The following is a 135,597-nucleotide window of genomic DNA, read 5'->3' as shown; positions in this document are numbered from 1 at the left end:
ACAGACAGAATCAAATATCAGGTAGAGTAGCAAAATCCAGACAATGTTGAGCAATAGTTTTCAATTTAATTACATATGTTAAAAGGAAATAGATGGAGGTGGGGGGAGGCTAAAGCACAGAGAGCTTTCACAAAAAGTTATTTCTCAGGTTAGCATGGATAAGAATAAAGTTGTTAGTAAGCAAAAATATGTTAGCCCAGCAGCTAGATTTATTAATGCAATATATAGTGCCTGGATTCTGATTGATGGGAAACACATGTCAACACTCCCCAATTGAAGGTTCAAAATCACATTTCCAGCATGCGTCTGTGCTCATGGATTTCTACCTTTTTGTGCAACAAAATTAAAAACATGATCATATAGTAGTTACATAGGCAATGCAAAACCCACAGAGCACCTGCTTCAACAAGACAAAAGGCAAGTGTATGGTATACCTTCCTGCACACAGCTACTGCCTTACGCCCAAATCCAGGAAGAAAAAAGGAATGGGCATAACAAGAAAACCCATTACAACAATGACCTTCAAATACAAGCCATATGTATGAACACTACATTATTCAGCAAGATCCTCATATTCATAGAGACATAAACCAGATTATACTCCTACACACCACATAAATGCGAAAATAACAATGGCATGTTTTGGTCACAATTTCTATAATGGTCATGCAGTATTCAAAAAAATGTGTGGTGTATAGAGATTAACATGAGCATCATTATTCCAAATTATCCACAAGTATCGGGGAAGTTATCAGTGGGTGGTAAGTGTGAAGTCAAGTCACCTTGTACTCAGGATAATCCCTCTTGCGAAGAAGTTCCATCCCAAAAGCCTTCAAGTTAAAGAAACACAATGTTAAAGGCTAAATGAAGCTTGCATCTATAAAAGCCTAACCAGGATCAGATATTATTAAGTTTAATAAAGAAACATCTCACCTTCTTATAAAAATTAATAGCACGGTCAAGATCGCCTACACGAAGCATCACTTGACATAAGGGCTCAGGTGAAAGCCCTCTCTCCAAAAGCTCAAACGTATAGCCATCAGGATCCTCAACAGAAGCAATTATTGTACTGCCACTTTTAGCAGGGCCAGGTTCCCTTGTAACTTTCCCTCCCTTTGCCTTTATCAGTTCCACTGATTTGCTGACCTACATAAAATCGTATAACCTATGTAAGTCCAAAAATTTTGGCATATAAAACATTATGGGTAAGACATAAAAATGTTAGAGATAATAATGCTCCGAAATTGCTGAAGAGGATGGATGTTATAGAAAGACAAAAAACTACATCTATATTAAGAAATAGCAACTTACATCTTCAACATCAATACCAAAATGGCCAAAACCAGTCCCAATGTTGTACTTGTCTACTCCATAATCTATAAGAAAAATACGATAGAATTTCACAATCATACGAAAGCAACTGAACGGTATTAAAAAAGAATACTTGTACTAAACAACAAAATACGCTTGAAATCATCCAGAGTTACATACACAAAAATGACTTACTGTATGTAAGTTCAACAACAAAATTGGAATCTTCTGGCCCATATCCGAGAAAAGCATTTGAATATTGCTCCTCTGGTATGTCACGCCTTCTCAACAGCTTCATCCCCAAACATTCGGTATAGAATCTGCACCTCAAAAGGAATAATCAGCTATCTATATATGATGAACAATGCATTGTTGAAGCAGTATGCCTGTTACTAAATAGACACGTACTTTATAGTCTTGTCCAAGTCCCCAACACGATAGACAACATGAAGCATTCTTCGTTTGTCATTTTTTACCCACTCCAAAGCATTTTCCTTGGTGATAGCGGTGCCTGCTTGTGCCAAATTTGCAACTGGGGCAGCCTCTAGTGTGTTTCTCTCTCCTCTTAGCAACTCAGATGCTTTTGCACCTAATAGTTGTGACTGAGGTAGAGCTAGAGAACCACCCCGAATCCACAAGCGCAAGGCATATTAAATCCAATTGATGGGTTCTTTTTGATCAAAAATTAAATTAACTAAACTGAGTGCCTACAAATGTTTGCTAAAGTTCTTCATATGATTAGAAAGTAACCAACAATAAGGAAAATTGATTAATTTTTGTAAGGTGAACCTCATATAGTTATTTATGATGACTTATGTAAAGGTCATTCTTTTATGTATAGCAATTTAATTTCAGGTCATCTATCAAAACTAAAGCCTCCATATAATTTGAATTTTTCATAATTTCTCTATTTACAAAAGCAAAACTGCAAACTTTCAGCCAGAGATAACCAAATTCCCATTGCATTACTAGAAAAATAGAAGCAAAAGAAAACAACCAAATTTTAACTCTTATATATCGTACACTATTCAACCCAAACTTAGCATAATGCATATACATTGCACATTCGAGTATAAACTAAAACAACCCAAAAAATCAGTAACTCAAAATAAGAAGAAAATGAAACATGGGTTTTTCAAGTTTTGGGTTTCCAACGGAAACAAAGTGCGAAACAATGATGATAAGGGAGGAATTACCAAAGCCGAGGTGAAAGAGAGCGAGCCTTCGAGATGTACAATATGAAGCAGCAGAATTTCTCACATCACAAAACCTCAAGGAGGACGGTGGTGGAGCAAGAGAAGGTCTTAAGAGATTCAGGGTAGCCGATGAAGATGACATTTTGGCTATCTTTTCTAGTTTCTACCAGTCTCTGCAACTGCAACGTGTGTCTCTCTGTGTTTCGCTCATTCTTAGCTCTTGCTCTCTCTGTTGTTATCTGCATGTTGATATATGCGTGCGCGGGAAAATGGGCCTCGCATGTAGCATTTGGGCTTCTCATGACCAATTCTTTTCACAGGCCTGTCTCGTCGTATAGCTTGAATGAATTTGGGTGGACAGAGGTTTATGGCGCAAGCTTCTATTGTCCTATCACATCTTTCATTTCATAACGACGGGTATACATCCTAATTGTTAAATTATTGTATTACCTCGATCAACCAACTGATGTACCTCGAATGTACAAAAATTTATCTAGCACTTTTACATATGTAACTCTTGGGGAGTTGCGAGTGGCTAATTATTTTCTGATATATTCTTATGACAATTCTGATCTTTTAGACTATAGGGCTTTAAGAGATTTGTGGTCACTCACTGTTGGATGTAAATTCAACGGTTCACTCACTCTTGAACTCCTTTTTAAAAACTTTTTTGAATCATTGAATTTACATCCAACGATGGGTGACCACAAATCTCTTGAACTCCTGTGGTCCAAAAGATCGAAACTGATTCTGATGAATAAATAAAAATTATTTTCTGATATACATCGTCATGCGCGTTTGATGTAGGAAAATTTGTGAAATAAATTAGGCATAATCAATCACAAATAAAAGTCATGAGTTTTGCCTATTGGGTTACTTTGTGAAATATTTATTCTTACTGACCCACATTCAAAGTCATTATTATACAACATTAATTCCGAGTTTTGGGGTTAATTAAGAATTATGCAATAAACAACATGATCATCGTATGAAGATATATCTTTGACTTTCAACCTCCCATATGCAGGACTGTTAGTTAGTGATCCATCAATCTCATCGAAAAAGAAAATTCAATAAAAAGTTTTTGCAGCCTAATCCTCAGTTGTCGAACCAAATTTATGGTTCTAAATAAAGATTAAAAAGTCAATATAGATTGGTTTTGGTAGGCAATCCAATTTGTCAACCTAATTTGGACGTATACATGGCATGGGGTACATGGTTTCCCACGGTACCTGGATAGGTATGATATTCGTCATGTTCTTGTTTGATCCATTTTATGTATAAACATTGAGAGGTAGGCAGATGATGGGCATGGCATCGATGAACCCTAATAATTCTTTACATTATTAGGCATGGTGGCCCCTTTTAATTTTGCCATAACTATGTGCTCACTGCACGATTATTGCAAAAGTCACACATCGTATATATGGTACGTGCACTTTAAAGAGTTAGGTTGGCAAATGCTTGACATGTTCTCAAAAACCTCAAAACTATAGAATTTATACCCAAAAAGAAACTCTTAAAAAAAATAAATAAATAAGTTATTACGGTTGAGAGTGCTGTAAATTTCACGTTATGAAATTGAAGTCTCGCTTAACAGTTTAAATGATTTTAAACTCTTCTATTTATCGTCAGCTGATTTTAAATTAGATGCTCACAGTAATCGCCTTATTCTTGTGTGTAATTATGAATTTACATCTCCATTATAAAAAAAAGATTAAAAGCGGAGAGGAAGCAAGCAAGCAAGCACGTAGTGGATGTCAATAATTGGTGGAGGAGAAGAGTGGATTCACGATGAACTAAGAGACAAAATGTTGAGTTCCGTTTTAGTATTCAGATTTTGATACCATGAAGAAGACTTTTATTTTGGCATTCAGATTTGTACATGGAGAGCCAGCTAAGTCATCATCTTCATCACAACCCAACAAAACGAAGCATGCTTTATCTAAAAATATTGGATTTTCATATAATAAAATCCTCCTTCTTACTTTCGATCAATAATTGAATTTTTTACTATTTAAATGTCTATTTGATATAAAAATATATTAAAGAAAACAAAAACAAAGACAAAGGAATTGCGTATGGACACAAAAGTCGTACACTCAGAGAACAACATTCATTAGAATATGACAATTATTCTTTATGAATCAATCAATCGCATGCTGAGCTTTTGTGATGATATGAGATATAATGCTCTCTTTTATATGATAATTTATATATAAGTTTCGTGTTTCATATATTTTCGAATTTACGAATTTTAAGTTGTTAGAAAATAAACCGACAATGTATTAGTATTAGTAGTTAGTAACATACATTATTTTATACCTTTCGTTTTATGTATTACCTTAAAAAAATTTGATTTTGTTTGACAGTTTCCTCTACGACTTCATGCCGAACATCAAATCCTGATCATGGACAACGTCTAAAGCACCCAACTATTATATATATTGTCATGTTGCTCAGTTAATGCCTGCCCAATTCAAATCCACCATGGCACACAGTCATACATTGACAGATGATAATGGCAAAACAGCAAATACACCCCAAGTCAAGGGGTTTAGCTGCGAAAGGATATCACAATATCATTGCTTATAAATACCAAACGTTGTCATTGTGCTGTAGAAACTGCAAAGTGCAGAGACCCTCAACCTCAAGGCAAGACTTAGACCACTCGATCATAGGAAACTAGGACAAAATGGCGAAAATAGCCTTGGGAACCACCAGTGAGGCTGCCCTGCCAGAATTATGGAGAGCCCTCGTGGTTGAATTCATCACCACCTTCCTCTTTGTCTTTGCTGGTGTTGGATCAGCCATGGCTACTGGTAATTCATAATTTTATTTATTTATTTTCTTTCATTAGATTGTCATTAATTTATCTGTCGTTTATATATAATTGGGAGTCCCATTTGTGTATATACGGTAACTTTAACGTACGGTGTTGCGTTTGGTTGGTAGATAAGCTAGAAGCAGATGCACTAGTCGCGTTGTTTGCCACAGCTGTGACACATGCACTAGTTGTGGCCGTCATGATATCCGCCGGCCACATTTCCGGCGGTCACCTTAACCCGGCTGTCACCCTCGGCCTCCTCGTTGGCGGTCACATTACCGTCTTCCGATCCCTACTCTATTGGATCGATCAATTGTTAGCAGCCGCCGCAGCTTGTTACCTGCTAGAATATCTTACTGGTGGATTGGTAAGTCACAAATTATTAACGTGACATTATTTTTCGGAATATCATTTATTTATTTATAAGGTCATGTTATTTGTCGCATAATTTAATTGTTACTGTTTTGGCAGACTACACCAATTCATTCGCTTGCAAGTGGGGTGGGATACTTACAAGGTGTGATATGGGAGATTATCCTCACATTCTCCTTGCTCTTCACAGTCTATGCTACAATTGTGGACCCCAAGAAAGGAGCTCTTAACGGTTTGGGCCCCACACTCACTGGGTTTGTAGTGGGAGCCAACATCCTAGCCGGTGGGGCCTTCTCAGGGGCTTCAATGAACCCAGCAAGGTCCTTTGGTCCGGCTTTGGTGAGCTGGAACTGGACTGACCACTGGGTTTACTGGGTTGGGCCCCTCATTGGTGGTGGGCTTGCTGGGTGCATCTATGAAAACTTCTTCATTTTCAGACCAACAACTCATCTCCCCATTCCCACTGAGGAAGAGGCTTTTTGATTCTTGTGGTGTCAGATTAAATTCTACTTTGGCGAAATTCTAATTCTGGGATATATATATATATATATATATATATTTTTTTTTTAAATAATAAAAAATGAGGATTCGAATATAAGACTTTTGTGCAGGAGTAACTGCTTGAAATTAGCATTTGCAGCTTTGTTTGTTATGCTATTTACTGTATATTGGTCCTACAAAATATAACAAAATCCAGAATCCAATACATAGGATATTGACATTTTCATAGTTAACTTCAAGGAAAGAAAAAGGTTGTGGCTACAAAAATTAAATAAGCTCTCAGGGAGAAATTATTATTTTCATGATACATCTGCTAGAGAAAATTTTACCTTTGAAGCAGCTTCCTCTCAACCCATGAAGGAGACAACACAGGGCTAGTCTCATAATCCCTAACCTTAGTCCTGGAAAAACTCCTCTTCATATAACTGAACCCCATCTTCTCTTCTGGTGACACCTTGACCTTCCAAACTTTAAAACTCTGGTCCAAACTTGCACTATAAACCAGAAACCCCTTCACAACTTTGTCCATCTCCAAACAAGCAGCCAAACACCTCACAGGCCCTCTGTGCCCATTCAGCACAGCCAAACACTCATGGAAACAGCTCCCTTCCTCTCTTCTCCAAACCCTAATGGTTGTATCCTCTGACCCACTAAATATCAACGTCTCCACAGCCACTAGGCAGAGCACTGCAAAATTGTGACCCTGTAAAAACCCACCATGGTTAAATCTGAAGGTTATTTTCTCCTTCTCCCAGAAATTAATTGTTCCATCTGAAGAACCAGAGTAAAGGAAACAATTGGAGTTGAATGATGAAGTGCTTAGGGCCAATGCATATATAGGGTAGTTTTGGAAATTCAGAGTCATGACGAGAGTGTGAGAGTTTTCACTAAATACCCTTCTCCAAATCTTCACTGACCCATCTGAGGAGCAAGTGAAAACACAGCCATCATCTTGCTTCACCAAAATTGCATTGACATTGTGTTCATGTGCCACAAATGAATCCACACAGTTTTTGGTTAAGACCCTCCAGGCTTTGACTGTTTTGTCATATGAGCCACTGTATAGCAGGCCTTCTGCATGATAATATGCCAAGCAGGAAACACATTCTTTGTGTTTTTGGGTGTTGGTTTTCAAAAACAAAGAAAACGAGCTCTTTTTGGGGATGGAGGAGACCTTTTTGGACCTGAAATTGTCTGGGACTTTGAAGTTCCATATTCTGATTTTGTGATCCTTGTGTGTGGTGAAAAGAAAGTCACCATAAGCCAAAGTGCTTCTTACTTCACCTGAAGTGGCCTTGATGCAACCGTATTCTATGTAGTCCGGCTGCCTCCATACGCGAATTCGGGTGCTCTTGGAGCCGGTGAAGACTAGCCCTTGCTGCCTTGAAATGGCAATGGAGTAGATGATGCCTTCGCGGCGATGCAGCGAGGCAATGCAGTGGTAAAGAAGCGAAGGGGATGGGGTTTGGAGAGGGGAGAGGGTCCATGGGGACTCTGGGCTTGGGGGTGGCAATGGCATTGTGGTGTGGGGGCTGGAAAGCATTGAAGGGCTGCTGCTATCTTCTTGGTCACAGATGATAGCTTCTTCTTGTTGATCAATATTGTTACTTCCCTCCATTGCATTATCTCTCTCTACATAAATGAAGCTAACGAGGGATTTCTTGGGATATTTCAAGTCCAATTCCATGGCTTGAAGGTGTTTAGAAGGAGGTTGTGGGGCTAGCTAGAGATATATAAAGATCAGAAGGGTGATATATGTATTTATGAAGAACATCTTGAAGTAGCTTGGATACATAAATTTCCTATACATATAGCATGCTATCAATTCAATATGTTAGGTAGGTTCCATACTTTGGAAGTTTTTTCAGGCCTTTCCTCTTCCAACCCCTCCTTCCTTAGCCAATGAACATTAATTTGGGTTAGAAGACTTGAGACACAAATACATAGAGCACCCATATCAACCCATCAAAGTTGCTGGTTCGTTTTGATATATTAATCTCCATACATATAATTTGGTGTAGGGGGGATTATATTGCAGCAATAAACGGATGGAGACATTAACTTAGAGGATGAGGGGGTAGAGTTGTGATTAATGTGGTGTATTTAATCTCCATCCACAAGTAATAAATCCCCAAACATTGCCATAGAGAAAAAGCTAGCTTGTCAATCAAATACAGCAATGGTATATAGGAAGACAATTAATCTTTTCATTTTATTTTTTATTTATAATATTTTTGTTAATACGATACAAAGCAGCTTAACTTGGATCAATGTCACGTCTAGAGTAAAATCTCGAATCCGGTGTGTGACAATCAAACAGTCCAGGCTAGTCTAATTTCCAGCTTAAATTGCACAGATGGGAAATCTGGGAAGACAAGCAGCATATGTAATGCATAATGCTAAGATTGACAAGGCATTGACACAAAAGTTGCATGAAAACCATATGGCACCCGCTGTGGCAATGTGAGTTTCGCAATCGGTTCACTTTCAAATTTCTTTGCGTCAATTACATGAACCTGGCAGCGAGATATATAATTAAAGTGATTATAATCCGATCAGCAAGACTAAATATAATTCATAATAATATATCAATTGAACATAAAATTAATGTTCCTTTTTTGTTGATCCAATAAATTTTAGAACTGCTTCTAAAACTGACTATAAAAACAATTTCTGAATAAGGTGCTTCTTTAAGAATCACTTATAAGTTCTTTTTTAAGAAGTATATATTTTTTAAAAATTATTTATTTATTTATTCATTATAAAAATGTTGACGTGCTTTTAGAAAAAGTGCTTATGAGCATAACTAGTGCTTCTTACAAAAGCAGTCCAAAACTTATATATCATCGCAACTCACTTGGGTGACATCAGTTTCTTCATTGTGGACAAAAGTGACAATCCAACCATCATCTTCCTCCATGCCTTTCCCTCCATGCCTAGCCACAAAAACGCTTCCACTGCAAAAGTTTTTCTCCTCAAACTTATGGTATTCAACTTTTATCAAATCCTCACACTTTCCCTCCTGCTAGTAGCACACACATAAACATGAAACCCAAAAATTTAGTACTTGGTTTTATTTTATTTTATTTTTGCATTTTATGGTGATTAAATTTATTGGTTTTATGTAAAATTAATATTAATCCTTACCACAAATGACGTAGAATTCGATTCCTCCAAATATAATTTGGCTAGAGATCCATATTTTCCCATGCCTAGGACAAACAAAATCTCAAATAATTCAACAAAATAATTCCTAACATAGCACATTATTTTAATTGAGATGAATTTAGTCAAAGTTTCTTTTTTTTTTTTTTTCTTTACCAGTGTCAGAGCTTGCCATAGAATCAATGACCTGTGTATAGCCATACTTGTGTTTCAAACCAGTTACTTGTTCATTGATGAAAGGAAAATCCATGGAGAAATCAGTTCCGGTTAAATTTCTCTCCTCCACATTTCCAGAGACCATGTTCAATCTCCATTCATATAAACGAGAAAACAAATATCCGGTCTCTGCAGAATGATCATCTGCAAAGTTGAACCCTTTTGAGAACCACTCATATTTGTTAAGTACACCATCAGGACCTGGCAAGAAGGATGTGAGAGCCCTGCATCCCCTCACTACAACCTGTTCTCGTTTGTCACATATTAATTATGATTTTAATAAAAGATTATTAGAAAGAAAAACATATTATTAATAATAATTAATCTATCATCAAATGAAATCACAAATATTATTATTTACCTCATTAGCCTCCTCAAAGCAATTGAGAATGTGAAATGTGCAATTGGTTTGTACCTCAAACCACTTGACTGACTCTGCATCACCATAACGTGGCATCACTCCAATCCTTGCATACTCTTCCTTTTCATACTTCAATAATCTATATATTGTACATATACATGAGAATTAATTCATAAGTAATCCATATATATGGATTAGCTGATGCTCAATCCAAACCCACATAGCTAAGATTAAGAAATTAAAAATCAAATTAACATAATAAGTTTGCAAATAATCAACGGATTTTTTTATAGGAGACTTGTAATTCAAGTGGTTAATAGCAGTTATGAGTTTGGGACTATTTGTATTCTATGCACTTACGGGCCACCCATGGTAACTCTCTTTACATCAACCGTGAGGGGATGATCAATGATTACATTGTACCTGAAGCCAGTAAAACACCAAAAGAGAAGGTTAATTCTGATTAATTACTACAAAATCTCTGGATCAAGTAATATTTATTTTTATTGTTTATACTTCTGTGTGACTCCTATATCATGGCTAAGCGTACTTCTTTTGAACTCGAGATCAACCTTATGCAGTAATTTTCCATCAGCTGAGGTAATTATTTGCAATAACATAAGGGAAGTTTAATTAACATATAGCCCAACAAAAATAATAAATAAATGGACAAATATAATAAGCAGTTGTTAATCAAATCAATTAGAGGGTTCGTACCAGAGATAACACCCAAAACATAGTAAGGTTTCTTTGCATCTACCCCCATTATGACTAGCTTTCCGGAGTTTGGAGCTTTCTGCACAATTATAAGCACAACCAACCAAGGTTGTATCTCATTTATTGACTATCTTATTGGTCAACTTTCTAATATAAAGGTGAGTCTCACATGTATATGTGCACATGCGGGTCCTATTTTCGCGGACCTCATTTCTATTAGAGAAGTGATCAATAAGTTTAAATCTGTAAATTTGTAAGTAAATGTGGTCCGAATAGTAAAAATATTCAAAAGAAAAAAAAAAAAAAACCTTTGGATGGCTGGTGAAAGGTCGATTCCAAGCTCCATTGACATTCCAATCACAAATAGTTTCTAATGTCAATGGAGCTTGGAATGTCAATGGAGCCTTCCTGAATGCTCAAAAACATTGGTGTTGCTCAAGTGTTTATTGATTGTGCCAAACCGCAACTGCAAGAATATAAATGAAACAAATTAACTAATTATGGATATATATGATAATCAATTAAAGTAAAGCTAGTTCTTATATAAGTTAACCATAGATCATGATATATATATATATATATATGACTAGCTAGCTACCCCATTTAGAATATATGCTGCTACAACTGCTGCTGCATCTCCTTCTAGGGCTGGTAAGAAACATGGCTTATTATGCTTCTGTTTCTCTAGCTTAAATGTTTCAGTCTCAACATATCTGTTGTTGTAGGAGATAATCCAACTTCCATCATGATCTTTTTTGAAGTAGAGTGCATGAAGCATGCCTTCTCCCTCTACCCAAGTGTGCTGTGTTTGTCTGAAAATCGACACTGCTGATTTTAAACCTCCGAATAAAGGATTTATGCCTGGATTAGAATTATAAATTACTCATTAGAAAGCAATTAAACGAGCTAAAATCAGTTAATATATATAATATTACATATGTAACATAGAACAATGAGAGGTCGATCGCATACCATTTCTTATGAAAACACCTTCAGCAAAATCAGCGGGAATTTCTCCTTCGGTCCAGGTAACCTCAACATGGTCTCCAATCTCTTCCACTGGTGCAAAGTTTTTCTGTAACCACGTGCACATGATAAAGCTTAATTATATATATTCTTGTACAAACTGCGAATATAAGCCATCAATTAGGCTAGTTGTTACTTAAACACACACACGGATAACATGGGGACTTGAAACGAGGACCACTGGGAGCACACAAATGACATGGGCCAATCCAACTGACATCTCATTAGTAAGATCCCATTATAGTTAAGGAATTAAGATCATACTCTTTATAAGATCCTATTGGTAAAATGATTATTTAAATTAGCAAGGCTGCAAGAGCAAGCAAAAAATTTATGGTTTAATATATAGTAGTACATTATTGTTGGAGTACCACAGATACAACCTGAGATGGGAGTAACGGTTGATCTACAAACTGGAAAATAGAGTCCACAAGTGCATCTAACATCTTCCCAGAAGTGTTTTTCATGGTTTTAGAAACATCGACCTTCCTTGGAAGCAATTGCTGCAACTCTTTGAATAGAGGCTACAGTGATCCACGCATGTGTAAATCAATGTTCAAACCAAATAAAGCAATATATTGTGGAAATGAAATTCAAAATAATCATATATATATATGTACGTACCTTAACAGACGAGGAAAGTGAGGTTTTGAGGTGATTTAAGCCGTGGAAGATGAAAGGGTTTTGGAAAGACCCGTGCACTTGTAAATTAGCATAAGAAGAGAATGCCATTTTTTTTTTCTCTTTGCTATGATCTCGTAATGCAGAACCTGAGGCCATATAAATAAACAGGCAAGTGCATGTGATAGCTAAAGGGGCTCTTTCCTGCTAAGCAGTTTTTTTCCGTCACATGAAATACAATCGAAATAACTCATTAAAAGTATTAAAAATATATATAAATATGTGTCAAACTATAATTTGTCTAAACGGAAGAATCACTCTCACTTTTACAAAGAAAAACTTCGGCATTTTCCTTCAATAATATGTACGACGTATGATCGATGACATCACAGTCTTCAAACATTTGAGATTATTTTAAGTCCAATTGCCCGAGGCCTGAGGAGTGAGGACATAAACCAAGCCAACTCCTAAGAAGGGCATCAAACAGTTGCAATATTCCTTGCATAATTTGATTGGATGGAATGGCACCTCCCTCACAAAAGTTTAAAAAAATAATAAGAAAACCTCCCGCAGAAAAAATTAAAATTAATGCCACATGCATGTATATATATATATCCAGACAAAGGTATCAAATCATGTTTCCTAGGAATCTTATGTGGGATAAGGTATACAAGTCCAAATGGGTTTTGTCTTCTAATTGCATAAGACTACGCCTCTGACGAATATGAATGGATTCCATGACTGAGACCATAGTTTTTTTTTTTTTAGCTACAAATCTCTTGCGACTGAAATTGTCAGATTTTTTTTTTTCAAATGAACCCACATGCGTACATATATATATATATTTTGAGGTTTCAAGTCTTATCGAGAAAAGGGTATCAAAACAAGTTGGTACGGGTCAATTTAGAATACAAAAAGTTTTTTCATTTTCGTCTGTATGTGGGGTGGGTTTGGAGATGATTTACAATAATACGAGAGACATTAACCCTATCACATTGAGTGTCACCTTTTGAAGTGGATGCTATTTCTATTAGTGGACTCTATTTTTATCTTGAAAAAACACATGCTAGATGCTTCTCCAAAAAGTATTTTTATATGACTTATAAGTACTTTTAGATTATTTTACCAAACGCAGTCAAAAGCGTTTTTAATTGTCAAAAAGCACTTTTATGCTTTTATCCAAAATCAATCCCAAACAAGTTCGTAGTATAATAATATGATTTGTTAAAAAAAAAAATATATATATATATATATATATATAGGAGAGTACGTAATTGTGATAATTTTTTGTGTATTCTTCTTTTTGTAGGAGGCACATATATATAGTACATCATGCCTTGGAGTCCAAGTAACCTTAAAAGCCAAGTAAGACAATTACTTCTAATTCTATTTACACTAGGAAATCAGAAATAAAAATGAAAAATGATTACAACCAAACAATACGGGGAAACGTGAACTCACACCAACATGATTTCTCTAGCTTTACTTTTTATATTTTTTCATACATATAAATGCTAAGATTGACTAGGCATTGATACAAACGTTCCATGAAAACCATATGGCACGCGCTGTGGCAATGTGAGTTTAGCAATCGCATCACTTCCAAACCTACTTGCATCAATAACATGAACCTGGCAGCAAGAAAGTAATGAAAATGTTTATAATTAATTAAGGTGAGCAATACAAAATTAATGCTTTTTTTTTCTTTCTTTTTTATTCAATCCGATAAATTCTGGAGAGAATGGCATCAGAACTCACTTGGGTCACATCAGTTTCTTCATTGTGGACAAGAGTGACAATCCAACCATCATCTTCCTCCATGCCTTTGCCTCCATGCCTAGCCACAAAAACGCTTCCATTACAGAAGTTGTTCTCCTCAAACTTGTGATATTCAACCTTTATCAACTCCTCACACTTTCCCTCCTGATAATATTATCAATTCACACATAATATAAATATGCAACACCAAAAAGCTAGGGCCTTTCAACCAAAAAAGAAAAGGAAAAGATACAACTGTTGGGTTGGTTTTCACCAAGAAAAACTTCAAGAAGGAACAAAGATTGAACGAAACATGAACTCATTACCGCAGATGTCGTAGCATACGATTCCTCCAAATATAATTTGGCTAGAGATCCAAATTTTCCCATGCCTAATACAAAGAAGATATCAAGTAATGTCGACAATAGGGTACACTATCAGAATCAAAGTTTAAATTTTCTTTACCACATGTAGAGCTTGCCATGGAGTCGACTACTTGGGTGTAGCCATACTTGTGTTTTAAACCAGTTACTTGGTCATTGATGAAAGGGAATTCCATGGAAAATTCAGTTCCAGTTAAATTTTTCTCCTCAACTTCCCCAGATACCATGTTCAGTCTCCATTCATATACACGAGAAAAGAAATATCCAGGCTCTGCAAAAATATCATCAGCAGAAGAGACGTCTTTGGTATGGTGTGCAAAATTGAACCCCTCGGAGAACCACTCGAATTTGTTGTTGAAACCAACGTCATCATCAGGACCTGGTATGAGGGATGTGAGAGCTCTACATCCCCTCACCACAACCTGTTCTCGTTTGTCATCAGACATTAAATATAAGGATTAATTAGAATAACAATATTAATTAGTAATTATAATTGAATTAAAGGTTGATCTGATGATGCTTAATTATTACCTCATCGCCCTCCTCAAAGCAATTGAGAATGTGGAATGTGCAACTGGTTTGTACCTCAAACCATTTGACAGACTCTGCATCACCATAACGGGGCATCACTCCGATCCTCGCAAACCCTTCCTTTTCATACTTCATTAATCTAGCCACACATGTACCAACAGCATTAGCTTAAGAGCTATAGCTACTTGCCAACAATTAATAAGATCAATTGTTAAAGAACTACGTATATAAGGGATTTATAGCTCAAATAATTAAGATTTAAAAGAGCATTTGCTCATGCCCTCGAATTCTTGCGTATAATATATACTTACTGGCCACCCATGGCGAGTCTTTGTATATCCACTGTAAGGGGGTGATCAATGATTACATTGTACCTGATGCCACCAAAACATCCCCATTAAAGAAATGATTACATTGTAGATAAGAATTACCCATTTATATACTTACTTCTGTGTGACTCCTATATCATGGCTGAGGACACTTCTTTTGAATTTGAGATCAGCCTTGTGCAGTTTTTTTCCATCAGCTGAAATAATTATTATTATTATCATGATGTTGATAAAATTCTCCAGCATAAATAACACAATCTAGTTATTTTAAATCGAACCGAGTACCAGAGATAACCCCCAGAACATAGTAAGGTTTTTTAGCATCCGTCCCCATTATGACTAGCTCTCCGGAACTTGGAGCTTTCTGCAAAATATCCAAAAGCATGACAAAACCAAAATCTATAATTATTCGAGGCAGAATATTATATAAGAAAAAATAGGATAAATTAAATAAATACCAACAGAAATTAAAAGGTTTTAGAAAAAACCTTTGGGTGGCCAGTGAAAGGTCGATCCCAAGCACCATTGACATCCCAATCAGAAAGAGTCTCTAAAGTTGAGATGTCCACCTCTTGAGGCAAGTAATTCTCTGTAACAGAGTAGACCCTCCCTGAATGCTCAAAAACATTGGTGTTGCTAAAGTATTTATTCACTGCGCCAAATCTCAGCTGCCACATCATACAAGAAACAAAATTATATATATAATTGTTTTATAATCTAATTTATGAGAAGGGGGATTCAAAATTGAGTGCAAGGGCGGGCTCACTGTCCTGGCCAACTTGGCGTAACCCACAACTGCTGATATAATTAAACCATCGCTAGTGCTTTCTTGCCAATCGTCCAGATTCACAATACAACATAGAAGTATGGCAAGAGGTACACTTTCCTTTAAACCGTGTTATGGCGAAAATAAATAATTATAATAGATATATATGAGTTTCCACAAACTTAAAAATTGATAAGACTAGTACCCCATTTAGAAGAAGTGCCGCTAAAACTGCTGAAGCATCTCCCTGTAGGACTGGTAAGAAACATGGTTTGTTATGTATGTGTTTCTCTAGCTTAAATGTTTCAGTCTCAACGTATCTGTTCTTGTAGGAGATAATCCACCTTCCATTTTGGTCTTTCTTAAAGTATACTGCATGAAGCATTCCTTCTCCGTCTACCCAACTGTGGTGTGATTGTCCAAAAATGGAAACTGCTGATTTCAGACCTCCAAATAATGGATTGTTACCTGCAAGATTATTATTGAAAATAAAAGCCATTATTAACTAAGCCAAACTTAATTAATGTTGATCTTACCTAAAAATAAATACTGGGATGTGTTCCCCACTCTGCATCCGGGTTCGAATCTCCCTCCCCATAATTAGAATAGAATATCGCTTCTATCAAAAAATATATATAATAACAAATTAATAATATTGGGACTAGGAAGTCACACATATTATATACCGTTTCTTATGTAAACACCCTCGGCAAAATCAGGGGGGATTTCTCCTTCAGTGCAGTTGATCTCAACAAGGCTGCCAATCTCTTCAACTGGAGCAAAGTTTTTCTGTAAGCACAAGATGTAATTAAGCTTATACATATATAACAAAAGATTTTAACTAGAACAAATTAAAGTATGCATATCTGGTGGTAGAGCTAAGTTTGAGTAAGACATTGCTGAACTGGAAAGTACCTGGGAAGGGAGCAATGGTTGATCCACAAATTTGAACATGGAGTTGACAAGTGCATCTAAGATTTTCCCAGAAGTGTTTTTCATGGTTTCAGAGACATTATTCACCTTCTTGATTGGAAGTTGCTGCAATTCTTTGAATAGAGGCTATCATCAAAACATGTCAAATCAAGTTCAGAAAAGGTTACAAGTAGGCAACTAATGACAAACAAATCATATATGTATATATATGCTTTGTCTGAAACAAAAATGGATGAATGAAATACCTTAGCAGCTGATGAAAGTGAGGTTTTCAGGTGATTAAAACTCTCAGAGATGAAATGGGTCTGAAAAGATCCATTTATTTGTAAAGCACAAGAGGGGACTGCCATTAATTGTTGCATCTTGCATCAAACGCGCTAACCCTTCATTTGTGTGTATATATATTGGCTCAAGGTTAAACAATCCATTGTGGGGCCTTGTGCTAACCATTTCAAAAGAGGACACTTGCCGACAACGAGTGCATTGGATACACAAATTGAATATTTGAGTAGGCATCATTATGTTTTGGCTTTCTCGATGGACTCATTTTGTGTTGCACAACTACCTTGTAAGAGCAGTTCCAGCGGAGAAGCTAGGGGGTGGGCTGGGGGCGTTTTGAGCCTAAATTACTTTTCCAGCAGCAAAGGTTTGCCCGGACAGGAGGTGGGGGCCACGAGCCTGGACTAGCCCGAGGGGGAGTTCAGCCCGAACGCGAGCTCGAGTTTTGGGCTGATGTCATCGCTGATGCCAGGTTGGCATCAGCCCACTCATTTGAAATTTTTTTTTTTCTGTGTTTGGGCTCTCCGATCTGATTTTTTCCTTCAATCCAATGGCAGCCAATTTTTTTTGCAATAAAATACTGAAAAAAATTCTGAATTTTTTTAAAAAATACCCAAAAATTAATGAATTTTTTTCTATAAATACCAGCCAACTTTTTTTGAAATTTATCTGAAATTTGAAAACTGAAAATTTTATCTGATTATGAGATACTAGCCCCTTGGCACATGTGTGAGCATGTGCAAATTGATTTTTTATTATTTATTTATTTATTTATAATTTTATTTTTAGAATTAAGAAAAGATAACATGAGTAGTTATGTTCCATAAAAGTAGGACCTATCATCTGATTTTATTTTTATTTTTAATTTTTTAATATAAAAAATGTGAATTTACCGTATTATCCTCATTTAATTAATAATTTCAATTCTTAATGTTTGAATTAACCAATGGCATTTTTTGGTATTTTGAATGTTTCACCATTCTCTGCTTTTTGCTTTATATATATAGATAGATGAATAATATTGACATGTAGGAACCCGAAAATCTTATCCGAAAATATTATTCAAATTAATGATTGAGGTAAAAAAATTTGTGAACAAAACAAAAAAATGAATAGTAATTACCCTTTGTCATGGCAACGGGTGGAAACAGAAATGGCTTTTTACAAGGGCAACCACTATTCACGTGAATATTCCCCCCCAAATGGCAAAGGGCAAATGGGTGGAGTTGCTCTAATAGAGACAGAGAGTTGTCTCTCTTTGTTTTTCTTTGAGTGTGTGAGCTTTGGGTTTTCTTTAGTGATAGACACTTGTATGCTCTATTTAATTATAGTGAATTATTCCGTTGTCTTTAAACTAGACCTAGACTTATAAGACCAAATTAATATACATCTTGGTGTTTTTGTTGGCTGTTATTTGTTCCTTTTATCGATGTCTGTTGTCATTTGTTTTCATTCACAGTGTTGCAAATATTGATTGAGCTTCCGCACAACATAACATGGTTAAATTTGTAGTATGTTAATAATGCTTGTCTTGAAACAAAAGATGAATTTAAGACAGACAACTTTCAGCTGTGGATGCTTTAGGTTTTGTGAGATTATCATAAGGGCAATTTGACGACCGATGCAAAAGGACATAGACCAACTTGACAGCCTACGAAAAGGTATCAAAATAAGTTGGTAGGCGTCAGTTTATGATACAAAATGTCTTTCCATTTTCGTCTGTATTTGGTTTGGGAATCTTTCACATGAAGAATAGTACGAGAGAGAGACACCAAATATTATTCAAGTTTTTGTAATCAACTACCCACTAATAATAAATAAATAATGTTTGAAGTGAGACCCAAATATAAAGAACTGATAGATTGGAATATTTATAATTCAATCTATATTGGATAAGGTGCAAATTTATTAAATTTATTAGTTTCGAACCTACACGAACACCTTTAATTTAGAATACTAATGCTAACATTTTAAGCCACGAATGGACAAAAGGCTTATGCAAAAACTTGTTTGTGTTAAATGGTTCAAAAAAGAGTTCAAGAGAAGTTGGAGGAGGAGTAATTAGCTGGGAATTAAGCATAAAAAATATATATAATTAAAAAGAAAAACTCTGATAGGAACCACTGGAAATTAATTAACTAACCTGAGATGGAAGCAACGGTTGGTCCACAAACATTATACAGGAATCATATGTGGATCATGACATGGAGATTTCTTAATTTATCTCTTGGATCTTAATGCTTGTCTTCAAACATAAGATCCATAGCTACCCTTTCATTTAGGAGACAGTGTTAAGGAAGTCATGCACACGTGTACACCACATATGCATGCGTTTAAAGGTTATATTGTCTGTATATACGTGGGCTGGGATGATTGATTGGGTTTAATTTGGCTTCTAATTGGATGACCTACCTGTAATGAACATTTTGCTTTGTTTCTTTCGAAAAAGAAAAGGAAAAAAAAGTTTAAAGAGAAGGATTTGAGACGCAAACCCCCACGTAGGAGTCCAATTGCTTCATGTATTAGCCCCAATTTCTTATACATTCTTTTTCGCTCATTAGATTACACGCTATTTTCCAACATTTTTAACCACGAAATTAACCGCAGCTAAAATGCTGAGTGTCAAAATTTAATCATGATGATTAATTAGGCATATTATTGTTATGACATTGGCAAGAAAGCTTCATGAAATCCGTATGGAACTCTGAATGGCAATGTGATTTTAGCAACAGGCTAATCAGAAAACTTCTTAGTATCGATCACGTAAACCTGCAAAAAAAGGATCGATGGACTTATTAATATTATAAACGTGCATCAATCTAAAGAACAAATTAATTAACATCTCAAACTAAGACTTGTAATATTATTATATAAATGGATCGACTAAATTACTTGAGATATGTTGGTATCTTCATTGTGAACAAAAGTGATGGCCCATCCATCATCTTCTTCAAGGCCTCCTTGTTTAGCGACAAAAGCAGCTCCACTGCAGAAGCTCTTCTCCTCGAACATGCGGGTTTCCACCTCAAATTGGCTTTCATTTCTCTAGTAATTCATGCAAGGAAAAAAAATATATGTATACATAAAAATGCAGAAGAAAAATGATAAACAAAAAATGTTGATGGCCTATTTATTTACCAAAGAAACATCAGCTGGCTCTTCAAAATGTAGCCTGGCTAGACCACCATATTTGAGCATGCCTGACATGCATATAGCCATAGATCATAACAATTAATGGTATGATATAAGAGTAATTAGTGAGTAATTCTATTCTTTTTTTGGGAAAGATTATCGATAATTACCCAAGGTAGAGCTTGCAATTGAGTCAACTACTTGGGAGTAGCCATATCTATTTTTAACACCGGCAAAAGCTCCATTGATCATGGGAAAATCCATGGAAAACTCTTTTCCAGTGAGATATCTCTCCATGACTTTTCCAGTGTTCATGTTTAATCTCCATTCATAAGCATGAGAAAATAATTTTCCATCCTCTGCTGAAATATCATCATTGTTTTCTTTACTTGGATCTGCAGGCTTAAATCTTCTTGGCAACCACCCAAATTGATTCAAACTCATGTCAGGTCCTGGTATAACTGAGTCAAGAGCTTTGCAACCCCACACTACAACCTGCTCATCCCACGAACAAAAATCAAATTCCATATATTGATTGATTCCACCAAGAAGATAGTAAAATTGTAAATAAAATTACCATTTTGTTAAGTTACCTCATCACCATCTTCAAAACTATTGATGATGTGAAATGTGCAATTGGGTTCAACTTTAAACCAGTGGATTGAACTTGCATCACCGAAGCGAGGCATTACACCAATTCTTGCATATCCTTCCTGATTGTACTTTACTAATCTGCAGATCAGCATCACCACATCAAGCACAAATACATGTGTGTGTGTGTGTGTGTGTGTATATATTTTTATGGGAATGATTAGCAGGATGTGTGGAATTAAGAAGGGTTAATCACTTACGGGCCTCCATTGACAAGTCTGTTTATGTCTAAAGTTAGAGGAAAATCCATGATCACATTGTAGCTGCAAAACAAGAATACATCCTCATATTAACTTGCTTGCTATTTGAGCCTTGATTTTTAGTTGACAAAATCTGACTACTAGCCTTACCTTTGTGTAACCCCTAGTTCATGGCAAAGGCTGCACCTATCGAGATTGAGGTCCACTTTATGAATTAATTCCTTTCCATCAGCTGAGAAAGGGAAAAACATGTGATGCATCAGAAGGCCAGGATGTCTTCTTTGTTATATCACAGCTGAAATCTCATACCAAATGCTGCATATGGTGTTCTTAAAATATGAATAATACCAGAAACTACTCCTATCTCTATGAAAGGTTTAACTGCGTCGATTCCCAGTATGACCAGCTCCCATGTGCCTGGAGCTCTCTGAACCAGTAAAAAGAAAATAAGTAGTAATTAAGTGTGAGACAGAACTGAGATTAGTGTATAAATTAAAGTACAAGGGGCTAATTAATCATACCTTTGGATGGCTGGTAAAAGGTCGGTTCCAAGCTCCAGAGACATCCCAATTTCCTAAAGTTTCTAATGTGATGATGTCAATCTCTTGAGGTATGTGGTTTTCTGCAATGGAGTAGAACTTCCCCGAATGCTCAAAAACATTGGTGTTACTCAAGTACTTGTTCACTTTGCCAAACCTCAGCTAGGAGAAGCATCATAAATTGATAAGACCAAAATGAGCTACTGGTTTTGATATTCAACAAAAATAAACATATAATATATATGCTTACCAAATTGAGGAGATAAGCAGATAAAATAGCCGGCGAATCACCTCCTATAGCTGGGAGAAAAGATGGCTTGTTTCTCTGTTTTTCTAGCTTGAAAGTTTCAGTTTCGACGTGTCTGTTGTTGTACCTGACAGTCCAGCTTCCGTCACTGACGTCCTTACTAAAATATAAAGCATGAAGCATGCCTTCTCCTTCTATCCATATGTGGCTTGACCTTCCAAAGATGGATTTAGTAGATTTCAGTCCTCCAAATAGAGGGTTTGGTCCTGCATAATTAATTGCAGTAACATGAACGTGGTGCAAATTAGTAACACTTTCTTATCAACTGCATGCTCTTTCCAAAGTTTTGGACCATTTCTTGCACAAAAAGATAACATCATCCACACACAAAAATAGGAACAATTGGGGTCACCGACTTGTTAAGCTACCAAGTTGTTTTTTAGTGGTGGAGTGGATTTAGCAGATAAGATTCCTGTCTGCTTTCATCAATCATATTGTTTAACTAGTAGGGTTCCCCTCTTTTGGCAAAAATACAACTCTGACCGCCTTGTGGATTCATATTCATAATTGCTCAAATGATTATAAGTCCAAATAAAAAACAATATTTAAAATAAATAAAAACCCATATGAGAAGTTTGACAACTGGTTGGATTATTTAGGATAAGAATTTTCTCTGCCAAGCAAGCTTTCTCTGTATTAAATTATTAATTTCTGATTGGCAAGCTCATGGATCTTGAGTCTTGAAAATTTGAAGCTGATGAGGATATGATACACGATACACAAGTCTTAAAATGTAAGCAAGCGTCAAATATTAAGTTGACGGCAGAATAACAAACATAGTAAATGTTCGATATATTTGTCCAGGCGAACGAGTTTCTTGTGTTAATTTTCTTCAAGAAGAGGAACATAGAATGATTTGGATATATCTGTTGTCTGATTATGATCTTACAATAAAATATTGCATGGATCTGAAAGCCTTAACTAATAATATATGAGAGCTAAAATTAATTTGTGTTAAGTACTGACCATTTCTTATGTAGACACCCTCTGGAAAATCATCTGGGATTTTCCCTCTGATGCTGCTGGTGATAACAACTTCTCCTCCCAACTCGTCTACCGGGCCAAAGTTGCTCTGCAATGAAAAACACATAGCTACAGATGATTTGTAATAGGTGGGAGGGTGGTGGTGCCTGAAAGTAGGCTTACCTGAGATGGAAGCAGGGATTGATCGACGAATTCAAACATCGAATCGACCAAGAAGTCCAACACTTTTGAAGAAGTGTTCTTGAAAGTTTTGGAGACATCTATCTGCATGGGAAGTACTTGTTCCACTTTTCTCATCAACAATGGCTGCAGTTGTAATTAACAAGCACATTGATCAAGTCATGTATAAGATGCATTTGAATGATTTCAAGTACTAAAGCTACTCACCATGAAAGCTGAGGAGGAGAGGGTGGTCTTGACTTCTTCTGAAGAGCAAAGCACTTCAGTTGAATTGACATACATGAAGATGCCATATATATCTATCTATCTCTCTCTCTCTCTCTCTCTCTCTCTCTCTCTCTCTCTCTCTCTCTCTCTCTCTCTCTCTCTCTCTCTCTCTCTCTCTCTCTGTGCGTCCTGTATCTCTCAGAACCAAGGCTCACAAAACTATATATAAATATACCACAAAGTGTCTTCAGTTTGGTCTCAATAGCATACACATACAATACAACCACCTTTAGTTTGGCCTCAAGACAAATGCTAGAAGCTCAAAATGATTTTACTAAACCCAACCACCTCACCTCCCCTAGCCAAAATAAAATTTGAGATAAATATTTCAACCAAAATTATTTAAAAAAACTGTTTCCACAAGCAATTTGTGTGAGTTCTGTCTGAAAGATATGGCACTTATATTCAGACAATTTTGTCAACGAATATAAATAATACAACTTGTGACATAATACAACTTGCATCCATTATTTTACAACTGGAAGGTGTTAGAACCTAAGGGCTTAGCAGAAGCTACAAAACAACACCACCAGTCTTAATCAACAGCACACCAATCTTAATCAGCTTCCACGCATAATATTGTAAGGATTATTGGAGATTAAGCTCTATGTTAGCATTATATTAAGTAAAATATGTGAAAAGATGAAGATCCGATTGATGTCAAAGGCATATTTCCTTGTCAAATGCTTCTGGATTAGTGGTTGAAAAGCTTGGAATATGCTGTACAAATAAAGCACATTTGGTGGGTTCATTTCAATCTCAGACAAAATTATCCAGGAGTGGCAAACAAAGCCATGTAAATGCCGTACAAACTTACTTATCCAGCGGCCTTTTGTTCTGCTTTACTGCTTTTCACAAAGTAAGTCCCGCTGTATGAGCTCTGTTTAACTTACTTATCCAGCGGCCTTTTGCTCTGCTTAACTTACTTATCCAGCGGCCCTTTGTTCAGAGTCAATTTTGTATAATCTTAACTCAAAAACTAACGAGAACAAAAGGGGGGATATAATTTACCAATAATCGGGACTGCATTGAAAATTACTGTATTACATTGTCTGGAGGTTCTTCTAATACAATTGTAGGATATTATAACCGAAAATCTTGTCAACCAGGCTATTAAATTTAGTGGGGTTTTCATTTTATAAGATATTACAAGAAGTCTTCCATATAGGGTTTCCATGATCATCACGTACAGCTCTCAAATCTAGCCATAGAGACTGGTTACTGTCAGTAACATGTGAAATCACCCGGCTTTAGACGAATCGATTGGAAGCTGTGGTTGCAAGCTCTTCCTGAGAAAAGCAGACATCTTTGCAGTGGCAGCACGCCCTCGTTCTAAACAGTGAAGATAGTCGTCCACTAGAGTAATACAGACAAGACCCAAATTAGATCAAGTATCAGAACTGTCACAAACAAACCTATTGCATAAGGTCTCTCCAAAACAAACATTTACATGGTCGCAGATTGTATAGCCTAAATGCCCAATATGCCTCCAACGGATCAAACTAGGAAAAGTCCAATATCAACGAATAGAAAAGGATAAATGAAGAGTGGGGAATACCTGACATTGCACCCTGGGTAACAGAGGTGATGATCCCATGCTCCACGGGTTCACCTCCAACCTGTAATTGTTCTTCTGGAAGGATTGAAAGAACTGAGTTTGGAAAGACCAAATATGCAAACGCTTTCATTTTCTGTCATTACAAATTCAAACATCTTAAGGATGGAGATTTATGAATTGTCAAATGATGCAACTCGGTCTTGGCTTTCTTTTTTATTATAATTGAACTGCAATTAGATGTTTGTCAGAGTAAAATAAATTATAAGAAACAAAGTAAAACCTGCTCTTCCAGCTTGCTAGGGTCCAATACGACGTATCCACTCTCTGCGAGGCAACAACAAATGGCAACTGCAAACACCAGCATAATAAAGTCGACTCTCATTCATCAAATGAAGAAAATAAGACTAAAACATAGGTCGCATTTACCAGCAAGATGCTTTAGAGGAATCCCGGCATCAACAAGGGCAGCACATGCGGCATTTATGGCACATGGCAGAAGCTATAGAAGTAGTTGTCAAGGCACTTCTACATATATCAAAATGTATTTTATTTTTTTTATATGTGCCAAAATCGAGCAAAATCTTTATATTCTCAAGGTGATAATTCACCACAGAAAGAATACTGATTGCGTGTGCAGTAAGGAACTTTACTTAACAAATATGCCATGTGAATCTAAAGGAAATTAATGTAATCCATGGGGCATGTGAAAAACCCTTATGCCAGAGGAATTGAGAATCCTGAGCTTTGAAATAAAACACTAGCCCAGTTTTGTCAGAAGCTGTCTTAATGTCATCTATATAGGATCACCAACAGACAAGTTTTTTTTTTTGGGTGAACAAACAAAGACAATCAAAGAATAAACTTGCAATACGGAAGTTCAATGAATGTCAGAACAGAGCTTCAATAAACCTATTAAAACAGCTAAAATTCCAATGTGTAAAATGCATAACCTTGAAGGATACAGCACCATCATCATTGACAACCTGCAGCAGAAACATAAGGTTCTTTAGGTAAGGATGATTACTTGGCCAAAGTTGTAAGCTAGTTTATTTATTTATAAAGGAAGGAAACTGAAGAAAGCATTTGGCGACTTAGTTACCAAGTATATAAAAAAGTAAATTTACATGCATTAAGATATACAAGACATGGGAGCTTATATTACTAGATGGACAAAACTTTAAACAAAATCAGCATTTAGAAAACGGATTCAACACAAATTATACTGATCCTACCTACCAGGTAACATACATTCAATTACCTAATTTCCATCCTTCATCACTTTCCAAATCATAGTGCGTAATATTCATGAAATTTTACCTACCTATGTAGCAAAGGCATTTCCATGCACAGGCTCAAAAAGCCAAAATAAAGTTAACACTTCTTGGCAACTTTGACCTACCTATATAACATATTCACAATTTACTTATCACCGTTAGCCCTCAAAAACTCATAAACTTCAAAAACGAACATATCCTTAAAGTGATCCTATGCTACATAAGGCATCAAGGCTACATGTAATGCATTACAGTCATTTTAAGCGGCCTACACAATGTCTAAACTGAGACATAAAGTTTTTCAAATAAGTAAAACCACCTCACCTGAATAATAACTGAGGTTGTGGTATTTGGATTGAGAGTCAGTATGCAGATGCTTTGCAATGTCCTCTTTAGTATCATCTCATATTCCCTTTCCAGTTTTCCTATATCAAGCAGACATCTGTTTAAATTTAGACGGAACTAGCAGAATTCGTGTCACTCTACAAACTGAGTATACAGTCTCTGAACCATATGGCTTCAAAGAATCCGCTTAGCTTTTGTTCATAGAATTGACATAAAACATTGAGAGAGCGAGAGAGGAAGAAGCAAGCATAAATATATTTGCAAAAACCCACCACTCTGGCCTGTTTTTGGCTTCCAAATAATCTCAATGCAAGCTTTTTCAGGGTTTTCATTCTTCTTTGTTCCTGCTTTAGGTCCATAAACCGCAACAAGAACTTTGGTATCTCCTATAAAAAGGAACAAAACAAACCTAAGCATAAATAAATATATATATATATATATAACAAATACCCACATGAGAAAATGTGATTAGTTAAAGCAAAATGAAAATGAAAACAGAGGTATAGCAGTTACAAATACAGAAGTGCGGTGTCAATATAATCCAAAAGAACACCAACCCACTGAAGAAGACAAACTAAAATACAGAGCACAATGCCCAGAGTGATACAAGGGGTAATGAAGTAGAAACCTTGACACCAGCTGGCGGAGCCATGAGCACGGTTGAGGACGTTGCGAGAACAAGCCAATGGCCTCAACTGGTTCGGTGTACGACCATCGAGTCTATCTATCTCCATTGTCTTCCACTGTTAAAATCACAAAGTTGATTCTTTCGATAGACGAAACAGATCCAAAACTGTTAGCTATGTGAAAAATTGTAGCCGAAGAAGAAGAAGGGGAAGGGCAAAAACTGGACTTTTCGGTTAATTTGGGTTTTGGGGTTAGGGTTTTTATTTTATTTTTTTTGGGGTTCAATTTTGGGGTTAGGGTTTTAGGTGAGGTTTTACTTATTTTCTTTTTAAATATTTTTAACTTGCTCCGCTATATAATATTTTTTCCTCTTACTCGGAGAAGAAAAATAATTGTTGAATAGAATATCGTTACTTGTTAAAATGCATCATTGGGCTTTCCACAAATAGGAATTTTATCTCAGTTAAAATACTTTATTTAAACTTAAATATGAGAAAGAATTACTTTTCTCTTTTATGATATTTTCAGCTATGAATATAAAGCGGTAGTCTGAATTATAAAGGGAGTTTCTCATACACACACAACCAACATGATATGAAATTTTGGACTAAGACTGTTGGTATGCAATTGACGATTTTTTTCATTGGGCTTTTTAGCTTTGGGCTGGATTTATATATTTTTTTTTTTTTGACATTAGGCCCTTTAGCATCCAAAAAACCAAAAAGTTGAAATCCTTCTTATGCAATTTATTATTTCTTCTATACTTAAGCATAAAGGAAGGAATTTGCTTCACTTTTTCTATGAACAATCTAATTGAATTATTTGTCCCCAAAATATATATTGAATTAAACATTTTTTTGGGTCAACTCTATTGAATTAAACTATTTCTAATTAAAAGTGGACCTGAAACGCTCCAGTTGCATGGATGATGACATGCGTACGTTACACGTGGCATGACAAGGCCGTAACATGTGAAGGTCTCTGTAAACCCTGCGGTGATGGCATCAAGAATCACATGCCCCAAATGAAGGAAAAGGAAGTGATTAATGGCCCGGAAAGGACAAAGGAGATAATCAAATGCTCAATCAAAGGCCCACGGCACACTGGTCCCACCGCATTATTTGGGAATCCAAATTACATAAGAAAATAATAAAAGAATCTTTTGGGTCTACCCCCATTTATGGAGCGTGTAACTCACTTTCTTTTTAGAGTTCTAAACTCACCCTTTCTTAAATCACATATGAATCCATGTTCACTATGAATATATAAGGAAACTATTTAATATTTTTAATTATAATAATTTTCAATTGGCAACGAGAAAAATTCTTAGATTTTGTTGTCTTTGTGCCCATTTAAGCTTTGAATCTATAATATTTGAGTTTTCAATTCGTAATGGTGAGTACATGTAGCTATTGAATTTTCATACGTGGGGCAAATTCGTTCTGATACTATAAAGGAAGTTGATGTTCCACCTCAAAACAAATTAGCAATGGAGGAGTAGCCCAACTTCTTATAAACTCTTGAAAGATTTTCTAACTTTTCAATGTGGGATATTTTTACCTTTACATTCTCTTTTATATATTAAAAGAGATTTTAAATTCAAAACTTCATTTTTCATTAATAAAAAATATATATAAATTAAGAAACAATTATGTTTTTTCAGCCAACTAAGCACATGTATAAAAATGATGTGGGCTTGCACTTACATATGCATCCTTATCCTATAGTATTATTCTCCCAACCTCAAGAATCTCTTCCTTTTCTCTTTTTCATAAAGAAAATTAAAGAGTCTATATTTTTTTTTGGTTGCCCTTATACAACATGCATACTCACATATCTTTCCAGAAATCAAAATCAAAGATGAGATGCAAGTAGTCAAATATTTTTCTTGATTTTTTTAAATCATTCTAGGTTTTCATTTAATTCATTGAAGCTTTTATTAAAAGACATAAAGAGGTGCATCTTTGTAACATTCCACATCGATCAACGAAGAGGGGGTGATGTACCTTATATGTACATGCCCGCTTCCATCTAGCACGAGGCTTTTTGGGAGCTCACTAACTTCAGAGTTTTAGGAACTCCGAAGTTAAGCGAGTTTGGGCTAGAGCAATCCCAAGATGGGTGACCCACTAGGAAGTTGCTCGTGAATTTCTAGAAACAAAACCGTGAGGGCAGAGAGAGGGGCCCAAAGTGGACAATATCGTGCTACGGCGGATCCAATCCCGGGATGTGACAATCTTGGCTTATTAAATTAAACATATCTAATCTTATGGTTTTATTTATATTTATTTTCTTCCAATAACTCCATTCAGCTGTTTGCTTGCCTTGTCTTTATTCCAATATCTGCTTGCAACATTCAAAAGTGGAAGAAAATTGCATGTTTTGTAATTGTACTTAATGGAAATTAGTTTTTTTTTTCTTTTCAATCTTCTTGGAAATTAGTTAAATATTAAATTACTAATTAGCCCTGGACTACAATTATTAACAAATAAAAAATTTAATTAGTTTAAGCTTTTAGTTGCTTTCACTCATCTACTAGATTTTAATATTGAATTTAAAATCAAAAATAAGTAAATTAAAACAGTTAATGAAGATTTTATTTTATTTTAGCCATAAAATTATGCAAAGCTCAAAGGGTCAAGTTTTTATTTTTTATTTGTCTGAAAAACAAAGGGTCAAGCTTTACCTACTGGGAAAACGCAAGGAACCAATCGATCAGACAAAAGTCGACACCAACTGCTAAAAACTCGCGTGGACTAAACTATTCTCTCATTTTATGTTAGTGTGTGATTGGACCAAAACCCATTTTTCAGACAAGGATTAGAGTTGGCAAATTTGTGAAGACAAGTCATGAAGCTTCCCACGTCTCCTCGGTGAGGCCATACGGCGGAAGACCGTAGAAGCTCTGCACCGTTTCTCTCATACCAAGGTACTTTTCCTTAAACCCAACAAGGTACTCTGTTTCCTTTTCCTGGCCTTGAAGAGAAAATAACTGTTTGCTTGCTGAGAAAGTGTTGGGGAATGAAAGTAAAAATGAACAAGCTTTGGATTCTAGTGTTAGAACCGAGACTTTCAAACCAAACCCAGTTTGTAGAATTCAGGATAAATTTGGAATCTTTCTTCCTTTTTTCTTCTCATTTCCTCTCTCTCTCTCTCTCTCTCTCTCTCTCTCTCTCTCTCTCTCTCTCTCTCTCTGCTGTGTATTCTAATTATGAAGCTGTTTTGTTTTATAATGTTGAAGATTTGGTTCTTGAATCTTTTCCTGTTTTACTATTTATTAATGGGATTGTTTCTGCATGCTAAGATATTTGATTGAAAGTGAACCTTTTTAACTTGGTAGTATAAGAATTCTTTGTTCTTTTCTTAGTGGGAAGCTGGAAATGTTAGCTGTCTGCAATAGATATTTATTTTCTTGAATTTAATTTAATTCACTTGGAAATTAAGAAATGCAGGGGATTGTTGTTTGACAGTTGATAAGCAGGTTAAAGCCAATTTATTTCAACAGCTTTCACAGCTGTTAATTATGTACATTGGTGTAATTGTTCAACAATTAGTTGCATGTATTTGTTCTTAATGACTCTCTCTCCTCAATTATAAACTTGTGTGGTTGTGGAAAATGTGCAGGGTGGATTATGGTTATTGAAAATTGGCCAACAATCCCTAGAGTAGTTTATCAAAATGGGTCAGGATCTCTTATCTATATGTCAAGCAGAAACCAGGAGATTGCTGTGGATTGCGGGAATGCTGTTTGCTGTGATCTTAGTTGTCCGGCATCTTGAACTTCCATATGGTAATCTTTTATCATCTATACTATCTTCTACAAAGGTTCCTTTAGTGGGGAAAAGTGGCTTCCAAGCTGGATATTCACCATCTAATTCTGAGATTGTCGGTAACTTGTCGCTTTCTAATGATTTGAACAACACTGGTACATATGCAATTCATGAGAAAGCTAGCAATACTAGGAGCTCTGATTCTGTATTAGAAGGACATGAAGGCTCAAACAGAGCTTTAGAAATCAATGAAGATGAAGACGATGGTAAGGATGCGTCATCTGGAAATTTGGTAAAGCAAAATAGAACTATCATTGTGGAAAATATAAAACCCTTGGAGACTAATTTTGCTCAAGAGGGGGGTAGAGAACCTGAAGTGAGCTCTGTTGAAAAGAAAAATACTACAGATAATACTTATTTAGAAGGCAGGATTGGGAATGAAAATAATACTGTAGATGTTGTAAATTCTACTGCTGGTTTACCAGTCAGTTCACCTGCACCCCCAATGATGAATTCGTCACCGAGCACAGCTCCAGCAATTTTTGAAACAAACGTTGGAGCTCCCATTAAATCTGTTGACTCAAATGTGACTTCAGTGGAGAAAGATCGAACAACCCCTTCTGAGAAAACTGAAAATTCTGAGCAATTGCATAGTGACCTCAACCAAACAGAACATAATTCTTCAATGACCAGAGTCCCTGAAGTGAAAATAGAGCCAGAGGTTCCAATCTTGGATGTATATTCAATATCTGATATGAACAATCTTTTGCTCCAGAGTCGTGCCTCATACAATTCAATGGTATGTTTGAAGTTTAGATTCATGTTATTTTGAATGTGATTAAGTTCTTTAAATCTTCAACTCCTTATTCTTATTTTTTACCTTTTTTTTTTTGTGTGTGTGGGTAGTTAGCACAATGGTCTTCACCTGCTGACCAAGAGCTGCAATATGTAGCATCGCAGATTGAAAATGCACCCATAATCAAGAGTGATCCAACTCTTTATGCTCTACTTTATCGGAATCTATCCGTGTTTAAAAGGTAAGTCAATGAAATCCTTATATGTTTGAACTTCTTATAGTACAGTCGTTTTCTGAAAGTTATTGTGAACAAGACACTGTCTAATGATCTTACTGAAAAACATACGAAGGATATTTGAGCTGGTAAGTCTATGGATAGGATTAAATGACAACGTTGGACAGTTGGAGTATACATTATCTTGCAATGTTGGTTATTTCTTTCTCATTTAAAAATCATCCTATTTGTTTCAAAGAATTTCATAAGCTGCAAGTTGTAACTACACAATCAATTACTACTGCTGAAGTGAAACTATCATCTAATTTCCAGGAGCTATGAATTAATGGAGGACACTCTTAAAGTATACGTTTACAGGGAAGGAGAAAGACCTATATTGCACTCGCCATTTCTCAAAGGGATATATGCTTCTGAGGGATGGTTCATGAAGCAGCTGGAAGCTGATAAGAAATTTGTTACTAAAAACCCTCAGAAAGCCCACCTGTATTACTTACCCTTTAGTTCTCGAACATTAGAGGAAAGATTATATGTGCCCAATTCACACAGTCATAAGAATCTTATACAGTATTTGAAGGACTACGTCGACATGATTGCAGTGAAACATCCTTTCTGGAATAGAACTGGAGGAGCAGATCATTTTCTTGTTGCTTGCCATGATTGGGTAAGCTTTTCATACTCCCTATCTAGTTTGGTTGACCAGTTACTTGTAGGAATTCAAATTCTAATGAAGTACAAATTAGTTTCGATTTGTTTTACATATCATTTGAAATCACTTGGTTTGGTTCATCATAGAATCTGAAATGATGACTATACATGTTGCCTTGAGATGTTTATTTCCATTTGTTTGCTTTCTTTTTAACTGCCAATTATTGTTATATTATTTCTCCCTTTGGTTGATGACCAGTGACTTTGTTCTAGAGGATGGATGACATTCAAATCTACACGTCATTTGGACTAAGATTTTGTTAATACTTTTCTAATAAAAATCTACTTCCTCAGGCCCCATCTGAAACAAAGAAATATATGGCTACGTGCATTAGGGCCCTCTGCAATTCTGATATCAAAGAAGGTTTTGTATTTGGCAAGGATGTGTCTCTTCCTGAAACATACATCAAGAATGATAAGAATCCTCTCAGAGATCTTGGAGGCAATCGTCCTTCCAAGAGATCAATACTTGCCTTCTTTGCTGGGAGCATGCATGGTTATCTTCGGCCAATTTTGTTGCAGCATTGGGAAGATAAAGATCCTGACATGAAGATCTTCGGCAAGTTGCCAAAAGTGAAGGGCAACAAGAACTATGTTCGTTATATGCAAAGCAGCAAGTACTGCATTTGCGCAAAAGGTTACGAAGTGAACAGTCCGCGAGTCGTGGAGGCCATTTTCTATGAGTGTGTTCCGGTGATCATATCAGACAATTTTGTGCCTCCATTTTTTGAAGTTCTGAATTGGGAGTCCTTTGCTGTTTTTGTGTTGGAGAAAGATATTCCGAACTTGAAGAATATACTGCTTTCAATCCCAAAGAAGAAATATCTACAGATGCAAATGAGGGTGAAAAAGGTGCAAAAGCATTTTCTGTGGCATGCCAAGCCTGAGAAGTATGATATTTTTCATATGATTCTCCACTCTATTTGGTACAATAGACTCCATCAATTAAAACCCATTTGACATAGAAATATCTAGTCTTGTAAATTGTATTTTTTTGTTTTTTGTTTTTAATTTATTTAATTTATTTTTATGTTGGAATAAAAGAACCCTGTTGGGAGAAAATGAAATAAATAAATAAAATTAAATGAAGTAGCAGGTCGCATTTGAAATTTCAGAAAATTTTGTTTCATGAATTGTTGAGAAATTCTCTTGTATATATAAATGCAGAAAGTATATGTAGGTCATGTCACTGACTTAAATTTCTTGCTTTCCTGCTTTTTCTAAATTGTTGAAAAAGACTTTTGCTTATATATAAAAAAGGGCAGTGAATTTTTTTTTTCCTATTTCAAATCATTACAAAGTTTTATTGTATCACCATTATATTTAAGCAATTTATTTAGTGGAATTAATTGGAATCTCATTAAAATTGATTTATTTGGACAAACCTAAATCAACCGTTAAAGTTACAGAGTATTAATTAAATCCTAGCTATTGTTCCAACATGTGGCCCGACCATCGTTAACGTTAAAGTCAGTGAAAGACTGAACCTCTGATAGTCAAGGTTAAAAATAACAAAAAAGAAAACCCCCCATGCTAAGAGCCTCCAGCTTTCTATCACAACCGTCCGATCATGAGAATCTTCACTCAATCTACACCGAGATTAATCCGACGTCTACAGAGAATAGTTTACGATAAAGACGTCCACACCTTATCCTTGGTTGTCTGCGTTATAACATCTGACATGACCACTTTACCCTTCGACCGCCTCCATGCTCTGAACTTTCCCTCTCCAATTCGTATAAGGGTAGAACAGTCGTTTCCAATAAGTTTGGTAATGAATTCAGCACGCAAAAAAAAACTAAAATAAAATAAAAACAAAAGAGGACAGGAGCTGTTCTTCATCTGTTAGAAAAACCTTAAAAGCAGTTAAACAACACATTAACCTGCAAATCTATATATCCAAATATCCAATCTTCTTTTTTTGTGATTTTAATCTTTTTCTTTATTTTTGTCTGTCTTTCAATAAATTAGTCTTTGGAATTTTGCAAAGTTTATAAATTTTCGAGAGGAACAGAGGGTGAGCTGATTGATGAATTTTCAATGAGAGGAGGAGTAGGTGGTAACAAAAGGAAGATAAAAGCTTTATCCGATCAATAGCAGATAGAAAATAGGAAAGAGATTAATTGCACAGATTGGTAATATCTATGGCCAGTGCGGTGAAGGTCAAGAGCGGCAACCTAGATGGCTCTTCAAAGGGAAAGATTGGCTATTCTGTTACTAAGAAGAAGATTGAGAGCTCATCAAGCAAGCAGGTAGCTGATGTAAAGCAGAAATCTGTGCAAACTGTTACAAAAACTGAGGTACCCATCTCAAAGTTGATTGCTTTTTCTGAATTCTGTTTTGCATGGTCTTGATTTTTTGACCTTAAAGTTGTGTGCTTTTGATTGTTTTTCCAATTGGGTCAATTGGGTTTTTGGTGTTCTGAATTGGTTGAGCTGTTTCCAATAGATTAGGTGATATTGGGTTTGGGGTTTTTTTGGAGAAGTTTCTATGATATGTGGTGAATTTTTATTTGGTTTTTATTGATTAATTTGGTTAATTGACAATGGCATAGTTGATTGTGGTGCCACCTATGTGTCTCTGGTGGATTCTAGTTCTGGGTTTCAGACTTAATTGTGTTAATTTCATGTTGGATATGGTGAATTCAGTAATATTTGCTCAAATGTGAAGGTAAAACCAAAGCCAACTTCAGTATCAACAAAAAGTACCACAAAGACAACTACCACAAAGACCACTACCACAACAAAGGTGAAAGAGAAGAAAGTATATACTTTGGCAGGCCAGAAATTTGATCCTCCTGAAGAGGTTCTTCCCATGACTATTTTTATGTTTGGTTAAGAGAGAATGCCTATAGTTATAAGCTTCCACTCATCCTTGTGTTTTTTCTGTTTCCTATCTCCAGAGAGAACCTCTGAGGATCTTCTACGAGTCGTTGTCCAAACAGATACCAACAAGTGAAATGGCAGAATTCTGGTAACTTTTCTTTCTGTTCAAAAAGCCTTTCACCTTCTATTTGAACGTATGGAGTATATATAAGATGCTTAAATTAGTTATCACTGCTAGGTTAATATTCTTGGAAGTAAACTGCTTATCAGGCTGGCCCCTTCCATCAGAAGTTCATAGCAGTGAAAGAATGATGTAGGATATAGTTGATTTGATAGGCCAAAGGCAGATTTAGGGGGAAAAGAAATAAAACAATAGATAGACATAGGTCTGGATTCACTCCAGGGGCTTCGCATCCAACTTGGATTCACACCAAGGCTTGACTTCACACCAAAATTCCCATCGCATGAAAACATACCAAAAATTTTCATTCATCAACTAACTCTCCATTGAATTACAAGAGGAGTGTAAAGACATTAACCTAATACTTGACATGGGTATGGAAGATGAATCTTCTACGCCAATCACCGGTAGTGTTAGGCTCAGCCAATGTACATCTCACCACTGTCATCCTTGGCTGAACAACCTCACTAGATTCACCCTCAACATCCTCATTGCTATTTGGAATTTCAAGCTCACCTTGACCACCAGGTTCTTCTTTAGCACGGGCTGCAAGCGGATTTTGAGATGTTTCCTTTGAGATGTTTCCTTTGTGGTCCTCATGTATCATACTGTGCTTCTTTTCCTGTAGCATCTTATAGATCCACCATTAGAACCGGTTTTGTTTGCTCAACAACATTGGTTAACTTCAAATAATGCTCCAATTCTTGTACCACCTGATAAGCTCTCTCTAAAGAATTTGCATCGCGAGGAATCAACTCTTTTTGAAGCTCTGGACAAAGGCCTGTCCTAACACAGGAAAGGGTCACCAGTCAATTTACATTACATTGCAAATATGAATTCTTCAATTTAGCAATGTATTCAGTGACTAGCATGCTTTCTTGACGAAGAGCTTGCCATTTATCAAATAGGCGCTGCTGATAGGGCAAGAATACATATTTCTCCCTCGGTATTTCTTTCATCTCAGCCCAAAGGACAATTGGTTCTCCACCTGTTCTCTCAACTTGTATTTCAATTTTGGTCCATAACAATTTAGCTTGGCCTACCAATTTCATCTTGGCAAATCAGACTTTACGACTGTCAGACATCTCATACCATTCAAAATAAATGTTCCATGTCAAATAATCAATCAAGGAATACCTTAGGATTTATCTCACCATCAATAATATGAGCATCAGCCTTTATCGACCTCTTCACCTTTTAGTCAGGATCTTGCGCATGGCCACACTAAAAAATCTGTCTTTCTCTGTTTCTATCATTTTTCCTATCATGATTCCTCTCCCTTCCATCCACACTTTCTTCTGCTTCTGTTTCAGCCAAATGACATTCAGCAGCTGCGAACTGTTCTTCAAATCTGGTCTCAAGTTGAGACACTTTCTTCTACCCCACTCTTCTTTTGTTTGATGATGAGTCTTTGACCAGCTGTATTTGGTTGAATCCACAACTGAAGCGCTCAAAGCTAACCTGAACAATTTTTATTTTTTTTCAACACTTGACTCTGACGGATTATGCTTGACACTTAAATGAATGGATATTAGGCTGACAACCGTGGCCATTCGAATTAGATTCTAGAAGCACTATGATTTACTTAATGTATTCTTACATGTTATGTTATAACCTTTATCTGAGTGTAGTGAAAGGCAGTGTAACCTGAGTACATGGTTGTCAATTGTCTAGATGTCAGTAAAACAGCATGACTAATTTTGAATCACCTATATGGAATATTTAGATATTTGCACAATGTTGTGTATATGTGTATCACAGTTCTGATGAAAATATGGACCCAATTTTTTTTGGGCGCAAGGAATCCTTGTTGGAAATACAATATCCATTGCCTATACAATACTTCCAAGATTGCAGAAGTGGCTTTTCATTGATCCCTTGTTGCAGCAGTAAGCTCAGTCGTTAATGAACTTCTTATTTTCACTAACACGGTAGCACCCCACACAAATATGAAAACTAATCGACCATCTTATAAGAACTTAGCAACTATTCTTGGGTTCTTTTCTTTTAAGGGGAAAAACAGCATACTCTTGTTGATATGCAATAGCTATGATGTGGGTTAGTATGTGATTGATGTGCTTTGCCATCATTGATGTATTTGCAAATATGAGTTGAAAGGGGAAAGCAGATATCTTTTGTTTTATAAAGGAAAGATCCAATAAAGGACGTCGATGCTCTGATTTTGGTTTTGGATATGCTACGAGCTTTGTTTTTCTGTGAATTGAACTTTCCTCTAAAAGTTGGATATGCACTATTCATTTTTCTTTAAAATTGAGCAATGATGAGTAATTAGAAACGAACAACATAATTCATTTGCAGGATGATGGAGCATGGCCTATTGTCCCCTGAAAGATCCAGAAAGGCATTCGAGAAGAAGCAGAGAAAGCAAAAGCAACTCCGGTTAGGAACTCCTATTAAGTCTACAAAACCACCAAGTAAACCTGAGTCTACAAAACCACCAAGTAAACCTGAGTCTACAAAACCACCTAGTAAACCTGAGAGCTCACAGAGGCAACAACAGCAGGCATCTAAGAATGGTGATGTAAAAGGCAAGAAGAGAGTTATCAAGGAGAGCGACGACGATGATGACTTCATTTTAAGTCCCAAGAGAAGGAGAGCGTAAGCGAAAAATTAAAGAATCCCTCATCCTCTGCAGCAGTGTACTTTTAGAAATTGCTTAATTTAGATTTCTTTATTTTCAACTGAAAGAAGCCGGGAGCTGTAAGACATCACAAAAGGTGAGAGAGAAAGACATTCTTTATATTGTCTAACTTGTAGAAACAGTAAGCAAAGACTTTCAATTTACTACTGTTTTCATTTGTTCGACTTAGTGGTTTTCAGTACGTCATTTGTGCTACATGAATTCTGAGGAGCCGAAAAATAATGTTATTGTTAAGCTCTTCTTGTGCTATTTATCCCATTCTATTTTACAGGATGGAATTTCATCGAATTAGATTCACAAAAACCGTTAACTAGCTTTTTCATACGAAGTAAAGCATTTAGGTTTCTGATTTTTATCCCTTTCTGTTTTGGTAGTTTGATTATTTGTTTATGTATAACCAGATTGGCAATCTTTTCACTCTGATATATATGAAGTCATTCATTGTTTCTGTTCCATGTCTCCAACAGTGCTAGCTCCCCTTGTTCATAAACCTATCTATGATGTATTGCAAGTTTGCAACTCAAACTCAGTTCACAGGGTGAAGATTATAAGTCAAAACCAGAGCGGCAAGGCAATGTATTTATTTTTCTCAAAGGAGAAAGAAGCTACCATCAAATATGTGGTTCTAAAACCAATGCAATTTTCGCAAATCTATGCAGAGGGTAAGTTGCAAATCACATACATAATTAATGTCTGAGTAAAGGTTGAAGAGGTTTGGTTTCTAAAACCAGTGCCTCAACCAACTGAGATGGCATTACTAAAACTTGAGAGGTCTGAAACGCATGTGTTATCTGTCATATGTTATGGTGTTCATGGCATGGGAAGGGTCACCCATCAGCTCTGCATGCGTTTAAATTCAGACACATCCATTGGTAGAGTGGCATATGTGTTCAGAGCAAAGCGATAAAATCTTCTATATTACGGAGATAACACTGTTTTACTATTCCAACCAATCAATCAAGTGTGATAACTTTTCCACTTCAACAGCATTTTTGGACTATTTTGTAGCAAAGACAGAGCATGAGCTTCTAAATATGAGCACCACCAGTGGCTGCAGCATGGTCATACTCATACATTGCATTTGCCACAGACAGACTATGTACACATGAATGGAACATGAAAGCAGCGTATATTCTTTTCTGTGTCAATAATAAATATGATCAACAAATAAATCTGTATATTTAGATCATCAGGGGCCCCACATCCTATGTTGTAGATTAATATGTTTACATTCATGAGCATGCTTCACATGAACTGCATGTGAATGGAACATGACAATAGCATATCAATTTGGTGCAGAGATACATAACAAAAACATAAAATAAAACCAAATTATATATCCTATCCTCCATGAAAATTAAAGCCATGTGAATGTAGCAGACCACCCCCCTCTCCCTCTCCAGTCCCATCCCATATCCACATTTAAATCCAACAGAAAATACAGGCCAGTGGAGTTGAGTTGGACAAAACAGATATAAAGTTGCAACCACTAAGGTTTTTTTTTTCCCCCCCTCTTCTCTTTGAATAAATTCTGAGCTAAAGTTGTGTTTCACAGTTTCACCAACAAAAGAATTAAAAGACGCATTCATTACTAACCTGCATATGTAGAAACTGGTCAATTCTAGCCAAGGTACATTGAGTCCTTGAGAGCACCTGACAGATGTAATCTAAGTAAAACATTAAGTTTGATTTGATTTGATTTACAGGGTTTTTATTATTTGTGTCTGAAATCTGAATCCGTTATTCTTTGATCATCATCACCAAGTCGGCTGTGGACTTTGCTGAGATTCTAATTAAAATACCCACAAACAAGTCGGCTGTGGACTGGAGGGGTTTTATAAAATGTACTTTACTTTAAGTACGGTACAACTTCACAGCAGGCAAGCCAGAAATGAGAACCTAGCTTAATGACAGGCATGCCGTGAGTGTGTTTTGATCGTTGATGTGTGTGGATTTCACAATGAAACTCACACGAATTAACGGTGCTAAGTCACACACACGTAACAAAATCATAACGATTAACATAAGTGAAATTAAAGATTATGGGAGAAAGCGACCACAATGTGACAGCCACCATCCAATTAAACATCTATAACTACTTTGTGAGGAAAGCGCATTAGTAGAGTCTATATACCACTAAGCCATCACTTTTCAAATGCGCATACACGCAAAAGCCTAGTTTCCCAAATGCCATGCCTAATGCTATATAATATGCTAAATTTGGAAACAAATCAAAATCTTTGCTTCTACAACTGTAAATCAAAACCCTATAATAATAATAATAAAAACTGTAAACCCACACGAAAGCTGATTTGATTAATCAATTGCTAATTAAATCACCATCCTCAATTAAAAGCTAAGGTCCGTTTGATAATCATTTCAATTTTAGTTTTTAGTTTTTATTTTTCATTTTTCATTTTTTGTGCTAGAGCATAGAGGAAAAAAAGGGAGAATGGAAGTGAGAATGAGAGTGAAGATGGGATTGAGAGGGAATATGAGAGGGAAGGAAGGGAGGAAGGAGGAACAAAAGTGAAAACTAAAACTAAAAACTATTGGAAATTGTTTTCACTTTTATTACTCATTCCTCCATACTCCCCTAAATGATTATCAAACAGGCCCTATATTTTTTAGAAAAAATAACAATGATGTACCGTAAGTACCATATTTACTTTGTTTGGCAATTGCTTATATTGTCATAATGCAAAATTTTGGATTCAACATGTACAAATATATATATGATCAATTAAGAATTCATAATCACAACCTTGTCAGACATCGTGACAACATAATATTTTCTGTTACATTTAATGTATCAGAATGTTCTTTTATCAATGTTGAGCGCTTAAGAGGAACTTGTGATCGCTCGTTCCTCGTTTGTTCCAATCTTAATAAAAAGTTTCGAATCCGATTATACACTACATATGATATTCCATTCCGGCCCTCACTAATTTGGAAAAAGTCATCAACAGACTTATCTTGTTCGGGTTTTCAATCTAAAACCATGAATCAGATGAATTCGTGTACTTTAATATGAAAGTGGTATAGGATGAAGGTTGTTAAATGTTACATCTCATTCTATCTCAATCAAGAACACATCAATCTATGTACACGCTTGAAGCTCAAAATCACAACCTCATTGGTGGATTAATTGTTGTATTTAAAATTTCTCATTGTTTAGATAAATGAATGGTATTGAGCTTGTTTGTTAGCTATGAAAAAAAGGTAGATGCCAGCTTGGACTTGTGCCGGTGGATTGAGGTAAAAATTAAAATGGTTGTACGTGGAGGAGGAGTAGTAGTACCAATTGTACACTATGATGAGGTGGCGATTGATTGATCCAACGGGGTTTGGCTGGTTTTTGGGAAGAAAAAAATATATACCGGACAACAACAAAGTAGGGCATGCAACTCCTCTTTCTAACCGTTGGATCTGATGGATTCACCTTCCTCCTTAGGGTATAGAACAATAACTACCGTTGGATGTTATGGTCACCTAGGTCATGTGTCGTGTCGTGGCATTACGGCCACATGAACAATGCTTCAAACAAAAATCAAATTTGCGTGGCTGTGGATTTAATTTTGTACTTGATGTGGAACCATATACAAGATATGAAAACTCTAAGGACAGAGACTCTGAGATAATCCACGATGGGTCCAGGTTTATGCGAATTCAACAGCTCACTTAGGGAGGTACATTTCTAACTTCTTATAAAAGTACAAGTACCCTATGGGAATAATGAAGATTATATATCTAGGAGAATATCGATCGATTCATGATGGTGTATGCCAGTTTTGATTAAAAGAAGTAATACAATTAAGATAATAGAATGATAGATGAAGATTGAACTTTTGATGATTAATGTGGATATAGAATTATTGATAGAGAGAGTAACGTAAATCTTCATATAACGAAAATGAGAGGAATGGTAGGTACTTTCTTATGTGTATATTTTTCTTTATCTTTTCCTAACGTGTAACTGATTTGATAATCGAAACTGTCTACCTTTTAGATCACTTTCTAAAGACCAATCAAACCGGAAATTATTTAATTATATAATTGTGATAATGTTTTGGTTAAATTACTAAACGATTTCCCAGGAGAAAGAGAGCTAACATACTCTTATGAAGTAATTTGCAGCATTCTATGGAACCTAAAGGTAGGGGCCCTTTTATTTAATTTGACATAGAATTGTCATGGTGGGGTAAAGTCCATTTAATTGGATATCAAAGGCACAATGTAACCGTGGACCAACCACAATAGGAACCGTGGATGGGCCGAAGATCGATCATATATAATGGTTGGGACCCATCATGAGGTGTGGCTCTAAATATTAGTTTGGTGTTTCAATGCAACATTGCAACCACCACCTGATCATATATGAATTTTTCGGAAAAAATATCATATATGAATTTGGAGAATCACTCATCCACACTCCATTTTCAATTTGGACCCCTAGAATTAAGCATGTTTATTAACTTCTCGCAATGGGTATTGAAATGATTACGATTTTTGACTTCTTTTGTATCACTGATGCATTAGTATCGGAATTATCTTGACTCCTGATTTTCCCTGCAGTTACTAATACATGACGAATTAAATTGGGATTTTATCTGTACCATCATATCTCACTTCACTATGCTCTCACCACTCGGTACAATTGTGATTTTTGTCTTGTACTGCTGATATTTGTATTTATCTTACAATATGATGTAAGATATGACAATTATTTTAGTTGCATGCAGCACTGAGCACGGTCATGGCGCTATACACTCATTGATTGCCACCACTCACAGAACCTCTTAATCATGGCACACGTACTAAATGAAAACCACCCCATTATCATCTTCTTTTGTTTCTCCCTGTTTCTTTTCCCCCTTCTGCTTAGCTGATAGAAAATCTTCCTGCCCACCAAGCAGAAGCAAACTCGCAAAGAAAAGAGACAAGCTTCATACACATGTACCTTGTTTCACATACTGTATTACAAGATTGTTAGCTGAAGTCAATGGTTTTTCATGAATTTTGTCAAAAACAAAAACGCTCGGTTCAGATTACCCACCAAAGTAAAAGCAGACTCCCAAAGAAAGGACAAGCTTCATAAACATGCACCTTGTTTCATATCTTATATTACAAGATTGTTAGTTTAAGTAACTACTTTTTCATGAACTTTGTCAAAAACAAATACGCGCGGTTCAGATTAATAATTTGGCGACATAACATATCAAATTATCATATATGTAACAAGAAAGTGTAATTCGAGACTTCGATAAAGGGGTCGACAGGAGAGGCAAGGAGATAAGGGATAAATGAACAGTGAAACATGGGTGAAAAACAGGTAAAAATCAGAGTCTTAGACTACGAAAATAAATGGCTTGCGTGGTGCTCCTATAGAAAGGGACCCCATTGTACCATAGCCTCTAGCAGCGTGGCCATTTCGCTTATGTCCCTGGCCCTCCCCTTCTCTCTCTCTCTCTTACTCTCACTCTCTATAAGTGTTGTATGACTCATTGGGAAATGAATGTAGCAAAAAGATAGACTAACGAAGTAAATTTAAGCTATCTCTCCATACCTTTGCATGCTCCCACTTCCTTTCTTCTGCTAAGCCAAAGCTCCTCATCCTTCCACTACACAAAACCAACTATTTCCTTCACTCAGACATTTTCACAAACACTTGCAAAACACTACTAAAAATGAGCAGCGATCAAACCCAAGGTTCAGAGACTGAGAGCAGCTCCAATTCCTTCACCTCCACAACACCACCTTCCTCGCCTTCCTCACTCCAAAACCCACTCTCAGCAAATCTCCAAAAACCCAACTCCCCAATCCATCAAGAAATCGAATTGCCCGGCAAGAAAAACACCAAACGGGGCAGAGACTCCAGCAAGCACCCGGTTTATCGGGGGGTCCGAATGAGAAATTGGGGCAAATGGGTATCCGAAATCCGCGAGCCCCGGAAAAAATCGCGCATTTGGCTGGGCACCTTCCCGACGCCGGAAATGGCAGCCCGAGCCCACGACGTGGCCGCGTTGAGCATCAAAGGCAACTCAGCGATTCTCAACTTCCCTGAACTCTCCGACTCGCTGCCTCGCCCGGTTTCACTCGCTCCCCGCGACGTCCAAGCCGCGGCCTCCAAAGCCGCGCAAATGCACCAATTCGACGCCAACCCATCAATGTCGTGTTCCATGCTGTCCTCGTCCTCGTCTTCTTCGCTGTCGTCGCTCGTCTCTGCCATAGACAACCTGTCGACCGAGTCGGAGGAGCTGAGCGAGATCGTTGAGTTGCCGAGTCTGGGTTACGAGTCGACCGAGTTGAGAAGCGAGTTCGTGTTTGTAGACTCGGAGGACCAATGGGTTTACCCCCCTCCATGGCTGCAGCGCTTGGGGGATTGCGGCGGCGGGTATGTTTGCGATGAGTTGGGGACGCCGAGTTCAAGTGGGTTTGAGGGTTGGGAATATAATTAGCAATTTGTTTGCTAATTAGCTGTTAATTAAGAGTTTGTGTAAATGTTTTTTTTTTTTTTTTTTTTTTGGGTCAAGGAGTTTGTGTAAATGTAAGTGTGAGCTTTCTCTTAATTTGCTGGGTTTTTTTTTTTTTTTTTTTTTCTTTTTTGGCTTTCAGTTTTTGGCTCTTTTGGCTTTTTTCTTTGAAGGGCTTAAACTCTGATGATCTGCCTCTGTTTTTCACTCTGTTTTATTTTTTCCTTTTTTCTGTGTAAGTGTACAGTTGGAGTAATGCCTAGGAATAAAATATATTTGCCTCTGGTTGGTAACTTTTGGTGCAAATATAATAAAGCCTCTGTCTTTCTTCTTTTTCTTCTCTCTTCTCTTCTCTGCCTATCTTTTCCCATTTCAACATCTAAAATTCTTGTCCTAATTGGAAATTCCATTTGTGTTTCTGGCCATAAACAGTGAAGTATTACCAGCTCACTTCCATTGCATTCTGTCATGTTGTCGGGAATTCATTAAAAATGAGCAGCAAAATGCAAGAAGCAGTCCAAAAGAGGAAGAAAGAAAAGAGGGTCCTCCTCCATTTGTCCATCCAAAACCAGATGAAATAATGCAACAATAAGAACAACAACAGTGACACAACACAAGAGAAAAAGGAAAAGTCCTTTCCAAAAAAGTAGAGAGTTGAAGTTCTTCTTCGTAAGGGTTGGGTTGAGTTGAGTTATGATGAAGAAATGTTGATGGTATGATTTTTGGCAGATGCTAGATAGTGAAGCATGATGAGCTGTGAATGGGACAATGACAGGGACAACTTTAATTTTAACCCTGAAAGATGCAACAGCAACTAGGTCTGATATGAGCTAGTTTTTGCTCCCTTCCTCCTTTTAAACTTAAGCTCAGTCAGTCAGTTGATTTTTGGCTTCTGCTCTGTTTTTGGGTGGGAAAAAGACAGGCTCGCTCCTCTTTTGCTCTGTTTTGCTCTGTTTTGCTCTGTTTTGCTCCGTTTTGGGTGGAGATGAGACAAATAAGAGAACCATGCATCTTTCTTTCAGAACCTGACCCTCAAGTGTTCAAACCAAAAAAAATCTCACTACCTCTCTATTTTAATTTCAATCTCCAAATAATTATTCTTTTGAAAGCTACGTTCTCAACTATTTACACCCAAAAATAACCAGAAGGCAGATATTTTGCACAACGCATTTTGTATAAGATTGCATGGTTGGATGGCATTATTATCTCCTCTGTTTTTAAAGTGCATGCTTTCAAGTTTCAGCCAGTTTTTGGCCCCCACCCCCTTTTGAAATTGGTTTTCATGGTTGTGGTATGGGCGGACAAATAACATAGGTAACCATTGCCATAGGACTCTCCATGCCAAAGAGAAGGTAAAGGAGAAAGGAGCACAATGTTAGTGGCTAAAAAGGTAATTTTCAATTATTGCAGACATTGACCACTTTCAATTTGCTTCTTTTAGACCAAAGTTTTGGTGCTCCAATCTCATGCACTGCAGGGCCTGTTTCAAAAATAGTAGAGCACTTTGTGCTAATCATTCCTCTAATTAATTAATGACATAAAGCACTCCAAGTTTTTTAAAGTAAAACATGACGGACAACAGAGTCTACCCCAATAGAAAGAGACACTAACTTACAGATTATTGATTTCAGGTTCGAACTCTCGTAACACTTTAATAGTGTGTGTATGAAACTCTCCTCTCTTTTTAGTTTAGATTATCTTTTATATTAAAAAAAGTAAAACGTTACAATAATGTTGTAATAAAAAAATAATAATGTTGGATCTTCAACATACATCACAGCATCACAACCGCAGGTCAAGTTGGGGTAGGATAATCTAGACTCTCTAATAGTTGAGGAATAAAAACACCAAAAAATTAATTATATATACATTCATATATAGGTTAGGCCAAAGGCCAATGGCATGTGGGAATTGTAATACATACCTAACAAAATTAATTATTTGAAGATTGTATTAATTTCTATCTGTGAATGATTACTTCATCATGCTTTGCCTATTTCAGAATCCTAATCCAAGATATAAAGCTGTCTATATAAAATCAGGCAGTGCTCAGATTGGGATAGAAATCTAATTAAATAATTAAATAATGTATAATCAGAATTATGTAAAAGTATTATAGTGACGTTATAACCGCTAATCTGGTTTATTTCTCTTGTTAGCTTGTGATCGTGTCTGCAATAATCTGCATGGCCAAGAAGCTTTTCGAGCACCACATAATAATTATCTCAAGTCAAGTCAGCTAAGTTAATGATAGTTTATGCATAAATTTGGGATATTTTTTGCTAACCAGTCCAAAACCTTCTTAATTATAAAAGGAAAAGAGGGTTTTATAGTTTTTTTATTTTTTTATTTTTATTTTATGTGGTGTCGATAGACGGTTTGAAACTCAAATTTGGTATTTGATAGCTTGGCAATTTCAGAGACAAACCCTATAACCTAAAACAAATCTCTGGATATATAGAATATTATTAGAGACCTATCAGAAGCACACAGACACTAACATGCATATTATGGTGGTGAGTGGATTATATATATTCTTTTTAGGCTTACTTTTGGGAAATGCCCTTATGCTTTGCAATTTGTCTCAATTCGCCTTGAATTGTTACCCTCATTCCGTTAATTTAATCAGAAAAATTGTTACCTTGCTAATGTGTCATGAATATTTTGGTAATTTAACTATTGAAATTATTTAAAATATTTAAAAATTATATTAACTAATAAAATTAAAAATCTACATTGTCAGGTATCTGCACCGTGTGTATCCCCATCAGTATTCAAGTCCCACTGCCACCAGTCCTTATTAGTGCACAATCTGTAATTTTCTATATAAATCTATATTGGTAGAAGCTGGTAGTTGAGTGCTACGTGTAAGTCATTTCGGCTCGAGATTATGGGTATGGTGTGCCTTGGCGTTGGTGGTGAGAGTAGCCAATCTCTCCCTAAACTTTATAATTTTAAATTTTTTTTATTAAAAAAAAAACCTACATTATTAAGAAACCTACATTAGAAGCTGCTAAAATATGAGAATATTATAAAATATTATTGGTGGGAATTTTCTAGCTACTAAAAACCTACATTATTAAGAAAATTAAAAACCTAGCTGCTAAAATATGAGAATATGAGAAAATATGGTTTGTGGAAATTTTCTATGTATTCTCCTCTTTGTAAGAGGCCATATTTATAGTACAATAAAACCTAGTAGGTCAAGGAAAATAGTAACTCCCAATTCTATTTACATCAAGAAATCAAGAATAAAAGTAAATCAATTACATTTAATATAGAAAATCGCGCCAATACTAGCTCCCAACTCCAGCAGACACCTCCCCCTCTTCATTCCTGTGTCCAAACGAGGGTAACCCAAAAAAAAACTCAGCAGCCCCACCCAAGACAAAGAGATACCATGAAGTTGCCTTCCACCCACTTTTACTCTCTTTTAGCTTTATTCTTCTTCTTCCTCTGCTCCAATGTCTCATCCTCATTTCATCGTCTCCAGCGTCCTGCCCTAACTGGGTCGATACTCAAAAAACCCTTGAAATTCATTGGATCTTGAAGTTTCAAAACAACTACAAAATCATGTCAAGGATCGAGGAGTACAGAGAATCGGTGAAGTCCAAGGAGGCGAGAAACGGCGCAGTTCGAAGGAGAGACGAGTTGCGCATCCAGACGGGAATGAGCTTCTCCGAGGAATGGGTGGGAAGGTCGTCGCTGAGGTTAGGGAGTGGCTGTTGAGTTTTTTCTTGTACCTTGATTTGACATAGGAATTGAAATGGGGAGGGTGCATGCTAGGGATTGGGAGGGTTTGCTAGGTTTTTAATTTTTTAACAAAGTTATTATATTTTTTTATATAATATTTAAACATTTTTAATAATTTTATAATTTTTAATAGTTAAATTACCATAACACCCATGTCACGTCAACAACTCAGTAATTTTTTAAAAATTAAATTCACGAAATGGGGTAACATGTCTCGCGAAACAAAAGTTAAAAGGGAACATGTGGTCATTTTAAAATTAAGAAGGCGAGCTGAGACAAATTGCAAAACGCAGGAGCATTTCAAAAAAAAAAACTTGACAATGAATCTTTACAACCATGTGGTATTGTATTAGCCTTTGAAAATGAGCATAGTGTGAAGAGTTGTCTCCTCAAGGGCACTGTTGAAGTCATTGCCCATCCTAATAATTCAAAACTCAAAAAAGTCTCTTAGACATGAGACTCTTATGCATGGATGGATGTGGCACATTTTATGACAAATGTTTACAATCAATAGGGATTTTAAAAAGCTGATAGATGAGTTGAACTTGGTGCTGCTGCTATATCATTATTGTGTTAGAAATATATCCATTTCAATAATATATTGATTTCGGATTAGATATAGCCTTTCCATGCTATTTCCTAGTATGTAGCAAATACAAGTTTTGTACACATTATATTTCTCAATTATACACACTTGTAGACAACCCAGCATTTCCAAGAGTTTTTCTTCATTCCGACTGAGACAAAGACAACCCATATACATATAGAGAGAGAGAGAGAGAGAGAGAGAGAGAGAGAGAGAAAGAATCTTGTCTGATTTTGCATGTAAAATAGATCCAACAAACGGTACTCTCACTAGGACCCCTCAAAACACCCATATCAAACACCAGGATCTTAAATTTGAAGCCAAAAGTTCCCATCTTTCTTTGTTGGACGCGTTTTGTACACCTGTATTTATAATATCTATTTGTACGAAAAATAAATCTCCATGACCCCATTTCCTAGCTATTAGCCTTTTCACAAATTTGGTGCCATTTCGAAGCCAAGCTGCCTAGTGAAGACCCACCAATGCTCTCGTACTCTCTCTGCTACACATTTTTTGTTGCCATCTTACACTTGATTTTCTCTATCTGTCTTTCTTCCTTTTATTTTGATATAGAAAAGTGGTAGGTCTTGTTTTTGCTTTAATTTGACGTGAGTACACAAACCACACACTCGGTTGTCATATTAATTGGTGCATATGCCCTTCGAACTCGAAAGCCAACAACCCCACAACAAAAATTTTTTGGATATTTTTTGTTAATCATCTTCTAATATAATTGATGGTTTCCTACTTTCCTTACTTGCCTTTAAGTGTAAGGTAGGAGACCCGAGGGTTTTTTAAGGAGTCTTTTTTCTTTTTGGTTGAAACTTTGTCAATCTTATTAGAAGATCATAATTTTTAAAATTATATTGGCCGTAGGGAAAAGCTGTTTTTTAATTTTAAGAAGTCAAACTTTGCTCTTTTAAGTCTATATTTGACAGCCAGGAAAATGACTACAAATGCATGATTGTTAGTGTACATTGTCAAACAAAGTAGGGTAAATATTCATATATGCTCAGATACGCTCATATTATTATTCTTCTCTAATATGGAGGTATTTATACGAGTACAAAGATGTGTTAACCCTAAATAAAATAGGAAATATATCTAAATTACAATAGGAAGAAAATCTCTATTACAATAGGACTAAATAATAATTGGTAAGTAACCAAAATTCTAATAAAATAAGGAACCAAAATCCTAACTGAGTAAATACTCGCCAACACTCCCCCTCAAGTTGGCCAAAGATATTTTGCACGCCCAACTTAACAAGCGAGTCACAGAACACCATACTTGAAAAGCACCAATTGTAGATAAGGTCTTTTCGTCAACCACGAGTGAAACAAGTGACAAACTAAAGCAAAGTTCGCAGCGAAAACACAAGAGCAAACCATAAAAAAAAAATAGGGCACATAGCAGAACACAGAAACCCTGTGAGCACGGCAATAGGTAAGGCAGAACACAGAAACCCTGTGAGCACGGCAGTGGATAAAGCAGAACACAAAAACCCTGTGAGCACGGCAATAGGTAAGGCAGAACACAGAAACCATGTGAGCACGGCAGTAGGTAAGGTAGAACACAGAAACCCTGTGAGCACGACAGTAGATTAGGCAGAACACAGAAACCGAAATCCTGTGAGCACGGCAGTAGATAAGGCAGAAAATAAAGGCAAAGGGCAAGGCCACAGCAACAACAACGACAATGACCACATCAATGGAAAATGAAGCAAGCAAAGGCAACATCAACGATGGCAACATCGACCACAACAGAAACACACCAGCAAATGCATGAGCAATAATATTGGCACCATAACAGGCAAGAGCAACAAGGCAGAGACATCACAGGCATCATCAACAGTAATCAACACTGTCCCCAACAAGAGTCATAATAGGTAGGAGTAATAACACTGTCCCTAGCAAGAGACCCAACATGTATGAGCAACGGTACTGGCACCAGCAAATGACGTAGTAGTCAGCCACAATAACAATGACAAATACTTCCATTGTCGCAGAGACAACTTCTCTTCACTCCCCCTCTCCCCCTAAAGAGAAGGGGTCGATAGAGCCATATGATCAGTGGTACTTGAGAAACAAGCACAGACAATCAGCCATGATAGATAGGTAAGTGAATTGTAATGGAATAGATAAGCAGCAGTGTCACTCCCCCTCAAAACCGACGATGTATGAGAGTCGAGATTTGGAGAAAATAACACCCAAATAAACATAGAGACAAAGGCCAGCTAGGAGAAGGCTCGGCGAGCTGTGACGAGGCTTGCGGAGGTTTGAGATTGCTCGGTGAGCAGTGACGAGGCTCACGAAGGAAAGAGATCATGCCATCAATGGCCAAGGGGCGTGTTGCCCATATGGTATACATTTAAAAGAGAGGCTCGCCGGTGAGCGCAAGAGACTGAAACTAACATGGGCTCAATCTGATTTTAACAGAAAGCAAGCTCATAGAGAGATGAAAAGTAAGAGAAAAAAGGCAGCAGCGGGCATATGTAGAGAAAAAGAAAGGTAATGACTCAACATAAACAAGGCAAGGACAGAGATAAGGGTAAATTGCAGAAAGGTGCGATTATGGCTAAGGCAGAAGAAATATATGTTGATTATTAAGGAAAGGAGAAACGGGGATTTACAGCAAGGTGAAGACCCATGATGGGTTAGGAATGAGGAAAGCCAACGACGCTCAATTTGTCAGAGGATATCACAGGTTAGCAACCTGGCTTTGATACCATGTCAAATAAAGTATGGTAAATATTTAGATATGCTCAGATACGCTCATATTATTATTCTTCTCCAATATGGAGGTATTTATACAAGTACAATGATGTGTTAACCCTAAATAAAATAGAAAATATATCTAAATTACAATAGGAAGTAAATCTTTATTACAATAGGACTAAATAATAATTTGTAAGTAACCAAAATTCTAATAAAATAAGGAACCAAAATCGTAAGTAAGTAAATACTCGCCAACATATATGTCATGCACATTTGTTTTCTCATTGACATCAGATATATTATAATCCAACTCTTCACTTCACTTAATGATAAGCCATCATTCTTTTACCATTCGCAACTTGGACAAATTCAAGAACTTCCTATACATGCAGTGGTCCATCACTTCCCCTATCTTTTGGCAGAAAAAACCACCAAGTCTTGGACTTCTTGTATCTCTCTTTTAAGTTCTAACATAATGGATTGCTTAATGAATGTAACCAATATTGATTTTGGGAAACATTAACTTAGCCTTGATATTATTCCTTAGCCAAAAATATTGTATCCATCTATTAACAAGATCTAGTTCAATAGAAAATGACCTTGACTTGCATACCAATGATCTTATTATGTGTGAACCCCCATGATATCTGGGTGGTATGTGTATGTGTGTGTGAACTCCATTCCCTTGTATTTTATACTATCGCTTGTATTTAAATATATATGTATATTAATTTGATAAAAAGTAAGACTAAGTTTTTACTATTGCGTGGTGATTTTATTTTACTTTTTGCTAAACAATAGAAATATCATTGATAAAAGTCAAAAGACTCAATTAAAATAGTTACACATGCAACCAATACTCATACCCAAATAAAGACTCAATATAAATTTCAATAAAATACAAAAGATAATCACGATTACGATTCAACCCCTATCAATAAGATACAAATCTTACTGACTTTAATCTTTTTATAAACATTGCTCCACATTAGATCATTTGGGTTTTTGTTTTTCCTTTTGAAGCCGAATGTCTCCTCTGCCTCCTCCCTGATAGGAGACAATGGCGTTCAACACGTGGAATTTATTGGATAATCTCTCATCCTCCATTAGATTACGTGTGAAATGGACAAAATAGACTGATCCCAATTAAGTAAAAATTGATCACTCATGATGGCTAAAACACGAAAGTCAAATCTGGATCCCAAAGAAAAAGTCAAATATTTAGTGTAATTATTCTCTCCGACAAGTATCTTATGGAAGAGGTTACATCATCACCAAACAGTGGGGCTAGCTTTGATTGTCCACTAAACAACCACTTAATATCCTCTTAAATATCTCTCCATGCTCATTCGAGCAACTTCGTCTCCTATCTTATGCTTTATAACAATTTTGATAAACAAGCACTTTTCTTTATTTTTATCGATAATCCGAAGTGAAAAAGTGATTAAAGATCACTAAAAATCTTGAGTGATAATAATTGATCATACAAAATCTTTCCATGCTTTTCTTGATCAATCAAACGCATCCCGTTAATTTGATAATTGTTATATATATATATTTTCCTATTTGTCTTACCAGACTGTTTGACAATTCGTTTATTTGTTATTTTGATTCTTATTTAAATGTGTAGTTTTTATTTTTAGTTTTGACCACTAATGTAGTTTTTATCATCGTCAGCCTTATGGCCGTCCTAGTACTGTCCCCTTTTGGACGTCCTCTCCAATTTTGTCATTTTACCATTTTACTATTTTACTATTTTACTATTTCTGTAATCCAATTAAACAAGACTTTATGTAAAGGCGGGCACTTACCAAAAACGAACGTCACCCTCTCTCTCTCTCTCTCTCTCTCTCTCTCTCTCTCTCTCTCTCTCTCTCTCATATTTTTCTATGAATAAATGAACCTGTCTTCTTGTTTAAACCAAATTTATGGACATTCAGAATTCTATTTTAATTGGATACTATTTCACCTTCTTTGGATAAAGTCTTTTCCTTATACCAAAATAAATAAAATAAACTCTACTCTAGTGTCCATTGACTTTTATTTATTTATTTATTTTATCAAACGATAAAAATAACATTAATAAAAATCGAAAGACTCGATTACAATAGCCACAAAGAAACCAAATTTGAATTTGTTTTCGTGACTCTTTTTAAATTTTATTTTCCTTTTCGATCCATTCCTTTTGGCTGCTATCTATATTTGGTATAGGCCGGTTACATATTGCAATATACATTAACACAATAATAGAAAATTACAATCACGCATGACTTAATTTGCCGACGTGTGCTATTATATCCTTCAGTGGGTTTTGGTTCCTTTTATAATGCAATCTTTCAATTGGGTTCTTTTCAATTTGATATTTAAAAAGCCTGTATCTTCTCCTACCACACTATTAATATATATATATATATATGTGTGTCTATAAGTCGTAATCGCATCACTATCTTTAATAAAGACTACTAATAAAATACTCAAAATTCTTATCTCAAACCATATGTTGTACATACACATTTTTTATTATATAAAAATAGAATATTTATAAATATTTTACAATGAGACAAAACATCATTATAATAAGGCTAATCACAACTAGATATCGAACTCATCATAAAAATATATATTGTCATTATCATTCATATATGTAAAACTTGATACCTCTTTTAACTAAATGACACTAAACTAAAGACTATTGGTGATAATATTGTACATACACCGTTACTTTCTTTAGTTCGGGGGGGGGGGGGGGGGGAGAAAAAACACGAATATCATTCCATTTGTCGTTTTTTCTTTCAGGTGTCCAATCTACACCACTTTTCCTATTACCAAAATCCCAACGTCATTAGCCATTAGCAAGGCTAATCTCTTGGTCGAAAATGGATGGATTTTGACACCTGTAAGATTAGAACAAACAAAATGAGAAAGACAAAAAGAAAATTATTGTGATCTTGAGAACATCTACGTGATTATCTATTGTATCCTATTAACAAGGTAGTCAATTAGAAGAGATTCTTTAATAAGTGTTTTATGTTAAGACTTTGTTACGTATACTTGTAATCTTAGTCATTGTTACATATACTTGTAATCTTAGTTATTGGAATATAGCATTCATTAAATGTGTTGGTAATTTCTTAGATATCATTCAACGACAGAAATTAAAAATATATAATCAATCCTTAACTTAAATACCATTGAAGAATGTCCCGTCAACTAAGTATGGAGGCAAGTTTCCCTTAATTTGATTGGCCTTCCCATTTTATTATTTATTTATATTTAAAATGTACATAATGAAAAGAGGGACCTCCTCTGTATTATTTTCTGTGCACAAGGCTCATCGTGATTGTGAAAATGGTGATTGGTGGCTGGAGAAATTAATCTAGCAACTAGGCATTAAGATTGGAGTATACCTGTTACAAAAAATCATAATTAGGTGGAGGTAAAAGTCCTAAGTATATTAGTGCACAGGTCAGTGTCTAGCAAGGGAACAAATGATTTGATTAGGAAATTAAACAACATCATTGTCTGCTTTAATCTCGACCACCAATTTCCTAAAGTAGAAAGTAGAATATCCTTCTATTGGAGTTTTAGGAGAAGATTTAGAGTTAAAGATGCTCAACTAGTTGATTTGAATATCTTGTTTTTTCCATATATATCTTTAGGACGTGTTACTCTTTGGGGCCAGAGCCGTGACTTATATATACAACCTTATCTCTCATATTCGTTAGCATATCTTGTTTTCTAATGTGAGTCATCATATCTTGATCTTGATGGGTGCACCTAAATCCCTCAAATTTCTAATTAATCATAAAATCATAATTAATTTTCCCACCCAAATTAAAGTGCTATTGTTTCTCATCACTTAAGTTATATTTGGTGACTAACACTACTAAAATATCTGATTTTGAACACAATTGATATTTGTGCTCTAATTGATGGCCAAGAAGCTTTAAAAAGTGACTCTTTGGACTCGTCTCATAGCCATCTATCTCTATAACATCTCGCAATTCTTGCTCCTTCCTGTGCTTCTTTTCATTCTTGATAGCACAGGAAAGAGACCATTCTTGGTCTTTGGCCTTCCTTTGTCCTCTTTCGATAATACCATAGATGCTATTGGTCCCGATCTTTGATTCAATCTAGGAATGGTTGTTAGTCGGTTTCCTCTATAGGAGTTTCTAGTGTTCATAGGGCACGATTTTACTTTTTGGTGTCTTAAACTCAATACTTTTGGGCACGTATATGACATATATCTGACAACAACGATTGCTGCTTTTGATTTGACTTTTGTATATACACATAGTTGCGGAGGGAGCTAAGGCCTAGGGGGGGCATGTGCCCCCTCTCAAATTTTAGTTTAGGCTATTGTGTTATTAATATAATCATACTTTTCTAACCAAATTGTGAAGTGCCAATGAATTTCTTTCTTTGTATTTTTCTAATTTTCCTTTTCTCACTATCATTGCTATCCTTTCACATCTCTTATTGTCGTACTTCGATTTGTAGTGATAAATTACCGTTCAAATTTTCTTAGTGTGTATTTTTAATAAATTACATTTCATTTAATTTTTTCCATGGATCGATGTTCAGTAGATAGTTTTAATATAATATGTAAAATAATATAGTACAAAAATTAGGGATTTTGTATCAAGTAAAAAATTACTTTCATTGTCACCCTAAAGAAAAATATATTTCAATATATAAGGTGCCCCCTCTGTGAAAATTTTCTGGCTCCACCACTGCATACACACAAACTATTCATCTGTGCGTAATGTATTTACTTTTAAAAAAATAAAAATAAAAAGAGTTGCCAACCACGACCACCTCTTACATCCTTCTACCATCCAAATCAGCACCACTTCGCCTATCTCTCTTTCTCCACCACCACCACTTCCTCCTTCTCTTTCTCCACCGCCTCCACGTTCTCTCTCTTTTTCAAGTAATGCAAACACAATAAGCTCACTAAAATTAAAATTTACAACCAAACTCGCGCAAATGAATACAGGATTAGATATAAGAATTGAGTATAAATAAAAATTATACAAATACACAATTAGCTCAGTCAAATTAAAATTGTCAACATATTAATTCTTACTTACCATATTTCAATACAATTAAAGAAAAATTGTTTGTCTTACAATTGGAATAGTGAACAACTACAAACTTATTAGGCTTGTCCTACAAAACACAAACTTTTCATTTTCTTTCATTTCACAAAGAACATAGTCGACCATCCATAAGAATTTAGAGCAACACCAACATATATATCACCATTTTCAATTTACAATTGTTCATGGGATTATTGGAATCGTTGTCTCCGTCTCTTTGAATTTTCTTATTCTTAGTCCTATTATTTAGCTGTTTCAAGTGCTTTTCATAGTGGGGATGCTGTGGTTGGGGAAGATGGTGGGAAGGATGAGGAAGATGGGGGAGAAAGGAGACATTGGTAAAATTGAACGAAGAGAAGAAAGGAGGCTCATTTTGGATTTCTAGAGATAAGAGTTATGGTCTTCGGGAAAGCAAATGTTGGAGGAGTATGGAGGAAGGCAAAAGGAAGATAAGATAAAAATTTTTTTTTCTCCTAAAATGAGGAGTTGATAAATAAAATAAATTATTATTTTTAAAAGTATATAAAACCTGAATGCACATTTGAGTACACAATAAAAGATTAGATTGAACTAATTAGATCCTACTACTTAATCTGCCTACGAAACGAGGCCAATGAGATTATCTTTGATCCTATATCCATGTTCAGTTTTTAGTACAAACATGAAATTGGATTAATTTCAGCTAATTGTTCTACTTATCCTACCGGCCAAACGGACAAAATATAAATAAAAAAATTACACATCCCATCAAATGATACATGTTCGGTAGAAGTTCTTCTTCACTAAACAAGGCCTAATGGGATTATGAGGTTTTTTACAAACGTTTGGGCTTGAAAATAGTTGAGCATCTTTGGCCCGTAATGCTCAGAGAGATTATTGGGGAATCATGCTGAAATACTAATAATCGTCACAAGACAAGAATAATGTTGTTGGCATTATTATGAAGGAAGACATCGTTTCAATATGGAGATCACCTTTTTCTTGCTTTTTGGTGTCTCTGTTCGATTGTTTCTCTCAACCTCGGGAATTGGCCCAAAACAAAGGCACCCACTTTCTCACGCACTCCTTTTCTTTTTCTTTCTTTTCAAAGAAACATACATATGCACGTTTATAATTTTTTGAAAGCACAAAAAAGAACAGAAAAAAAAGAGAGAAGGGAAATGGAGATCTCTTTTGAGAAGATGGGTGTGGAGACAGTAAGATTCTTGACTGTGATTGATCACAAGTAGAAATGGATGTCAGCTTCATAAGAGCCTTTTTATAGTTGTTTACACCAATACTAAGCATTGTATTTAGCTATTGTTTGTGTCTAAGAATCTAGATACCCAGAAATTGATTTCCATGCATCCATTTGGTACCCCCCCCCACACAAAACCAACTTTTGCCCTAATTATCAATTTCTTTTTTGGCTGAAAACAAAGGGAATAAAGGTCATGTAAAAGTGCACAAATTTCTTTGAAAAAATATTATGTCATGACTCGTAAGTAAGCAGCAGCTCATCCAGTCCATTTTCATCATGCATGCTATTAAATAGTAACTTACAATGATATGGAGCAAAGGTCAAAGTAGAAAAGCTAAATAGACCCACACTTTAAAATGAGAACCCCTTTCATAATACAATTGAAAACGACGAATCCCTAGAACCACATCCCGACCTAAAAAAATTAGGTAGTCATACTCATGGCGGATGAAGAAATTCTTTCCACTGGAATAAGGAGGCGATAATTCTTTAGAAGAATTGTATATACATGTAGTTGTCTTGTCATTTGATAACTAAAGTTCATCAAAATTTTGGTACTGTTGATTAAATAAGTTTTATGTAGAGTCATTTACGTGATCAGTTAATGTAAAAAGACGACTTTTTTTGAGATGGCAATCTGGGCGAATGTCAAACTTGGCTGCTCGCTAGTGCAAAATTTGAGTGGACATAGTCTTTTCCCAAAAGAGAAAGACTGAGATGCAGTGATGTAATTGCACATGCGGCAATACATCTGGCCACTGGCAGTAGCCAACACCGGGCATTAGCCCGTAGCGACTAAACCGGGGTTGGTCCCAATCGGTGTCGCGTTTGGGCAGAAAAGGAAATGCGAGCAGACCGTGATAATAACGACTGTCGGCATTCGCATAGGTCTCCACGTGTCGCAATCTTCAACACTTGGGATATATATTCGTACGTCCGGGCTGTCACTCACTCACTCACCCTTGGGTAAGGTTTTACGAGATTATTATGTGAGTCCCACGAGATATTGTAAATTTGAGTGGCCGTACTTTACGGGGCCCGCCTGCTGTGACAATGATTCTTATGCGACAGATGTTGTAATAAGCACCACTCGTTTATAATCTTACGTCCCAAATTAGATGTTGAAAAACAGAATGAATTAAAATACAGAGGTGTTCTTGAAATTATGAGATGGCCATATTGCTAGCTTTTATTTTTTAACCAAGCAAACAATTGTTTTGTCTATTAGTTTTTTTCTTTTACAAAAAGGAAAAAAGGTTCATTTATGTGTTTTTTTTCTTCACATAAATATCTCTATATTGTAATAAGTCAATATCAACGTATGTATCTCCTTTTTCAATCATCTTTAATTACTCTCTCTCTCTCTCTCTCTCTCTCTCTCTCTCTCTATATATATATATATATAGACTTATTTTGTTTGATATAAACATATTTTATGTGACGATTTAATGAGGAAATCGGACCCCGCAATACATCCTGTCATTATAGAAGCTCCCAAATCATTTGGTAATGGAAAAAATCACCTAATTCTTTGTACGTCGATATTATAAGTTTCGTAACTTTTTAATGTAAGACAATTCTTCACATCCTCACAATGCATGTGTTGCATGAGTTTGAAATTATTCAGTGGATGGTTTTCCTTCAACGGTTTTAAGTGCAATTCTATATAGAATTCATACATATATATATATATATAGTATTAACTGGTTCCTTCCTGAGTAATGATACCAGTCTAGTAGGAAGAAAGAATAAAGCATTAACTATTACTCGTTTAAATATTAGCATCATGACAAGTTCCCTACCAACCGTACCGTGGTTGATTCAAATCTTTTGGAATTTATGACCCCCCACAACCGCAACCAAGCAACGCTCGTTGGGTTAATTTTCCTCATAGACAATAATAGACTGATGTGGCTTAATTTAATTAATTGGGTAATTGGGTTTTTAATTTGTTTTCATCCATGTTTAGCATGCATTACTTTTACTTAACCCTGATCAATATCTTGATACCTTCTCATTATGCATGCGCCTCATTAATTTTTTATTTTTTTTGGATGGACCAATCTGGGTGAATCACTGTTTTTAATGAGACAAAAATGTATATCTATTTATAGCATATAAAGGGAGACCGAAAAGATAATTTTGTTTGAAATAAATGGTGAATGTAGGGTAAGAAAGAGACCCCTTACCTCTCCCACATTGAAAATAAGGCCACAAGATATATATGTTTAGTCCACTCGACGTCGATAACTTGTTAATTAATCATTCATTTGATTGATCTAAGCTTGCCGATATCAATCAATACTCGGAAAATTATTTTGATGATTGCATGGATGATGCCTATGAGTGACAAAAGAAAATTATTGGCTTATCTTCTCTGGATTGTGACTAACCGGAGATGTCTTGAAACCCTAGTGGGAACAAGAAATATTCACCGTCATGCGCAAGCAAAACCAAAGGGCTTGGCCAAGATATTGGGGTGTACTGGCTTATGTTCAACCTCAAGACAAAAGGCTTTTAATTTTCTCCGTCGGCATGGAAGATATCCAAAATTCATTGAGACCAATCATTCAATGTTGGAAAAAAGTAGCGGAAATATCAAATTACCCCATGGAGTTGTCAGTAAGCGTCGAATAACGACACTCCTTACAGAATCACAATCTAACGCATATGTAAAAGTTACTCATTAAAATTACTATAAGGAAAGCTTATGCATAGTATATGTTTGACTATGATTTGTATGCAAAGAAGAATAGCTTCTTGTGTGTAAGGATCCAAGTATTTTCCCTTCAAATAATTTAGTACGGGAGTTGTCAATTATATGTTACATATAATTGCCATATGATATCTTTCAGAATAATTAGGCCAAAAGTCACTTTTGGTTCCTATAGTTTGGCATTTTAATCATTTTTGACCATGTAGTTTCAATTCCGTTAATTTTGCCATTGATTTGTAGCAATTCAAGGACATATTAGCATTCTTGTCAATTTCTTTAACGATTCAAGGGGCAATTTCGTCAACCCAAAACCCTTGAGGGTAAAAGCTTGTTGAAATTCTCCCTGTTTCATATTATGGCTCGAAATTCAACAATTAATCCCAATTTTTGAAGAACCCTAAACCCAAATGACCAATTTCAAGCCCTAATATGAAGTTATAGGAGTTTTAGACGAGCTTTTATGCTAAAGGATTTTGGGTTGACGAAATTGCCCTTTGTATTGTCAAAGAAATTGACAGGAATACTAATTTGTTATTGAATTGCTACAAATACGAAACTACAAGGTTAAAATTGACGGAATTAAAACTATAAGATCAAAAGTAATTGAAGTGTCAAATTATAAGGACCAAAAATAACTTTTATCCTAAGGTAAAATTTGGTGGGTGTCACCTAGAAATAAACTCTCTTGCAATTCGGAAGTGTACTAAACAAAAATAATATTTGATGGTTCATGTCGGGCAAGCAAACCGTGCATGTTTTGAGACTTAATCAGAGGTGCAATATGAGGGTGGAAATTATTGGCCGTCGATTGTAGAAGTCCACATCATGCACTTACCACACCTTTTGATGATGCGACGTGTCCAATTATCAGTGGACTACCGTATATCGTGGCTCAAAGGCAGAAAAAAGTAGAGGATGCAAAATCCATGAGAAGACCGAAGTGGAAAGGAGAAAATGGACCACGAAGACTTTGCGGCGTTTGACACACCGGCCATTTTCCTCCCCCGGAGCTTTTTTTCAACGACACCACCACGTGACGTCTCAAAGCAACTCACGTGACTCCAGAAGCCCTAGGACAACCATGCATGGACATGATGGACTATAGCTAAGCTAGATTATTCATTTCAGTGACAGCTCCAGAACCTACAATGAGCCTTTGTATGGCTAGTTGAACATGTAGGACATGCTAGTAACTCAATGTCGTCCTAATGTTTTTTTTTTCTTTCCAGCAATCTATCATGTTATGTTGTTAAACGAGATTTTAATCTGAATTATCATTTATATTTTTTTTTCTATAATCTATCTTTGTGATTTAAAGATTATATATCCACGACAACCAATTTTCAATATACTAGCATTTATCAATCTTCAAACGTTTACGTGGTTTGGTGTTTATATTCTCAATGTTCTTAATTATATTTTTAGCTTATAGTAAGTATATGTACACAAGTCATTTATAAAAGCCTACCATTTGTTGGAAAATACTTTACCCATTTTCTTCTTACATGTAAAAGAGTTATTCATCCTTCCATGTAATGAGCATTGGCAGAGCCAGAGCGTGTCCAGCATGGGCACTGGTCCCTCTCAAATGTTGTTGTACATAAAATTTTATGTTAGTGATCTTGTACAAATATTATAAAATTCCTCTAAAATTCTTAAATGCCTCCTCTTCTCTTTGTTTTCAGGTGTAAATTTATTTTGAGTTCCATAAATTTTGTTACCATGAAAGAGTGTTAGGTTATTCATACAAAAGAGTAGAGAAAAAAAAAGAAGAGAAAAGTGATAAAATTAGAAATTTCTTAAAAAGTAGGTTGATCATTTTTAAGAGTGTCCCTTCTTACTTAAATTCTTGACTCCGCCACTGATAATGAGCCGTCTCTCTTTGCAAACAAATTACAATATTCTGACATATGTATTATACTTTTTGTTCTTGTAATTCTGTTTATTGTTTTATTCCTTATGTTAATCGGACAATAGATATAAATGTGGTGGACTAGATAGCAACAATTTCTATGAAAGCCATGGAGAGAGAGGGAGAGAGAGAGAGCTATGAAAGGGCCTCATCAAAAGTTTAATTTCTATGTGCTGGGACATAGTAAATATATAGATAGATTTGATTGATGTGGTATTGTTCGCAGTAGTTTTCTCTGTTATACGTTACGGTGTCCTGCCATGCAGCTTGATGCATAGCCCTAGCTAGGCAGACAAATTAAATTGGAGCCATGTGAATTTGGACAGTAACGACCACTATATACCTAGCCACCTATCTAACCCTAGCTGCATCCTGCAGAGCTTATCACCACTCTGCAGCTAGCAGGCCATGACTGTCTGTTTACCGGCGATTAAGTTTGCGACATTGAGCAGGACTGGACGATCATTTCACCATAAAACTCCAAAGCCGGGGAAAGAAAACCAGCACCGTCAAACATTATGATTGATATGTAAGGACAAAGTTCATTTATGTTTCTGCTTCTCGTCGTCCAAGATGTTTCTTTTGACATGTGGATATTGATACGTATAGTCTTCTCACACAATTATTTGGCAGTGTACGTATCAATTTGTGTATGTCGGGGGTACTTTTTAACAGTGCCGACGGACTATCTATTAATTCCCTTACGTGACAAGTGGATGAGGCCACGTGTTCGTGACAGTAGGGGTGAAGGTTTGCATGGCAAGTTGCAGCATCGTAACTCATGGAAACAGTGAAAAACTGGAGTTGTTGATATTGATAAAAAAGAAAGAACAGAAAGCCCTTTGGTTGGCAGATCTTGTACACCTTTTACTGTTTAGGGTTTGATTTTGAAAAGATGCAAGAAATTTAGCACCCAATTTTGTGAAACTAGGGTTTGGCCCACTGATGCAAACGTTCGTAACTCATGGAAACAGTGAAAACTACTGGAGCAGTTGATAAAAAATAAAGCCCTCTGGTTGGCAGATCTTCCACACCTTTTACTGTTTAAGGTTTGAAAAGACACCAGATATCTGGCATCCAAATGTGTGACAATAGCTAGGGTTTGGCCCACTGATGTAAACGTTTGAACAAAGTTTTAGGCTAACTTGTTGTGACCAGTGGACAGCAGTCTAGCTGGGCTGGGTCAATATTGTACGAAGTTTAGGCCTTGCTCGAATTGGGAACTTTATGAGATACAATAAGACTCTATGTCACTGTAGGCTTTTATATTGGGTCTCATTTGTACGGACCAGAGGAGGAGAAAAAAACAAAGAAAGAGGGTCGAGTGAGCAGTGGGATGATAATGAAACATTCAAATCTAATGGGCTTTGAAACAAGAAAAGAACTCCAATTGCTTTGTCAAAACTATTAATTACTGTTATTATTATTACTATACTAATACTAATAATTTTTTTAGTACAAACGATAGTCTAAACTTTAGGGGAGGAGGATTTTACACACACAACTATGATATTTTGGGGATTCGAACGTAAAATCTCTGGTCTACGAGTCAAAGCAATTTTTCACTGGCCTAAACCCTGTTAGCTACTAATACTACTGTTATTAAACCTTAATCCCACGACATGTTAAAGAAATATAGTACTTCAACTTTAGAATCTTCCCCCTCTCCTATTGTTTTTGATAAAATAAATAAAAACTTTTAGACCATGGAGAGATCTTTTAATCCGGAAAAATCTGTAGTTTATTATTTCCGATGGTCACTTTACTCTTTCTTGTTATGAAAAATGCTTAAGATTTTTTTGAATTTATTTATAGAGTTCTTCTTGCCTAAAGCTCTTGAATAAGATACTTAAAGGAGGCTTATCTGTTGATAATAACCATGACCTTGTTTATGGATATGAGAGATCTTATTTATCTGTATTGTTTTCTTTCCAAATTGTTAATCCATATATTTTTCAAAATAGATTTAATCCTGAATAAATTCAACTTAAAAAAGACTAATATAAACTCGATATGACAGTAACATCTCGTGACATACTAATAGTGTCAAGATGGAGGAAGTATCCGTATTTATTTTCCTCTTAAATATCATGACAAAGTCTTGGCAGTTCAATTTTCTTTGTCCATGAAAAAACAGAAGCCCAACGCAGACTTATATTATTATTATCTCTTATCAATTTTCAAGTCACAATCATCAATACTGTGACTTTTTAACCTGCGGCCGCTAACCCCATATTCTCTTGACGTTGGATAAGCTTCGACCTGTAAACCTATTTCCACCTCGCCTCTTTTTCTGGACCGGACATGGCTCACCGACTAACTTTACGAAAGAAACATACGCATGGATCCATAAACGACATAGTTTACCGATTATGTGCTTTACGAAAGAAACATACATATGTATACAAACATCATACAGTGTTCCATTGCCCAGCAAATTAGACACCTGGAGAAAACCATACATCAAAAGACAAAACTGACCCATCTCAGTTCGATAAATATAATGTTGTTCATTACCAAACAAAATCATCTAACGATCGACCTACACAATTTGACAGCCATGGGAAAAAAAAGAGACAAGGCCATTAATTATGATTTAATCTTTGCTTATTGTTAATTATAATTTTTAAGGCGTAAACATGTTGGAGAAGTTAACTAGCAACCCAAATATATATATATATATATATATATCTAGTTTTCTTTTGCTGCCGTATTATTTCATCATGCATGACAGAACAAAAATGTCCATTTTGGAAGAAGACCCTTTTATTTTTTCAAGTATATAGAATGCATGATGAAGAGTGTTGATGAAAGGGTTTACTTTTTCTCCCACGGATTTTCAATATATATATACCGTAACGGAGCTAGACTGGTACATTTGGGGCGGTAAATTAGCATAATTTTTTCAATTTTGTTGAAATATTTACATATTAGATGTTAAATGATGAAGAATATGTATGGGTGGAGGCGCCATGACAACCAGGGATGGAGCCACCTTAGGTCTTGCCATGGCCCTGGCCCCCCCACAATTGTTCCTATACATATTGGATTATATAGCTGCATCTCATATTTTGAAGAATAACAGATCATATAACCATTGTAGTGGCCCCGCAATGCAATTACTCTTGGGTCTATACTTCATAATAATTTCTTTGACATTATATGTTTATAGTCTTATTTTACATATTAGTCGATTACTACTCCAATAATATTCAAAATTAATGTCCTTTTTGTGTCCCTTTTTCCCTACACATATAATCCTAGCTCTGTCCTTGATGACAACTTCAGACCTATACCTAGTTTCGCGAAGCTAGAGAGCAAGTTAATTGAGGGACAAATTAATATCTATCTCAAACATCCAACATTTCAGTCTCATCCCACTATATAGCAAGGTACCAAAACCAATGGCACAAATGAATTTTGGTGAATATTTCAACTCCTCATTATAAAACATTGATACAGGACTTGTGTTACTTGAGAAGGCATTCTAAGAGAGCACCTACGTACGTACACGTTGGAAATTCTATGAAATAATGATTCATCATGAACGCTTTTTTGTAATGCTTCAAAATGTATAAGAATATGGATTCTCTTCCCACTAATTCCGAATCAATGAATGGAATCAGTTTGCTTTATTGACTTCAATTATCTTCAAAAACAAAGGGCTGACTTAACGACTAGAAAAATGAGAAGCTGACACGTCACTTCGCATCAGCCACCGGCCACATCCAAAATCATGGTTTTGGACCATCCACTAACAAGTTTAATTAAGCTTAATTAAACAAGGTGTTGCTTTTGTGGGGAAACCCTAATTTTGTCCGCCACCTTCGAGCCATTGTGTCATTCTTTGATTTACAATCTGTGGGAATCAATGTGGGCATGAAGGGACAGAAGAAGCAATTACAAGGGTCTTGATTTCTCTAGGAAACAGGAAGTTGTAGTCGCCCAATAGCAAAACCACACATGATTTTGAATGAAGGAAATTATTAAGTTAATTAATAAGAGCTCAAGTGGGCCACTAATCATTTTTCAAATAATTTAAGTTGGAGTTTACATCATACCATACGTACGTCCTTAAAAATTCTTGCACCAAATTCGGTCTCTAAACCCTCAAAGTGTTTTTAATTTTATTTTTTTTATACAAGAGCGATATTAGTTAAAGAGGGAGGAATCGAACTTATGACCTAAGATGTACGGTAAATAATGCTCTTAATCAAACCCGTTGCAAACCCTCAAGTGTTTAGTTCTAACTTGTCACTCAAATTATACTGAACCTTATAATTAACTGTATAATGCCATATAATAAGTTTTAGGAAGAGGTGCACGCTAGTTTTGTTTTCCATGTGGAACCAAAGGTTGAATTTGGAAAAGTAGTTTGGTATCAAGTAGAAACTAATTAAGTGGGGGGAGGGCCAGAGCCCTTATAGTAGAAATACATTAAGAACAAGTTGAGTTTTCCACTTTCCTAAATGGGTATGGACTAAGTATTTGAGTGGGGGGTATATAAATGAATCTCAAATCATGAAACATAATGGAGGATTGTTCATGGAAATTGGTAAACATCATGATTTGCTTTGGACCTCAAAACAAGGCTACTTTGTCTCTCAGCTCCACTTTGGACGGCCATATATTTCATCACCCATAATGCTAGTTTCTAATTTCCTCGTCATTTTTCTCTTCTTCTTTTAAAATAATAATAATAATAATAATAATTTCTTTGCAAATTAGGCATTCTTTCCTATTCTGGATTTTCACGCAAATTATATTGTGATCAATCCCAATTTTTAAAAAAATTAAACTCACGAATATGGATTTTTTATTTATATTCAAATAATCTATAATCCTAGTTAATAGTGACTTGTTTGCTTAAGGATGCGTCAGAATTGATGCATTTCGGTGGAAGATCAATCCCACATTTTCAGTGGAAGCTTTCAGAACCACAAAATATATATGTGGCATTCATATTCTTAACAAAACTGATATCGCATTGATCTTTGATTTGAAATGAAAGTTGTAATCCACTTTGTTTTACCAAAAAATCATATGCAATGAAATAATTAATTACCGTCAATGGGTTCCCACCATAGTGGTGGTGGATTCCCCCTCCTCCTATGACACCCACTATCGAACCCCATTAAGGTTTCTTTTTTTCAATGTAACTAATTTTTTTTAATAATTAAATTACCAGGTTAAGAGTATTATATATTTCATCATAAAACAAATCAGGCCATGTTCAAGCTAGCTGCCTCATTATAGGATGCCATCTAATTATGTTCTATTTTGCTAAGAGATTTGCGAGGTGGAATTATTGAGCATGAATATATATATATATATATAGAAATTAAAATGGTAAAAATGTAGAGGAAAATATTCAAAGGTGAACATATATTAATCTATTCATTAACAGTCAAGCTCTAGCTAATAAAAATCAGTTGTTTTGTCACCATTTCCTCTTCCAGGTGTCGGGATGATGTGATTAATTAGCAAATATATTCGCATAATTTGTTACAAAAGATCCCCTTTTTTTAAGTTTTGGCTTTTCCGTAGGCCATATTCTCATATGGTTTCGTTGTAATTAAGCAATGTCACAGGCAGCAAGAATGACACTCCAAGCAGCTACATGCCTACGAGGCAGGATTTCTAGACATATGCCCATAAAGATGCTTCAACATGCATGATGAAAAAAAGAGAATATATATAGTGGCAAAATTTCAAACCACGCGTCGACAACTTAATTGGATAGTATGGAGTATGTGTGGTCATATTTGACTTCGTGCGTGAGCTAACCTGTTCTTATATATGAAAAAAGTTTAAGTTCCACGTCAAAACTTAATTAGTAATTTGAGAAATAGCTAAATTCCTTACAAGTCTATGCTAGATCCTTAACTTTTTAATGTGAGAGAAATACTATCAATCAATATTAGAATATTAAAAAAATAATGTAATAACAAGCTTGTATGTACGTACGATTGTGGAGATCAAATGCATGAAAACTCAACCCAAATTAATAGTCAAATAAAGATATATATATTGTAATTTTTCACTGGCATACTGGTCCCTAATCACCAATTAACGCAACATATCAGATATCTAATAAGAAAATATTATTCGGCCTCATAAAAACTATGTAAAAAAGTAAAAAATTAAAACTTATTAAGCATATGTGCATTACTTGTTAATCATGTGACTGTTTGGGAAAGACCGACATAATTTATTAATTAGTTAATTTGGAGGTAGTCGCACTAGATTCAAATTTCGATATTTTCTCAGAAATGTTAAAAAAAAATTATGGCATAATAAGCTGTGTCTGGTAGTGAAAGGGAATTCCACCAATTAAGATTCCAACATGTAAACGCATCGCATAGGACATGTGGCATATATAGTTTCGTAATTATTTAACTTGCCCTATATGCAGGCCCTCCTCCTATACATATATAAATACCAATTACACCTCACACTCTTTAACCCACTTTTGAATACACTTCTGCTTAGTCTTAGCTCGGCTCTCTGCTAGTCTTTGCTTTCATGGCTTCCATAACATTTTCCGGCACTTCTGGAAACTCCTTTTTCCTGCCAACAGCTTCTGTTTCCCATTACTCCAATCAAAATATAAGAGATGGCTTTAATCCATTGAAGAAGAACTTGAGTGACACTAAAAAGAAACACAATGGTCGGGGCTTGGTGTCCACAAATGTTGCAAGTCCGCCATTACCGGCTGTGGCTCCTCTGCTGCCGAGAAGAGAGAGCAGCAATAGTGGCGACCTGAGCCACGTGGCGTGGACCAGCGTGCGGCAGGAGAGATGGGAAGGAGAGCTGCTTGTCCAAGGAGAAATACCATTGTGGCTGGTATGTGAGCATATAACTTAATTACCTTATACTTCTTTATTCTATATCAAACATTTCATATATGGGTCAAATAGTTAAATGCACAAGTTTTTCGTTATAATGCCCTCTTGTCAGACTTATATAACTAAATTGTGAATTTGAACCATACATTCAATAAAAGAATCATCTCGTCTGATAAATAATTTTAAGTTGACATTACGTAAGCATAAACATCTTTTATGTATTACAAAGACAAAATTTTACTTTGTGGATGCCAAATACACTAATAAGAGAACAATCCAAATAGAAGCATAGGGTACAAAATAAAGGAGAGCCAAATAAGTTACTATCTTGTAAGCCAAATAGGGTATGTCTACAACATTTTTATGCAGGAAATAGGAATAGAAGAAGGCTGAATCAGAGTGTAGAAAGCAACCCTTTTCTTATTACCTAATTTTAATCCTTTTTCTTCCTAGTCGTTATCGCTTCGTGAGTGAGAGGCCTACCACGCACAGATAGAGAAGCTTGTCCATAATGACCTGTGTATTTCTTGCTGGCATAATTTGTAATTATAAGCTAAACTTGTCTGATTAATGAAGTAATGAATTGATCATCATACTGTCGCCACACATATAATGTGTCAGAAAGACGTGGCAATTATTTTATTACCACTATTTTTATACTTGAGGTTGAATTTACGTATCAGAGTCGCATTCCAAATCTATTTTCTAATCCCTTGGAACTATAATTAATAATTGTGAACACCAATAGTACAAAATATTTTCAATTCTACACAAAGAATAATCCTAATTAATCAACTACCATTTTGATACTAGTGCGCTTTATTTAATATCGCTAGGTCATAAAATTAAATTAATGTCACATGCAGAAAGGGACGTACCTAAGAAATGGTCCAGGGCTATGGCACATTGGGGACTACAACTTCCGCCACCTCTTTGACGGCTACGCCATGCTAGTCAAACTCCAGTTTGAAGACGGCCGCCTCATCGCCGGCCACCGCCAAATTGAATCCGAGGCCTACAAGGCTGCCATGAAGACCCAAAAGTTATGTTACCGTGAATTCTCGGAGGTTCCTAAGGCCGACAATTTCCTATCCTACATAGGCGAGTTAGCCAACCTATTCTCTGGTGCATCTCTGACCGACAACGCGAACACCGGAGTGGTTATGCTCGCAGATGGTCGGGTCGTGTGCCTCACGGAGACTCAGAAAGGGTCCATAATCATCGACCCGACCACCTTGGACACTTTAGGAAAATTTGAGTACAGTGACACATTGGGGGGTTTGATACACTCCGCACATCCTATTGTGACAGAGACCGAGTTTCTGTCTTTACTACCCGATTTGATCAACCCGGGTTATTTGGCAGTCAGGATGGAACCGGGTACCAACGAGAGGAAGGTGATTGGGCGGGTTGATTGTAGTCGTGGACCAGCACCGGGTTGGGTGCACTCATTTCCGGTGACCGAGCACTATATAATTGTACCGGAAATGCCATTGAGATATTGTGCTGGGAATTTGCTCAAGGCCGAGCCCACACCATTGTACAAGTTTGAGTGGCACCCTGAATCTAAAGCATTTATGCATGTCATGTGTAAAGCTAGTGGCAAAATTGTAAGTCCCACTGATTTGCTCTATTTGATAATTATATCTGCGATGGTATTTTTATCATATGGAAGTAATTAGTTATACATTTTTATAAACAAAATTGATGTTGATTTAGTTTTAATTTTGTAGGTGGCGAGTGTGGAAGTGCCATTATACATAACGTTCCATTTCATAAATGCTTATGAAGAAAAAGATGAGGATGGGAGGGTGACGGCGGTCATTGCAGATTGTTGTGAGCACAACGCTGATACAACGATTTTGGATAAGCTGAGGATACATAACCTACGCTCATATACTGGCCAAGATGTATTGCCAGATGCTAGGTATTTATATTTTTTCGATTACGGCTCATGTTATTAGATTGTAAATCTGAATTACGTAAAAAAGTTCATTCTTGTAACATCTTATGTTACTTAAAATTAATGTGGAAATAGGTCATTAATTTGTTTGGCTTTTTAAAAACTCAGGGTTGGAAGGTTTAGAATACCATTTGATGGAAGTGCATATGGAAAATTGGAAGCAGCATTAGACCCAAACGAACATGGAAGAGGGTTGGACATGTGCAGCATAAACCCTGCCTATTTGGGCAAACAATACAGATATGCTTATGCTTGTGGGGCTCAGCGCCCATGCAACTTCCCCAACACCCTCACCAAGGTATAGTTTATCATATGTAATCAAACTAATTAAATAATTAATGGTACACAAACATTATAAGTTTACTAATTTAAATATAAATTGCAGATTGATTTGGTGAACAAGAAAGCTAAGAATTGGCATGATGAGGGGGCAGTACCCTCCGAACCATTCTTTGTGGCTCGACCCGGGGCAACCGAAGAAGATGATGGTGAGAATTAATTATTTCTTTAATTATATTGTCCATTATATATATATATATATATATATCAGGAAAAAGGGTTTTATTAATGATTTAATTTTTGTGGGTGCAGGAGTTGTAATCTCGATGGTTAGTGGGAAAAATGGAGATGGGTATGCATTGTTATTAGATGGATCCACGTTCCAAGAGATTGCAAGAGCTAAGTTCCCCTATGGCCTTCCATATGGGCTGCATGGATGCTGGGTTCCCTCCAAATAAAGTGATTATTTATTCAGAGAGCTAGATATATAGTTCATACAAATTCTACTTCAGAGGCTAGCCAGGAGGAGAAGAAAATATTTCTACTTGGACTGCATTGATTGTATACCTCATGGTTTAGGTATACATGGAAACAAATTTTCTCCTATGCGGATGTGCGGACACCATGTATTTTCTACAACCCCTTCCTAATTTCCTCCATGTTTATAATAACGTCCGCACAATAATAACATGCGGATATATAACCTAAGTAGTCTCATATATTATATATAGTAGTGTGATAAATATGTTCATATATATATATATATATATATTTGTAGCGAGTGTTGCAAGCAAGTTATGTAATAAGTCCCAGTATCGAAAGCTCAATCCGTATATTTGTTGGTTAAATCGTGTGCAAGTACATTGATGAGCTTGATTAAACTATATGATTAAGGCAGAAAGCAAACTAAGTGCGACAACAGTTTATGACATGGAAGAGGGATGGACATTGCAGCATAAGCCTTCTTCCATGGAAGAGGGATATATTTATGCTTGTGGGGCCTCTCAGCGGCCTTGTAACTTTGCCAACGCCTTCAACAAGTTAATTAATTATTAAAACCATCTTATTTCATAATTACAGCAGGAGCAAACATGAACCTATACATTATCTAAAACCCCCTCTCCCATCGCATGTACTCAAAAAAAACAAAAACAAAGTATCTTTACCAACTACATCCTCTGTTAATCTAGATGCTCTAATTAGTAACGCCTTGTTATTTACCAATTGCCGCATAAAACAATTTTGCAGAGCCACCAGTCATAAGTTGGTGGAAGCAATATTCTCATAAATTAACGTTGACGGACGACCCATACATGCAGGGAGAAATGAAAAAATAAAATATCAAGACGAAGAAGAAAATTAAAAGGTATGTCTTGGAGTGAAAATTTTCTCGTTTTGAAGGTGGCAAGCGTGGATTCTTGACAAGTTTAGCCTCTGAGAGAGAGAGAGAGAGAGAGAGAGAGAGAGAGAGAGAGAGAGAGAGATTCAAACCTTATATTGTTATTCATGATTTTTCTTTTGTTCTCCAAAAACAAATCATATTTCAATTTCTGCTCTTCTTCCTCATAATTTCACTAGTAATGAAAATACGGCAGATCAAAATTTCTTCCTAGGGAGAACAGAAAGTTAACAACCCCTATCCTTCTCTCCTCTTTAAATGATCTGACAGATATGCTTTCCTCGAGATAAAAAAAGGTCAAATGAAAACGAACCGGATAGATGTATTATAAGGCCAATAGCTCGATTCAATCGCTTAGATGATGACTAAAGATAGAGATTTTAGTCACTTCTGGTCAGTATACACTGCATCAACATCGTCAAGCTCAAGTAATTTGGACATAAGTTCCTTGTTCAAGTCCAAAGCCTCGTCATCTACCTGCATCAGACCAGAAGTTTTAGCTTGACTGCTCGCAAGGGGCTTATAAATTTGTACAGAAAGGAGAAACAATCCGCAGGGGGGAGTTGGGGAGGAGAAGAAGAAAGACACCCAAGACGTAAGCCTTGTAAGAGATCAAAGTCATAGCAATCATCTGTGCATCAGAGACACACCTCAATAGTGCTTATTGGAAGTAGCTCAGAACCATTATCCGTCTCAAAAATAACTCCTTCATCACGTAGCTTTGAAAGTATAGTAGAGTAGTTCTCTGCTGAACTTACAATTTTATAATAGCTACCAGAAACCAAAATAATAATCAGAATTTTGTATAAAGAAAGGAGAATACTTCACAATTATTTGTGTGTATGTGTGCATGCATGCTTGTTTGTCCACAACTCTCTTCTTTTTCTAATATAAGCATCTGAGTTCTCAAGAGAATATGCATAGACTCACCTTTCACTGACTGAACCAAGTGCCCACAAATGGTTGGATACATAATCAACTTTATAACACATACCGGTTAGGCTGAGCCTCCCATTTAATGAGCATGAAATCTATTATCAGAAGTGAAAATCTTGCGTTTACAGGCAGAGTGGTCAAGACTCATTTATTGGATCATTTCAATTTAGCAGAGTCATATATTGGTTAAGAAAAACCAGAGAAATTAGAGTTAAGATCACAACTACAACACATGAGCAATCTAGCTCTCTAGTGGAATTACCTTTCTGACATATCTTCTTCAGTATCATATTCATATACTGGCGGTTCAATAACATCCTCAGCACCAGCATCTAAAGCAATGGAAAGGAGTTGATCTTTGTCAGCATCTGAAACTTTTACGTTTACAACCCGAGCACGCCTGAATTTGAACAAAACAGATCCCGAATCTGCCATCTTTCCCCCACAGTCCTTCACCACCTCTCTAACCGCTGCCACAGATCGGTTTATTTTGTCGGTCAAAACCTCAATTACCATACTAGCTCCACCAAAACCATATACCTGACACAGGAAGCAGTATATGTAGTCAACTATATAATATCAACCAATAAAATCATGAACATGAAACGTTTAAGCAGGACCAAAAAATATTTAGTAAACAGCATGAAACAAACCTCGTATACTTTCTCAATGTAAGCTTCTTGTCCTTTCTCAGATGCTCTCTTAATGTTGCGCTCCAAAATTTCCTTGGGTACATCAAGCTCCTTGGCTTTCTCCAGCACAGTAGCTAGTGCCGTATTTGATACAGGACTTGGACCACCTTTCTTTACACTGCACCATTTTGGCACAACCAAAAGTGAATGGCAGAATACAATACCCGATAGCCTTAGCCCTCGTTGTTGAAACTATGAAACTTTATTTAATTCTCATTAATTACGAATTAGGAGATTACTTTGGTCTTTATACAGATCAAGATTCGAGCTTGACCAATGCTAAATCAGCAACTAGATAAACTGTCTCTTGACAGATTGAATATCCTAACTAGAAATAAGGAGTGGTTCGGTGCTAAGGTCGCTAAAAGAAAAAGACGGAGAGAGCAACTAACTTACGCAGACACAACTTCCTTCCCAATCCTCGCATACAGCTTTGCCTTCTTTGCATCTTGAGCCCCCTGCATTACCAATTTGACGACTTTCAAAATAAACCCAACAAATCAAATGACCCTTGAACTATATTAGGACATTATACAGATTACAAAACGCTGACACAGGGACATGGGACTTTCATCAAACAGGTGGCATTCAACCGGCAAAGCAGAAAGAGAGTACCTTTCGGCCAGCGATTTTGCTGGAACGTCTGCCCATAGAGAGAGGAGAGACGGTCCATATGGTTCTTGTCACAGTAGCACTGCCATGTATGTGGGTCGAAATCCATGAAGGCAATGATGAAATTGAAGATGAAGATGATAACTTTCTACTCAGCAGGCCATTCCCTGAACCACAAAGTGAGCTCCAAATTCAACTTTCATAATGAAAATTAGAATGGTGCAATTCAGAATTGAAGGTGAGGGAAGAAGATGAAGATATGTATACACTGAAGAGCCATGGAGTTGGGGCATTTGGAGGAGACCCCATTAGTGAATCTGTGAAGAATTGCACCTAAGGCTCTCAATGTACAAGATGACCCCATTTATTTTATTTTAATTTTCTCCCTCTTATTATTCTGAAGTTGTAACAAATATAATCGAAGGCTGCAGGTGCCTCCTTATAATCATACCCTCTTAATTGGGCCATGGCACGACCAGTGAAGATGGGCTGGCCCAAACCCTAAAAGAAACAGAGCTTTCTTCTACATATCAATTGATGTTTGATGGCAAAACCAAACAACTCATCATGTATGAAATGGAATGGAACTGTACAGCCATACCCATCATTGTTTACTTTTGTCCCTAACAAATTGAGCACAAACTTTATGTGTAGCTTAACCTACACATTATTTAGTGGAATGGTAAAGTTAACAGGCATGTGGTATCTTATCTCTTAAGTTTACAAATAAAGGATTTCATATATGAACCTGTATAGACAATTACAGCTCCCATCTCCTAAAAGTACAAGTTGGTAGAATCCAATCATCCACTGAAAGTGAAAATGTTCAGGGAATTTATAGTACTACATCTCAAATTCTTCAAAAAAACTTGCATATCCCATGTTTCATACGCCTTTCTCTTCTATCTCGGAATAGAGAGAGGAATATGAAACATGATATAAGTTTTACTCCAAAGTCTTTGAAAGCTCCAACATGGATAAACTTCTTCATCTGATGTTAGATTAGAGAGACTGATATATACAAGTTGGCTGAACCCATGAAGCAGCACAGCACAACCCAAAACACATCAACTCAGCTGCTTGCTGCATCCATCTTTCAAGCCCAAACTAACTCCGCGAATCTGCTAATGCTCTCTTGTGTCTGAGGCAACATCCATATTCTCAGTCCCTTATCCAACACAACAGACTTCAAGAACTGGCATCTAAGCACAATGTGTACCACATCAGAGTCACTAACATTGAAACAAGAACGCAGAACAAGAGCTTCTAAGCACTTGTGACCTGCAAATGCACGAATGCCAACTCCAGTTACCAAATCACAACCAGTTAAATCAACCATCTCCAAATTCAGGCAATTCTCAGCTAGAGCAACAAGCGTATGATCTGACACATTGACCAGCCATGACAAGTTCAATCTTTTAAGAGACTGAATTGCAGCAATTGAAAGACCTCCAATATCAGTCACTTTTGGGCCACATTCAGCCAAATTCAGCTCCACCAAGCAACACATTTGCTCCAAAAGCGAGACCCCAAAGTCTGTGATTCTATCACACTCCGCAAGATTCAACCTTTTCATGGTTTTTGAGGAAGACCCTTTTGCCAAAAACCCCAATCCACGATCTGTAATCAATGAACAACCTTGCAAACTCAAAACGCTAATCGAATTTGCAGACCCAATTGCTTCTAGGGCTAGGTCCGAGACCAAGCTACAAAATCCCAAATCCAAATACGTCAAATTATGTGATAAATTCAATAGCGAAACAACTCCAAAATTCCCAATATTCTTTCTCCTTCTGAGCAAAACCTTGGACAATTTGGGACACCCCTTTGCCAAAGCGCAAAGACCTTCGTCCCCAACATTATCAAAGATCAATACTTCATCAAATTGGTATGAAATTTCACGTGGGGTTTTCAGACTGAGGTTGATTACCTCGATTTTGGGGCATGTTTGGGCCAAGAATGAGAGGTCGGCGTCGGTGATGAACTTTGATGTTTCGAATGTGACTAAATTTGGGAATCTGGGTAAGACTTGAAGGAGAGCATCGGGTTCGAGAAGACGAAGTGATGATCTATTTAGCCCCTCCACTCTCAGCCATTGCTTGCAGACCTCAGAAAATGATCGTCTGTCATTTAGGTCGGTGATCCAGTTAAGGATGAGGCCTAGTTCGTCATCACCCAGCTTAGACATGTCTCTGGTTTTTGGTTTAGACTGACATGAGATGAGAGAGATGAGAATAGACTACCCCAATGTTAAAAGGAATAAACACCACCACGCCACCCCATCTTAATCTGTTACAAACATAGCTTCTAAACTGTGAGATGTGTGGGTTTACTAATGGGGAGTTGGGTCACTACTAGCAATACTGATATTTTCTTCAACTTAATTATTTAGAAAGCTCAATAAGTGTAAGGTTTTATTACAAAAGGCCTCATTAATATTAGTAGTGAAACCATTCATTATTTTTGTATTTTATTTAGTAAAGTTTTCAATGTGAGACTTTATATTCTTCAACATGCCCCCTCATGTAGGACCACCACATATTGAGCCACACGTAGAGTCAAGTTCACATCAGAGTTAATTATCCAAGTTCAACATGTGAACACCACGTATTGGGTAAATAATAGGGATAATATTCAAACTCAACATGTGAACACCACATATTAGGTAAGGGTAAAGGCCCAATTCAAGCCTAATCAATCAACCCACCCTAATATCATGTTAAATTTCAGATAAACGGGGCAGCGGTCCACTATTAGTAACATCGATATTGTCATCAACTTAACCACCTACAAAACCCTATAAGTATGAAGTTTTATTATAAAAAGCCTCAATAATATTAGTAATAAAACCATTCATTCTATTTTATATTTTATTTAGTGACGTTTCAATTGAAGTAAGAATGAATCAAAACAGAAGGTTTGAGGGTTAGGATTAGGAGGACTAAAAGACAATGACAATTATTCTTGAATTATTTGGAATCATCATGAGTGATTAGGAGCCGCAGCATATGAGCATTCTCAAACCATGTGTGCCATGTTGTCGTGTAGTAACCAGTCAGTCAACAATGTTTTTATATTATTAATTAATGTATTAAAATTGTGAGTCAGATATAATTATTCGACCAACTGTCATTGTAATTTGTAACCTTCGCTTTGACTATACAAATGATGACATTTATTATTAATATTATAATGCATGCAATCACATTCCAGCATTTTTTTTTAGGATAACAAAAAATAATTCACCAACAAGCTATAATTAAAATAATTATAATTGTTGTGATGCCTACGGGATCTACTGTATGATCGTATTGATCAGCTAATTACTTTGATTATAGAAAACTTTGAGGGCTTGTTTACTAATTCGTAATCGGTGATGATGAATTAAATTAAGGATGAGTTGGATTGAGGAGAAATTAGAATTCGAATTACAAGTTGTTTACTAAATTATTTAATAAGTTAAAAAGATAAATTCTTAATGAATTAGTTCTCGAAAAATTAGAATACAACTTTTCATTTAAGAGTTCATGTAGATCCCACTTGTAGTCTAATTTTTTTATATATAAAATAAACACATAAGTAATTTGTAATCGAAATTCAACTTCTTATTTTAATTTCGATTATAAATACATGTCATGCCATGCCATGAATGTAATTATTTAGGAAGCACTTCTAAATTCCTTTCAAGAAACATTTGAATTTTTAATAAAAGATTATACATACTTTTAATAAAAACGCTTATGAAAACCGTGCTTATAAGCATAATCACTTCTGCCTTGTGATTACTTTCTTAATACTTGTATTGTACTGTAAGTATAAATAATAACAAAACAAATAGAAAAAGCAAGTGGTGGAGCCCACAAAAGAAGGAAACACAGTCCATATCCAACCTCTTGCCTCCATGTTCCAGCTTTCATCTCCACCTTTTTTCAGTCCCAGAACCACGAGAGACTGTCGGCATCTCACGCGGCTTCTTGAACTTGTTTGTATCCTCCCTCACAGTAGATTCTAAATTGTGAAGCAAGCAAAGGTTTTTATTTATTTTTATTTTATTTTATAGAGAGGATGGCTAAAGGCCGACACGCAAATATTAGGATTTCTTGATCAGTCTACAAGATAAAATATATTTATGTGGTCGTATTAAATACATAAATATTAGAATTGCTGTTGTTAGTTGTTACACTTTTTTAAGTTTCAAAAAATGTCATGTTCTTAAGATGAGAGTCGATGCATACGAAGAGAAATAAACAAAATAAAAATATTTAAACTAGTAAGAAAGCAGCCAAAAAAAAAAAAAAAAAACTTTTCAAGCGAAAATGTATTTGGGTAATTTTCTTTCCTATCATATGTACTTATTTTCTTATCGTGTGAATTTTAGTATATTATTCCTTTTAATGTTTTGTAGTTGAATTTGTTTGAAGCCTATATTATTTTGTCTATATATTTTTTTTAATGGTGAATTCCAGCCTTACAGGTTATGTTATTGTCTTTAAAAAATTGCAGAGTCCAACCAACATAGAGAACAAACGATAAATTTTCCCCCTCAATACTCAATTTATGTCAAGTTATATTTTCTAGTTGCATATACATACGCACACATATTTGTCACATGTTTTTTTTATTTTAATACAAGCGATAAATGTTAATATTTATGTCTTCAATCTTTTTCTTTTTTTTTTGGTTAGTGAATTGGATTGTTGAAGCTTCACACTCATAATCCTCTGAGTAATTTTTTTATATCCAGCCATCTCTCTCTGTACGTGTTTGAGTTTGTTGACACATCAATTCACACTTTATGACTTTTACCTTGCACCCAAAAACCTGAGGTAAGTAGAAGTAGGCACAAGAACAAGAGTTAAAAAAACACATTTAAAAAGTAAAAAAAATATTATTATTTTTAACTGAGCCAAAAAGTCAGAAAAAAAAAAGAAAAAAAGACACTCTCTGTTGTTTTTGTGTTGTTGTGTGTGAGTGTGTATAACTATAAACTAAAGTCCAATCCTTGGACTTCATCTCTCTCCTCCTTCTCTGTATCTTCTTCAACAATGGCTCATCTCTTCAGAGACCTCTCACTGGGCCATTCTAAGAGAGGGACCACAGCCACCGCCACAACCACCACACCCCCCAAAACACTTAGCATACCCACCAAACCCATCACCGCAATGGCCACCGATCTCCCCTCCCCACTCGGCCAGCTCTCTGCCCAACTCACTGACTCGGACCTCCGACTCACCGCCTACGAGATCTTCGTAGCCGCCTGCCGTACATCCACCGGAAAGGCCCTGACCTTCACGTCGTCTTCCGCTTCTTCTCACTTGGACTCACCGACACAGCACGCCAACTCGCCTAACGGCTCGCCGGCGTTGCAGAGATCGCTCACTTCCGCAGCTGCCAGCAAGATGAAGAAGGCATTGGGTCTCAAATCGCCGGGTTCGGGCTCCAAGAAGAGTCCTGGGTCCGGTGGGTCCGGGTCGGGACCCGGAAAGCCCAAGCGGGTTATGACGGTGGGTGAGCTGATGAGGATCCAAATGGGGATTTCTGACGCTATGGACTCTAGAGTCAGGAGAGCTCTGCTTAGGATTTCTGCTTCTCAGGTGAGCTCAATTTCCCTGCTTTCTCATTTGTGATCTTGGTTGATCTCGTTTGATGGGTCTGATTTTGTTTGGTGGGTAATGCTTGATTTTTTATCTTTGTGATAATTATGATGATGGGATGGATATGGAGCTCAATTTTGCTACTGGTTTGGTTAATTTTGGATTTTGGTTTTTCTTACTTATAAACCAAAAACTGACATTGCAAAATGTTTTACACATGTTTAATTTCATAGTCGGTAATTTCAAACTTTTGTGAATGGTCGTCTGCATTGGAATTGTAATTAATCAAGCCTTCTGTTTGATGTTCTCATTACAGGTAGGAAGGCGAATTGAGTCAGTGGTAGTCCCACTTGAGCTCTTACAGCAGCTCAAGTCCTCTGATTTTACTGATAAACAAGAATACGATGCATGGCAGAAAAGAACCCTCAAAATTCTTGAGGCCGGTCTCCTTTTGCATCCCCACTTGCCACTCGACAAGTCGAATAATACTGCACAGCGGCTGCGGCAGATTATTCATGGGGCATTGGACAGGCCCTTTGAAACTGGGATAAATAATGAGACTATGCAGGTTCTTCGTAGTGCTGTTACAACTCTTGCTTCCAGGTCATCTGATGGTCTCTATGATTCATCTCACTGGGCAGATGGGTTACCATTGAATCTCCGGCTTTATGAAAGGCTTCTAGAAGCCTGCTTTGATCTTCACGATGAAACATCTGTAATAGACGAAGTTGACGAGCTGATGGAGCACATTAAGAAGACCTGGACAATCCTTGGAATGAACCAGATGCTCCACAACCTTTGCTTTACCTGGGTGTTATTTCACCGCTTTGTGGCAACTGGCCAAGTTGAACTGGACCTGTTATATGCTGCTGATAGTCAGCTAGCCGAGGTTGCTAAAGATTCAAAGGCAACAAAGGATCCCGAATACTGCAAGATCTTGAGTTCGACATTGACTTCAATATTGGGTTGGGCAGAGAAGAGACTCCTTGCATATCATGACACTTTTGACAGCAGTAACATTGATACCATGCAGGCCATTGTTTCTCTCGGGGTAGTAGCAGCTAAGATTTTAATTGAAGATATATCGAATGAGTATCGTAGGAGGAGGAAAAGTGAAGTTGATGTTGCTCGCAACAGGATTGACACTTACATTAGGTCATCATTACGCACTGCTTTTGCTCAGGTAAGCCCTCAATATTGGCCACTGGCATCCCCCCTTCAGTAATAGGGAAAAGTACAATGAATATGTCATAATGGTAATCCGTTTTTGTGGAAGGCCTAAAAGAAATAAGGAACAGTAATTAAAAAAATATGCATGACAGTTGAATTCCAAATTGTTATCTACCATAAAACCTAAAGTTTGTGCACTGCGTGTAGGTGATTTTTCTATTTGAAATTCTAAAGATTTTCGTGACAATGTTTTGCAACAGATTCTAAACTTTAGAAGTTAGATGCATGACCTGAAATATGTTTGGTTACTATTATGCAGAGAATGGAAAAGGCAGACTCAAGCAGGAGAGCATCAAGACACCAGCCAAATCCCCTTCCCGTTCTTGCCATCCTTGCAAAGGACGTTGGTGAGCTGGCAGTTAAGGAGAAGCAGGTGTTCAGTCCCATACTGAAGAGATGGCATCCTTTTGCGGCTGGAGTGGCTGTGGCAACCCTTCATGCTTGCTATGCAAATGAGATTAAACAATTCATATCGGGTATAACGGAGTTGACACCAGATGCTGTACAAGTTTTAAGAGCTGCAGATAAGCTGGAGAAAGATCTTGTGCTGATAGCGGTTGAAGATTCTGTAGATAGTGATGATGGTGGCAAGGCAATAATTCGGGAAATGCCCCCTTATGAGGCTGAAGCTGCAATTGCAAATCTGGTAAAAGTGTGGATCAAGACTAGAGTGGACAGAATGAAAGAATGGGTTGATAGGAATCTGCAACAAGAGGTGTGCACAAACTATTCATCTGTTAGCCTGAATTGAAATTTGATACAGTTTTTTGAATTGTGTTGACATCTTTCCTGAAGCTATCCTCATCCATTGCAATGTTACAGGTATGGAACCCACAAGTAAATGAAGAAGGCTATGCTCCATCTGCTGTTGAAGTTTTGCGAATTTTAGATGAAACTCTGGATGCGTTCTTTCAGCTGCCAATACCAATGCATCCTGCGTTGCTTCCTGACTTGATGGTTGGCCTCGACAGATGTCTTCAATACTACGTAACCAAAGCAAAGTCTGGATGTGGTAAAGAATCTTGTAACTTAAATTATTTGTACGTGGATCAAGGTATGTTCTATTTGTGATAACCAATATTATCCATTCTGATATGCAGGATCACGTAATACATTTGTTCCCACTATGCCAGCATTGACCAGATGTACTATGGGATCAAAGTTCCAAGGCTTTGGCAAAAAGAAAGAAAAATCGCCAAATCCTCAGAAGAGGAACTCTCAGGTTGCAACACTCAACGGGGATAACTCCTTTGGAATACCACAGCTGTGTGTTCGTATAAACACATTGCAAAGAATCCGGAGTGAGTTGGAGGTTTTGGAGAAACGTACTATTACTCATCTAAGGAATTCTGAATCTGCTCATGTAGAAGACTTCTCGAATGGATTGGGGAAAAAGTTTGAACTCACACCAGCGGCTTGTGTGGAAGCAATCCAACAGCTTTGTGAGGCAGTGGCTTATAAAATGATTTTCCATGACCTAAGTCATGTCCTGTGGGATGGCCTGTATGTTGGGGAACCATCATCTTCTAGAATAGAGCCTTTTCTTGACGAACTGGAGAAGAACTTACTTATCATATCAAACACTGTGCATGAAAGAGTTCGTACTCGGATTATTACTGATATAATGAGAGCTTCCTTTGATGGTTTTTTGTTGGTTCTGCTTGCTGGAGGCCCCTCCCGTGCATTCGCCCGGCAAGATTCGCAAATAATAGAGGACGATTTCAAATCCCTTAAAGACCTATTCTGGGCCAATGGAGATGGCTTGCCTTCAGAACTGATAGATAAGTTTTCAACTACAGTGAGAGGTGTGCTTCCCCTTTTCAGAACTGATACTGAGAGTCTTGTTGAACGGTTTAGACGCGTGACCTTGGAGTCGTATGGCTCTTCTGCCAGGTCCAGACTCCCATTGCCCCCCACTTCCGGCCAGTGGAACCCAACCGAACCAAACACGCTCCTACGCGTGTTGTGCTACAGGAATGATGAAGCAGCTACCAAGTTTCTTAAGAAGACTTACAATTTGCCTAAGAAACTCTAAAATTACCTTGGGGGATGGTGCATGGCAAGGGCTTGCATAACATTGTTAGAGGCTTCGACAGTGCTTGTATTTAGTGTACGGAGCGATGATCACTGTACCGAGATGCTTCCAATTTCATGCATTTGTGAGCAGAGGGGGAAGAGGCGTTCACCGCCTTAGGCAGTGGCAGTGATCTTCTTGTATAGTAAAATCTTGAGTGTCTGGTATATTCCAGCAGTTTGCTAAGAGTAAGACTAAAGACACGGAAGTTTGGAGCATATGGGTTTAAAAGGAGGCAGACTTCTACAGGTCGAATATTCTTTTTTTCTTCATTCATTTTCGTCGTTTAGAGGCTATAAAATCCAATTGATGTATTCTTTTTCTTTTTTAATGCTCTGCTGCACAGCAATTATTTTTTGTATTTTTTAGCTTTATGTTTAAACGACCGATGTTATATATTTGTCAGTTTCCAGGTTTGAGTTCAATACATTTGTTCGTTTTCTATAGTGTGGTTGGGTCTAGCCTAGTGGAAAAGGATCTTGATTTGCTGACTGGTGGTTTCAGTTTTTAACCCTTATAGCACCTTAGTAGTGTGAGAAATTCTCATCCTCTTTATAATTTAGACTATCGCTTGTATTAAAAAAAGTATAGCGTCCTTCTGTTGTTCCCAGTTTTATAGAATTATTATAATGCAAAATAAGTGAGGCTGTTGATTGCAAATGGAGTCTTCATCTCCCGTTTGGTTAATGTCAGAATTTTGCTCACAACATAAATTTTTTTTTTTTTTTTTTTTTTTTGTGTTTTTCCGCTTTGCTTCCTCAGCTCTTGCATCTCTCATTTCAGTTTTTCTTCTCCACCAAAATAAAAAAGAGGGAAAAAGAAAACATTACAAAACGACTCTTTGACTAATTAATTTTCAAATTAGTTTTCCTTTATTAATACAGCAGCTGGATGCCAGTACAAAATGGGTGGCATTCTTTCCTCTTAGGACGCGTTAAGACGGCTCCATGATCCATCTCCAAACAAAGTCGGGCTACGCGCCGAGATAAAATTGTATTCCCTCTATATCAATTTTTTTTTTTAAATGTATTATCTTTTTGGCCAATAAGATAATTTTTGTTCATATTATTATTTAACTTTTAAGATAAAATAAGTATAACCCAGAATATGAACTAAACGGAGTAAAGCAAGAAAAGCCCTTTCTCTTTTGAGCTGGATGCGATGAGATAATTCTCTGTAATCTGAACTTTTTACTCATACATAAGCAAATTTACAAACAACAATTTTGAAAATTTCTGCAACATTTCTATTAAAGCAGCGGAATATGTGATGTCTGACAAAAAACCATCCACATCTCGAGCTGCTGAGAGAACAAGCTTACTCCTCCAAGATGGCACGTCCGAGATTCGTAGCAAGAGCTAATCTTACAGAGCTGAGGGCCTGTGGTGGCAAGTCTGCTTCGATGAAGTCAGGGCGGAGCTTAGCCATGGACAACTCTTGCAGTTTATTCAACAAGAGGCTTGTCTGAGAGACATTTAGCAGAGGGCGCTCCTGCCAGTTAAGCAGCTTTAACTGCACAAAGGTAATCCAAATGCAAATGAAATAAGAATGCAACACACATAACATCAAATATATCGGCACAATCAAGCATCTGGTTAATCTAAACCTATTACATCAAGTACATGTCAGAATCCGGAATAGCAATAGTATCAAATGCAATGCCACAACTCCAACTCAGTGAATTCTTTAACTTTGATTCTTTATCAAATTTCTCCAAAACGTTTCCATAAATTACTTACCGAGTCATGCAGAATAGGCAGCCAAAAGCGCTGAGGTGTAGATGGGTTTTTCATAAGCTGCAGAATCATAATAAATAAACTTATATTACTTGAAGTCTTGGAAAGTATAGATGCTGACAAACAGAGGGACAAAATTTTTTTTTCTTTGGAAATGGTAAGTCACTCCAAATAGAATTGCATCTTGTCTTTTATTAGTAATAACTATAATTTCAACCATAATAGGTGAACCCTCAAATATATGGTTGGAATAGACTCTTTCATAAACAAGGCGCAGTATTATTTAGATCGTCATGTAAAGCAGTATGTTTATGTAGGATGATAGCTGCACCAGTCACATAAAAGTTATACACTAACCGATATCAAAGATTCTACAGCTTGCCGAGCAGTGTCAGTAGTTTTTCCACCATAAACCTGCTTAAGGGACTTTTTGAAGTCCCGATACCTAGAACACATCAAAAGTTTAAGAGAAAAGATCTCAATAAAAAGTTGATGAGGATAATGATATTGCTCACGAAAATATAAAGAGAAAAGGTCACACAAACTCATACTTGTGCAAAAATTCAAGACCCCCCGTAGTCTTGGATTCTGAACCCAACAATTCAATCAAGCCTTCCCATTGCTGTATGTACAAACGATAAACAATGTGTCATTCCCAAAATGAAACTGATTATTTTTTTTCTTTCTAATATCAAGATTTGACATGTGTGCAAATCAATAACATTTTACCTTAAAACTTTCATCAGAGATTGACTTTCCAACTGAATCAAACAAATGCTGAGCAATCCTGCTAAGACGAATTTCATCTCGGGCTTGCTGTAGCCAAAAAACTCCAGAACCTTTCCTACCATGCTTCCAATGGTACACGCCAGCAATCTAAAAACTGAAAACCTTTTAACACAAATCCTAAATGTATTTGCAAACTCAACCTTGAATAATTATGAGAAAAATGAAAGGGTTATTAGGTCTATTAGTCCCCGAACTTTGACCCGATTTGCATTTGGGTCCCTCAATTTCCAAAATCGTTCCTGTGGTCCTTCAACTTCAGTTTCGTTAGGACAAATGGTCCTGCCGTCAATTTTGTTATCTTTTCTGTTAAATTTGAGCATGTGCATGGCACATGGTGTACTATTGAGGGTCAAAATTGGAAATTGTTGGGGTAAATTATATTTAGGTGTAATAAAATATTCATAAAATTTTGCTGGGGTAAATTTTTTTGCCAAGGGGGATACCACGTGGATTAAAAAATAAATAAATAACTGTTTAAATTTTAAATTAATTAAAAAAACTCAAAAATATTAAAAACCAAAAAAAAAAAAGGTAAACTCACTCTCACTCTCTCTCTCCCTCCCCAATCGACTTCTTCTCCCCCCATTCCCCATGACCAACACCTGCAAGTTCCAACCCCCAAACCCATCCCACAACCACTCTTCCTCTCCCCACTGCCCAGCCACCACTGACCCCCTTCCCCGACCTCTGCTTTCTTCCCCTTTCCTCCCAGCACCATTGCAGGTTTAGGGTTTAGGGTTGCAGGTCCACACAGATTGGTAATCAAAAGTTTGCACAAAAACAAACAAAAAGGAACAACCCAATTTGCTCTCTTTATTCCTCTCTGTCTCAACACTCTCTGTTTGATTTGTGCTACCTGACCCAAAACCCAAACAGATTATTTGGTTGAAAGCTCGAATTAATTAAAGGAAAAATCCCACTTTTATGAATCTCTTTATTCACTCTCCAAGGGTGGCTGTGGGATGGGTTTGATTGCTTGTGGTTGCGGGTTGGGGTGAAGGGTGGTTGTGGGATGGGTTTGGAGGTTGGAGCTTGCCGGTGGTGGTGGGGGATGGGGGGGCTATATTTTTGGGTGTCTTGAGAAATTTTTTGTGGTGGTTGGGCGATAATTGCTGGGTAGGCGGAGGGTGCTGGGAGAGAGAGAGTTTTGGGAGTGGAGGGTGACTTGGGGGTGTTTTGGGGGATAGGTTTGTGGGTGGCGCATGATGGTCATGGAGGGGAGAAGAAATTTTGGGGAAAGGGGGATTAGTTTTTATTTTTTTTGGGGTGAAAGGAATATTCAAATGGTGGAAATTAAAAATAATATAAAAAGACTATTTTGCCCCTGCATTTAACGGAAAAGACAACAAAATTGACGGCATGGCCATTTGTCCTAACGAAACTGAAGTTGAAGGACCACGGGAATGATTTTGGAAATTGAGGGACCCAAATGCAAATCGGGTCAAAATTCGGGGACTAATAGAATTAATAACCCAAAATGAAATAAAAAGTCTAGTACATAAATTGATGATAATTTTGTATGAACAGAAACAATGATCCTTTCAGATTTACACATACCTTCATAATGTTTGAACTAATGGTATCAAGTTCATAAAGTCGGCATATCTCTAAATTCTGCACAAAAAGTTCAAAACAAAGTTATTTTCTATCAGCCACAAATATACACATAAAGAGCAGAAACTAAGATTCATGAAAAAAGAACCTGTGCAAGCGTTAGTAACAACAAACTTTGGCACTAAAATATGGACCTCTAACCTTAAGAAGTGTTTCATTATGTTGAATAGGCAGCTTATACAACAGAATCTCTAACAAACCCATTCCCTGTTTCATGCACGATGTCAAATAAATTGGAGCAATCTGCAAACACAGAGAGCATCAAACTGTCAGCATCTTTAGTGCGTGCACTGTGAGTTTTACCAGCTCAATGTCAAAAGAAACAAAGCACACTTGAAACAGAAAATTGACAGGCATTTCAGCTGACAGCCACCAAGAATCATCAACACTAAAAATATAGAATATAAAATTGGTGTCTCAATATGCAAGGCTAGAAATTTTAAATGCCTACAAGTTTATATTTGATTATGAAGACTCAGGAGTACAATAACACCAAACATGAAAAGCTGAAAGCCACAAGATCGTGAATCTACTGTAACAATCATAACAAAAACAATCTAGAACTATCTAAATTGCACTCACTTGCCAAGTCAATGGATGTGATGATAGAACTTGAGCATAGACAAGTCGATGTAACTCTGCTATACTAATTCCCCCCAAGCTATGGCGTTCTTCCTGTAGAAGAAATTCTGCTTCGTCACTCCCAGTGGTCAACAACTCAATGGCATGGGCAACCATCCTATTGCAAGCAATGAAGAGTTACATTTCAATAGAAAAGCAGTCGCACATTCAAGCCTTTTCAATCTCAAAAGCCACTTAAACTTCTACAACAATTGGCGGGTTTGTGGAAAATGGGGGATGGAAGGTGGGGAAACATTATACAGCTTTTTGAAAGACCAAATGCTGAAATACATGCAGTTACAAGAGAACATAGAAGCTCACCAAGGCCCAAATGCTCTTGAGCATTCCGCTAAGATAACCTGTACCATTTGCAAGCACCCAAAAGATTTTTATAGAAGAAAAACATGGACAAAATAAATAGATTTGTATACTATCAGTGTCTAACCCAAACTGTTTACCTCAGTATTTTCCCCAAGGATTCCAAGAATAATTGCTATCAACCCATGGGCACTAGACATTGGTTTCAACTGCATGCATTTCTGGGCTAGGCTATACATGCTTTCAAGACCCTGATTTAAGAAAAGAAATTAGTTGTCTACTTCAGAGTCCAGCTGCTACACATGATAATGTATTACAAAGAGATGACAAGTACATAAGTTCATATCGTATCTATGCCCAAAGCTGCAAAATAACTATTATTAGGATAATTTAATTAGGCATTACCACTGTGAATGGCCTGACATAGAGAAAGTGAGAAATAAACAGCTCTATCCAATGGCAAGTTACATTGCAGATATTGTCAGTGTTTCCTAGCATAATTTGTATCATATTTTTCAATCCCTCCCGGGTTTGACGGTGATCACATTGAAGCCAGAATGCACTGCAGTCGAGTTTAGTAATTTTCCCTCTCCATTTCTCCCATGCCTAGGCAACAAGAATACTTGAAGTTGCAAATTATAGTAGAAAAAGCCAGAATATAGAAGAAGCACTCGTTTCCTTACAGGCTCAAACATACCTTGATAAAATCGGGCTTTGCTTTGTAGCATTCACCTAACCTTCCATATTCTACTTCAGGACGCATGCGTGGCATCTTTGAAATAAGAAAAGAAACTGTCTCTACAAGTCCATTCTCTATCTATCCAGTTACACACAGGACAGGCATCAGATAAAATACAATTGATCAATATATAAGTTATTTCAGCACTAACTTCAAGAAGGAATATAATTGGAATTGTTACATGGAATATTAAAATATGTATGTTGCAATTGGTGAACAGCCACAAAGGAAAAGATTCTTAGAACATGAGCATATGAAAAAGTAAAAGGAGGTAGCAGTCATCATAAGATATTCTAAACCACCTATTCCATGTTCAATCTATTTCTCACCAACCTCACGGTTGCCAAGCTGATGGAATTGATAAGATCCATGTAACCGCAACATTTTCACCTGCATGAAAACAAACAGCACCTATTAGTCTTTTCATAACCGGAAACTATAACTATTTAACTATTCAGAAGACAGAAACCTCTGGACAGAAGGAAAATAAATTTAGAAAGAAAAGGGACAGGGTCTTTAAAACTACAAACCACAATCTCAATCCAGCCAACTGCCAGTGCTGATGATAACACTTCCCAATATTTAGGATTGTCCTCAATAACCTGTGGAAAACAATCTAATAAAATTCTCCACCATCTTTATGAACCAAAAAGTGACAAACTTGCTATCAGAGGCTAAACTTAATCAACATTAACCCCAACAAATATTTCAATGATTAAAATGAAAAGACGGCTACCGTAAGGATTACTATGCTTAGTTATATCAACCAGAAATCCCACTCACACAAAATAATTTTAATTGACAGCCTCACAATACAAGCCAGTGTAATGATAGAAAGAATCCATAAATTAACTACTAGCGACTTCTGGTCCTGCGGATGGTGAGAACAGGCAAAGTAACAAAAAAAAACAAATTCCAGAAAAATAGTTACAAATGGGCATTAGTTAACAAATTCATTCAGGTTGAGTTATGCTGCAGTCCTGCTATAGACCACAATAGAATTCCAAGAGATTTTCTCAAACCCAGTTAATGACACATGAACCTTAATGAAATCCTAATGAAAACAGAAAAAACAAGATTGAAACTGGAACAAGACAGGTCAAACCTGTAAGCCGACAAGTTCATTTTGAAAATCCACAAGCTTCGAATGGACAGTTGGCTGTGTACTCGAAAGTAGACTATCATAATCCTGCCAGGAAACACAAGCATAGTACTCATGAGTCATGAGCCGTAACCATCATAAAGCAACAACTGAAAAGTTGGATATATGAAACAAACAAATGGAAGAGAATAAGATCATTACAGCCAACCAATCAACAAGCCTTTCCAGTAGCCATGATTGGCATTGTTTGTCAGCATAAAACATCTCCATTAGCTCCCACGCCGCTTTTAAAGAGGTAGGCTCCTCAACGTTCTACATTAATCTTTTTAAATTAGACATATCAACTGTATTTGTAATTTGGAAAAGGAAAGACATTTGAACAATCAAAACTACATGAAATAACGCAAATTCACCCTTAAAACCGTCTTCGGGTCGTCAATCACTGGATTAGGAGGCGCCTTGGAGTCACCGAGAAGTGAATTTATGTCCTTGCTGTACTCCATCACATACTCCCACCTAATTTTTTAAAAATTAAAAACAAAGTTAGATATTTGTAGCTTTTCTACACTTTTTCCTCAGCTTTCTCGGCAACCAAACAGACTAATCCAAAGTGTCTACAAATTACTTACCAATCGATGTTATACGGCGACGGACTCATTGACATCTTCGATAAGCTCGCGACAGAGCTCCTCCGGCTCTGGAGAAGCGCGAATGGTGGAACGGAACCGTACGCGATCCTCCGCCACTTCGCATCACCAGTTTCGCCGTCTCCATTACTGAGCCTCACCTCCACAACTCTCCCGCCAACTTCGACGTCGTCAGAGTCTTCTGCGGACGGTGGCCGGAGAACCGACACGCGCAGATTGTTGCCCCGGGACCACGAGATGGAAAGGCGACCGATCGGAGGCTTGAGGCCGTGGTGAAGTGAATAGACGACGGGTTGCCGGAGCTCCGGCAAATATGGGACCAGAGAACTGTCGTTGGAGCCTGAGGCGCCGCGCGTATCGCCGGAGCCTGAGGCGACGCCGGGCATTTCGACCGGGAAATCTGAGTGGAGAGTGAGTGGGGTTAGGGTTTTGGGAGGGTTTGTGAGGGAGAAAAGAGAGGGAAAGTTGAAGCGCGCGTCGCGGTGAAAGTTGGGGACTTGAGTTGAAGAGGGGATGGGCAATTTGGGTGTGTTTGGTAGCGGTCAAATATTATCCAGGCGCTTTGCTCTTTTTTTTTTCCTTAGCTTTTGCAAATCTTCAACGGCTATTATTGATATTTTCCATTGGAAATTAACTAAGCACAAATAGTAACTTGAAATGCAACAAAATTCATGTTTTTAAATGCAGAGAAATAATCCTCCTTACTAATCTCTTCGGTTTAAAGAATTCATTTTGATATAAAAAGAAAAAGAAGAACGAGAGTCGAACTCTTATCGTGAGTACGGAAATAAGTACTCTGTCATTAAAATTATAAATCGAATCTTGTTCTACATAGACCATAGTCTAAAACTTATATACTTCCCTAGTGTGCTCACAATACTTGATCTACAAGCTGTTTATTCAACGGTACAAATAATTTGGTGAACATTGTACATATAATCTTTATTTTCTAGAGTACTCAAACTCTCATCACTTATACACCATAGTAAGCAACCTGCCAAAACCAACTGACAAAGTCTCTGTACAAACTACAAAGAGATTTGTTTCACAAACATAAACAATATGAGAAGGGTCTTGTTTATAGCCCTAGTTTCCCTGGCAAAAGAATGAAGACATTCCTTCTCTTCATTTGAACTTTTCATATATATATTGCCCGTTGTATTCGCATTTCAGAATTACACATCTCCCTTACCTCTATTTATTGTAGAAGAATTCAGGCATTCCTTTATCATCTCTTGAATCCGTTTCTTCATTTGCTTATCTTTCACACCGGCAAGCATATTCCGGTAGAACTTTTCCAGCCTGACGAGCTTGGCACGATCTGCTGACTCTAACATGTTCTCCCATTCCCTTGTAATGTCATAACTACCTGAGTTCTGCAATGAGACTGGAATATCCTGCTCTTCCATGGGTTTTCCAAATATTGAGCCATGAAGTATGCCAGCATACTTCTCCATCACTGAAAGTTTTGACTGAAGAAGCTTCATCTCTTTCATTGCCGAAGACAGCCTTTTCTCTGTTTCGGCGTCTCCTGTAGAATTCTTTTCCCCGATTTTATCTCCATCGTCAATAGTAGCTGTAGCTTCCTTATCAGCAGTATTTAGTTCTTCTTGCTTGAAATCCTCTGTAAGTGGAGGCCACAAGACAACAGTGGGAGCATAACAGTCAATCGTCTTACCATTTCCAAGAACCCCACTCCTTCCTCTCCCCCAAGACCAAAGCTTATATCCATCATTTGCAACAAGAACAGTATGAGCAGCTCCACAAACAACTTGGACCGGATCCTGAAACCTAGGCCCATTCAATCCATTAATCTGTAGAGGAGACACAGCATCCCCTGTATCTCTCCCAGCATAACTAGCATCTGGGTATAGACCAAGACCCTTCTCCATTCCCCATGACCACACATCTCCAGCAGATGAAACAACACTAGTGTGAAATAAGCCGCAGTCGACAGACACCAAATATATGTATTGTGGCAATTCTTTCACAGGTTCAGGAGACAATACACTTTGGGTGGTTCCGTGCCCAAGCTGCCCATTTTCTCCGAGGCCAAACGTCCAGCACATGCTTTCTAATGTGTCACTTGGCCTTTTTCTGTGGGTGAGCAAAGCCGTGTGAAAAGCCCCACATGCTACCTCATAAACTGCGGAAGGAGAGTCCTGGTTAAAAGCTTCAACAATTTCAGGACGATTCCTGTACTCTTTATCCCCCAGGCCTAACTGACCATGGTTGTTACCTCCCCAAGAGAAGCAAACGAGATCTTCGCCTTTATATGTTTCTCCAGCACTAACTAGGGCTACAACATGCTCATTTCCACATGCCACCTTCACAACAGTATGGCCATAAAAACCCCACACTGGGGTTGGAGTGAAACTGTTCACAAGCGAGAACCCACCTTCATTGCTGCTGCTTTCTAGTGGGCAACTGCCCCACATCCAAAGGCCACCTAGATTATCAATGGCTAGAGACATCATTCCTCCAGCTTTAACAGAACAAACCTGATGTAGACGGATTTGGCAACAAAAAAAAAAACAGCACATAAAGCTCTTATCTTCATCAGGTATTTAGCGCACTGCAGCGGTAAAACAATTCTTTCCATACCTGTAGTGGCACTTCACTCTCCGTCGCAGATCCCACCTCAAGGAACCGTTCCAGCAAGCAGGGCACCAGAAAATTTCCTCCATTTACACCAAGTTGGCCATCCATTCAACAGTTAAGAATGTAAACAAGGAGCAAACAAAAAGAACTAGGGATGCACTTTCCATAACTAAATTATTTCATTGCACAGAATTAATGAAAGCACATATATAACCCTATAGTGAAGGATACAGGTGTTGTAACCCCAGCACCAAACTGATCCATCATCTGCCATCACACAAGTAGAGTTAGAACGGAGAATAATCTTTTCCACCATTCAACTATTTTTGTGTGTTGTTCGTTTTAAAAATAACCAAAAACCTATTGCCATATGTAAATTCTTAGTTTTGATGTCTACTATCCTCTACGGTTAGTTCATATATCATAAAGTGTGTCGAGTAACCAAAGCCAATCACACATACTACCAGTTTACATAAGCATAATGTAACAAAAACATTTTCATTTCCACTAAACTCATCAAGAGCTTGCAAGACTACTGATAACTTGATCTAACCTAACCTCATCAATAGGCTTTAGTTGCCTGGCATAAATTTCTAATACCATTAAACTCAGAAAAAACTTCAAATTAGCCTGATAATTGGATGTAAATGGGGTAAAGTTATGAACTTTAACCATCCAGTGGGTCCTCCAACAAGGATACTTGTTTAAATTGCTTGAGAAAGGATGGAAAAAGTGTGTAAACAAAAATACTAAGAAAACTGAGGAAGTCTGCAAGCATACAACTAGCAGAAAGAACCGCACACAAAACAAGCCTTATCTTTGTGCAACACCAACATACCATCTATTAGTTTCAAAGTCTGCCACAGAAATCTGCCAAAACTTCTTAGAATCAAAGACTAAATAAACTCACAGCAATCATCTGAACAGTTCTAAAAGCCCATTTCATATTGGAAATTCCACTCCTTTGAGAACTCAATTACTACTAAAAACATCAAAATCTGACTAAAAGCTAAAACTCACCAGCAAGAGCAAGACTGTGGTAAGAACCAGCGGCAACTCCCACAAGCTTGAGCCTCCTTTCTTCTGCAGAACGTGGATCATTAAATTTGATTCGAACTGGGAAGAGCTCGTCGGCCTCGGCACCAGTCCCAAGACGCCCAAACATGCCTCTTCCCCATGAATACACAAAGCCATCCCCTGCAAATCAACACCACAGACAGCCATTAAAGCTCAAAATTCATCAATTCTCCTCTGCTTGTGCCAAAGTCTAGTACCTGTGAGAGCCAGAGTGTGGGCTTCTCCGGCAGCCACTGTCACCACTTTGCGAGACAAGCTGCCGCCATTAGGAAGAGTGGCGCTTTCCTCGTCCATTGTTACAGCTAGAGTCACCCAGAAGATAAGGTGTGTGATAAATTGCCACTCAGAGATGCAGAGGTCTTTTTATGCTGAATTTTTTTGTGTATTGACGACCCAGCTGTTCAGATGTTTGAGAAATTGCCAATGAGAGGTACACCTGTATGCTGAAAATTTTTCTGCTCACTGTCAGTGTCAATGGTTGAATGAAAATTATCTTACCTATCTGAAAGCTGGGCACATTTTAAATTTGATATTCTTTTACAGTTTTGTCATTAATCTAAATTTGGTAACACTAATCTCTTTGACAATACTAATCTCTTTGTTAATTTTTGTTCTGTAAAGCTGCAATTGGCGGATGTTAAGTTGGACTAGATTAGTTTGCAGCTGTCACAAGAAGCCCAAGCATAGACGCATACCTTGCATTAAGAAAGCTTATCTGCTTCTGTTATTTCTTGTCAAACAATAATTGAACAAGTGTCAATTGAAAGAGCGTGCAGGAATTGGTTAGCTGCAGCCATCCATTTCATCAAGAAATAGTGGCATGAGTAATCAGCGTTCTGCAAAAGCACTTTGTCATTTTTGCTTTCGAATTTCCCATGTGATTTCCATGCTGCGATTATGACAGATAATAAAAGCACTTTATCATTTCCTTTCCAAATTTACAATTTCAATATCAACTTACAATTATGTTTAACCCTTTTTAACCTGTCCTGCCGATAATTATTTACATTATAAACATGGGATTTACCCACCACCACCACAGAGACCCTCATCAGAATCATCTTTTTGATCATGACTTGTAGCATAAGCAGTCAAATTCAAGTACTTGTCTTGTTCCATCGTCCTATTGATATCCCTCCACCTTGCCCTACAAATCACACAATAAGCCGACCTCCTCCCGCTGCTCCTCTTCCACTTCATCAAACACTCCTCATGAATTGGGTTTCTGCATGTCCCGCAAGCCACCACTCTCTCTTCCCTTCCCATCTCCTCCAAGCAAACAGGGCAGCTTCTGCCCTCTTCAATCTCCACATCCTTTGGCCTTGTTCTTGACGATGAAGCTGACGAGCCCTGGTTGAAAAACAGCTGATGAAACCTCTGTCGAACACTTACACCAGCCAGTGATTCGGGCAGCGTCGGCAGCCCCAACAGGCGGCTAACCTGGCACGGCCGGAGCGTCCTCCTCCTGAGACACGTGTCGTCGAGGGGAAGGCCGAGCACTCGGAGGAACACGAAGAGTATGTGCTTGCATGGGGTTGTGCGGTCAGGGCACGTGCATGAAGGGGTGGCGCATAAGGCCACGGTGTACACGTTCCCCGTGGCGCCCAGGATGAAGAAAGTGGATTCGCGGCGGTGGAGGAGGCGGAGGTCGTGGTGGAGGGCGCGGACTATCCGGTCTGCGAAGGGCTGGGTGCGCTTGAACCGTGTCCGTGGCCGTTGGGGGTGGTGGTGGTTTGGTGGAGAGGAGCTGGAGGCAACAGACTCCATTGGGAAGAATTATGGAGGAAACCCAATTCAGTTATGGTAGTTAAGATGGTGGTTTGAAATGTGATTTATTTTTTTAACAAAATAGGACGAGAAAGATAACTGTTTGATGTTTATGTGGGGGGAATGTGGTTGGGATTCTTTGTGTGAGTTTGAGGAGTACGTGAGGGATAGCGGGTGGGTAGGGAAGTTGGGTGAATGGGGAGAATACCAAAACTTGCCTTGGAGTATTGGATTGTGAGGTAGATCCTCAAGATACGTTAAGGCCATTGTGACGGGCCATGTTTGGTTGTTTTAGCCATTAGCACAATTTATTGTGGTTTCCGACTGATACCTTTTTTTTGGGGCCATATGGTGTGAGTTGTCTCATACACGTGTCATTGGGTTAGAATCTAAAACTATTAAGGGTTCGTTCGGTAACGTTTTTGAAGAATGTTTTCTTAGAATATTTTCAGATAATGAAAAGAAGAAAACGAATTTGCATTTTCAAGAAATGAAAATGCGCATGGTAGATTAATTAGAAAATATCTTCAGAAAACAAAAACAATGAAAATGTGTCTAGTAATATAATTTGAAATAATAATATGTGAGTTATGTTTATGAAAACGTTTCCCATGAGAATGAAAACAACTTTTTTCTGTTTTCTACAAGTACACATGAACTTGTTTTCATTTTATGAAAATTTTCTCATTGTTTTCTGTTTTTGGGTCACCGACCGTATTTTTGTCTCATTTTTGTTCTCTAAAAATGAAAACAACCCCTTGAAATGTTACACCCCTTAGTTTGCTAATCAAAATTATTTTTCAGTAACCTAGACCCGTTAACTGACTGATAGGCCCTAAAAAAAAAACACAATATTTTTGTGTTGGTTTAAATAATTGGTAAAAGGAGTTAAATTAAAAGGAAAACAAATGGGTAAAGGAGTTATCTTTTTGTCATTATGGTAAAAGCTCTTTGATTTTCCCTCTTACCTCATCCTCCCGCAGACAGCCCAACCCAACCCACCAAAATCTCTCTGCTTCTCTGAGGTTACTCTTGCTTGCTCTAAAACCACTGAACAAAACCCATGTTCGCTTCATTTCGAAACGCTTCCCAGCATCCAAACAAGGTACCATTTGTTATATTTGATTTCAATTTCATCACTTAGCTGTCCTTGTCTCGTTTTTGGTTTCAAATTTCTTAGTCGACCCCGAGTTGGGTTTCTGAGAACTCCCGGAAAAAGGAAACCACACGGTCCACACGGAGTTCTCGGCAGCCAAACGAAAAAAATTGCATCTTTTTTCATATGGAACCATCAGCAGCACCCTCCGTTTGGCCGCGGAGAAAATGGGGAAGAGACCGTATAGTTGTATTATAATTTATAACTTATAACTTAGTCTAAATTCAACCATCATAGTTCATTTTCTAATTCTCATCTGCTAACAAACGGAATTGATATCAAATTTACTCTGATGGGCATCACTGAAAGCAGCAGCAGAAGCAAGAAAGAGAATGGTTATCTGTGAGTTTTAGGCCAGAGAACTTTATTCCGGGAGTTGTCATTGGCTTCATTCTTGGGTTGCTGTTGGATTTATCACAGCCCGGTAAGGGTCAGTCGAAGAAGAACAGTATCTCAATAGGCAAGGTGCAACAGCGAAGTTTGGTCACTAGTAATGGTGATGAAGAGCTTAAAATGGTTTGTCTTTTGGTGCCTTAAAGTTCTTATTACTATTGAATTCTTGTGTTATTGATATGTTGATTTTTGGTTAATGATAGATTGAAAATAGTGTTGCTGCTGTGTTTTTGCATGCTTTAGTAATTGTTACATAGGCCGTCATATAAAAGATAAAGTTGATTCTGAGATATCATTGAGAAAACTTGATTAAGGAATCTGTTTAATTGATTAAATTGGAGCTCTGATTTGTCCAGGGAAATACCGTAGTGATCTGAGTCGAGTTCGCTGGTTTAATAGTTTTCTTGTTTTCGTTGTTAAAATATTCAAGTGGTGAACTCCTCATGACAGGTTCTGGTAGTTCGACGAGACCTAAAGATGACAACTGGAAAAATTGCATCTCAGTGTGCTCGTAAGTACCGCAGATTCTATAATGTTATCTAGTATTAGTTTGGTGATAAACTTCCCTCAACACCTTGTTGTTGATTTCTTTTGCTGAATAATTTGATGAAATATTTCTTTCACAACCTTGCAGATGCTGCCACTGGCGTGTATGCAGAACTGATGCAAAGGTGATTAGGAGTGGCTTTCTCTGTTTTGAGTATTGAAGTTACTCTGATTTCCCTCCCCCTCATGAATTATATATTTGTTAATAAAATCAAATATTCATTGCAGCCACAGATCCCTTTTGAGACAATGGGAGCAATATGGGCAACCCAAAATAGTGGTTACATGCAAGAATCAACAAGAAATGTAAGCAGGTGATTTTGTTCTAAAAAACGTATTCACTAAACAAATAGGACTTTTGTTTGGATAAATGTGGGGATAACATTCTGCTCTTTATTGTTTTTTTTTCTTTTCTAAATCAGGAATAAGCTGAAGGAAGCAGCTGAGGGCATTGGCCTTCCTACTTTTGTTGTTGCTGATGCAGGGCGAACACAGGTATGATGTTGTAACCCCAGAATGTATAAAATTACTCCAAAGTCTGTTGAGTGCATATAAAAACTAGTACCAAATCAGCATTTTTGTGAGGGAATATTTGATCCTTAGCCAAAAAACCAAGAGAGGCTCCATATATGTGCATGTATAGATGTTTAGTGAGAAATGCAAGTACTATTGAGTTGCTGAAATTATATGTCTATTGCTAAGTAGATTCAAAATTTTGTCTTGAAGAGAAAATATAAGATTATAGCTTTTCCTTTGGGCCTGGAAATAAGATTGTAGTTGAGATCTTGACATTCGCTTTATTTTGCTCAGGTTGTGAGCGGGTCTAAGACAGTTCTTGCCGTTGGACCTGGTATGTCTCTCACACTTTGCTGGAAAATAGTTTTTGTTGCATTCCTTTGTAAACTATTTAGCACCCTTTTGTTCAATTGGAAAAATGTTTTTAAGATTTTAGATTATAGAACGACTTGAAATTACTGCCTGTCTAAGGATTCTTTTGGCCTTCTACATTGCATGTTTCATGCATCATTAAATACAAAACACACAATCAGAAAACGAAATGAGGCGGCTTCTGATCACTCAGTTTTTATGCAGGACCAAAAGAATCAGTTGATTCAGTGACAGGGAAACAAGCCCTCCTCTGACAGTGTTGTAGAAACGGAGGCCTATTTCCTGCAACGCCATTGTTCTCTCATATTCTACTTGAAGCCTGTAAAATGCTGTCAAGGTGAAGGTGATTTTCACGATCTTGCAAGCAGTGGCCAGATGAGATGCCTGTTTTCCTAGTGTTCATCTGCAGGAAGGAGGGCTGTTTATCTGTTTTCCTAGTGTCCTCTAGACCTAACCCCACTGCCGCGGTGCAGATAAAGATAGGAAGAAGGGCTGACATGTATCTTCAACTTTCCATAGCTCTGATTGGAATGTATGTTAGACAGATTGTAAAATTGCTAGGTTAATTATTAATAAATAGAATTCATTCTTGTGACAACCTAAACTAATTTCAAATGTTAAACCATTGTTTAAAAAAAAAATGCTAAATGTTAAACCATTATTGAAGAAAACCTCTTACTATATCAAACCATTTTTTATAACAAAAAACGCATTGATCCAAATCGCTTCTAAACCAAAAAGTTCACAACATAAATTGGCAGTGGAAAAATATTATTTTTATGCTAAGAATTCTTCTTCTTTTTTGTTACTATCTGCACGAGAACTTCAAGAAGTCTTGTAGGCGCTACACCACTACACAACACTTAATTTAAAAATAAAAATAAAAATAAAAATTTATGATATTCCCTATTACCTTTTGGTAATTTCCCCAAAATGCAAAACCCCACTTGAGCCTTGGCTCTCCAGCTACTGTGACTGTTGTTCCCAAAACCCTAACTCTACCATTTCTCTGCTGTGTGCTCCAATGGCCTCTCGCTGCAGATCTTTTTCAAAGTCGGCTTTCTCTTTTCTCAAATCCACGGTGAACAAGCCAACGGTCAAACCCAGATCTATGTCTTCTCTCCCCACAACCCGCCCTTCCCTCACACTCTCAAGGTAAGCAATCCCTTCAAACCTCTGAAATTCTCAATCTTTTGTTAAATTTTCAATTGGGAATTGCAGTTGAGGGCCTTTTTTCAAGTGTTTTTTTCTCAAATTATTAAAGCTCTTGACTTTTTTCGAATTTTTGTGTTTCAGGCCAACTCCTCAGTTGGGTTCTCTGCAATCTTTACTTCCATTTCACTCGGCGGTCTCTTCAGCTCGGCTCACGTCGTGCCTCGGCATTGACTCGAGGAGCTCGAGGTCGTTGTCTCAGGGTATGCTCGGTGCAAACCCAGGAGTTTGATATCTCCAATGTTTTGTATTTATTATCTGTAAGCAACTTTTTACTCCATAGTTAGCTAATGTTTGAATCTTGAATTTGTGTTATGCATTTTTTCCGTCTTAACTTGCTCAATTTTTTTGTTTATACTAAAATTGGTGAAACTTGTAGGCAGAAAATTGTTATTCTAGTATATCAGTCTGTTTCCTTATGCCTTTATGATTTACTTAGCCTGATTTTGTACACTTCAAATTCATCTTTAATGCAATTTATATTATCTGCCCCAAAACTTCGGTCTGAGAGATAAGTTTACAGAAGCAAATTTGGGCTACATTGTTGGAAAAATTGAGAGGGTAAATAACATCTAAAACAGCTATGGTACTGCTCTTTAAAACCAGCTGACACTGATTTTTAGTGCACTGTTTGACAGACATGTCATAATGTGAATTCGGTATTATCGTGTGTTGCCTTTGATAATACTTTAGCTTTCAGTATGATTCAAATTTTTAGCAATGGGCACCGATATTGTGGATGGTAGTTGTAACATGCTGCCAATAGTGTTGAAAATTAATTGGTTTTATGTTTTTCCCTACTTTATTGGATAAAGTTTGTGGCTGTTAAATGTTTCATGGATAGAAGTTTGGAGCCAAATTGCATGCCCCATACAAAGCACTTGACATACTCTTTATTAGGATAAGCTTCCAAGAAGAAAGAAATGTTATCCCTCTAATGTTTTTTGAGAAAGTAATCGGTATATAATTTTTGAAGTCCTGAAAAAACCAGAAAGGGAATATCTGAGGGGTATGCAGTTAATCCTTTCACTGTACTGAAACCATTGTGTCTACCTTTTTAATTTCCTATTATTGAGGTTCAGTTTCATAATGTTTTGGAGGTTTTTCCCCTCTTTGATCTTGCATGAGTTTAGTGTGAACTTCAAATCAGTCTCCAAACATGGTAGTCCTTACAAGTTTATAAGCTGTTATGAGTCGGACATTTTTGTTGAATGCTTACTTTTTCATGTTGTTTAATATTGTCTGTTTGGATATGATGAATGCTTGAACATTTTTATTTTAAAATGTATCATATTGCTCGCATGGCTATGATAAATTGTTAATGAAAATTATGATTCCATGCTGGAAGACCTTGTGAAATGTAGGGTTTCTTTGTATAAAGGCAGTAGTACTCTCAGAAGCATGGAATTTTGCTATCTGTTTGAATGTTATACGTTTTATTTCCAAATGTCTAGATTTATTAATAACACATTTCACTTATCTAATAGATTTATTTATTAAGTCCTAGGATTGACATGCAAGTTTTTAGTTCTGATGATGATTGGGAACTGCTTAAACTTTTTGCACTTTGTGTAGTAGTACTGATTACATATCTGATTTAGCTTGTTTTTGCCGTGTGCTAAGGATTCAGTTTACTCGTTAAACTTGTTTTTAGCGATACTGATAGTGTCGGTTCGTCCTAACATATTATGCTTATTTTTCTGTTTTTTTGATATATTCAGAGCTGGGTCTCAGCGTGCCTCGATAAGAGATTGAAGTTGGAAGATAGAGGCTAAATGGATCAGTCCCATCACCGCTGTTATCAGCATGTCCTTTTCATCATCTAATGGAGTTAATGTCAACAGTTCTGTATGCCGAGGATACAGCTGCAAGAATTGAATTCTCTGACTCGTTGCTATAATTGTTGAAATTCTCCTTCAAATTTCTTTTACCTTCCCTTCGATTTTTCCTTTACTCTCTATATATAGCATCAATGTACTACATTGTTGTTCCTTTTAGTGGAAAAAAGAAAAAAGACTAATGATCTTTCTGTTTTTGTTAGATTTCAAAGAGTAATAATAGTTGGCGTGTGTTCTAAGTTGCAGTTTAAAGTTCTTCTCGCGAATGCATTCTCTCTTTTACCTTGGAATAAAATAAAGGTGTGGGCAACTGGGATTGTGCCACGTATCAGTGAATATGATAATATATAGAATGAAAAACTTTGTAAGCAAACGTGAAGTGCAGATGAGATGAGGGCGCGGGGCGGTCATTGTGATAAATGTCCAAAATGTCTCCCATTTATTTGAAAAGATCCTTGGCCCTAGTGCCAATGTCTCCTTCATCACAGGACACTTGCATGTTGCATGTGGGTCTCTCTCTCTCCAAGTCCCTTGTATCTGCACACACTTCATTCAGACTCAACTATGCATGTACGAATTTATTCTCAATGTGTAACTTCCAAGCATAAGAGAGAATGCTACAGTCAGTTGTTCACGGCATGTGCTCTAGTTTTGATCGTTAAATGTGCTCAGATGTATTAATGGTTAGAAATTATTTACTCATACATAAATAATTGACCTTGGTAATCTTCACTGAACCTTATGATTTGGGGGAAGGTGATTTTGTATTTCTAACTATAAAAGATGATAAAAAAATAGGAGAGAATAGAAGCATGGGAACATCCAAACCCTACTACATGGCTGGAATTAAACAGTTGCGCAACTGTCTTTAGCAGCTCCTTGTAATGTCTACAAGCAAATGCTGCAATGGCCCAGTCGAAATTTTATTAACACCTTATCTTAAGTAATAGTGCTTTTGATCATGTTGAAATATAAGATACTGATCTTGTACCTGCAATGCAACAACTTGTTGGATGCAAGTTTATTATCGTTTGTGCTCTCATTTCTTCATTTGTAGAGTCACGGGTTTCCATGTTAGGGAAATTGAGAAAAGCTCCTGCCTTTTTTTTTTTTTCTTTTTTCTTTTTTTAAATGGCCAAATCATTGTCAGAATAGATGGTAGTGGAAAGGAGACAAAACCCTTTATTATCAACATGGGAAAATCTTCCATGCATGGAAGCCATTTACTTTTTTGCTCTAAGATAAAAGGATAATGCTTGCCTATTTTTTATAAAGCGTTACTCTTTGTTTTTGTGAATTACATTTTGATATATATAAAAATAATTCATCAAAAATATATTAAAAAAAATTTCTATATACATGTCACACCGCTATTACTTAAAAGGTAAAATCAATGAATCTGAAACAGTAAACCCACTTAACCCATTTACTTAAAATATGAAATTAAATAATTTTTCCCCCAAAGTATTTTATAACTGCAGCTTTATAACAATTAATATTAATGCAGTGTTCTTGTGTGTGTGTCAGTGATGGCATCATAAACCACTGTGAGGTGCATGAGGGCCTGAGAAAGAGGCATGTGACCACCGCAAACTTTGCTACACCTTCATACTAATGTACAAATGCTTAATAATTAAATTAAAGATGTAATTTTTTAATTTAATTAAAAAAATAATTATTCCCACCAGTCCTCTGCCATTGGGCAAGGTTCCCTATTTCTTTTTCTTTTTCACTTTCTTGGCTCACGATAAGACCAAATGAAAAATCGTACATAGCCAGCTTTAGAAAATATATATTATTAATTATAGAACAATGTATTATTAACTGAATTAACAGACTTTTGGATCAGCACTGCCTAGGATCCTGCATGCATACACATATTATCATAAGCATTGTCAACAATAATTTACAACTTAATTTTCATTACCAGAAAATAGAATATTGCGACTCAAAAATCTCTCTCTAAAATTGCGTATACTAATTTCTGAGAAGAATAAAACAAAGAAATTAAGAAGTGAAACCACGTGCAATTAAATATATGGGAATTGGTTTTGCGAAATACATGCATGTTCAATCATTTTCCTTTTCATGGGGAAATTCGTATTTTCATTTTCTCGAAGTCTTAAAAAGTGAGAAAATTTGTGCGAGAAAAAAATATATATTTATAAAGTAAACCAATTGCGCCAACCGGATTTTGTGGAGCAGAAAAGGATGTGAAAAATATGCCAGCCAATCTGCTTTTTTCTTTCTAACATTCTCTGCAGTGGTTAATCCCCACTGGCCATTAGCAGTTTTTCACTGAAAAAATATAATATTCGACTAGTTAGTGCTTGTTTGGCATTGCTTATTTAGAGTGATAAGTGATTTTTTAAAAATTTTGAGAAGCCCAACCCTTTTGGTAAACTGTGAGAAAATCACTTAGTGTTAAAAATTGTTGTGAGAGAAAGTTATAAGGGAAAGTAGCTAATGAGGTGCTTTCATTTTCTGATTATGCAGGAATCAATTTCAAAGAGGCGCTAGGTTTAATGATTATGCAGCAATGATTTTCTGATTATGCGTAAAATCAATACCAACAACACTCTTAACAAAAAATTTACCAAACACCAAATTGCTTTCTCTCACAGCAAATCTAACAGCGATTATTTTCACAGCACAGCAATGTCAAACTAACACAACTATATATCAAACTCACTATAAATGTGTACTGCTTTTGTGTTCGTGTTAGTCGAATTTGAAAGCTTATCGAACCTAGACAACTACTCTTTGTAAATTAACAGTAATGGTTTAAATAGGACAGTAATTACAACTAACTCTCTTTTAATTTCTCTTAGCTGTGTGAATAATGAGTAATATGAAAGTTTAAAGAGGTGGTGTCCAGCATTATTTCTTGTCATGCAAATTATGATTAGGTTGGAGACCTTTCACTTGGTGATGTTGGGGTGTCAACAAGATAACATAATTCTCTCTCACCATACACCAACTTAGTGGGGTACATATTTGGACAACCATAACTATTTTGTGTTGTATACCATTAGTTACCACCTCAATTACGAAACAAAACCATCAAGTACCCGTTGGAAGCAATCTACAGTCTAAGAACGTGGTAGGGGCAAGTGAAATTATGGTTTGCTAAACAAAAGTGATTAACCTTTTCGTTATGAACAAAATTTGATCAATTGCCTTATGCACGGGACCATAAGAATATTAGCATACTCATAGACATTGAGAAAGAGCCAATTTAAGGAAATTATTAAGGGCCTTATGGCTTTTTGTAATTATATATATTTTTAATTTTTATTAACACACTCGGCTCATTAACGCATTTAAAAAGCACTATAGCTTATTAACTAAAGTAAGGCACCATATTGATATTAGTTCAGTTTAATTTAACTCTCTAAATCAAATATGAGGAGAAAAAAAAAAAGGAAAAAAAGAAGAAGAAGAAAACAGACTAGAAAGTTCAAATTTTAGGTTAGGGAAAATTACCCTAGACGAAGAAGAAGAAAAAAAAAACATTACGAAATTGTCTAATTAATTATTTTTTTCTTAAAAAAAGAAGAAGATCAACTAGACCCGTTAAATTAACCCTAAAAAGCTGTCTAGTTTTAGCTACTCTAGTACGCTTCCCACTAGATCAGCTGCCGGAAGTCGAGCCCCGCATGTGGGTGAATCAAGTAATCTCCACCGTTGGATACATCGCAACCCATGTTCTGATGGTGATGATGGTGGTGGTGGTGATGCTGCTGCGGCAGTACTTGGTGAATAAACTGTTGTTGCGTCCTCACCATCTCCTTCTGACGTCGAAGCTCCAGCACCTTGCGATGCGAGTTAGAGTGCTTTGTCAACACGAACGTCGGGCTCGAGGCTGGTCGGTACTCGGGTACGAGCCGGCCTGACTTGTATCGGACCCCACATGCATTGCACAGCGTCTTCGGCCCCATGGGCCCCGTTCGCCACTGTGGTGTCTTGTCAGTCGCGCAATGCAGGCACTTCTGGCAATCCCCGGGGCCCCCTCCAAGACCATCTGGGCTCTCCTTTTTCTTTGGCGCCGACTTCATCATTTTCTTCCCGGTGGTTGATTGCGGTAGTAAGGGAGACGCCGACACACATGAAACGACGTTGAATTGCTCTGAGGACGACGTCGATTGGGAGAGGAGGAGAAGCCGAGAGGTCCAGTTGCATGGGGGGGCCCGGGACCGTTTGCTTCTGGCCTTGGCGGGTACCGAAACGTTCAGGTTGAATATCAGGTTGTTGTTGGTTGTGGTGATGTTGTGAGCATTGTCGTTTCGGTTAGGTTCGGGTTGGAATTGTTGGGTCTTGAAAGCTGTCTCGTCGGGTTGGGCTTTTATTCCTGATATCAGCTGCAGCTTTTGCAGGTTCTCACTGTAAAACGACTCCTCCACGAAATTTGAAAGCCATTCGAGCTCAGCTAAATCCTCGTACTGCCAAAAAAATTCCACAAATTAATTAATTAATTGATCAAAACCAATCAAAAATACCCAATTGAATTCAAATTTTTTTATTTCAAATTTCAAATTTCCGAGAACTGTAGCCAAGTGCCAATTACGTAACGCCGAAAATTTCATTCAATCATGAATTTTGTCGTTTTGCTTTGGGATTGAAAAACAAATTCACAAATAACTTTTCTCATGAAAAGAAAAATGACAATTGAGAAGCAGCAAAATGCAATTTATTGTATATACCGGGACGCAGAGGTCACTGGAGAATGGGCCTTCAGCGATATTTTTGGACCCGATATCGAGGATGACATTGGGTTTAGAGCTCGATAAGGAAGAAGAATTGCAGCTATCGATGTCGGTGAGGGTGGAAGAGTCAATGGAGTTTCCAGTGACGTTATCAAAAGTAGCACCACCGTCAGTTATCACCGCGTCGTCATTGGAAAAGTCGAGAAGGTCCTCCACCATGAAATGGTCCTCGCCACCGCCACCACCATTGGTGGTCTTATTGTTATTATTGTCAAAAGAGTGGCGCTTTTCCGGTGTGAATTGTGGGTAGAAACTGTTCTGAAAATACTTGGGAGCTTCCATTGCTATGAGCTCTGGAAGTTTCCACTGTTTTTTTTTTTTTTGGGGGTTTTGAAAGTTTTGAAGTTCTGGTTTTGGTGTCAAGGCAGGCAATGAGGAATGAGAGGAGGAAGGAGAAAGCGAGTGAGAAAATAGTGAGAGAAAGTGTAGGAAGAGGGAGAGCTAAGAGGGTTTATTTTGCGGTTCAAAGGTACAGACGGACACCTAAAATGGTGGATTTTGAAGTTGCAGTTTAAAGTTCTTCTCGCGAATGCATTCTCTCTTATACCTTAGAATAAAATAAAGGTGTGGACAACTGGGATTGTGCCACGTATCAGTGATTATAATAATATATAGAATGAAAAACTTTGTAAGCAAACGTGAAGTGCAGATGAGGGTGCGGGGCCGTCGATGTGATAAATGTCCCAAATGTCTTCCATTTGTTTGAAAAGATCCTTGGCCCTAGTGCCAATGTCTCCATCACAGGACACTTGCATGTTGCATGTGGGTCTCTCTCTCTCTCTCCAAGTCCTTTGTATCTGCAGACACTTCATTCAGACTCAACTACGCATGTACGAATTTATTCTCGATGTGTAACTTCCAAGCATGACTGGAACGTAATTCATAAGAGATAATGCTACAGTTAATTATTCACACGTATGTGATTTAGTTTTGATCGTTAAATATACTTAGATGTATCAACGATTAGAAATTATTTATTCGTGCATAAACGATTGACCTTAGTAATCTTCATTGAACCTTATGATTCGGGGGAAGGTGATTTTGTACTTCTAGCTATAAAATATCATAAAGAAATAGGAGAGAATAGAAGCATGGGAACATCCAAACCCTACTACATGGCTAGAATTTAACAGTTGCGCAACTGTCTTTAGCAGCTCCTTGTAATGTCTACAAGCAAATGCTGCAATGGCCCAGTAGAAATTTTATAAAAACCTTCTCTTAAGTAATAGTGCTTTTGATCATGTTGAAATATAAGATATTGATCTGTACCTGCAATGCAACAACTTGTTGGATGCAAGTTTATTATCGTTTATGCTCTCATTTCTTCATTTGTAGAGTCACGGGTTTCCATGCTAGGGAAATTGAGAAAACCTCTTGCTTTTTTTTTCTTTTTTTTTTTTTAATTTTAAAAAATGGCCAAGTCATCGTCAGAAGAGATGGTGGTGGAAAGGAGACAAAACCCTTTATTATCAACATGGGAAAATCTTCCATGCATGGAAGCCATTTACTTTTTCGCTCAAAGATAGAAGGATAATGTTTGCCTCATTTCTTATAAGGCGATACCCCTTCTTTTTGTGAATCATATTTTGACACATATAAAAATAATTTATCCAAAATTTATTAAAAAAAATTTATGTATACATGTTACACTGCTATTACTTAAAAGGTAAAATCAATGAGTCTGAAACAGTAAAATTGAACCCACTTAATCCATTTACTTAAAATATGAAATTAAATAATTTTTTCCTCCAAAGTATTTTATAACTGCAGCTTTATAACAATTAATATTAATGCAGTGTTCTTGTGTGTGTGTGTCAGTGATGGCATCATAAACCACTGTGAGGTGCATGAGGGCCTGAGAAAGAGGCATGTGACCACCGCAAACTTTGCTACACCTTCATACTAATGTACAAATGCTTAATAATTAAATTAAAGATGTAATTTTTTAATTTAATTAAAAAAATAATTATTCCCACCAGTCCTCTGCCATTGGGCAAGGTTCCCTATTTCTTTTTCTTTTTCACTTTCTTGGCTCACGATAAGACCAAATGAAAAATCGTACATAGCCAGCTTTAGAAAATATATATTATTAATTATAGAACAATGTATTATTAACTGAATTAACAGACTTTTGGATCAGCACTGCCTAGGATCCTGCATGCATACACATATTATCATAAGCATTGTCAACAATAATTTACAACTTAATTTTCATTACCAGAAAATAGAATATTGCGACTCAAAAATCTCTCTCTAAAATTGCGTATACTAATTTCTGAGAAGAATAAAACAAAGAAATTAAGAAGTGAAACCACGTGCAATTAAATATATGGGAGTGGGTTTTGCGAAATGCATGCATGTTCAATCATTTTCCTTTACATGGGGAAATTCATATTTTCATTTTCTCGAAGTCTTAAAAAGTGAGAAAATTTGTGCAAGAAAAAAAACATATATATTTATAAAGTAAACAAATTGCGCCAACCGGTTTTTGTGCAGAAGAAAACGATGTGAAAAATATGCTAGCCAATCTGCCTTTTTCTTTCTAACATTCTCTGCAATGGTTAATCCCCACTGGCCATTAGCAGTTTTGCACTGAAATTCATGCACGGAAAATATAATATCCAACTGGTTAGTCACAACTATGTATCAAACTCACTATAAATGAGTACTATTTTTGCGTTCGTGTTAGTCGAATTTGAAACCTTATCGAATCAAGACAATTACTCTCTATAAATTAACAGTAATAGTTTAAATAGGACAGTAATTACAACCAACTCTCTTTTAATTTCTCTTAGCTGTGTGAATAATGAGTAATATGAAAGTTTAAAGAGGTGGTGTCCAGCATTATTTCTTGTCATGCAAATTATGATTAGGTTGGAGACCTTTCACTTGGTGATGTTGGGGTGTCAACAAGATAACATGATTCTCTCTCACCATACACCAACTTAGTGGGTACATATTTGGACAACCATAACTATTTTACGAAACAAAATCCCCATATATAAATCTTATATGGAAATGCAGAGGACTTCATATATACCAGTAATTGCTCTTTATCATCGAGTACCCGTTGGAAGCAATCTACAATCTAAGAACGTGGTAGGGGGAAGTGGAATGATGGTTTGCTAAACAAAAGTGATCAACCTTTTCGTTATGAACAAAATTTGATCAATTGCCTTATGCATGGGACCATAAGAATATTAACATACTCATAGACATTTGAGAAAGAGCCAATTTCAGCAAATTATTAAGGGCCTTATGGCTTTTCGTAATTATTATTTTTTTTTTAATTTTTATTAACACACTCAGCTCATTAACGCATTTCAAAAGCACTATAGCTTATTAACTAAAGTAAGGCACCATATTGATATTAGTTCGGTTTAATTTAATTCTCTAAATCAAATATGAGAATATATATATAATAAAGAAGAAAAAAAATATTTTAAAACAGACTAGAAAGTTCAAATTTTAGGTTAGGGAAAATTACCCCAGAAAACGAAAAAAAAAACATTACGAAATTGTCTATTTAATCAAAAAAGAAAAAAAGGAAAAAGAAGAAGAAGATCAACTGGGCCACGCTAAATTAACCCCCAAAAGTTGCCTAGTTTTAGCTACTCTAGTACGCTTCCCACTAGATCAGCTGCCGGAAGTCAGGCCCCATGTGTTGGTGAATCAAGTAATCTCCACCATTGGATACATCGAAAACCATGTTCTGATGGTGATGGTGGTGATGGTGGTGGTGATGCTGTTGTGGCGGTACTTGGTGAATAAACTGCTGTTGTGCCCTCACCATCTCCTTTTGGCGCCGAAGCTCCAAAACCTTTCGGTGCGAGTTGGAGTGCTTCGTCAGTACGAACGTCGGGCTTGAGGCGGGTCGATACTCGGGTACGAGCCGACCTGACTTGTATCGGACCCCACACGCATTGCACAGCGTCTTTGGACCCAGAGGCCCCGTTCGCCATTGCGGCGTCTTGTCCGTCGCACAATGCAGGCACTTCCGGCCGTCCCCGGGCCCCCCTCCTAGACCCTCTGGGCTTTCCTTCTTCTTCGGCACCGACTTAACTGTTTTCTTTCCAGTGGTTGACGGTGGCGGTAACGGAGACTCCGGCGCACCTGAAACGACGTCGGATTGCTCCGAGGATGAGGTCGGCTGGGAAAGGAGGAGGAGGCGAGATGTCCAGTTGCATGGGGCGCCCCGGGACCTTTTGCTTCTGGCCTTGGCGGGTACCGAAACATCCGGGTTGAATATCGGGTTGTTGGTGGTGGTGTTGTGAGCGTTGTCGTTTCGGTTGGGTTCGGGTTGGAATTGTCGGGTCTCAGAAGCTGCCTCGTCGGGTCGAGCTTTCATTCCTGATATCAGCTGCAGCTTCTGCATGTCCTCACTGGAAAACGACTCCTCCACGAAATTCGAAAGCCATTCGAGCTCAGCTAAATCGTCGTACTGCCAAAAAAATTCCAAAAAATAAATAAATAATTGATCAAAACCAATCAAAAATACCCAATTGCATTCAAATTTTTTTAATTCAAATTTCGAATTTCCCATAACTTTAGCCAAGTGCCAAATACATAACGCCGAGAATTTCATTCAATCATGGATTTTGTCGTTTTGTTTTGGGATTGAAAAACAAATTCACAAATGAATTTTCCCAAGAAAAGAAAAATGACAATTGAGAAGCAGCAAAATGCAACTTATTGTATATACCGGGACGCAGAGGTCACTAGAGAATGGGCCTTCGGTGATATTTCTGGACCCGATATCGGGGATGACATTGGGTTCGGAGCCCGATAAGGAAGAAGAATTGCAGCTGTCAATGACGGTGATGGTGGAAGAGTCAGTGGAGTTTCCGGTGGCGTTATCAAAAGTAGCACCACCATCGGTTATCACCGCGTCATCATTGGAAAAGTCGAGAAGGTCCTCCACCATGAAATGGTCCCCGCCACCACCACCACCATTGGTGGCCTTATTGTTATTATTGTCGAAAGAGTGGCGCTTTTCCGGTGTGAATTGTGGGCAGAAACTGTTCTGAAAATACTCGGGAGCTTCCATTGCTACGAGCTTTGGAAGTTTCCTCTGTTATTTTTTCTTTATCTTTTTTTTTTTGGGTTTTTGAAGTTTTGAAGTTTTGGTTTTGGTGTTAAGGCAGACAATGAGGAATGAGAGGAGGAATGAAAGAAAGTGAGTGAGAAAATAGTGAGAGAAAGTGTAGGAAGTGGGAGAGCTGAGAGGGTTTATTTTGCGGTTCAAGGGGGACAGACGGACACCTAAAATGGTGGATTTTGACGAGCAAAATAAAAGGCCTCTATAATAATTAATTAAAAGTTAAATAATTAATTCACTTAATACAACAAAATTTGAAAGAGGCTTTAATTTCGTTTTAAAGGGAAATCTCCCCAACTTACTTTTGTGCCCCTTTTTTTTTTGGTTTGCTTTGCCCATTTTGTCCCTTTGCTTTTATGTGGCATTGTGTTTGTGAGTGATTTTAACGCTTTCTTTTTAGCTTCATTTACTTCTTTATAGACAAATCACATTTTGGTATGCGTGCAATTTTTTTTTTTGTAGTGTTATTTTCGCGTATTTCAAATTGTGATTTGTTTGTAAAGAATATAATGAGTGTCCACTGTAAAGCATTCAGTTTGTAGTGTAGAGGCTCATTTGTGAATGGTTATGAATATGTCAATAATCATTTTTTATAGAAAATCACATCCTCCTAAAAATCACTTAAAATAATTAAAAGTAATTTTATAAAAAATCACGTGGAATGTACATCTCCCCATAAATAATTTTGAATAGGTCACAATCACTCCCAAACTAGAGGAGTGCCCAAATCGATTCTTTGGTGTTTCATGTACAATACGGGTAACTCTATTGGGACCCAGTTGTTGGATTAACAGTCTCAATGAAAGTGATGAGTAACATAACAATTCAGTCAAAAGATTTTACGCACTTATAGTTAGTAGAGCATACACGACTATCATCAAGTAAAGCTACACTTGTCTTGGCATGGACAAATTTGGCAATCTACGAATAACAGTGGGGTAACGCAGGAAGGGTAAAAGGGTAAAAGACGACCTTAATTTTTAATTTGGTATATTTAGGCACTAAAATATAATTAAAAACCTGATTAAGAGTTAAAATTCAACCCCTTAGGAACCGATCTAGCAGGTTTATCGCTGGGCCTTGTGCATTAGCGTCCAAGTTTATACAGACCGATTCCTCTGCTTTAAATTTTATGGGGAGACCTGTTTTTCTTTGTTTTTTTGTTTTTTATTTTAATTTTCTCAGAGTTCAAACCAAAAAAAAGATGGCGAACAAACACGGTTGAATGTTGGGTCAGTTACCACGTGGCAGACATCGAGAAGTGCAGGCTGAGTGAGGTGGGGCCGTTGCTTGGCTTCGAGGGTCGTTTTTTCAATTTTCTAATAAATTTTTTTATTAATTTATTTTTTAAAAAAATTTGTTGATATTTCATGAAGTAAGTATCTGTGGGGTCCAGTTTGCAAGTGATAGAGTTGGGTGTAGTGTCAGCTGCCCATGTGAGTGCTTTGCTCGTGTCAAAAGCCAAAACAGACGGTGGTCAATGACACGTGGCGAGGATCTATATAGCGCATTGCTTTTTCTAAGATGCTTCGACCGGATATGTTAGAATTTTATATATATTATAATGCACGGTTCGTCATCTTATAGTTTAAGATAACGTGCGAGCACGTGCCACGCGTTGCCACGTGCGTCCCCTCTTCCACTCTTCCAGTCAATTCCGGTGAGAGAGCAACAAGTCATGTGGTTCCCTTTTATTTTTCCCGGTGGTTGGTTTGTCACAACACGAGCCAATTTATGGAACAATGACATGGTTTTTGAGTCATTTTAGGTTCAATTTTTGTTTATAATTTATATTTAATAGTACGGTCATTTGTGTATCAAATATGGATACAATGACTAGTAAATTATAGGTTTTATGGTATAAAGATAAGTTAAAAGAACAATCGTTGATGCACCAATGCACGCACACATCAACCGTTGGTATCGGAAAGGTATGAGCACATCAATTATTGACAATCATCCACAAGCACTGGTCGACCTAGTAAGGCGCAAGAAGGTGCAACTGCACCTCTTCTCGCCGGAAAAATCATTATAGGTGTTTCAAATTGCCCATTTACTCAACTGGTGTACAGATTACCTTATTTTTATTTTCAACATTTAAGTAAATGTCTTTGTCATTTTACTTTTATTTATTTTTGTATTACTCCATTTACTTAAGTTTACAATGTAAATAAGGAAGTACCCCTCATTTGGATTCAAATAAAAATATTAGAAATCAAATTCCCACCAAATCAAAATATGAAAATTCGGTTTTAGTGCAAAATACGATTTATGCTAAAAATGATAACTCATTAAGTCAATATATACTACATACTAAAATCCCATAAAATCAAGTTTTCTTATTTGATGTGTAAGGAATAAAATCCACCAAAAATTATCTTGAGAAAATGATTATTCCGAAAAATCATTTTTCATACTTAGTCAATATTGCACCTTAGCTAAAAAATTTATAGGTCCGCCAGTGTCCACAAGTATGTAGACAATTGTCAAAATCATAACTCACTAAAATTATAGTATAATGAATAATTTTAGTAACGGTTATCAATTATTCACATTCGCGTATATAGACAGCTGAAAACATAGCACGTTAGGGGTACTATCTTTGTAGTACAAAAGCAAAAAATGGAAACAATAAGTAATTGAAAATGAATTTGATTTCAATTTTCCTTACTGTCAAAGTTAAAGTGGCAAGGGTGTAATGTATTGAGAAAGGGAACAAAAGTTGCAAGCTGCAATGCTAAGCTATATTTTGAAATTTTGGGTAAATATGAGCGTGGACCAAAAGTTGCTTAGTCAAATGAATCGAGCAAGGCTTGAAAATCCTGAACCAGCCCGACAGGCTTGTGTTGCAAGCCCAAGTAACATTTTACAAGTAACATTTTTGCTTTTCCAGTTGTAGGATTTGAGGCTTAATTGGAGGGAGAGGGGACAAGGTGGGGGCAAATTTATCACTTTGCCAACCTAGCTCCATAATCCTTGGTAGGGGTGGGTATGGGTTGGGTTGGATCGGTTTTAGTTCTAACTCGTAACCCAACCTGATATATGGAGGTTTATAATTTTTTAGACTCAAGACCCGCTTATTATTAGGTCAACCCAACTCAATTTTTTTGTGTGATCGAGTTGTGCGGTTCGGTCAGGTTTACTCAAAATCAAGCTTATTTTTAAGTTTTGGTTCTAACTCGAAACCTAACATGTACATACCGGTTTATGATTTTTTGAACTCAAGACCTGCTCCAACCCAACTCACTATGATAAGATTGGATAGTTTAGTCAGGTTGACCTGAAATTGTGCCCACCCCTAATCATTGGTAGTTGGTTTCTTTCTTAAGTCTTAACTTAAGCTTTTTGATACTTGCAAATATGCAAATGCCATTTTCTTTTCTAACCCAATGTAACATGTAGGTTAAAGCCTTGTTTGGTGCATATAGTTCGATTGGACGTCTAAACCATAAACCCTAAACCTCTTTTCGGAAGGAGGTCCGAAGAGATGAAGGACCGAATTGCCCTCTTAATATAAAGCATGTGGCACTCAAGTGCTTTATGGACAGCGATTTGGATGAAATTCTTTGGAAACTAATAACCATCGTGAGTTTGAGCTGAAAGAGTATTGGACAAACAAATGGGTTAAAATCGAGTATTGGGTTATTTGAATCAAATCCCATCACTTCTCCTGTCCAACAAATGTGCACACAAAGGCACAAAAGAAAATGGGTTTGTAGTTTGATGAGGGCTTAGCCTACATAAAACCTATTATAGCCCAATAGAGGCCCATAAAAAATTAATTATTTTCAATTTTAATTTAATTAATTGTGGGACTGGGACGAAGCTTTGTGAATTGTGATGGAGCAGTGAAAACTCAGCCCAGAGCTGGTTGCGTAGTCAGATCGAGAAACAGAGAGAAGCAATGGACAAGAAGCAGAGCAAGCCAATGGAGCTTTTGAATACGATGGTATCAGAGCCGTACTATCTGCTCCATTTCTTGGCTTTCTTCTCCTACTTTGTCCTCCGGACCTCCGTAGTCCAAGTCCTCAATACCCACATCACCGATCGCCTCCTTCATCGAGTAATTTCCTCTCTCTCTCTGAAACATCGTTGCCAATGCATCGAATTTGATTCGTAAATTTCACCTTATTTTTATTGTTTTAATTTGTTTCTAGGAAATTCAAGCGGCTTTGGCATTTGGGCTCTTGACTGCCATCAAGGTTTGGACTGTTTCAACTTCAACATTTCATGTTAAATTTCTGAATGTGTGTGAAATCCATGTTTATTTTCTGTTTTTTTGGGGCATTTAGCTGTTGTTTTATTTTTATGATTTATTTGCAATAGATAGTGAGGGAAGAAACTTGGGAAGGATATATTGCTGATACGATCTTCTTTGCAAAGGTGACCAATCTAATCTGATTCCCACCACTTATATTATGGAATATGGATCTGTTACTAACACACAAATTCACAATGTCTGTTTTCAAATTGAAGTTTCATATTTTGTCATTTCCTATTTTTTACTTAAGGTAATTTATTTGTTTTTGTTTTTGTTTTTTCAGATTTTTGTTATTGGTCTTACTTTGATAGTGGATTACCACTTGACTCTCTGGTACATAGTGGTTTTTACAGGTGGGTATCTTTCAAATTCTCTTTCTTTCTGCAGTGATATATATATATGCAAACACACATATATATTGACCCAAATGTACATCTGTTGTGGTTCTCTGTCGTGCAGTAATATACATTTTCACACAACAACCTGCCTTTCAAAAATTAGGTACCCAAGAAAGCCATTTCTTTTTCCCCTGTGTGCATTATGTTGATTAAATGCAAATTCGAAACTACAAGTTTGGCTTCCTATATAATGTCCTAAACTAAAAACTGTTTATCTATTTTCATTTTGCGAGTTCTCTCAGGCACTTCTAGTAAATTAACACCATTGCAGTTGGAAAGCTTGCTGACTGAAGGGAGCACATCAAGACTTTGGCTGGTTGGTTGCACAGACTTTTTTCTCACGATTTTTTCCTCATAATAACCAGTGTATTGAGCTATAGGCACAATGATAATAGATTTACAAAAACAGTTAAATGTAAGATTTCTTTCTCTTGATATGCTTAATGTGACATAATTTCTGCAGGTTGAATTTCGGGCCGCATATTCTCCTGCTTGCATACGCTCAAGTCGGTGCTTTCCTGAGCTCTCAATTACGTATGTATGCCATAATTCCACCTAGTAATGCTCATTAACTTGAGAGAGAGAGATTTGGATCAATATTTCCGGCTATTGTGATCATTTTACTGTTGCTCCTTTAAATTGTTTTCGTAATGGTTTCTGTTAATTATTACTGAATTTTTGTGGTTGGTTGCAAATACTTATTGGCAGATATTCCAACAAAAATTTATCTTTTGGAATAGTTGACCTCGGACTCTTCCCAAATGCTGCAGGGTATTTTGGAATATCTGTCTCTGGTAAATGATATTTCATAACAAATGCTAAACTTAATTATTTATCTTTGCTTGAAATTCATTAATTACTTTCAGATCCACTGTTATGCAATATAGCTTTATCTACGTTTAGTAACTGGCTTACTGCTCAGCAACCTTATTGAGACCATGAACTTGCAGGGAGCATGAGCCAACTTCCTACATATGTCTTATTCTCGCATGGAGCTGAAGTTGCGCGCTATCCAGAACTAGATTTTCAAGCAAAACCTTTTGGTCCTCCCATAACTAAGGTACTGCAACAAATTAAATTGCGAAGATGGCAGTCAATTTTCCTGTGTTCAGTTCTTTCTAATGGCAACCACCTGAAATAGTGAAATTTAAAATAAAAAAAGCTTTGACGAACATGCTATAAATTTTTTTTTTAATACAGTTTAGTTTGGTTTGGTGTTTTGATGATCCCTACTTTATTGAGTGCAACTTCTGTATTTATTATTGCTTTCATTGCTGCACCTTTTCATATTCAACATAGATAGGCATGACATGGGAATCTCTGATCTCTGGGGTTAATTGGGAAGCGTTGTTGATGCTGTTAAACCAATGTCATTTGTAGTTTCGGTCCTTGGTCTCAAATTGTTTTTCACTTTTCGTTAACCTAAATGACACCGAGGATTTGGGTTGGGTTCACCAGATTCTAATCATCCAGCTTTTTGAGTAACATGATGAAATCTGCTAGTTCAGTCTATCACGCTTGATAAACTTTGAACTAGTGAAGATTATAATTCAGCAATTTTTTTTTGGTATTGTTGTATGATTTCATGTAAATATGGTCTGAATTCCCGAGAATTATTTCATTTATGGGCTTGATTGTTTGTGTTGCAGAGATTTCTTTCCAGGTACTTCAAGCTTGATCGGCACCTTCTGGAGTATATAAATGGTAAATAGGTATTCGACATCGATCCACACTATATACTCTCCAACATCAGAGCTTCCAATTTTGATTCCTCTTTGTATGTCTACATATGTTTTGAGGGTGTAAAGAACATGTATTCAAGTCTAAACCATTTCCCTCTGATTTTACATGGAAGACGAGAAAAAGTTACCATTTTTGCTTGATTTAGTGTATGTAAGAGTAAGATGTATTTTTAGGTCAGAAGTAGCATGAATTGAACTCTGAATCAGTTGGAAATTTGGAATTCTCAGAGCTCTTGTATTGTATTGAATCCGTGATTGTATTTGCAAAATAGATGACCCTGTTGGACTAACAGAGCTGGGCGGGGCCTATGTTTGGAATTGGAAGCAAAGGCTTAGAGTGATAGAGAGAGCCCACAAACAAGGAAAAGCAAAAGTTGTGGGCCTTGGATTTGGGATTTGGGATTTGGGAGCAAAGCAAGTAACTATTGGTGGGTGGTGGTGGTGGCGCGTAAAGTAAAAGCAAACCCAATATAAACGCCACGTCAGATAGACGCAGAGGTGCAGTGGGGGGGCCCAGCTAGCCGCTTAATGTACTGGTGATGGGAGGTGGGGAAAATTAAATAAACAACCGAGATTGGCGTCGCTCATTTAAAGGAAGTGCCGCCGCCGCCGCCGAATATTCTCTGGGCCTTTTCAAAATTTTAATGTGCTTTGTGATGTGAGGGGGCGCCGATGGTTGCGATGAGAGTATCAATCAAATCAGGATCATCAATGGGTGACCCCACAATCCAAGGTGGGCCCCCCTCACTAGGCAGGCTTTTGAATTTGCATATCCAAGGCAGGCAATCCCATCTCCATCATGTATCTTGTATTTGGTTGTTGTCGGGTCACGCTGTCATGTCACGCCGAGGCCGTCCCCTCTCTCTGCCACTTTCCCTCACTCCCATTAACTCGTGTTTCGCGATGTGCCCTCCCTCCTCCTCCCAAAATAAAATAAAATAAATCAACTTCTTCATAAATCTTATGCTTCTGCTTCGCGTGCGTTTCTCTAATTTATATTATACTATAAAGCTACAGTATGTAGCTGCTTCACCAATTTTACATGTAACACTCTATTTTAAATTACAAAACCTTGGAAAAATAAAAGGCCATGCTATGGAGAAACTCTTGTGTGGAACTGTAATAATACTACTTTGTTATTTCTATTTTATTACTGCATATCAAATAAAGAGATTATCATGTGACGTACCGTGATTGGTGCTACTATCGTCTCACACAAATTTTCCTGCATGACATGCCAACTCTTCTTCTCTCTGCTTCAATTTCATCTCATCATAATCTTTGGATTGTTCATTATATCTATGTTTTGGGTCTTAATTTTACTTTAAAATGAAAAAAAAAAGCTAGCTAAAGAAACTGGGTAGACAGAGACTGGTACAAAAGTGGGAATGATGCTGTTTACAAGAAGAAAAATGAGTGCTTAAAATGGCGAAGCAAGGAAGTAATTGATTTGATATGAGCAAGTAAAAGATGTTTGCAGAGAGCAATAAATAAAAGTTGAATCGTATTTTGGGTAATGAAAGCGGGAGCTGGAGGATATAATTAAATTGGGGAGCCGCAGCTCTACAATTAAGTAATTAATAATTTTGGCAAATTAAAATGAAAGAGAGGACAAGGAGACAGCGGGGCGTCGTGTCACAGTAAAAGGAGACGACGACGACGACGACGATGAGAGAAAGTCCGTTACGTTGACGAACCAAAACACACGCTTCCCAATGTCACAAATAAACAACTACTAAGAGAATGTCACTCTGACACCACCGAAAGAAAGCGACACGCGTACTCTTCTCAGTGGTCCCCAACACCCACTTCCCATGTCTCATCCTCATTCCCCTTGATACTATAGCCTACGACTATAACTTATCCTTACAAAAATGTAGCACTTCATATATGGTGTAATTATAGATCCTAAAGCTTTATATTTAGAGACTCTGCATTTATTCGTATCTCGCAATATTTAAATTATTATAATAATTTAATGATTAAAGATATGATACGTTAATTTTAAAATTTTGACACCCATTCATATAAGAGTTGTTAAACGAATTCTAAAATTAACTGAGTACACCCTAATACCAAACTATTTATTGAATTACTTATTTACCCTAATATAAAATGACAAAAAAATGATATATTGAATTGTGTAACAAATAAAATTTTAATAAGTACACCTTACTCACTATATTCAACTCTTATCATACGTAGAAAAGTCTTCGTATTGCTTGGTGCTCACGAATAATGCAGCGAGGATTAGTTTAGTTTATGATTGATATTACGAAATTAAAGATTTAATGAAATCTAAAATCTGAAAAGATGGCACAATGAGTAAAAAGAGAAACCTGGTTTATGATTGTATTAAAGTGTTGTGCTAGGGCTTTTTTTTTGGAGTTAAATAGGGTATACTTAGTTAATTTTACATTTTGATTAAAATATTATGATTAACTTAGATTATAGGGTGTACTCAGTTAATTTTAGGGTTCATTTAGCAACACTCTTCATATAATTAACTTCAATTTAACACCGTTAAGTCTAAATAAATTAAAATTTAAAAACAAAAAACAAAAAAACCATGGCCATGACACACCTCACCCCACCCCACCCCACCCACGACAACTCCCTTTCCTCATTATAGCCGACCTCCTTTCCTCTCTCTCTCTCTCTCTCTCTCTCTCTCTCTCTCTCACTCAAAACAATTAGGAATTTGCTTGACTGAGCAACTATAATGATGTCTTCACCCTTGATAGGATTTCAGTTGGGGTGGGATTGTAACATCCCACATAGACTAACGAAGAGAGGGTGATGTGCCTTATATGTACATGCCCGCCTCAATCTAGAACGAGGCATTTTTACTGACTTCAAAGTCATGGGAACTTCGAAGTTAAGCGAGTTTAGGCTAGAGCAATCCCATGCTGGGTGACTCACTGGGAAGTTGCTCATGAGTTCCTATAAATAAAATCGTAAGGTCGGAGGCCTAAAAATGACAATATCGTGCTACGACGGAGAACCAGGGGTAGGATAGGATGGCAATCGCAAGGATGGGTGGGAAGGAAAGTATGGTTGGCTGCTAGGTTTTTTATTTTTTCTTTATTGTTTAGTTTTAATAATTCTTTTAAACTTAACAATGTTAATTTATAGTTAATTAAATATATACATGTCAAAAGTTAAAAATTGGCCTGTCATATCTTGAGTCATTAGATTATTAGAATGGTTTAGATCTTGCGAAATGCGGGTAAATATACACTAGCTAAATGTATAGGCTCGAGATCTGTGTAATTATAATGTGGTATTAGAGTATGGTTATGTGGTATAATAATATTAACTATACCATTCACTTTTATTAGAACACATGGATGTGTTATATCATGTGACATTATTTCAATATCATGCAAAATTTTCTTTAAACTATGCTACTTTTTCAATGTGAGAAATTGAGTCCCAACACTGAAGACCACGCATAAGATATATGGCAACTATTGGATCAGTTTTCTTAAATTTCCATTCATCATGTTTATAGAGAAGCAATAATGGTGGCAGATCAATTGACCAAAAAAGAACGCTCTTACAATAATTCATGTATTTGATTTTGTAATTTTCCTCTGTCTTTAGTAGGTTGTACTCGGATATGTATGATATTAAGATTCCAAAGGAATCTAAGAGGCCCCAACAACAATATACCCTTCCTCGCTCAAAATTTCATATTGTATTTATTTCGTTCATAACCAAAAATCAAGCCTAAAAAACCCTAATTCTTTTATTTTCTCACTCAATTCTTCTTCTCATATTATGATTTACAACACATAATAAATAATTTAACCACATTATTTTATAAGTATAACGAAATAATAGATAATACTAATATGTAAATCAGAAATATAACTTCTTGAGTGTATATCATGATTTTATATATTTCTCATCACGTGACATTTCACATGACGAGAGAAGTACATAAAAAAGTAATATATACCCAATTTGTGTGGAAGTTTCCGGCGCGTGGGAAACAAGACAATCGGCCGGATCTTCTTTAGGAGGGCGGAAAGGGAAAGAAGGCAGAAAACGAAAGAAAATGGTAAAACATGAGATGAGGTGGGGTGGTGGCGAGGAGCACGTTGTAAAGCTGAGGAGGAGTCTTCATGCGTGCGGGGGCCACATCTACTTTGGGTCCACACGTGTGGACCACACCCAGATATGGTCTGCTGGCGTCGACCACACTCTACACACCAATCGACACATGTCGGCCAGCGACAGGCCCAAACTTTTTACTTTAAAAAAAAATTCACATAACTTTGGTGGCACGCTTCTCTATCCTACCACCGGAAGTGGCGGGGTATGCCATCACTTTTACTAGCCCACATGCTAATGTCACAGCCCGTTGACATATGTAAAATTAATTACTTAGTTAATTATTTAAAGGAAAAAACTTCATTCCACACAGATCGGAATTGTTATGTAAGTAAGGGTTTATATATTCTTGTAAATAACAATGTGATATGTGTGCATAAATTTTTGTGTGTGTATTTTTTATTAATTATTTTTGTAAATGTGTTAAATTGTGATTTACAGTGTAATTCACAAGAAGACAAAATATCTTCTTACAGTTATTGGAAAAAAAGTAAGCGACATCCTTAATTGAAATAAAATCAAGACCCTTGCTTTAATTTTCTTTTGTGTTAGGCCATGGATGTTGGCATGCCTCCTTATCTTTTAAGCTAGATTAGGACTTTTTGGGGGGGTAAAGCTTTTAACTTTTTTTGGGGTCTTGTAACTTGTATAATGGGCAAAAAAGTGCCATATCATTAAGGGGAAATTTTGGATTTCAATTGAATTTTAAAGTCTATCTTAAGATGTGGAGCAATTTATAATCAAACACCACTTAGTTTGGTCTGCCATTAATTCCTAATTGTAACCAATCACATAGCAAAGGATTATATGGTTTGTTTACTCTTTTTATTTTATTTTATTTCCTTTTCAAAATCTTTTTAGTGACGGCCAACTATGAGGAGTGACAATTTGAAAAATTGATGATGGCGGATGAGAGAAGACCATACATCATTGACTTGGCAAAATTGTATTGACTTTTTCACTCAAGAAAAATATGGTGGAAGGAAAAAGTAATTGTATTTCTTTTTCTGAAGACTGAAGGGTTTATTTTTTATTTTTTATTATATAATAAGAAAGTGATATAATTAGGTAGCAACTTTTTAACCTAGGACAATTATATCGAGCTGCAAATTTTTTCAATCCGTCTGTGACTTGTCATACGACTAATCAACACGCTAAATCAAGATTACCCAAGATGTTAGATTAGGAAGACAGTGTTTTTGACAAGTAAGTTGGAAATTAGAAATGAATACGGTATCATTTTTGATTGATTAATTAATTAATTGGACCGGCAGTATCAAAATGTCTTCAGGTTAGTTAAGTGTTTTTTTCAATTAAAGTTGCTATGGTTTAGGGCAAGAGTATAGAATTAAACATAGGGTTAATGTTTGATTATGGATTAGTAATAGATAGTAGGAAGAAAACGTGTTGACTTGCTTATTTTATTGAAGAGATCTGTTTGTTGAATTACACATCATCAATACGTAAGGATGAATATATTGGGTCCAAACTTAGTCATCACTCCAATATTTTTCAAGAACACAAATATATATATATATATATATATATTTATTTATTTTAATCTAAGAGATTAAATCTAAATCTCATGTTGAATGTATAATTATTTTATAATTATAAAGCAACTCGTTGGACACTTGTTGTGCATGACAACATCAACATGCAATATTGCTTGACAGCCAAACTACATATATAAAAGTTCATTGTATGTTTATATATATATATATATGTATATGCATATAATATGTGTATGTCATGTATATATTATGCATGGAATTTGGATTATGATGAGATGGAAAGTAGGGGTGAGGGCATGAGAAAATGAGGCCGCATGCGAAAGCCCTCATAATTTTGTCTCGTTTACACATGCAAGGCCAACCATGGTTTTTTCACCTTATTTACCTTTCACTTCATTTTTTTGACATTAAAATTGGAGGGTTCAGATCAACTCACCATTGTTGTGTGGCATTACGTACATGAAACTGTGGATTGATGAACAGAAACTCAGAGATAAAAAAAAGTTAAAAGTCCTAGAGTATAAAATTTTTAAAAAAAAAAAGAAAAAAAAAAGGAGAAAGTCAGAGAGACAGAGTTTAAGTGTTGGAAAGTGCCCAAACAAACCACACTGCAAGAAAAGCAGAAGCAGCAGCAAAAGCAACAGCAAAACAGAGTGAAAGAGAAAGAGGGAGAGAGAGAGAGAGAGAGAGAGAGAGAGAGAAACAAAAATGATGTGAAAACAAGAAATGGTCTCTTATTCCTCTTCCGTCTGTCTGGTATTATGGGGATTCTTTCTCTTCTTATAAGCCATTCTCTCACTATTAAAAATCTCTGCTTTATTATCATTTCTAGATATATATAGCATACTTTGGAGAGAAAGAAACAGAAAGCATATACACAATTGTCATCAAGTTTCAGCATGACTCTGTGACACTGCCCATGGCTTCCAAACAGAGAGAAGGACAGAGATTTAATTGATTGCAAAGGCCCCAAAAGAAATTATAGAAGATCTCCAAGCTCCAAGTTTGTCATATCAATCATGATGAAGAACTAGTCCATTGTTATCATTTAATGAAACAACAGCAACCCATTAAGCTTCTTTCTAGCTTCTGGGCATCAAGCAAAGCTTCTTAGCAAACCAAAACGGTGAGTGGGTTTTGCTTAGAATCATCCTCGAATCGAACCTCTTGTTTTTATGATCCATGAGCTTACAGATCCATAAATATTTTTGTTTTGTGTGTGTAAATTATTATGTGACTTTGATGTATGTAGTGAGGAGGCCTATATAGGTAGGGATGATGGCGGTGACGTCAGCCTGCAAAGATGGTGGGATGAAGATGCAAATGGACAATGGCAAGTACGTAAGGTACACACCAGAGCAAGTTGAAGCTTTAGAGAGGTTGTACCATGAGTGCCCAAAGCCCAGTTCTATGCGTCGCCAGCAGCTCATTCGCGAGTGCCCTATTCTCTCCAACATCGAGCCTAAGCAGATCAAAGTCTGGTTCCAGAACCGCAGGTACTGCCACCAGTTTTCTAATTTCCATCTTCTCTGTTCATCAAGTTTTCAAATTTCTCAGTTGGGTTGCTTTCTTTGGTCTTTTTTGTTGGTGGGTAAAATCAAGTTTGCGACTTTTTTGTATTATTTGTTTTGAATTTTCTTTGCTTGCTGTGTTTTTGCAGATGCAGAGAGAAACAGAGGAAAGAGGCGTCTAGATTGCAAACTGTGAATAGGAAGCTGACCGCAATGAACAAGCTTTTGATGGAGGAGAATGATAGGCTGCAAAAGCAGGTGTCTCAGCTCGTCTATGAGAACAGCTATTTCCGCCAGCAGACACAGAATGTAAGTATTCATCTCCAAGGTTTACAATATCCAGAAGAACAAAAAAAAAAAATTAATCCTGGTTAATTTTCTTATAAAAGTTGGAGAAGATGATAAGAAAAATCCAAATTTTCACCTGAATTTTTTTTTTTGATTTGTAAATTTATTTAGTAAAGTTTTCTTCAACATGGTTTTTTGAGATTTTCTTCTTTCTTTCTTGTATTGCAGACGAACCTTGCCACCACAGACACAAGTTGTGAGTCGGTGGTGACTAGTGGTCAACACCATTTGACCCCTCAGCATCCACCAAGGGATGCCAGCCCTGCAGGGTCAGTGAATAAACTTGAAATCTGATTTATTCTTTCTTCTCGTTGAGTCTTTTTCACTCTTCGAGCTTTATGCAATTGCCTTGTCTTTGTCCCTTATCCTTCTTCTTCTTGTTATAACTTATATATCAAAATGGCTCATTTGGGATGTTTGTGCTTTGTTTGTTTTCTAGACTTTTGTCCATTGCAGAGGAAACTTTAGCAGAGTTTTTATCAAAGGCTACTGGAACTGCTGTGGAGTGGGTCCAAATGCCTGGGATGAAGGTGACTCTTTCTCTCTTTTATCTCTTTTCTGTCATCATCATCATCTTCTATTGTCTTGTTAACATTTATGCTCTCCTCCAACATCTTTTGTGATTATCAAGAAAATTTTATCAAGCCTACATGGCTTTGCTAACCTTCTAAGCAACACTCAAACCACATCACCATCTCACTTTTTTTTGGACAGACTAATCTTTGCTTTAACCCTTTTGGGTCCCCCATTCATTTCATTTTTCCCTTTACCCAAAGGCAATAGAATATTGCTTGGATTATTTTATTTTCACATAATTATCTGGTATTTGGAAAAAATAAAATAAAAATGCAGGCTTTTAAAGTACTCTGTTTATCAAATATATAAAGTTAATAAGATAAGATACTTTCTGATTTTAATTTTTGGGTTCTAAATTCAATATCTTATTATGTTGATTTTGAACTGCACAGCCTGGTCCGGATTCCATTGGAATCGTTGCTATTTCTCACGGTTGCACTGGTGTGGCGGCACGTGCATGCGGCCTTGTGGGTTTAGAGCCTACAAGAGTAAGTTCTTCTCCATTTGGTCTGGTGATTAAGTACTAATCTTGGTACAGTTTTGTAAGAAAGATTAATTAATTAATGATGTTGGTGTATATAAACAGGTCGCTGAAATCCTTAAAGATCGGCCTTCGTGGTTTCGAAATTGCCGATCTGTGGATGTGCTAAATGTGTTGTCCACTGGCAATGGTGGAACCATTGAACTGCTTTACATGCAGGTAGGTTTTGCTCTCTAATCTCACTGTTTTACCATTGTTTACTTAAGACCAACTTATCAAAATTAAATTTGGAAATGTTTGTCTCTGTAGCTCTATGCACCCACAACTTTGGCACCAGCTCGAGACTTCTGGTTGCTGCGCTACACGTCTGTTTTGGAAGATGGTAGCCTTGTGGTATGCGGCTCTTGAATTTTTTTGATAAAAGGAGCCAATAATTTTTGCCCTGCAAGCCCTTTTAATTTGGTGTCATTTTCTCTTTTTTGATTGTAGGTTTGTGAAAGGTCACTTAACAACACTCAGAATGGTCCAAGTATGCCACCAGTGCAGAATTTTGTGAGAGCAGAAATGCTGCCAAGTGGGTATCTAATTAGACCTTGTGAAGGTGGTGGGTCAATCATCCACATTGTTGATCATATGGATTTGGAGGTATGCACACCAAGCTTTGCTTTATATGTTGAAGCAATGTCATTTCCTGGCTTGATTGATTCAAATTTTGACTTGGTTAATTTGATTACTTAAATCTAGCCTTGGAGTGTACCTGAAGTGTTGCGCCCACTTTATGAGTCTTCAACACTTCTTGCTCAGAAGACAACGATGGCGGTAAGACTGTTTTCTCCTGTCCTGTCTGATGGCATATAGTTTTTTATTTTATTGGAATTTTGTGTCTGGGGAGATGAATGTGGGGTTTCTTACATTCTAATGTAGACATCTTTTCTTGATTCAGGCCTTACGCAACTTGAGGCAGATTTCGCAAGAAGTTTCTCAGCCTAATGCTGCTGGCTGGGGGAGAAGGCCTGCAGCTCTACGTGCTCTTAGTCAGAGATTGAGCAAGTATGCTATGATTCAATCTCCAAATTGTTTCTTGGAATGGTTGATCAACTTCTACCCATCGAAACCTTACAATTTTTGTAATGCAGGGGCTTCAATGAAGCAGTTAATGGGTTTACAGATGAGGGGTGGTCTATTTTAGAAAGTGATGGTGTTGATGATGTTACCCTTCTTGTGAACTCGTCCCCGGGCAAGATGATGGGTGCAAATCTTTATGCCAATGGAGTTCCATCAATGAGCAATGCTGTGTTATGTGCCAAAGCTTCCATGTTACTCCAAGTAAGGATTTTAAATGCGTTACAGCCAATAACTAACAGAATTAAGTTGAACTAATCACTAAGAAGAAGCAACTTAGCAAAGTGACTTTCAACATGGGAAAACACGGTTTCTTTTAGTTTTTATCTCTTTCTCATTAAATAAACATCGTCTTATTACCAATCTGTGCTGTTTCCTTTTCCTGCAGAACGTGCCTCCAGCCATTCTTCTTAGATTCTTGCGAGAACACCGATCGGAGTGGGCTGACAGAAGTATTGATGCTTATTCAGCTGCTGCTATTAAACCTGGTCCCTGTGGCCTACTAGGGTCTCGAGCTGGAGGTTTTGGAGATCAAGTTATTCATCCACTGGCTCACACAATTGAGCATGAAGAGGTATGTACTGGGGATTGAATTTTTCCTTCAAATGTAAACATAATCGCTCACACAATATGCTATCTGAATTCTGATACGTTATGGCTTCTCTGTAAACAGTTCATGGAGGTCATTAAGATCGAGAACATGGGCCACTATCGAGAAGACATGATTATGCCTGCAGCAGACATTTTCCTCTTGCAAGTAAGTGTACAATTTTTTATCCATTTGATTTATAATATAATGTGCTTGCAATGTTTGATGAATCCTTATAGTTAGGCCTTGTTCTTAAATTCTTATTCTTTTTAGTTATTGTTGAATCCTTACTGACAATAGTCATTGGCTTTTTGTTGTTTCCGGTTGCATGGAATCCCAGCTATGCAGTGGAGTGGATGAGAATTCGGTCGGGACCTGCGCTGAACTTGTCTTTGCTCCCATTGATGCTTCATTTTCTGATGATGGTCCAATTCTACCTTCCGGTTTTCGGATCATTCCTCTTGATTCTCGGATGGTAAGCATTCATCTTATATGAAATATTACAAAACTCTTATCTTATTATGGATTTCATTTTCTCCTCTTTTGTGGCGGTGGTTTCTTATATGCTTAAATTATTATCCAGGATGCCCCCAGTCCAAACCGTACACTTGATCTTGCCTCTGCTCTTGAAGTTGGACCCGCAGGAAGCAGAGCATCTGGTGATAATGCAGGTCACTCTGGAAACACAAAATCTGTGATGACCATAGCATTCCAATTTGCATTTGAAATTCACCTTCAAGACAATGTAGCTTCCATGGCTCGCCAGTATGTCCGCAGTATTATTGCATCAGTACAGAGGGTAGCACTGGCTCTCTCCCCTTCTCGTTTTGGTTCTAATTCTGGTTTCCGGCCACCACCTGGCACTCCTGAAGCACAAACTCTCGCTGGTTGGATCTGTCAGAGCTATAGGTGAGTAACTAGACAAAATTGGTTGGATAGAACAAATTCTAATCTTTCAAACAAATTAATTTTATTTATGCGATTGCTATATCTTAATTCGCTTTCGTTTCAGGTGCTATCTAGGAGGAGACTTACTAAAAAGTGAAGGAAGTGAGTCCATTCTCAAATCTCTTTGGCATCACTCGGATGCTATCTTATGCTGCTCTTTGAAGGTATATGGGTACCATTCTTCTTTCCTTTCTATGTCTGAAATATGCCGTTTTCAGCCTCTTCATCAAGGTTTTCCATTCTATATTATCTTTCACTTAGAAGTTGTGAGGCATGTTCCTTTTTGTAACAATTAAAGTCTTCCATAATTTAATTTCATAATTTATGCAGGCATTGCCAGTTTTCACATTCGCAAACCAGGCAGGCCTTGACATGCTCGAGACGACGTTAGTTGCACTTCAGGATATTACACTGGAAAAGATTTTTGATGACAATGGAAGGAAGACCCTATTCTCTGAGTTCCCACAGATAATGCAGCAGGTATGTGGCTTTGAAGTCCAGCTAAGATTTGGACAAAACATTGAAGGCCTTGACATGCTCTGTTGATGACTTTCACTTTTTTACTGTTGAAATAGGTGATTAATTAACCTTACCTTTCTTTTTCTTTTTACCTGTGTTGGCGGCTGCAGGGTTTTATGTGTCTTCAAGGTGGCATATGCATGTCAAGCATGGGAAGGCCAATCTCCTATGAGAGGGCAGTGGCATGGAAGGTGTTGAATGAAGAAGAAACTGCTCACTGCATCTGCTTCATGTTCATCAACTGGTCATTTGTCTGAAACTTTGGACAGAACAGAACATAGGATTTAGATTTTTTTTTTCTTTTTGAAAAACCTACAGTAGAAATTAAACCTCTTCTTTGTCATGAGCATGTGTACCAAAGGTATATTGGGCCCAATGTTTTGGGTTATCCTCTATTCTTTGAGTTTTGCTTTATGCTTTATTTATATATGAATCATAATGCTCCCACCTTTTCCTACCCTTTTTTTTAATCTTTTAAAAAATCAACACATATTAGCACTGTACTTTGAATGCTTTTTATGATCTCACTGAGGGACAAGCATTACTTGTTCAAAGGTATGCTCAAATGTAGTTGTCAAACCAAATATGATGGTCATCCATTCTTTCATAAATCCAGTTCTCCATGGTACCTGTGTGTAGTTTTTCCTTCTTCTTCAAAATTTTGACAAAAAAAGAAAAAGAAAATTCCCGTATCTTTTCCATGTTTAAATAAACTAATCCAAAAAATAATAATAATAATAAAAATATATGTAATGCGCAATTGCAGGTACAAATCCAATCATTCACATTTGCTCATTCTTTAAGTTTTCTTTAGTTAAGATCAGAATATAAATGAATAACATGGTTTAAGTAGTAATCATTTCTATCAAGTCTTTATCATCACATTAATTAAGCTTCTTCTATAGGGTAATCACTAATCAGATAAGCAATCTCTTAATTAGTCTTTACCCCACCATATTGGATGTTGTCAAATCCTTGATGCTTTGCTTCAATCAGAATATATATGTGTTTGCATCAAAGCCCGACAAAGCAGAAACGACATTAAGAAATTAACAAAACACAGAGATTTACATGATTCAACTTATGGCCAATCTTTACGTTTACGAGCAAAGAAAACAACACTTCTTTTTTTCTTTGTTCTGTAACACTTTTCACTATGTGGTAGCACCAAATTATTTTATTAACTTGAGTTCTTTGAATCTCTAGTAAAGCATCTTCTAGTATGAGTTTGTTACCTACTGACTCACACAAACAAACCCAATGATAATATATATATGTGAGGCTTTTTTTATATTTGATTATTGAGGAGAACCGAAATTTGAAGTTAAAACCTCTTTCAGTACTATGTGAATTTCGATTCAATCCTATGAACGTCAACGTGTGTGGTAGGGTTTCGATTTGTTGAGAGGATGCAGTTGACTCATCATCAGTTACTAAAAAGTTTGCCCTCTATGTTGTGGGGGTATACTTGACTGTGAGGTAATGGTTAGGGTTTGTTCAATGAGTGTTCTTGCTGTGATATATATATGCGATGGGATGCACGTGTATCCAATTATTGTTACTACATGAAAATTCGAAAACAAAACCCACCTGTCTTCAATCAAAGAAACACACCCAAAAATGTTTGATTTTTGATCTACAAAAGTAAACCAAAAGGAAGAGGCAAAACGCACGTCAGGACATCAAAATTCTCTTATACATACACACCCTATAGCTCCTCACTTCCCCCGAAATGAAAAATAAGAAAGAAAAAGAGTATATAATGAGAGGAAAAGGAGCTTTTTGAATGGAAAGAAGAAGGGCAAAGAAGCTTTTGCATGGTCTCCGAGAAACCATCATTGAAATCTTGAGGCTTTTGAGATGAAATAGCCTTCAAAAAAATATGGATCATATCCGTGAATGCCAGCAAAACTGAGCTGGGTTTGTTCTTAAAAATGTCAGCTACTTTAAACTTATGTGTTTAGACTGACTCTTTAGACATGGAATCTTGTAACTATTATGACTACTGCTTCTGCTGCCGATATAGGTCAGCTGTACAGATTAAAGAAAAGGATTTGTATCACTTTTCATCATTGCTAATAGGATGATAATTAGACGCTGGAAATCACTAATCAAATTGTTAGTTAGTTAATTAATTAAGAATCATAATTGCAACTATAGAGAGAAGGCAAGTAATTAAGGTCACACAAAAAATTTTCTTCATGGTATCTAAACGAAAACTCTTCGATCGATCTTTTCACCCCCCATGAAAATATATATTCAACAAGATGCTAAACTAGACACATGGTTACACATATAAGTAAAATTAGAGGTTAATCATAGCACGAATTGTGTCTTGAGGTTGTAAAACCCTTTGACCATTGTTGGTTTGAAGTAAGAGAAAAAAGGTAGAGGAAGAAGTAAAGCAAAAAGGCTACCTAAGTGTGCTTTTACATAGTAGATATGAATGCAGCTTTGTGATTGTATAGAGCCAGTTAATAATATTCTTTGGCTTGTTTTTCAATTGGAAAAGGCCTGCCCGAGCCCGACAATGGGACAAAAAATAATCATCAAAGGATCAGATTTTAGTACAGTTGTTCCCTGCAAAAGAAGAGCCCTACATATGTTTGCTAGTTCTTTAAACCTAACTCACTGATCACGACCATTCAGTTTCCACATTTTCCCTTCTTCCATGAGTAATACTATAGCCAAACAATTCAACCCTCTATTCTTGCTTTTGCTTTTTCTAGCTCCCTTCTTCCTTTATATAACTGTGCAGTACGCATATAAATTATGAAAAATTCTACAATATATATACATAAATTCTCATATGCGAACGTCTGAACGTTATTATTGTGCGGACTTTATGTATTTTCTACTACATCTCTCTCATTTCCTCCTATTTAGAATGACGTCCGCATGATCTGGATGAGAGAATAAATGTAATAAACTTTTCCTTCAATGTTTTAGTTGTTATAAAATAACAAACAAATCTGACAGATCAGGGTGAGCACTTTTGTACATGTTGGTAGGTCGTAAGAATGAAACTGACGCTTTCACGCATGCCATTAGAAAGAGGGTTTATTTCAATTCTTCTTTTTGGTGGTCTTTCTTCTTCTTTTTTTATTTTTATTTTTAAAAAAGAAAAAAGAAAAGACCGACCTTATTTCCCTATCTCATGCAACCCATAAAGAAAGGGAGAGGAGGATGTGATATGATTGCCTCAACCCATCTTTTCTCTATTGTAAATTACTTTTTGGATCAAATATATTATAATTAACAATTAGATTTTTTTTATTTTATACAAGCGATATTTTACTTTAATTAAATCTGAATTACGGAAAGTGAAATTCGAATTCTGCTCTAACACATCCACTCTAGTCAACTTGGCTAAACCCATGCTTGCTTAACAATCGAATTTTAAAAGAATACGTCATGCACATATAGAAAGAGAAGAGAGGGTAAATTCATAATTAATATGCATATGCATGAATTAATGAACCCAAAAAGTATATAAGATAATGCAGTAACATTTAGTTTATATATAAATATATATATCGACAGTTTTACACTCAGTAGTATGTCAAACATACCATCAAACAAAACATTTGAGCTATATATATATTTATAGTACTAACAATTAATTAACACCTTTATGTTACAAAATACAACAAAAGGTGGTAATTAATTAATTAACACGTACATTACGTTATAATAAAACCAAGAAAAATTAAGAAAAAAGGAAGTTAACAAAAGAGAAGCTGAAAACTCGAACAAAAATCCTTGAGGGAGAAAAAAACTCAAAAAGGTGAAGAAACTTTTAGGCTAGAAACACAAGAACTTGTCCTCATAATAGAGTCTAGGGTTTTATACAGTTCATCCGCGCATGGTCTTGCGGTGGGGTCCCCAGCAGTGCAGTGAAGGGC

The 135,597-nt window shown here is 36.7% G+C and overlaps 24 protein-coding genes across 33 annotated transcripts in view; 10 read left to right on the top strand and 14 right to left on the bottom strand.

The window, feature by feature from the left end:
- Positions 1–2,720, bottom strand: part of LOC18792383 (probable lactoylglutathione lyase, chloroplastic) — a 3,681-nt gene extending 961 nt beyond the window's left edge. Inside the window, exons 1-6 of the mRNA XM_020555274.1 lie at positions 2,508–2,720; positions 1,720–1,924; positions 1,507–1,631; positions 1,312–1,376; positions 934–1,146; positions 783–830 (exon numbers count right to left, since the gene is read on the bottom strand). Coding sequence (XP_020410863.1) covers positions 783–830; positions 934–1,146; positions 1,312–1,376; positions 1,507–1,631; positions 1,720–1,924; positions 2,508–2,649 — 798 coding nt within the window. The 5' untranslated portion in view covers positions 2,650–2,720. The remainder of the gene's footprint in view (positions 1–782; positions 831–933; positions 1,147–1,311; positions 1,377–1,506; positions 1,632–1,719; positions 1,925–2,507) is intronic.
- LOC18790480 (aquaporin TIP4-1) lies at positions 5,063–6,270 on the top strand. The gene is made up of 3 exons (XM_007225968.2): positions 5,063–5,329; positions 5,463–5,701; positions 5,806–6,270. Exons 1-3 carry the CDS (start codon positions 5,203–5,205, stop codon positions 6,187–6,189), a joined length of 750 nt encoding a protein of 249 aa, XP_007226030.1. The 5' UTR covers positions 5,063–5,202; the 3' UTR covers positions 6,190–6,270.
- On the bottom strand, positions 6,533–7,421 carry LOC18793260 (protein JINGUBANG). Its single transcript, XM_020557650.1, has 2 exons — positions 7,382–7,421; positions 6,533–7,281 (listed from the first exon to the last, which is right to left on the bottom strand). The coding sequence occupies exons 1-2, from the start codon at positions 7,419–7,421 to the stop codon at positions 6,533–6,535; spliced, it is 789 nt and encodes a 262-aa protein (XP_020413239.1).
- Positions 8,607–12,534, bottom strand: LOC18790881 (carotenoid 9,10(9',10')-cleavage dioxygenase 1). Its single transcript, XM_020557646.1, is given in 14 exon segments — positions 8,607–8,723; positions 9,065–9,232; positions 9,355–9,419; positions 9,529–9,832; positions 9,950–10,088; positions 10,310–10,372; positions 10,466–10,544; positions 10,667–10,745; positions 10,975–11,045; positions 11,048–11,132; positions 11,265–11,527; positions 11,639–11,741; positions 12,076–12,216; positions 12,317–12,534. Coding segments are annotated over 14 exon segments (1,833 nt in total). The 5' UTR covers positions 12,473–12,534.
- LOC18792529 (carotenoid 9,10(9',10')-cleavage dioxygenase 1) lies at positions 13,588–17,495 on the bottom strand. Of its 2 annotated transcripts, none has more exons than XM_020560634.1 (13): positions 17,259–17,495; positions 16,996–17,139; positions 16,767–16,869; positions 16,286–16,548; positions 15,803–15,982; positions 15,600–15,678; positions 15,433–15,511; positions 15,297–15,359; positions 14,986–15,124; positions 14,537–14,876; positions 14,398–14,462; positions 14,072–14,236; positions 13,588–13,944 (listed from the first exon to the last, which is right to left on the bottom strand). In XM_020560634.1, the coding sequence occupies exons 1-13, from the start codon at positions 17,373–17,375 to the stop codon at positions 13,828–13,830; spliced, it is 1,854 nt and encodes a 617-aa protein (XP_020416223.1). In that variant the 5' UTR covers positions 17,376–17,495; the 3' UTR covers positions 13,588–13,827. The 2 variants fall into 2 exon arrangements, with proteins under 2 accessions (XP_020416223.1, XP_020416227.1); XM_020560638.1 differs by having other exon boundaries at positions 16,996–17,126; positions 17,259–17,492.
- Positions 19,771–23,613, bottom strand: LOC18790197 (carotenoid 9,10(9',10')-cleavage dioxygenase 1). Of its 2 annotated transcripts, XM_007226119.2 has the most exons (13): positions 23,493–23,612; positions 23,268–23,411; positions 23,088–23,193; positions 22,065–22,327; positions 21,797–21,976; positions 21,624–21,702; positions 21,426–21,507; positions 21,276–21,338; positions 21,018–21,156; positions 20,595–20,919; positions 20,431–20,492; positions 20,185–20,337; positions 19,771–20,061 (listed from the first exon to the last, which is right to left on the bottom strand). In XM_007226119.2, the coding sequence occupies exons 1-13, from the start codon at positions 23,565–23,567 to the stop codon at positions 20,026–20,028; spliced, it is 1,707 nt and encodes a 568-aa protein (XP_007226181.2). In that variant the 5' UTR covers positions 23,568–23,612; the 3' UTR covers positions 19,771–20,025. The 2 variants fall into 2 exon arrangements, with proteins under 2 accessions (XP_007226181.2, XP_020410219.1); XM_020554630.1 differs by lacking the exon at positions 19,771–20,061 and having other exon boundaries at positions 20,245–20,335; positions 23,493–23,613.
- Positions 24,556–27,696, bottom strand: LOC18791557 (exosome complex exonuclease RRP46 homolog). Of its 2 annotated transcripts, none has more exons than XM_007223718.2 (8): positions 27,358–27,696; positions 27,002–27,115; positions 26,709–26,809; positions 26,073–26,093; positions 25,537–25,609; positions 25,391–25,458; positions 25,111–25,243; positions 24,556–24,908 (listed from the first exon to the last, which is right to left on the bottom strand). In XM_007223718.2, the coding sequence occupies exons 1-8, from the start codon at positions 27,461–27,463 to the stop codon at positions 24,793–24,795; spliced, it is 732 nt and encodes a 243-aa protein (XP_007223780.1). In that variant the 5' UTR covers positions 27,464–27,696; the 3' UTR covers positions 24,556–24,792. The 2 variants fall into 2 exon arrangements, with proteins under 2 accessions (XP_007223780.1, XP_007223779.1); XM_007223717.2 differs by having other exon boundaries at positions 25,391–25,434; positions 27,358–27,675.
- On the top strand, positions 30,034–33,992 carry LOC18790357 (probable glycosyltransferase At3g07620). Its single transcript, XM_007225092.2, has 5 exons — positions 30,034–30,285; positions 30,981–31,925; positions 32,033–32,163; positions 32,470–32,818; positions 33,157–33,992. Exons 2-5 carry the CDS (start codon positions 31,035–31,037, stop codon positions 33,820–33,822), a joined length of 2,037 nt encoding a protein of 678 aa, XP_007225154.1. The 5' UTR covers positions 30,034–30,285; positions 30,981–31,034; the 3' UTR covers positions 33,823–33,992.
- Positions 34,673–38,855, top strand: LOC18792144 (neurofilament medium polypeptide). Its single transcript, XM_007223886.2, has 4 exons — positions 34,673–35,162; positions 35,533–35,667; positions 35,765–35,835; positions 38,188–38,855. Exons 1-4 carry the CDS (start codon positions 35,007–35,009, stop codon positions 38,489–38,491), a joined length of 666 nt encoding a protein of 221 aa, XP_007223948.1. The 5' UTR covers positions 34,673–35,006; the 3' UTR covers positions 38,492–38,855.
- On the top strand, positions 43,686–45,303 carry LOC18793847 (dehydration-responsive element-binding protein 3). Its single transcript, XM_020562239.1, has one exon. The coding sequence runs from the start codon at positions 44,218–44,220 to the stop codon at positions 44,986–44,988; it is 771 nt and encodes a 256-aa protein (XP_020417828.1). The 5' UTR covers positions 43,686–44,217; the 3' UTR covers positions 44,989–45,303.
- On the top strand, positions 69,490–72,967 carry LOC18789175 (carotenoid cleavage dioxygenase 8 homolog B, chloroplastic). The gene is made up of 6 exons (XM_007222324.2): positions 69,490–69,875; positions 70,744–71,487; positions 71,611–71,804; positions 71,949–72,138; positions 72,226–72,328; positions 72,432–72,967. The coding sequence occupies exons 1-6, from the start codon at positions 69,555–69,557 to the stop codon at positions 72,575–72,577; spliced, it is 1,698 nt and encodes a 565-aa protein (XP_007222386.2). The 5' UTR covers positions 69,490–69,554; the 3' UTR covers positions 72,578–72,967.
- Positions 73,602–76,180, bottom strand: LOC18788601 (probable transcriptional regulatory protein At2g25830). Its single transcript, XM_007222629.2, has 7 exons — positions 76,026–76,180; positions 75,762–75,925; positions 75,543–75,604; positions 75,108–75,264; positions 74,717–74,994; positions 74,169–74,289; positions 73,602–73,995 (listed from the first exon to the last, which is right to left on the bottom strand). The coding sequence occupies exons 1-7, from the start codon at positions 76,120–76,122 to the stop codon at positions 73,903–73,905; spliced, it is 972 nt and encodes a 323-aa protein (XP_007222691.1). The 5' UTR covers positions 76,123–76,180; the 3' UTR covers positions 73,602–73,902.
- LOC18791769 (F-box/LRR-repeat protein 4) lies at positions 76,352–78,053 on the bottom strand. Of its 2 annotated transcripts, XM_020554392.1 has the most exons (2): positions 77,689–78,046; positions 76,352–77,603 (listed from the first exon to the last, which is right to left on the bottom strand). In XM_020554392.1, the coding sequence occupies exons 1-2, from the start codon at positions 77,702–77,704 to the stop codon at positions 76,855–76,857; spliced, it is 765 nt and encodes a 254-aa protein (XP_020409981.1). In that variant the 5' UTR covers positions 77,705–78,046; the 3' UTR covers positions 76,352–76,854. The 2 variants fall into 2 exon arrangements, with proteins under 2 accessions (XP_020409981.1, XP_007222087.1); XM_007222025.2 differs by having other exon boundaries at positions 76,352–78,053.
- Positions 80,566–85,147, top strand: LOC18791608. The gene is made up of 5 exons (XM_007225314.2): positions 80,566–81,352; positions 81,669–82,535; positions 82,842–83,297; positions 83,405–83,594; positions 83,683–85,147. Exons 1-5 carry the CDS (start codon positions 80,804–80,806, stop codon positions 84,615–84,617), a joined length of 2,997 nt encoding a protein of 998 aa, XP_007225376.1. The 5' UTR covers positions 80,566–80,803; the 3' UTR covers positions 84,618–85,147.
- On the bottom strand, positions 85,824–92,809 carry LOC18789309 (nuclear pore complex protein NUP85). Its single transcript, XM_020554137.1, has 18 exons — positions 92,205–92,809; positions 91,989–92,091; positions 91,777–91,887; positions 91,579–91,662; positions 91,004–91,075; positions 90,807–90,863; positions 90,432–90,551; positions 90,140–90,340; positions 89,875–89,985; positions 89,738–89,775; positions 89,378–89,534; positions 88,937–89,038; positions 88,739–88,795; positions 87,122–87,268; positions 86,944–87,014; positions 86,750–86,837; positions 86,396–86,452; positions 85,824–86,168 (listed from the first exon to the last, which is right to left on the bottom strand). The coding sequence occupies exons 1-18, from the start codon at positions 92,606–92,608 to the stop codon at positions 85,974–85,976; spliced, it is 2,175 nt and encodes a 724-aa protein (XP_020409726.1). The 5' UTR covers positions 92,609–92,809; the 3' UTR covers positions 85,824–85,973.
- On the bottom strand, positions 92,993–96,416 carry LOC18790161 (ultraviolet-B receptor UVR8). The gene is made up of 5 exons (XM_007222776.2): positions 96,098–96,416; positions 95,844–96,020; positions 95,055–95,090; positions 94,827–94,927; positions 92,993–94,723 (listed from the first exon to the last, which is right to left on the bottom strand). The coding sequence occupies exons 1-5, from the start codon at positions 96,192–96,194 to the stop codon at positions 93,398–93,400; spliced, it is 1,737 nt and encodes a 578-aa protein (XP_007222838.2). The 5' UTR covers positions 96,195–96,416; the 3' UTR covers positions 92,993–93,397.
- LOC18792244 lies at positions 96,796–98,082 on the bottom strand. Its single transcript, XM_007223681.2, has one exon. The coding sequence runs from the start codon at positions 97,665–97,667 to the stop codon at positions 96,924–96,926; it is 744 nt and encodes a 247-aa protein (XP_007223743.1). The 5' UTR covers positions 97,668–98,082; the 3' UTR covers positions 96,796–96,923.
- LOC18792418 (peptidyl-tRNA hydrolase 2, mitochondrial) lies at positions 98,587–101,254 on the top strand. 4 transcript variants are annotated; one of them, XM_020555445.1, is made up of 8 exons: positions 98,587–98,772; positions 99,139–99,339; positions 99,667–99,727; positions 99,851–99,887; positions 99,991–100,068; positions 100,185–100,257; positions 100,573–100,612; positions 100,855–101,254. In XM_020555445.1, the coding sequence occupies exons 1-8, from the start codon at positions 98,731–98,733 to the stop codon at positions 100,902–100,904; spliced, it is 582 nt and encodes a 193-aa protein (XP_020411034.1). In that variant the 5' UTR covers positions 98,587–98,730; the 3' UTR covers positions 100,905–101,254. The 4 variants fall into 4 exon arrangements, with proteins under 4 accessions (XP_020411034.1, XP_020411035.1, XP_007225884.1 ...); XM_020555446.1 differs by having other exon boundaries at positions 98,592–98,772; positions 99,142–99,339; XM_007225822.2 differs by having other exon boundaries at positions 98,592–98,772; positions 99,133–99,339.
- LOC18789544 lies at positions 101,339–103,952 on the top strand. 2 transcript variants are annotated; one of them, XM_007226004.2, is made up of 3 exons: positions 101,339–101,805; positions 101,947–102,065; positions 103,584–103,952. In XM_007226004.2, exons 1-3 carry the CDS (start codon positions 101,675–101,677, stop codon positions 103,607–103,609), a joined length of 276 nt encoding a protein of 91 aa, XP_007226066.1. In that variant the 5' UTR covers positions 101,339–101,674; the 3' UTR covers positions 103,610–103,952. The 2 variants fall into 2 exon arrangements, with proteins under 2 accessions (XP_007226066.1, XP_020411036.1); XM_020555447.1 differs by having other exon boundaries at positions 101,947–102,122.
- Positions 107,130–109,132, bottom strand: LOC18793278 (GATA transcription factor 12). The gene is made up of 2 exons (XM_007223031.2): positions 108,404–109,132; positions 107,130–108,142 (listed from the first exon to the last, which is right to left on the bottom strand). The coding sequence occupies exons 1-2, from the start codon at positions 108,746–108,748 to the stop codon at positions 107,330–107,332; spliced, it is 1,158 nt and encodes a 385-aa protein (XP_007223093.1). The 5' UTR covers positions 108,749–109,132; the 3' UTR covers positions 107,130–107,329.
- Positions 111,576–114,105, bottom strand: LOC18789047 (GATA transcription factor 12). Its single transcript, XM_007226869.2, has 2 exons — positions 113,169–114,105; positions 111,576–112,907 (listed from the first exon to the last, which is right to left on the bottom strand). The coding sequence occupies exons 1-2, from the start codon at positions 113,511–113,513 to the stop codon at positions 112,098–112,100; spliced, it is 1,155 nt and encodes a 384-aa protein (XP_007226931.1). The 5' UTR covers positions 113,514–114,105; the 3' UTR covers positions 111,576–112,097.
- On the top strand, positions 117,381–120,255 carry LOC18791680 (thioredoxin-related transmembrane protein 2). The gene is made up of 10 exons (XM_020558429.1): positions 117,381–117,627; positions 117,722–117,766; positions 117,891–117,947; positions 118,109–118,178; positions 118,285–118,326; positions 118,466–118,539; positions 118,687–118,757; positions 118,932–119,017; positions 119,174–119,283; positions 119,873–120,255. Exons 1-10 carry the CDS (start codon positions 117,469–117,471, stop codon positions 119,933–119,935), a joined length of 777 nt encoding a protein of 258 aa, XP_020414018.1. The 5' UTR covers positions 117,381–117,468; the 3' UTR covers positions 119,936–120,255.
- Positions 125,988–132,192, top strand: LOC18790848 (homeobox-leucine zipper protein ATHB-8). The gene is made up of 19 exons (XM_007225219.2): positions 125,988–126,724; positions 126,851–127,094; positions 127,259–127,418; positions 127,626–127,726; positions 127,897–127,987; positions 128,426–128,521; positions 128,620–128,733; positions 128,824–128,907; positions 129,004–129,159; positions 129,259–129,333; positions 129,458–129,564; positions 129,651–129,840; positions 130,025–130,210; positions 130,310–130,393; positions 130,566–130,700; positions 130,809–131,134; positions 131,238–131,337; positions 131,504–131,653; positions 131,803–132,192. The coding sequence occupies exons 2-19, from the start codon at positions 126,874–126,876 to the stop codon at positions 131,947–131,949; spliced, it is 2,523 nt and encodes an 840-aa protein (XP_007225281.1). The 5' UTR covers positions 125,988–126,724; positions 126,851–126,873; the 3' UTR covers positions 131,950–132,192.
- The window catches only part of LOC18788381 (probably inactive leucine-rich repeat receptor-like protein kinase At2g25790), a 3,800-nt gene continuing 3,388 nt past the window's right edge, over positions 135,186–135,597 (bottom strand). Inside the window, exons 4-5 of one of the 2 annotated variants that reach the window (XR_002269809.1) lie at positions 135,371–135,597; positions 135,186–135,322 (exon numbers count right to left, since the gene is read on the bottom strand). The exon at positions 135,371–135,597 is cut by the window's right edge and continues 236 nt beyond it. Coding sequence is in view for 1 of the 2 variants with exons in the window: in XM_020555431.1 (XP_020411020.1) it covers positions 135,472–135,597 (126 nt within the window). In the remaining variant the exon portion in view is untranslated. The other variant, XM_020555431.1, reaches the window with a different exon arrangement.

The sequence above is a fragment of the Prunus persica genome, chromosome G1 (assembly GCF_000346465.2).
Source record: "Prunus persica cultivar Lovell chromosome G1, Prunus_persica_NCBIv2, whole genome shotgun sequence".
In the NCBI taxonomy this organism is placed as follows: Eukaryota; Viridiplantae; Streptophyta; class Magnoliopsida; order Rosales; family Rosaceae; genus Prunus; species Prunus persica.
Note: the sequence above shows the minus strand (reverse complement) of the source record. Positions and strands in the feature narration are given on the sequence as shown.

Coding starts and splice junctions, on each gene's coding strand:
- LOC18790480 (XM_007225968.2), top strand. CDS start 5,203: ATGGCGAAAATAGCCTTGGGAACCACCAGTGAGGCTGCCCTGCCAGAA. Junction 5,330..5,462: donor TGGATCAGCCATGGCTACTG/GTAATTCATAAT, acceptor TTTGGTTGGTAG/ATAAGCTAGAAGCAGATGCA. Junction 5,702..5,805: donor AATATCTTACTGGTGGATTG/GTAAGTCACAAA, acceptor CTGTTTTGGCAG/ACTACACCAATTCATTCGCT.
- LOC18793260 (XM_020557650.1), bottom strand. CDS start 7,421: ATGGAACTTCAAAGTCCCAGACAATTTCAGGTCCAAAAAG. Junction 7,282..7,381: donor ACAATTTCAGGTCCAAAAAG/GTCTCCTCCATC, acceptor ATTATCATGCAG/AAGGCCTGCTATACAGTGGC.
- LOC18792529 (XM_020560634.1), bottom strand. CDS start 17,375: ATGCAACAATTAATGGCAGTCCCCTCTTGTGCTTTACAAATAAATGGA. Junction 15,983..16,285: donor CGGCACTTCTTCTAAATGGG/GTACTAGTCTTA, acceptor ATGATGTGGCAG/CTGAGATTTGGCGCAGTGAA. Junction 14,463..14,536: donor CATGGCAAGCTCTACATGTG/GTAAAGAAAATT, acceptor TCTTTGTATTAG/GCATGGGAAAATTTGGATCT.
- LOC18790197 (XM_007226119.2), bottom strand. CDS start 23,567: ATGTATGTCAATTCAACTGAAGTGCTTTGCTCTTCAGAAGAAGTCAAG. Junction 21,157..21,275: donor AGACTTGTCAATGGAGGCCC/GTAAGTGATTAA, acceptor GCTGATCTGCAG/ATTAGTAAAGTACAATCAGG. Junction 20,920..21,017: donor GTTTTGAAGATGGTGATGAG/GTAACTTAACAA, acceptor TGGGATGAGCAG/GTTGTAGTGTGGGGTTGCAA.
- LOC18791557 (XM_007223718.2), bottom strand. CDS start 27,463: ATGGAGATAGATAGACTCGATGGTCGTACACCGAACCAGTTGAGGCCA. Junction 26,810..27,001: donor GCCAAAAACAGGCCAGAGTG/GTGGGTTTTTGC, acceptor TGCTTGATATAG/GAAAACTGGAAAGGGAATAT. Junction 26,094..26,708: donor CAACCTCAGTTATTATTCAG/GTGAGGTGGTTT, acceptor TTTCTGCTGCAG/GTTGTCAATGATGATGGTGC.
- LOC18790357 (XM_007225092.2), top strand. CDS start 31,035: ATGGGTCAGGATCTCTTATCTATATGTCAAGCAGAAACCAGGAGATTG. Junction 32,164..32,469: donor AATCTATCCGTGTTTAAAAG/GTAAGTCAATGA, acceptor TCTAATTTCCAG/GAGCTATGAATTAATGGAGG. Junction 32,819..33,156: donor TTGTTGCTTGCCATGATTGG/GTAAGCTTTTCA, acceptor CTACTTCCTCAG/GCCCCATCTGAAACAAAGAA.
- LOC18792144 (XM_007223886.2), top strand. CDS start 35,007: ATGGCCAGTGCGGTGAAGGTCAAGAGCGGCAACCTAGATGGCTCTTCA. Junction 35,163..35,532: donor AAACTGTTACAAAAACTGAG/GTACCCATCTCA, acceptor TCAAATGTGAAG/GTAAAACCAAAGCCAACTTC. Junction 35,836..38,187: donor AGTGAAATGGCAGAATTCTG/GTAACTTTTCTT, acceptor ATTCATTTGCAG/GATGATGGAGCATGGCCTAT.
- LOC18793847 (XM_020562239.1), top strand. CDS start 44,218: ATGAGCAGCGATCAAACCCAAGGTTCAGAGACTGAGAGCAGCTCCAAT.
- LOC18789175 (XM_007222324.2), top strand. CDS start 69,555: ATGGCTTCCATAACATTTTCCGGCACTTCTGGAAACTCCTTTTTCCTG. Junction 71,805..71,948: donor GATGTATTGCCAGATGCTAG/GTATTTATATTT, acceptor TTAAAAACTCAG/GGTTGGAAGGTTTAGAATAC. Junction 72,139..72,225: donor TCCCCAACACCCTCACCAAG/GTATAGTTTATC, acceptor TATAAATTGCAG/ATTGATTTGGTGAACAAGAA.
- LOC18788601 (XM_007222629.2), bottom strand. CDS start 76,122: ATGGGGTCATCTTGTACATTGAGAGCCTTAGGTGCAATTCTTCACAGA. Junction 74,290..74,716: donor GAAGAAGATATGTCAGAAAG/GTAATTCCACTA, acceptor GGTTTCTGGTAG/CTATTATAAAATTGTAAGTT. Junction 73,996..74,168: donor TTCCAATAAGCACTATTGAG/GTGTGTCTCTGA, acceptor GGTCTGATGCAG/GTAGATGACGAGGCTTTGGA.
- LOC18791769 (XM_007222025.2), bottom strand. CDS start 77,946: ATGTCTAAGCTGGGTGATGACGAACTAGGCCTCATCCTTAACTGGATC.
- LOC18791608 (XM_007225314.2), top strand. CDS start 80,804: ATGGCTCATCTCTTCAGAGACCTCTCACTGGGCCATTCTAAGAGAGGG. Junction 81,353..81,668: donor TTAGGATTTCTGCTTCTCAG/GTGAGCTCAATT, acceptor TTCTCATTACAG/GTAGGAAGGCGAATTGAGTC. Junction 83,298..83,404: donor ATAGGAATCTGCAACAAGAG/GTGTGCACAAAC, acceptor GCAATGTTACAG/GTATGGAACCCACAAGTAAA.
- LOC18789309 (XM_020554137.1), bottom strand. CDS start 92,608: ATGCCCGGCGTCGCCTCAGGCTCCGGCGATACGCGCGGCGCCTCAGGC. Junction 91,888..91,988: donor ACCCGAAGACGGTTTTAAGG/GTGAATTTGCGT, acceptor AGATTAATGTAG/AACGTTGAGGAGCCTACCTC. Junction 86,169..86,395: donor TGCCTATTCTGCATGACTCG/GTAAGTAATTTA, acceptor ACCTTTGTGCAG/TTAAAGCTGCTTAACTGGCA.
- LOC18790161 (XM_007222776.2), bottom strand. CDS start 96,194: ATGGACGAGGAAAGCGCCACTCTTCCTAATGGCGGCAGCTTGTCTCGC. Junction 96,021..96,097: donor CCACACTCTGGCTCTCACAG/GTACTAGACTTT, acceptor GTTGATTTGCAG/GGGATGGCTTTGTGTATTCA. Junction 94,928..95,054: donor GTGCTGGGGTTACAACACCT/GTATCCTTCACT, acceptor ACTGTTGAATGG/ATGGCCAACTTGGTGTAAAT.
- LOC18792244 (XM_007223681.2), bottom strand. CDS start 97,667: ATGGAGTCTGTTGCCTCCAGCTCCTCTCCACCAAACCACCACCACCCC.
- LOC18792418 (XM_007225822.2), top strand. CDS start 98,731: ATGTTCGCTTCATTTCGAAACGCTTCCCAGCATCCAAACAAG. Junction 99,888..99,990: donor TATGCAGAACTGATGCAAAG/GTGATTAGGAGT, acceptor TATTCATTGCAG/CCACAGATCCCTTTTGAGAC. Junction 100,258..100,572: donor CTGATGCAGGGCGAACACAG/GTATGATGTTGT, acceptor TATTTTGCTCAG/GTTGTGAGCGGGTCTAAGAC.
- LOC18789544 (XM_020555447.1), top strand. CDS start 101,675: ATGGCCTCTCGCTGCAGATCTTTTTCAAAGTCGGCTTTCTCTTTTCTC. Junction 101,806..101,946: donor CCTTCCCTCACACTCTCAAG/GTAAGCAATCCC, acceptor TTTGTGTTTCAG/GCCAACTCCTCAGTTGGGTT.
- LOC18793278 (XM_007223031.2), bottom strand. CDS start 108,748: ATGGAAGCTCCCAAGTATTTTCAGAACAGTTTCTACCCACAATTCACA. Junction 108,143..108,403: donor CCAGTGACCTCTGCGTCCCG/GTATATACAATA, acceptor TTTTTTTGGCAG/TACGAGGATTTAGCTGAGCT.
- LOC18789047 (XM_007226869.2), bottom strand. CDS start 113,513: ATGGAAGCTCCCGAGTATTTTCAGAACAGTTTCTGCCCACAATTCACA. Junction 112,908..113,168: donor CTAGTGACCTCTGCGTCCCG/GTATATACAATA, acceptor TTTTTTTGGCAG/TACGACGATTTAGCTGAGCT.
- LOC18791680 (XM_020558429.1), top strand. CDS start 117,469: ATGGACAAGAAGCAGAGCAAGCCAATGGAGCTTTTGAATACGATGGTA. Junction 117,767..117,890: donor GGCTCTTGACTGCCATCAAG/GTTTGGACTGTT, acceptor TATTTGCAATAG/ATAGTGAGGGAAGAAACTTG. Junction 118,327..118,465: donor ACCTGCCTTTCAAAAATTAG/GTACCCAAGAAA, acceptor GAGTTCTCTCAG/GCACTTCTAGTAAATTAACA.
- LOC18790848 (XM_007225219.2), top strand. CDS start 126,874: ATGATGGCGGTGACGTCAGCCTGCAAAGATGGTGGGATGAAGATGCAA. Junction 127,095..127,258: donor GTCTGGTTCCAGAACCGCAG/GTACTGCCACCA, acceptor GTGTTTTTGCAG/ATGCAGAGAGAAACAGAGGA. Junction 130,211..130,309: donor ACACAATTGAGCATGAAGAG/GTATGTACTGGG, acceptor CTCTGTAAACAG/TTCATGGAGGTCATTAAGAT.